Source organism: Phyllobates terribilis, unplaced genomic scaffold (assembly GCF_046119375.1).
Source record: "Phyllobates terribilis strain yellow unplaced genomic scaffold, ASM4611937v1 Scaffold_7__3_contigs__length_470593459, whole genome shotgun sequence".
NCBI lineage: Eukaryota > Metazoa > Chordata > Amphibia > Anura > Dendrobatidae > Phyllobates > Phyllobates terribilis.
Window position 1 is genome coordinate 141210715 of NW_027362767.1, and position 144179 is coordinate 141354893.

General features: G+C 47.1%; 2 protein-coding genes and 1 pseudogene across 7 annotated transcripts; 2 read left to right on the forward strand and 1 right to left on the reverse strand.

The window, feature by feature from the left end:
- Window positions 1-1263: 1263 nt before the first annotated feature.
- On the forward strand, window positions 1264-23188 carry LOC141155399 (low affinity immunoglobulin gamma Fc region receptor III-A-like; annotated as a pseudogene).
- A 289-nt stretch (window positions 23189-23477) lies between these two features.
- SLAMF8 (SLAM family member 8) lies at window positions 23478-38676 on the reverse strand. Of its 4 annotated transcripts, XR_012247376.1 has the most exons (6): window positions 37882-38281; window positions 35819-36145; window positions 35423-35716; window positions 34102-34245; window positions 26251-27409; window positions 23809-23940 (listed from the first exon to the last, which is right to left on the reverse strand). XR_012247376.1 is itself a non-coding variant. In XM_073639345.1 (5 exons), exons 2-5 carry the CDS (start codon window positions 36129-36131, stop codon window positions 23801-23803), a joined length of 891 nt encoding a protein of 296 aa, XP_073495446.1. In that variant the 5' UTR covers window positions 36132-36145; window positions 38493-38676; the 3' UTR covers window positions 23478-23800. The 4 variants fall into 4 exon arrangements, 3 of the variants coding, with proteins under 3 accessions (XP_073495446.1, XP_073495445.1, XP_073495444.1); XM_073639345.1 differs by lacking the exons at window positions 26251-27409; window positions 37882-38281 and adding an exon at window positions 38493-38676 and having other exon boundaries at window positions 23478-23940; XM_073639344.1 differs by lacking the exon at window positions 26251-27409 and having other exon boundaries at window positions 23478-23940; window positions 34102-34227.
- A 59-nt stretch (window positions 38677-38735) lies between these two features.
- Window positions 38736-113566, forward strand: LOC141153988 (NACHT, LRR and PYD domains-containing protein 3-like). 3 transcript variants are annotated; one of them, XM_073639337.1, is made up of 10 exons: window positions 38736-38877; window positions 76854-76930; window positions 78508-78668; window positions 80334-80511; window positions 80764-80826; window positions 82802-84488; window positions 84619-84705; window positions 85526-85696; window positions 111995-112159; window positions 113025-113566. In XM_073639337.1, exons 1-10 carry the CDS (start codon window positions 38795-38797, stop codon window positions 113110-113112), a joined length of 2760 nt encoding a protein of 919 aa, XP_073495438.1. In that variant the 5' UTR covers window positions 38736-38794; the 3' UTR covers window positions 113113-113566. The 3 variants fall into 3 exon arrangements, with proteins under 3 accessions (XP_073495438.1, XP_073495440.1, XP_073495439.1); XM_073639339.1 differs by having other exon boundaries at window positions 38752-38934; XM_073639338.1 differs by lacking the exon at window positions 38736-38877 and adding an exon at window positions 43282-43381.
- The last annotated feature ends 30613 nt before the right edge of the window (window positions 113567-144179 follow it).

Consider the following 144179-nt stretch of genomic DNA (forward strand, 5'->3'; position numbering starts at 1 on the left):
AAACTGGTAGTCACTGGCTGGCTTACCTGCAGGTACCAATATTTCGGTCAAGGCAGCCTTCCCTAATAAGTGGAAAATTGAAAATATTAAGGCAAAAAAGCAAAGCAAAATTACATCCTTTTCCTCCCGAGCTAGGAGAGCACCACATCTATCTAACCATGTATATATCAGTCTAGTTGTTCCTGGCATTGCAGCTTAGATCCACAAAAGTGAATGGCATGGAGCTGTAATACCAGCCACAACCTGTGGACAGATGTGGCGCTGTTTCTTGAAGTTTAGCATTCTTAATTCTAATTGCAGAGGAAAGCTGCACTTACACAGTGCCATGATGAGGACCAGGCTGCACACGTAGCTCGCCATCGATAAAGACAACGTCCTGTCTGACATAAGCTCCGATCGGGCGCTCACTTCTTCTTTCCTGACTTCATTTATGGTAAGCGATGGATTTTGCATGCTCAACGTTTTCAAACCAAAGAGGAAGCAGCAGATATTTGTACACGGAGACAGAGTTTATTTCTGCTTGTCATCACCAGGGGGCAGACTGACAACCTCTTTTCACAATAATGATCACATTAAGTCTTGTCAAAATCATGATTCTTAAAGGGAATCTGTCAGCAGGATTTCTTCCCCCAAACTATTTATATGCGCATGTAGCTCTTTCAAAGACAAATCCAGCAATACCTTTACTTGGCCGGACCGTTCCACCGCTACTGAGAAATCAGCGTTTTAATTGATATGCAAATGAGGCTGAAGAGCTATGGTAGATCTGAAGCCTCTGTCACTCCAGCTCTATTCCTCCTGCTGACTAACAGCTCCTTTGCCTGTAGTGACAAGGTATTGAGGCTGTCAGCCATCAGGAGGAGGCGACACTGAGCAAGGAGTAAAGCCAGGGTGACTGAGGCTTCAGATCTACCATAGCTCTTCAGTCTCATTTGCATATAAATTAAAACTCTGTTTTATTAGTAATGGAGGAATGGATCGGCCATGTAATGGTATCATATGATTTGTCTTTGAAAGAGCAACAAGCGCATAGAAATAGATTTGGGGGAAGAAAAGTGACAGATTCCCCTTGAGACTTACTCACCTCTAAAATAAAAAAACACCAGAAATTGCTATTAATTGATTTATTAATTTGTTATTTTATCCTGCTAGGTGGATTCCAGCATGGCGGCCGGTGCAGCCTCCATTGGGGTTGTCACCTCGGTTTGCAGTGATGGTGGGGGATGTCTGTGGTTTCTTATTTGGGGGGAGCGTAGACAAACCATGAAGGATCTCAGTGACTGACCCTGGATCTGTTCTGTGATGATCCATCCTCATATACGCTGACACATTCATCAGACGCCACCACACAGGAAGCCAGCATCCGCCTCATCGCCGAAAGTGAGATGACTTATTGTGCTCGTGTGGACGGGCCGGGTGCATCATGAGAGCTCAGGTCATCATCCTCATCATCCGTGAGTAGTCATCATTGTCTGAGCCTTCTGTGCCGGAGGTGGTCAGTCCAGATCTACTGACTATGGCATCTATACACATGGATGATAGATAGATAGATAAATAGATAGATAGATAGATAGATAGATAGATAGATAGATAGATGATAGATAGATAATAGATAGATAGATAATAGATAATAGATAGATGATAAATGATAGATAATAGATAGATGATAGATAGATAGATAATAGATAGATAGATAATAGATAGATGTACAGATAGATAGATAGATAATAGATAATAGATAGATATATAGATAATAGATAGATAAATAATAGATTTTCGATAGATAATAGATAGATAAATAGATAATAGATAGATAATAGATAATAGATAGATGATAGATAATAGATAGATAATAGATAGATGGATAGATAATCGATAGATAATAAATAGATGATAGATAGATAATAGATAGATGATAGATAGATAATAGAGAATAGATAGATGATAGATAGATAATAGATAGATAATAGATAGATGATAGATAGATAATAGATAGATAAATAGATGGATAATAGATAGATAGATATATAGATAATAGATAGATAATAGATAATAGATAGCTAATAAATAGATAATAGATAGATGATAGATAATAGATAATAGATAGATAATAAATAGATAATAGATAGATATTAGATAGATAATAGATAGATAATAGATAGATGATAGATAATAGATAGATAAATAGATAATAGATCGATAATAGATAATAGATAGATAAATAGATAGATAATAGATGGATAGATAATTGATAGATAATAGATAGATAAATAGATAGATAATAGATGGATAGATTATTGATAGATAATAGATAGATAATAGATAACAGATAGATAATAGATAGATGATAGATAGATAATAGATAATAGATAGATGATAGATAGATAATAGATAGATAATAGATTGATAAATAGATAATAGATAGATAATAGATAGATAGATAATAGATGGATAGATAATCGATAGATAATAGATAGATAATAGATAATAAATAGATGATAGATAATAGATAGATAATAGATAGATAATAGATAGATGATAGATAATAGATAGATAATAGATAGATGATAGATAGATAATAGATAGATAAATAGATGGATAATAGATAGATAGATAGATAATAGATAGATAATAGATAGATAGATAGATAATAGATAGATAATAGATAGATAATAGATAATAAATAGATGATAGATAGATAATAGATAGATAATAGATAGATAGATAATAGATAGATAATAGATAGATAATAGATAGATAATAGATAATAAATAGATAATAAATAGATAATAGATAGATAATAGATAGATAATAGATATATGATAGATAATAGATAGATAATAGATAGATGATAGATAGATAGATAATAGATAGATAAATAGATGGATAATAGATAGATAATAGATAGATGATAGATAGATAATAGATAATAGATAGATGATAGATAATAGATAGATAATAGATAGATGATAGATAGATAATAGATAGATAAATAGATGGATAATAGATAGATAATAGATATATAGATAATAGATAATATATAGATAACAGATATATAGATAATAGATAGATAATAGATATATAGATAATAGATAGATAAATAGATAGATAATAGATGGATAGATAATAGATATATAATAGATAGATAGATAATAGATAGATAATAGATAGATAATAGATAATAAATAGATGATAGATAGATAATAGATAGATAATAGATAGATAATAGATAATAGATAATAGATAATAGATAGATGATAGATAATAGATAGATAATAGATAGATGATAGATAGATAATAGATAGATAAATAGATGGATAATAGATAGATAATAGATATATAGATAATAGATAGATAATAGATATATAGATAATAGATAGATAAATAGATAGATAATAGATGGATAGATAATTGATAGATAATAGATAGATAATAGATAATAGATAGATAATAGATAGATAATAGATGGATAGATTATTGATAGATAACAGATAGATAATAGATAATAGATAGATAATAGATAGATGATAGATAGATAATAGATAGATAATAGATGGATAGATTATTGATAGATAACAGATAGATAATAGATAATAGATAGATAATAGATAGATGATAAATAGATGATAGATATACAGATGGATAGATAATAGATGGATAAATAGACATTAGATATGAGATAGAGAAATAGACACAGTAATTACCCTTCCATGAGCTACGAGTCTTTTTCTGTTATTCTGTACATTTGACTTGCAAGAACAGCAGTTTGTGCTTCAGAGCAGTTCTTCATTTAAGGAGCAGACATTTTGGATTCTCGGTCCCCAACTCTCAATGACGACCCCTTATTTTTTTTATCTTTTACAGCTGCTGCAATAAAACTTTGTGGTGAGTAATAAAACAATAATCCTGTTAAATGTCAATAAACCGGTGATTTCATCAGTCTGGAAATATTCCATGTGATGTCATCAGTCTGAAAAATTCTATGTGATGTCATCAGTCTGGAAATATTCCATGTGATGTCATCAGTCTGAAAAATTCTATGTGATGTCATCAGTCTGGAAATATTCCATGTGATGTCATCAGACTGAAAAATTCTATGTGATATCATCAGTCTAGCAGTACTCTATGTGATGTCATCAGTCATGTGATTTTCTGAATTATTTAGAAAATTAAGGACTCCGTGGTTGCTAATAGAGGACAAGCAAGACTTGGGTGTCCCCTTCTAGTATTCTTTTTAGACCCCAAAATGACATTTTTTAATATTTATCAATATTAGAGAGCTGACATTTTTAAGCAGCCTCTAGATTTACAATGTGTGAGATGCCTTCAGATGCTGATCACGCACCTGCAGAGTGTTGCTTGCAGATTTTTTGAGAACTGGCAAAGCTTTTCAGCTTATTTGCATCTTAATGAAACTTCTGCAATGAAACGGAGCAAAGCTGTACTAGTCACAGGTCGTCACGACCTGCTGCACATGAGACTAACCTTCCTACACATGCTGTATATCTATATATTCACACGTGAGAATATCCTTAGGCAGTCAACCATCACTCAAGGGCGGACGAAGGATGTTTATGAACAAACAATTTTTTTTTTCTTATTTTTTTAAACAATTCTAATTTAGAAAAACATTTTTTTTAAACAGCTGCAAATGTTATAAAGTAAAAAAGTAGATTACTTAAAAAATATTTACTTCTTCCCTCCGGTGATCCAGCACTGACTCCCTGGTAGACCTCCCGGTCTTTTTTTTTTTTACATGTAGTTGACATGTGACCACTTTGCACAATGAGTGTTTGCAATAATCAAGTGTCATACTATTGACATTATGGTGATGGGAGCCATGATGGCAAGAGTACGGCATGCCACCACGGTCTGAAGACCAGGAGGACATCCAGGAAGTCAACACGAAAGGTGTATTTTTTTGTTATTTTATACTTTGTGAAGCTGTCTTTAAAAGTTTTTGAAAAGTTGGGTAACCTCTTCAATAAAGGATTCATAGACTTCTTTTTCTTTAAAAAAATCAGAATTTTTAACAACGTAAGACTATCAGATTCTATAAAGAAGAACCTGCTGGTTAAAGGCAAAAACAAAAAGTTCAGCAGTTCAGGAATACTTCCATATTGTGCTTATGTCATCTGCTTATACTACTTTTCGTTGTTGTTTTTTCTTAGAAGCTGAAGTCAAACCAGTGGTGACCTTCACGCCCAACTGGAGAATAATACTTCTGTATGAATCAGTGACCCTATCCTGTAACTTGGGCTCTAAGGCTCAGGAGAACCCAAGATACTACTGGTCCAAAGATAGGAAACTATTATCCTACTATCAACAGACCATCCTGATAGAATCATCATCAGAAGAGGATACAGGAACTTACCAGTGTTGGACAAACAGGGGCTTCAAAAGTGATCCGGTCAGACTAGATGTGGTTAACAGTACGTTCATCTGTAATCTTTCAACCTCATGTAGATTTCACGTGAATAACTCTTTCCCAAGTCCTGAGCTCCTTGTGTCTTCTTATTTTTCATTTCCTTCTTATTTCAGCCCATCTCATCTTGCAGATTCCACCGGTCATCTATATCGGAGAACCCCTGACTATGAGGTGTCACACTTTCTCAACCTACCAAAAAACCAACACAACCTTCTTCAAGAACAAAACCGCCATTCACTTCTTAGTCAAAGACAACGAGTTACGATTTACAAGTGTTGACTTGAATGTGGCCGGGATCTACCACTGTTCCCAACAAATATTCATCCATGAGAAGTATAAGATGTTCACCGCTACCATGATTGTGTCAGTCCAAGGTAACGCACCTGAAATGTTACAATTCTGAAGAATGTTTTTGATTTTTTTCTGTTTCGGCGAGTTAAGATGTGATAAAAACTCTTCACATACTGTATCTCCAGTACTGAGAACCTCACGGAACCAATATATACAGTTTACCTCCTTGTGGACTTGGCCAAAAGTCAACATGAATAATAGAAATATCTATGTGGTATACGTTCACTTTTTACAGAAAAGCCCCAGCATCAGTTGAGAGATATTCAGGATGGGGCTGGGTGATCATTAGGTCTCCATAAATATTATAGACCGGTTCCTTAAAGGGGATGTCCAGTTTGAAAAAAATACTTCAAAGTAAGAGGTTCCAATGATCAGCCTCCGTTCTGGTTTTGGCAACTCAACTTTCAGACCTGTACGTGACACAGGAGATAATTTACTGTGTGTGAAGGGGGCTGGCTGATCGCTCATTTCAGTAACTAAGTGATGCTTTACCTTAGACACAGTAGGGGGGCTGGCTTATTTATTGAAATGAGCAGTCAGCCAGCCCACTTCACATGAATAACTGGTGATGTGCCGACACCGGATATGTCAAGCACATGACTGGAAATTGCCTCAATTAGGACCAAGATGATAAAATGAAGATTGAGGCACCTTTAAAATAAAACTATAATAGCAAGTTCTTTAGAATATCATTAGAAATACATAATTAGTGATTTTCTATACTTATTCCAAAATTAATTTTTGGGGAGTAGACAATGCCTGAAAACCTGACTATTTTCCTTGCAGATAAACCTCACACATCCCTCGATGGAAACACATCAATATCTCCTTGGGTTCTGGTGGTCGCCCTCCTTCTCCTGCTCTCTGCTGCTCTCCTGATCTTCATGTGCATATACAAGCTTCATTTTACAAGATGTCGCCAGTTGAATACCGTCACAGGTAGGTTTATATCAATCTTTTAAGAATGATCGAAGTGAATTCCTCCTTTTACCTGTTTTCTGAAAATGAATTCATTATTTTTGAATTTTCTCTCCTTGAAGTCCTTTGTTGACGGGTCTAGAGTGGTGTCTTCCTGTTTATAACACTGCAGCCAATCACTGACCTTAATGGTCTTTGCTGTCTACATCAGTATGACGAGTGATTGGCTGCAGCAGTCATGTGTTGTAAATAGGAAGTCACCCCTGTACAACTCCAGGAAGCAATGGAGAGGTGGCTCTCGATTGGCAGGAGCTTCAATGGATAGGTGATTCTTATTTGATATTTTTTTTGAGCCTCGCCTACTCATTTTTTTAATGAATGACCCCTTTAATGAGACCACCAAATTTTTAATTTTATTAAACAATCCAACATGTTGTGAGATATTATTCCAGGCACTGTCCTCAGCTTCTCATGAAACAATATTCTCCTGTGTACACAACGTATTTGCATACATAGGAATAATGCGCATTGTACGGTTATGAAATCCTGGAATATTTATTTTCTTCGTAAAGTTCAGTTCCTCTTTAGTTCCTCTCTGTAGATAGACGACAGAAAATATTGTATGTGTATATCATGGTGTTCATTGTGCATATCTTATCTGCTTATCTGAAAGGGAATCTGTCAGCACAGAATGACTGTTCAAACCAAGCACATGCGCTCAGTGCACCTCTCCTGGGGCTGAACAGTTCTGTGCAATTTTTCACCTACTTGTTTTATATATATTTCCCTCTGTAGAGTCAGAGCTATAAATCAAGAAAGAGGATGGTAGAGATAAATTCAAAACAAGTAAGAGGGGAAGCACATCTACAAAAATGTTTTGATCAAACCAAGCACACGCGCTCAGTGCACCCACAACAAGGGTACACTGAGCGCCTGAGCTTTGTTTGATCAGTCAGTTTGTGCTAAAGCTTTCGGAAGATACTGATTTTCTTTTTTAAGAGATCCGACTACTTAAGGAGCCTTTAAAGTAATGCTCCCTGGTAAAAGTATGTAAAATAGCTGTATTCCAGTAGTGGAGTGCCACCTATAGGTAGATATCCTGTAAGTCAATGTCTGACCCTTCATAAAGCTTTAAAACTTGACTCGGGTTATCAGCCACACCTCAGAGAGATGAGAATTATTAGGGATATACTAATGAGAAGAATCAACTCCAAGACTGTGCTCTCTACAAATGGATGTGTTTGTCTGACAACCCTAATCTCGTTTCAAAGCTCTATGACGAGTCAGACATTGGATAGACCTATGGTTGCAACTACAGAGAAAGTTTCATCCTCTAAATACAGAAAAGCCATTCTTATGATGTATGATCCCCAACCGTTTCCACCATTTGTTGGACTATCTTCTTTGTCTTAGACTTCAATGAAGTGGCAGAGCACATGAATGCCCTGCCATCACCTCCTGGCTGTGGTCTTGCAGCCAAAGGAGAACCAGGGGAAATAGGGGAAACATTGGGATCCACACCAATCTAACAGTTCTCTCCTATCTAGTGGATATCTGAAAATGTATTAATATGGGAATATCTCTTCAATGGCAATGGAATAATGGCAATTTTACCACCTCAATTTCCCTATATTAGAGCAGAATATCCATAATCACTCTAATTATTCTTCTCTGATTTTCAGAACATGAGAGAAGACGCTGCTCGGAAGAAGATGTGTGTTACTCATACATAGATATGAACCATATCCCGGGAGGTTGGTCACATTCTTATATTATGATCTCTTATCTTGGCTTTGGCTCCACCACTAGTTGTAAAATTGCATCGTGACTACAAGTTGTGCACAACGTCAGAGATTCCCGATAAAGGAAATTTCAACATGGTCCTGACTCTTTCCTTCTTCGGGAATCATTGGAACCTGTAAGTTTATTGTGACCAGTGGGGAACAAACATCCACATGGATGTATCCGAATCTATGGTCTACCATGTTTACTTCCTGAGCCCTGGTAAAGATGTATGTAGTGCCCCGAGGGTTCGGTCGCTACAGAGGTATTGCACCTCAACCAGAGGTGTGATATCCCACTCCCAGGTAAGGATGGTGTGTGGACCGGGACTCAGTTAGCTGCATGCATCACATACATCCCATTTCCGGGGGACAGCTCAATGGTGCTCCCATTAGTACAGTAATGCAGGCACGACAGAACATGTCCCTGGCTGGAGTGGGGAGGGGGGAGGAAAACCCAGTGATGTAGGAGCAGGAGGGGACGGTTTCTGGGCATAGGTAGGAGCCCATTGGTTGCAAGTCACCTGGGCTCATACACAGAGAGGGAGGTATATAAGGTGGGCACCATCTTAGATCAGTGTTCAGTCTGAGAGAGGAAGTGACAGAGCAGGGCCTCTGTGGAGCTCTGCTCCGGAGGCGGGCCTAGCCTGTGAGGCCCAGCCAGCACTGAAAGAGAAGAAGTCAGTGCAGAGAGTTGGAGGAGAGAAGGAGTTCAGCCAGAGAGGGCTGACAGGGAGCTGTGGCTCAGTCTGGGCCCAGCTCCACGAGGCAGGCCTGGAGTGGAGGCCAGAGCCAGAGGAGAGGAACGGAAACAGAAAGGAGCAGAAAGGAAAGTAAGAAGGAACAGAACACCAAGAGAGGCCCAGAGACACGAGGGCAGAAGGAACCCTAAGGACCCAGGAGACTACGGGTTACGGGTTGGCAGAACAGGGTACCAGATCCCAAGTTGGTGGAGGCGACTAATCCTCAGCCAAGGACCGGCGGTCGTGACCATTTACTGGTGAGACCCCTCACTACACCTACTAGGAAGGCACACCACATAGGGTCAGGGAAGTGGACACCCAGCCTCCCAAGAGAAGACCCGAGGCAGCTGGACAGAAGTAGTGTCACTGGTGGGGCACGGCTGACGAAAGGATAGAAGGGAGTCCTGTGCCACACTCCGGAATTACCTGGGGGTTGATCGAGCCCCCTGCCTGGTGGACGCAGCACGGCTCGGGCGGTTCTATCTGTGCACAAGTGACCTGGATGAGAACTGTGAGTAAAGAACCTGAACTGCAACACCTTGTCTCTGTGCTTTCTCACCGCATACAACACTACTAGTGCTGGGACGCCCGCACCATCACCCCCACCATCTACTACACTGCCCTGGGGCTGCACTCTTTCCGTGGGGAGTCACACTACCTCAGCTGCATACACCATCAGCCCCAGCAGCCGGCCTTGCAGCGGCGGTCCGCACTGACCGCAATCCACGGGTGGCGCAGTCGGACATAAAACCATAAAAACCCCTATAGAGACTGCCACTGGTTTGACCGCCCTGGGCCACGGGACCGGGTCGCTGCCGCAGTGACTGCGACCCCCAGCGTCCCACGAGAGGCCCGGTTCCGGGTTCCCCACGCGGCCCAGGGGGCGCGTCATGTACATCTAATGATGACATGATATGTGGAATCTACGTACACATTTTTTCTTATTTTTAGTTTTGTAATTGGGGGGGGGGGGGGTGAATAAAGCCGTAAAGCAGATTTTTAACTCCATTTTCTTTTTCTATCCAGGTTTTCCTGCTCGAGGATCAGAACATGTAAGTATGAGAATTTGTTTTAATTTATATTGATATTAAAAGAAATCATCAAATCGAATAAAATTCCCAATTTTTTTTTTGCAATTTATTTTTGTTGAAGTAGCAAAATGTCAGCCAGGTGCAGGAAGGGCCAAGAACAAGTGTGAGAGGAGCTGGCTACTTTCTAAAGACAATCAGACTTTTTCCAGCACGGAGCATCGGTGCCATCAATCTTATTGTTGTGTTTTATTAGTGATTTGTTGCACATCAGTTCAGCCTCAGGAATCAATGCTTCCATTCAGTGACCATATCTCAGGGGCCTTAGGCCCTTGTTCTCTCGGCCGCTTGGCCCATTGTGTGGATGGGGAGAGTGGACCCAGCTGAGCCGTCACCACAGGGAGTCTCACATACAGACCCAGGTAATGGGTTCTACCTGAGAAAAATTCCTTCACTAATGCACACTTAGCTTTGGGGGGTGAGGGTGAGAGCAGTTCTACCCACTCCGGGGGCTGATCCCAGTAAAGGAGAAAAGAAGCTGCATTTCTAGTCTCAACAGAGCTGGAGTGAGATTCACACGCTGCGGTCATGATATCCGTCATCTGGAGGAACATAGGCTGTGACTGACGATATACTGGAGGGAGATACCAAAAGCTGTGGGCCAACTAAAAGTTGGGAGACAGTGGATATCACCTGGTACAGGGGCAATGGAACTACTGATCCCGGGTTGGAAACTTGAAGACTGAGAGAATTACATTTTGGCTATTTCCTCGGAATTGCTGTATTACCGTGGATGGAAGGAATAAAACTAATTGCATCGTTAACCTGCCTAGGTGATTATTTCAATCCACAACGTGTTTAAAGGTTTTTTTAAGCCCTTTCTGGCAAATTCAACTTGCATTAAATTTATTTAATGAGAATTGAATTTCCCCTTGAATTCCCGCCATATCCCCTAATTGACGATATTTGCCCAAATTGAATTTCAGTATATTTACTCAACGCTAAAATGTTTTCCTACTGGCCATTTGTTCTGAAGTGTCTCACCAATAACATCTATGCTCTCAGACCTTCATGATGAGTTTGAGACAATTAAAAAAATAAAAAGTAAAAGGAAAGAAGGAGTCAAAATATATTTTAAAACATTTTAGAAAATCTCTATATAATACTGAGTGCCTTGGGTTGCTGGAAGCTTGGTAGAATCTCTTGTAGTTCAAGTATAAGGCCTGCTCATTGCTCACCTGTCAGCAGAAGAGGACAATTTAACAGATGACTGTCAGTAGAAATTTCTTTAGGGGAAGAGAACTGTTAGAAGAGGAGTAAACTTGCACAAAGAATTTCATGTCAGAAAGAGGTCTAAGGGGTAACATTTCTCCTTATGGAGAGTGACACACCAGCTCTGGCACGTCAAGGTAAGGAGGCTTATTCGCCATGCAATGCTACTCTGGGAAATTTAATATGCAAATTGACCCTTTAGAGAAAAAGAGGACTTGTAATTTATAGCGCCACCTATTGGAAGCAGCAATCCTACAAGTCACAATCAACCCTTTAACGAGTCTTGCAATATGACTTAGGATAAAAGCCAAATCAGAATCTCAATTTGCAGACACGGTGTTTCGGGCCGTTGGCCCTCGTCAGTGCAAAGTATGAGAACTGATTTGGCTAGGTGAGAGGCTCTGGACTGAGGTCTAAGGGGTAACGTTTCTCCTTATGGAGAGTGACACACCAGCTCTGGTGGTAAAGAGTCTTTACTTCTTTAGCAGTCTCCTCTTCTTCTGAAAGGTCTTTTCTTCTTTGGGTGTCCCCTCTTCTTCTGAATAGTCTTTACTAAAGCCCGAGAAAAAAAATTAGACTCCTTTAAAAGACAAACCATTAAAGACGAAAGGGAGCTTTCTTTAACAGAAAAATACTTAATCAGAAGAGATCTGCTGAAGGAAAAGTCTTCCTTGAAGAGATTTGACAGAAGTAGAGTCTTTAGTAGAATAAGAGGCTGTTCAGGAGGGGTTACTTGCACAAAAGAAATCTGTCTGAAGAAGAAGAGAATCCCTAAGAAGTAAAGACCTTTCAAAAGTAGAGGCTACTTCCTAAAAAAAAGTAAACTTTATTAGAAGAAGAAACCTGTTAAGAGACTGTCTCAGAAGAAGCCACCTATCTGAAGAAGAGGGAACTTCCTTCGATTCTCAGAGACCTGTCAGCAGAAAAAGACAGGACTATGGACATATGGACTTAGATGGTTTCTACATGAACTGCAGTAGAGGAGACGTCCTACAACAAGAATATTTTATCAGAAGAAGTGTAACGGGTCTGGGAGGCGGAACCTCTGGGCTACAATACAAGGGGGCGGTCCTTGTAAGGGAGTGGGTGGCGACCAGGCAGGCAGTCACAGGAGGTGACCTGGACAGTCTCTGAGTGAACGGGACAGTCTCTGAGTGAACGGGACAGTCTCTGAGTGAACGGGCTGGAGGTCACGGCAAGTGACCGGGGCAGTCTCTAGGTATAGGGTTGGTACGACCTGTGGCGGCTGAAGATAGACGAGAGCTCCCAGGTGAGCAGGCGAGAGTCTCTGGATGAACGGGTGGTCACAGCATGTGACGGCGGAGCCTCCAGGAAGACCAGCGGACAGGCGACAGATGAGCGCTCCCAGGTGAGCGGGCAGAAGTCTCTGGACAGGCGGGTGGTCACAGCACGTGACGGCAGAGCCTCCGGGTAGGCAAACAGACAGGTAGCAGATGAGCGCTCCCAGGTGAGCGGGCAGGAGTCACTGGACAGGCAGGTGGTCACAGCACGTGACGGCGGAGCCTCCAGGTAGGCTAGCAGGCAGATAGCAGATGTGCGCTCCCAGGTGAGCGGGCAAGCTGGTCCATAGACAGACTGACAGGAGTTGGTAGGCAGACCGTCGGACCTCAGGCAGGCAGGCAGGTAGCTGATGTGCGCTCCCAGGTGAGCGGGCAAGAGTCTCTGGAATAGCTGGTGGTCACAGCACGTGACAGCGAAGCCTCCGGGCAGGCAAGCAGGCAGGTAGCGGAGAAGCGCTCCCAGGTGAGCGGGCAGGCTGGTCCTTAGACAGACTGACAGGAGTAGTAAGGCAGACCGTCGGACCTCAGACTAGCAGACAGGTAGCAAGTAATCAGGCAGGAATCTGACAGGTAACTGGCAGGTAACTGGCAACGGGACCTGAGGGCTGAAGCACAGGTGAGACACAGGTGCAAACAACATTGCTCGGGCACCTCCATTTTGGAGGAGGTGCCTTATATATGATGAAGTCCTCCGGCCATTGGCCGGGGACTCCTTAGGACGACGCGCGCGGCCCCTTTAAGAGGAGGGGAGCGCGCGCGCCCTAAGCACAGGGGCCGGGAAGGAGCGCGCGCTGAGAGCAGAGCGGGAGGAGGACGCCGGGAAGGAGCGCGCGCTGACAGCAGAGCGGGAGAGGGACGCCGGGCACGGGGCAGAGCGGTGAGGGGAGCAGTGTCCCTGCCTAGCAGAGGGCAGGGACGCCGGCACTACAGTACCCCCCCCTTTAGGCCCCCCCTTTTTTAGGCCAGACAGAAATTTAGCTAGGATGAGAGGGGCATGGATGTTCTCCCGGGGCTCCCACGTTCTCTCCTCAGGACCAAACCCCTTCCAATCTACCAGAAAAAAGGTCTTTCCTCTTACCCTTTTGGTGGCAAGAATGTTCTCTACCTCAAACTCGTCCTCAGCGGAAACCGGAGCAGGAGGCATACCTGTAGACTTGGAAAAAGAGTTAAGTACCACAGGTTTGAGGAGAGATACATGGAAGGAGTTAGGGATCCGTAAGTTGGCCGGGAGTTTCAATTTATAGGCCACCGGGTTGATCTGACTGGTGACCTCCAGAGGTCCGATGAACCGAGGCCCTAACTTGTAAGAAGGTATCTTGAGTCGAACATATTTAGATGAGAGCCAGACCTTATCTCCTGGACGAAATTGAGGAGGATCCAGGCGTTTTTTGTCAGCGTGTCTTTTCATCCGTTCGGACGACTGAAGGAGTGCGGATCGGGTACTCTCCCAAATGGAGGAAAATTTGCTAACGAGAGATTCCGCAGCCGGGTTGTCCACCGAGGTGGAGACAGGAAAAGGAATCCGAGGATGCTGACCAAAGACTACAAAAAACGGGGATTTGGAGGAGGATTCGCTCTCGTGATTATTGTAAGAGAACTTGGCCCATGGTAGGAGATCCACCCAGTCAGAATGGTGGGCATTAACGAAGTGCCGGAGGTAACTGGTCAGGTTCTGATTGATCCGCTCCACTTGACCATTGGACTGTGGGTGGTAAGCGGAAGAGAAGTCCAGGGTGACGTCTAGTAGTTTACAAGTGGCTCTCCAGAAGCGTGAGGTGAACTGTACCCCACGATCCGACACGATGTGGAGGGGCAGGCCATGAAGACGGAAGATGTGACGAATAAAGTCTCTAGCTAGCTCGGGTGCAGACGGGAGGCCTGGTAGGGGAACGAAATGAGCCATCTTGGAGAAGCGGTCAGCGACCACCCAAATGACCGTACAACCGGCAGAGAGTGGGAGGTCAGTTATGAAGTCCATTGCAATATGCTGCCAGGGGGCAGCAGGTACTGGGAGCGGAAGGAGGCGACCGGCTGGCAGATGTCTCGGAACCTTGTTGCGGGCGCAGGACACACAGGCAGAAACAAAGTCTATTACATCCTTGTGCAGGGTAGGCCACCAGTAGTGACGGGAAATAAGCTGGAGGGTCTTCTTCTGACCAGCGTGGCCAGCCAGTTTAGACGAGTGACCCCAGTGAAGGATCTTCTCCCGATCAGGTACTGATACGAACATCTTTCCGGGAGGGAGACGATTTAGACTCACGGGAGCCACCTGCATTACTCTGGCAGGATCAATGATGTGTTTCGGATCTTCCTCGAGATCAGATACCAGAAAGGATCGAGACAAGGCGTCCGCCTTGACGTTTTTGTCAGCCGGGCGAAAATGAAGGACAAAATCAAAACGAGCAAAAAACAAGGACCACCGGGCTTGGCGCGGGTTAAGTCTCTGGGCATGCTGGAGGTAAGCCAAGTTCTTGTGGTCAGTGTAAATTATTACCGGGTGAAGAGCCCCCTCAAGCAGGTAACGCCACTCCTCCAATGCCAGTTTGATGGCCAATAACTCTCGATCTCCTATGGAATAATTGCACTCTGAGGAGGAGAAGAGTTTAGAGAAGAAGCCGCAAGTTACCATCCTCCCGGAAGAAGATTTTTGAGTAAGTACCGCTCCAGCTCCAGAGGAGGAGGCGTCCACTTCCAGGAAGAACTGCTTGTTGCCGTCCGGGCGATGCAGCACCGGGGCGGAAGAGAAGGCCTGTTTTAAGGAAAGAAAGGCTTCTTCTGCTTCGGGCGGCCACTGTTTGGGATTAGTACCCTTACGGGTGAGCGCGGAAATTGGGGCAGTCCGGGAAGAGAAGTGTGGTATGAAGAGGCGGTAGTAGTTGGCGAAGCCCAGGAACCGCTGAATGGCTTTCAACCCCTCCGGTCGGGGCCATTTCTCGATGGCAGACAGTTTCTCTGGATCCATTCGTAGGCCGGTCTGAGAAATAATGTAGCCCAAAAACGGAAGCGAGGTCTGCTCAAAGAGGCACTTCTCGTATTTAGCGAAGAGGTGATTCTGCCTGAGCCTGAGCAGGACCTGACGAACGTCCCTCCGGTGAGTCTGGAGATCCGGAGAGAAGACCAAGATGTCGTCCAGGTACACCACTACGCAGGAGTAGAGAAGGTCCCGGAAGATGTCATTGACCAACTCTTGAAAGACGGCAGGAGCGTTACAGAGACCAAAGGGCATTACCAGGTATTCATAGTGGCCGTCCTGGGTGTTGAATGCCGTCTTCCATTCATCCCCCTGACGGATACGAACCAGGTTGTACGCCCCACGGAGGTCTAGTTTGGTGAAGATTCTAGCCCCCCTCAGACGATCAAATAATTCTGGAATGAGCGGAAGGGGGTACTTATTCTTCACCGTGATCTGGTTTAGGCCTCTATAGTCTATACAGGGACGGAGAGAGCCGTCCTTCTTTTTGACGAAAAAGAAGCCTGCTCCCGCCGGGGAGGTAGATTTCCGGATGAATCCCCTGGCCAGATTCTCCTCAATATATTCGGACATCGACCGGGTCTCAGCAGCGGATAAAGGATAAATACGCCCACAGGGAGGAGTAGTACCGGGTAACAGGTCGATGGGACAGTCGTATGGTCTATGAGGGGGTAATGTCTCTGCCTCCTTTTTATTAAAGACATCAGCATAAGACCAATAAGGAATCGGAAGTCCAGGTAGATTAGCTGGGGTAGGAGAGGGACGGACGGGATGGACGGGAACCAGGCAGGTCTTATGACAGTCTTGTTCCCAGCGAAGGACTTCTCCGGTTCGCCAGTCAAGCACGGGTGCATGTTTCTGGAGCCAAGGCAGACCTAGCAAGAGGGCGTGAGAGAGTCCAGGCAGAACATGAAAGGAGATACTTTCAGAATGCAGCATTCCCACCTGCAGAGTAATGGATTCGGTGATGAGTTGGATGGGGCGTGGTAAGAGCCCCCCATCCACGGCAGCCACAGACAAGGGTACAGCCAGAGGTTTGGTGGGGATGCGGTATTTCTCTACCAGGGACTGTGAAATAAGATTCCCGGCTGCTCCAGAGTCCAGTTGGGCTAGTTCGAAATAACGGTTCTCCCCGTAGACGATTGAAACTGACAACAGCAGGGATGGAGAGGATTTATTCTTGTCTAGGTGGACCTCTCTGAGCGAACCTAGACACAGGCGTTTCCCGACCTCTCCGGGCAGGCACGGATCCGGTGCTCCTTACTGCCACAGTAGAAGCAGGTCCCCTCGACACGGCGTAAGTCCTGACGGGTCTTGACCATCTTGGTCTGGTCGACCTGCATAGGCTCAGGAGGGTGTACCTGGTTAGAGACAGAAGGAGTGACGGGTTTCTGAAAAGTAGGAGCTAGACGTAGTAACCTCCTCTCACGGGTGACCTCTCTGGCACGCTCCTGGAACCGTAGGTCAATCCGGGTGGCAAGAGTTATTAAGTCATCGAGAGTGGTAGGAATGTCCCGACCGGCAAGTTCATCTTTAATACGGCCGGACAGGCCCTCCCAGAAGACGGAAACCAGAGCGTCGTTATCCCAGGCCAGCTCCGAGGCAAGGGTACGGAACCGTATGGCATATTGGCCCACGGTGAGGCTTTCCTGACGGAGGCGTAGCAATGATGATGCGGATGAGGTCTTCCGTCCGGGTTCGTCGAAGACTTTCCGGAAAGCCGTGAGAAAAGCAGGCAAGTTGGACACCAGGGGGTCTCCTCTCTCCCATAGAGGATTTAGCCAGGCCAGAGCCTCCCCGGTGAGATGGGACATGATGAATGCAATTTTGGCTCGGTCGGAGTTAAACTGGTGGGACAATAGTTCAAAGTGCAGGGTGCACTGATTTATGAAGCCCCGAGCCTGGACGGAGTCGCCTCCGAAGCGAGGAGGTGCAGAAAGCCGGGGTCCGGGGTAGGATACCATGGTATTAGTGGGCAGCGGAGCTGCCGGATTGCGAGACATGGCACTGGCGGAGGTTGTCGGTGGAGCAGTCAGAGTGTCCAGGCGAGTATTGACATTCCGCAGGTGACCCAGGATGGACTCCTGTTGGGACCTTTGACGGGACAGTTCATGACACAGGTCCGAGAGCGAGGGAGCTTGGGTGCCACCGGGTTCCATGGCCCGAGCAAACTGTAACGGGTCTGGGAGGCGGAACCTCTGGGCTACAATACAAGGGGGCGGTCCTTGTAAGGGAGCAGGTGGCGACCAGGCAGGCAGTCACAGGAGGTGACCTGGACAGTCTCTGAGTGAACGGGACAGTCTCTGAGTGAACGGGACAGTCTCTGAGTGAACGGGCTGGAGGTCACGGCAAGTGACCGGGGCAGTCTCTAGGTATAGGGTTGGTACGACCTGTGGCGGCTGAAGATAGACGAGAGCTCCCAGGTGAGCAGGCGAGAGTCTCTGGATGAACGGGTGGTCACAGCATGTGACGGCGGAGCCTCCAGGAAGACCAGCGGACAGGCGACAGATGAGCGCTCCCAGGTGAGCGGGCAGAAGTCTCTGGACAGGCGGGTGGTCACAGCACGTGACGGCAGAGCCTCCGGGTAGGCAAACAGACAGGTAGCAGATGAGCGCTCCCAGGTGAGCGGGCAGGAGTCACTGGACAGGCAGGTGGTCACAGCACGTGACGGCGGAGCCTCCAGGTAGGCTAGCAGGCAGATAGCAGATGTGCGCTCCCAGGTGAGCGGGCAAGCTGGTCCATAGACAGACTGACAGGAGTTGGTAGGCAGACCGTCGGACCTCAGGCAGGCAGGCAGGTAGCTGATGTGCACTCCCAGGTGAGCGGGCAAGAGTCTCTGGAATAGCTGGTGGTCACAGCACGTGACAGCGAAGCCTCCGGGCAGGCAAGCAGGCAGGTAGCGGAGAAGCGCTCCCAGGTGAGCGGGCAGGCTGGTCCTTAGACAGACTGACAGGAGTAGTAAGGCAGACCGTCGGACCTCAGACTAGCAGACAGGTAGCAAGTAATCAGGCAGGAATCTGACAGGTAACTGGCAGGTAACTGGCAACGGGACCTGAGGGCTGAAGCACAGGTGAGACACAGGTGCAAACAACATTGCTCGGGCACCTCCATTTTGGAGGAGGTGCCTTATATATGATGAAGTCCTCCGGCCATTGGCCGGGGACTCCTTAGGACGACGCGCGCGGCCCCTTTAAGAGGAGGGGAGCGCGCGCGCGCCCTAAGCACAGGGGCCGGGAAGGAGCGCGCGCTGAGAGCAGAGCGGGAGGAGGACGCCGGGAAGGAGCGCGCGCTGACAGCAGAGCGGGAGAGGGACGCCGGGCACGGGGCAGAGCGGTGAGGGGAGCAGCGTCCCTGCCTAGCAGAGGGCAGGGACGCCGGCACTACAAGAAGATACTGGTTAAAAGATGAGAGTTTCTAAACAAAAAAAATCAACCTAACAATCGAAGAGACTTCCTCAGAAGAAAATACCGAATCTTAAAATAGGGGACTTCTGCAGAAGAAGACACCGGTCAGCAGAAAAAGACAGTACTATGAACTTGTAAGTCTTTTTCATAAAATTGCAGAACTTTACAATTTATCACGATTAAGAAGGCAGAATTTATTGGAGAAGGATCTTTATATACCCAGTCATATTATTGTCTCAGCTAAACTATTTACACCTTGGGTAAATTCCGGCAAATCTCAGATTTAAAGATTACGTTTGTTATGTAGGTATGACCCCAACAGTGTGTGGTTAATTTATGTATTTTCTTTTTTTTCTGATTTTCAGCTTGATTGTTCCACTGTATATTCCCTGATAACAGAAGCCCGTCAGCTGTAGGCACTGTGGTAGGAACAGACAGCGTAATGACCCCTCAGTAGAGATAATCTTTACCTGATGTATGTGGATGATCACTTGGCACCAAAGTCGAACAGGACACCTAAAAAAGCTGCATTAAATTGCCCTTAAAACTGCCGCCATCCATATATGGACTCTGTGTTAAATCTGATATGTTGTTCTTGTATCTTATATGTTAAGGAAAAGATCCTAGAGCAAAAATCAAAATGTTGTTCCCTTCTGGTGGTAGTAGAGTTGTCCACCCTTGAAAATGTTTTTTTTCCGACTTAGTGTATTTGGCTAAAAAATTGTTTTTGTAATTGGGAATCATTACAAATTTTGCATTGTTTGCTGTTTGGCACCTGTCTCAAATCCATACTTTACTTCCCTTACCCCAGTCCGCTAGACTCTGTTGTGCTCTACATCAGGCTTTGCAGATATCCCAGCGTGATCCCATGTGAGCATCTGTCCAGGCCGATATAAGGTTCACAAAGACACATACCTGTGTCTTGGTATTAAGACATTAATGCTTCTAAGACTTTCCAGTATCCCAGCTGCCTGTCTGCAGTCTCCTGGACATCTCCTGCCGGCCTGTAGTTTCCAGTATCCCAGGTGCCTGTCTGCAGTCTCCTGGATATCTCATGTCGGCCTGTAGTTTCCAGTATCTCAGCTGCCTGTCTGCAGTCTCCTGGACATATCCTGCCGGCCTGTAGTTTCCATTATCCCAGCTGCCTGTCTGCAGTCTCCTGGATATGTCCTGCCTGCCTGTAGTTTCCAGCATCTCAGCTGCCTGTCTGCAGTCTCCTGGATATCTCATGCCTGCCTGTAGTTTCCAGTATCCCAGCTGCCTGTCTGCAGTCTCCTGAACATCTCCTGTCGGCCTGTAGTTTCCAGTATCCCAGCTGCCTGTCTGCAGTCTGCTGGATATCTCCTGCCGGCCTGTAGTTTCCAGTATCTCAGCTGCCTGTCTGCAGTCTCCTGGACATCTCCTGTCGGCCTGTAGTTTCCAGCATCTCAGCTGCCTGTGTGCAGTCTCCTGGACATCTCCTGCCGGCCTGTAGTTTCCAGTATCCCAGCTGCCTGTCTGCAGTCTCCTGGATATCTCCTGCCTGCCTGTAGTTTCCAGCATCTCAGCTGCCTGTCTGCAGTCTCCTGGACATCTCCTGCCGGCCTGTAGTTTCCAGCATTCCAGCTGCCTGTCTGCAGTCTCCTGGATAGCTCCTGCCTGCCTGTAGTTTCCAGTATCTCAGCTGCCTGTCTGCAGACTCCTGGACATCTCCTGCCGGTCTGTAGTTTTTAGCATCCCAGCTGCCTGTCTGCAGTCTCCTGGATAGCTCCTGCCTGCCTGTAGTTTCCATTATCCCAGCTGCCTGTCTGCAGACTCCTGGACATTTCCTGCCAGTCGGTAGTTTCCATTATCCCAGCTGCCTGTCTGCAGTCTCCTGGACATCTCCTGCCTGCCTGTAGTTTTCAGCATCTCAGCTGCCTGTCTGCAGTCTCCTGCCAGCCTGTAGTTTCCAGCATCCCAGCTGCCTGTCTGCAGTCTCCTGGACATCTCCTGCCGGCCTGTAGTTTCCAGTATCCCAGCTGCCTGTCTGCAGTCTCCTGGACATCTCCTGCCTGCCTGTAGTTTCCAGTATTCCAGCTGCCTGTCTGAAGTTTCTTGTCTGCCTGTAGCCTCAAGTAACTTTCTACCTGCCTGCGGTGTCCAGGACGTCTTTTGTCCGTCTGTGGCTTCCAATAACTCTGCTACCTGTATGCGGTACCCCAGACATCTCCGGTCCACCTGTGGCTTCAGGTAACTCGGCTACCTGTTTCCCGCGTACAACTGTGGCGCCCCTGAGGGTTCGACCACCACAGGGATGCTGCACCTCTTCAATGGGGTGTGGGATCCCTCCTTCGAGGTAAGATCGGTGCATTGGTCAGGACCCCACCTCTACATCCAACACCACATTTCTCCCACCATAAGGGGGGGGCTAATAGGCACCAGTGTGCTGCCCTTCCCGGGATAATGGGAGACTGGGGAACCAAAAGATAGGGGGAACCATGTAGAGGGTGAGGGTGAAGGACGCACATTTAGGTTGCACTTAATAATTCATATTTAATAAACAGCCATCTTGGGCTCAAGGTTCTTTGGTTGTGATCTTCATCACTGAACGTGGCTTTCTGTGTGAACCTGCAGATGATGGAGACACGGTCCTCGTACTCTGGCCTTGAGTCGAGGAGCGGGTTTGAGTTAACGGCTGTCTCATTCCGGTCAAGGTCCCTTCCCAAGAAGGCCTGGAGCTTAGGAGTGTAGCTCCATCGCAAAAGGATCCCAGGGGGATGCAGACGGAGCGGTATACGCCACCTGTCCTCGCTATTCTGGCCTTGTCAGAGGGATTCCGGCTGCAAGAGAGGTACCGGCCCCCGAAACCTGACTTTGCTACTCTACGTCCTAGTCAGGGAAGCCCGGCAGGCACAGAGGATCCCACCAGGTAACGGAAGGAGCGGAGTCGCCACCCGTACCCTTTTTCTGAGCGTAGTCCAGAGGGAGACCCGGCCTATCTACACGCGCAGACAGGAGAGGATTCAGTCTGAAGTCTAGGAACACTCTGGTGCGGGGTCCTGATTAAGCACTTGAATTACTTGGAGGTTGTCGGACCCCCATTTCTGGTGACCGCAGAACTCCGTGAGGAGCAGGGAGAAGCCTTGCAGCTGCACGCTCTACCATGAGTAAAAATTTCTGGAAGTCAACCCCTATGGCCTCTGGACTCTTTATTTCTGCACCGCACCGCACAGCACCAGACCCCCTTTACTACGACTCCCTCCATCCTCGTCTCTGCCCTGAGGCCCTGCTCTGTCTGTGGGGAGTAGTATCAACGTTGGCTGCCACATAATCCCACCTCAGAGGACTGCAGCAGCGCTGGTGGCCTTCACCAGGTACCACAGGTGGCGTAGTCGATGAGAACCACTCAACCCTGTAAGCCCATTACTTTTATGTGACGGCCCTGGGCACGGAACGGGTCCAGGCCACAACTGCTCCCCCCAACATCTGACCCGGCTCCGAGTACCCCCCATCTCCCAGGGAGGGCTGTGAGCGTCACACAACACTCACCTGCTGAACAGATACCCACGTGCCCACCCAGACCTCTGTTCACTCTGATGGTCCAATGTGAGAGTTTGTAACTCTGAGCTGATTTATGACCACAGACCACATCAAAGTTGAACGTGCAGCCAAACAAAGTCTGGAAAATACAAACTATGCAAAATGTTTAATAAAAAATATTTTTAGTGCCAAATGCATGTGTTTAAGTTAAGAAAAATTGTACCCAAAAGTGGACAGCCCCTCACCATGGGAAGGTCAAGCTCTTCTAAGGCTCGATTTACATTCTTCAAATAATCAGATATCTGTATGAACCCTCAGCTGGTTTCCAACCCATCTTTGGTGATGCTGTAGTGCCCATCAATAGAAGGAAACACCAGTGAGGTGGCCTCATAGACTCTTAGATGTTCTACTCCAAGCCAAAAGTCTTCTACATTATTCTGAAAAACATTTATCTGGATCTAAACCTCATGCTTCTTTTTATGATGTTATTTACCTCCCTAAATTGTTCTTTTTCTCAAATTATTAATTGTGGTTTCCTAGTCTTTCCTACAAAAAACCCTCAATAAATGAAAATTTTTGAAAAATTGCTTTCAAAATATCATCTTTTTCCACTAGAGGGCAGCGTGTCAGAAGCTGGTGTAGTTTATCTATTGTAGTTTCCTCCCTCAAATTCCCCTTGCTGACAGCACCATGAAGACAGTAACCATTTCTCCATTTATCATCCGGATATTTCTGCTCTTTAGATTTAGGACAAATAATAAAGAAAATAAACATATAAATAGAAAAATATAGTTATATTTTAATATAAAACAACCTCCAATACAACAGTACCGTCGTTAGAAAAGTCCAAAAATTATTACTAAAACTATTTAAAGGGTGGAATGTACAGTAGTGCTGTGTGGTTCTCTGAGACAGTATCACATTTAATAGGCTTGGATACACTGGCTCTGGAGTAAGTATCACACTAGCAAGCTCAGATACACTGGTTTCGCTGTGAATATCACATGATATAATGTAGCACTCTGCCATTAATCCTGGGTCACATCATGGAGCAGGCGATTATCAGCAGATCTGTCTCTCTTTGTCCTAGACCTCCTTTATCCTACACTGATGTCTCTCTTTCTAGAAATATCTCATCACAATTCTGTAGTCTTGTATTTTCTTGTCCTCCCGTCTCTTCATTGTGCTGTGACAGTGTTTCTTCATCAACTTTTACTTCTATATTTTTGATGTTATTTTTACCTGTGAGCAGAAAGAACAAGACTTTGTCTTTACATGTCAGACAATGTGAACTGAGGTCTAAGATGGCAGACATACAAGAAACAGAGGCATGTTCACACTAGCAAAAAAGAAGCAAGACAAAAATATATCTCATACCCTACCATAATTATATATAAATGTAAAGCAAAATTGCATAATAAATATAGGGTACTTATATGGGCAGTAATTATAGTAGTTATATTCTTGTACATAGGGGGCAGTATTATAGTAGTTATATTCTTGTACATAGGAGCAGTATTATAGTAGTTATATTCTTGTACATAGGGTGCAGTATTATGGTAGTTATATTCTTGTACATAGGAGCAGTATTATAGTAGTTATATTCTTGTACATAGGGGGCAGTATTATAGCAGTTATATTCTTAAACATAGGAGCAGTATTATAGTAGTTATATTCTTGTGCATGGGGGCAGTATTATAGTAGTTATATTCTAGTATATAGGGGCAGTATTATAGTAGTTATATTCTTGTATAAAGGGGCAGTATTATAGTAGTTATATTCTTGTACATAGGGGCAGTATTATAGTAGTTATATTCTTGTACATAGGGGCAGTATTATAGTAGTTATATTCTTGTACATAGGAGCAGTATTATAGTAGTTATATTCTTGTACATAGGGGGCAGTATTATAGTAGTTATATTCTTGTACATAGGAGCAGTATTATAGTAGTTATATACTTGTACATAGGGAGCAGTATTATAGTAGTTATATTCTTGTACATAGGAGCAGTATTATAGTAGTTATATTCTTGTACATAGGAGACAGTGTTATAGTAGTTATATTCTTGTACATAGGGGCAGTGTTATAGTAGTTATATTCTTGTACATACGGGACAGTATTATAGTAGTTATATTCTTGTATATAGGGGCAGTATTATAGTACTTATATTCTTGTACATAGGATCAGTATTATAGTAGTTATATTCTTGTATATAGGGGGCATTATTATAGTACTTATATTCTTGTATATAGGGGCAGTATTGTAGTAGTTATATTCTTGTATATAGGGGCAGTATTGTAGTAGTTGTATTCTTGTACATAGGAGCAGTATTATAGTAGTTATATTCTTGTACATAGGGGCAGTATTATAGTAGTTATATTCTTGTACATAGGGGACAGTATTATAGTAGTTATATTCTTGTACATAGGGGCAGTATTATAGTAGTTATATTCTTGTATATAGAGGCAGTATTATAGTAGTTATATTCTTGTACATAGGGGGCAGTATTATAGTACTTATATTCTTGTATATAGGGGCAGTATTGTAGTAGTTATATTCTTGTATATAGGGGCAGTATTGTAGTAGTTGTATTCTTGTACATAGGAGCAGTATTATAGTAGTTATATTCTTGTATATAGAGGCAGTATTATAGTAGTTATATTCTTGTATATAGAGGCAGTATTATAGTAGTTATATTCTTGTATATAGGGGGCATTATTATAGTACTTATATTCTTGTATATAGGGGCAGTATTGTAGTAGTTATATTCTTGTATATAGGGGCAGTATTGTAGTAGTTGTATTCTTGTACATAGGAGCAGTATTATAGTAGTTATATTCTTGTATATAGAGGCAGTATTATAGTAGTTATATTCTTGTACATAGGGGGCAGTATTATAGTAGTTATATTCTTGTACATAGGGGCAGTATTATAGTAGTTATATTCTTGTATATAGAGGCAGTATTATAGTAGTTATATTCTTGTACATAGGGGGCAGTATTATAGTAGTTATATTCTTGTACATAGGAGCAGTATTATAGTAGTTATATTCTTGTATATAGGAGCAGTATTATAGTAGTTATATTCTTGTATATAGGGGGCAGTATTATAGTAGTTATATTCTTGTACATAAAGTGCAGTATTATAGTAGTTATATTCTTGTACATAGGGAGCAGTATTATAGTAGTTATATTCTTGTACATAGGAGACAGTGTTATAGTAGTTATATTCTTGTACATAGGGTTTTTGTCTTTACATGTGTAGTGAGCTGGCCGGCTCTGGCTGTTCTGTGATTATTGAAATAGAGTCTGTTACAGAAATGATTACGCAGGATGGTGCTGCCACCTTGTGGCCAGAGGTTGCACCTGCGCAGGGTGTGATGACAGAGAAAAAGACTGAGCCTCCTGTGTCCCGCCCTAGAGAGTCACGTGACCAAAGTGGGAAGCAGAAAAAAGCGCGCGAAGAGTCTGCTGTGGGCTGTGAAAAGAGCCAGGACGGTGTGCAGGCCCTCGTGTGTGGTGCAGGAGAGACTCTCAACGTGATTTCTTTTACCTGACACCATATCCTCGGGGCCTTCCCCAGCTTCTTCACTGCTGAGGGATACAGCTATTACACTCCCTGCTACTGGAGTGTGGACTACATAAGGGATCCACCAAAGCTGCTATCCGGATCAGAGAGACTGTAAGCGGGTCCTCTGGCGAGAGGCCGAAGTATTCCCTCCTTTCAGCGAAATTTGTTGTTCCTGTTTTATTTTTCTCCGGCTGGGACGCCCTCCTGCAAAGACAGACAGGCCTGCGACGGGGGACACATCCTTCTGGAGTAAAGGACTGGTAACGTGTGAGTAGGGACAGTGAGGGTCAGCTTATCAGTACACGTTATTACTGTGCATATTTACAGTTGTCATTTATTGTTTTTTTGCTGTGTTAAAAATGTATACGAGTAAAGATACGGTTATCAAGATGGAGTCTGTGTGTGGGGATCTTGCTGGGCCAGATCATAGATACCAATGCGCGGCCTTGCCCGCGGTGTCACTTCATCTGGCGTAGTCGGCAGGATCTGTGACCAACAAGATTCCCACCCAGGCCATGTGTACAGTCAGAAACCCCCGCCGGTGTCTATTGTGAATCAGGTCAGGAAATTTGGCGGACGAAACTACCCTGTACCAGAGTGGGCGGAACAAGTCCGGATACTGGGGGAAATGTATAATATTGACCCTAAGACCTTGGCAGAAATGGCGGTACTGACGCTAGAGGGGGAGGCATGGACGACAGTCAGACTGGAGACGGTCAGGGGCCAGCGTACAGTAGATGATTTGGTGCGGGTGCTGGAGAACACCTATGGGCCGACCACATACCAGGGAACACTGCGACACATGTTCTTTAGACGAACGCAGCTTGAATGGGAGGATATTCCCCAATATGCGAACGCACTTCAGGTACTCCTTGAACAAACCTGTGGAAAAGGGGAGCAACTAGCTGGTATGGCTCCTCGTGACCTGGTACTGAGAGACCAATTTGTAATAGGACTGAGAGACCAGTATCTTAACCGCACGTTACAGGACTTGATCCGGATGATGCCGGCTCTTACTTTTGCTGAAGTCAAACAGGAAGCCATAGAACGCTCAAGGGGACCCGTCATGGATGTGGGGATTCAAGGTGCTGCGTGCAGATCCATATCTGACATTAAAAATCCAAACAGTGACACGGAAGACCTGAAACAGATGGTAGCAGACTTACAGAGACAGATATTACAGTTAACATTAGACCGACAGGGAGACCAGCGAAGACAGCCTAGTCGCCCCGTGGGACAGTGTTGGTCATGCGGTGATCCTCGCCATAGGGCAAATCGTTGTCCTCAACACTTCCCTCCGCAACAACCTCCGTCGCACCAACGGACAAACCCTCAGTCACCCCAGCGAAGGGAATTTCGATCAGACCAGCGAATGGAACCCCAGCCATATCCACAAGCGGAGCTACCATGCCGGGCCTCACCACAATGGCCGCCGTTAAACTAGACACCCCTGCAGCTGAGGCTCGTGCAGCAGGGGAGGCCAAGGAGAGGGGTGTGGAAAAACAGAGCCGATGCCGGAGTGCTCTTGCCTCGAATAGCCCGACACTTGAAGTTGTCCTGGAAGGAATTGCCGTACAGGGACTGATGGACACCGGGTCACAAGTGACCACGATCTCTGAACAGTTTTACGAAAATTACCTCAAACCAAGAACTGCTCGTGACCCAGACACCGCCATTAAGATTATTGCGACTAATAATCTACCCATTCCAGTGACCGGAGTTGCTTGGATGGACACAAAGGCCTGCGGACAGGACTTAGGGAAACGAGGGATCGTCATTGTCAAGGAAGGTTTCGGCTCTGAGACCCCAGTGATAGTTGGAATGAATATCTTGAAAGACCTGGATCTTATGCTGTTGACAAGAAAAGGACCCAAATACTGGCAGAAAGTCACCAAACATAAGCCGACTCGTCTGGCGTTCCAGCGCGTAATCCGGACCGTTGGACTTCAACAGATGGCAGAGGAACAACTACCCCTAGCCGCCATTACGGTGCCACGCCGTACTCGGATTACTTTGCCGCTGAAAAAGAGACAGTCATTTCCTTACCCCTTAACACCCACCGACAACTTGAGGGGGTTGAAGTGTTGATCGAGCCGAGGACCCCAAGTGGGGGTAAGCTAAACCCACTAGTTGCTCGCACTCTAGCCGTCGTGAGGAACGGGAGAGTCCCTGTCAGGTTAAACAACACCGCAGACGTAGGCCTAGCCCTTGAAGCCGGCACTCAACTTGCCCGGGTATATGCTCTACCCATGGAAGTGAATCCCATTGGACCCCTAGAATTCACCCCGTCTACAGAAGGCGACTGGACGGTAACCGTCTCAGCTATAAACGCTCAAGTAGACGATGAAGACATTGGGCGAAAACTACGGGAAAAAGTGCAGCTAGACACGTCTCAGTACACCAAACAAGAAGTGTCTCAAGTGGAGGAACTCCTGCGGGAACACCAAGACTCCTTTGCGAAGCATGACACAGACTTTGGGTGTACCACCAGTATCCAGCACGAGATACCCACGGGCGATACCCCCCCTATCCGCGAGAGGTACCGCCAGATACCACCTCAGCAATACCAGGAGGTGAAAAGCCTGTTAGAATCTATGCTACACGCCGGAGTGGTACGTGAAAGCCAGAGCCCGTGGGCTGCACCCGTGGTGATAGTCAAAAAGAAAGATGGTTCCCTAAGGTTTTGTGTGGACTACCGTAGGCTGAACGCTTGCACTATCCGGGACTCATATCCACTTCCCCGGATCGAAGAGTCACTGACCGCCCTGAAGAAGGCCAAATATTTTTCGTCCCTAGACCTGGCCAGTGGATATTGGCAGGTTCCAATGAGTGAGAAGGACAGGGAAAAGACCGCCTTCATCCTTCCCATGGGCCTGTATGAGTTCGACCGGATGCCGTTCGGCTTGAATAACGCACCGGGGACCTTTCAGAGACTGATGGAACGCTGTCTGGGAGACTTTAACTTTGAGTTTACGCTGATATACCTTGACGACATCGTGGTATACTCCGCCACCTTCGAGGATCATCTTCACAAGCTTGGCCAAGTGTTCCAGCGCTTGAGGGGACACGGCTTGAAGTTGAAACCCAGCAAGTGCCGTCTGTTCCAGCAGGAAATCGACTACTTGGGTCACCGGATCTCGGCCGAAGGTGTCCAGCCCTCTCCGGAGAAGATAGCAGCCGTTCAAGAGTGGCCGCAGCCAACTACCGTCAAAGAAGTCCGGGCTTTTCTGGGGCTGGCAGGCTACTACCGTCGGTTTGTCAAGGACTTTGCTCGGCTTGCTGAACCACTGCATGAGGTTCTCCGAGGGACCGCGAACAGTCCCAGAGGACGACGCATCAGTTGGGGGCCTGACCGAGAAAAATCCTTTCAGGCACTTAAGGCTGCTCTAACATCACCCCCTGTTCTGGCATATGCAAATTACACATTACCATTTCAGTTGCACACCGACGCCAGCCTCCAAGGCCTAGGGGCGGTCCTCTCTCAAGTTCAAGATAATAAAGAACGCGTGATAGCCTATGCCAGTAGGTCTCTCCGTGACACCGAAAAGAATCCCGTCAACTACAGCTCCTTCCGCTTGGAACTCTTGGCTCTGACTTGGGCTATGACGGAGAAATTTGCCGGCTATCTGACAGGAGCGGAGGTGCTGGTCATGACGGACAACAATCCTCTTGCCCACCTAGAGAATGCCAAACTAGGGGCAATGGAACAGCGCTGGATGGCCAGGCTCTCTAGATTCCAGTACAAAATTAAATACAGAGCGGGGAACGAGAATCAGAATGCTGACAGCCTGTCTAGAGTGACATCATCCCCGCCAGTGGGGGAACGGGATGAAGAGTTGGAGGAAGATGAGATGCCTGACTTTGCCCGGCTCGCAAAGCAAATAGAAGATAGCCGCCAGTATGCTGTAGGAGGGATTGAAGCCGTAGTGGGATCTCCCCTGTCCCAGCAAGAATGGGCGAAGCTTCAAGATCGAGATCCCGAGCACGTCTTACTGAAACAGTATGTAAATAAACAAGAGAAACCGCCCTCCGAAGTGAGAGCCCGACTATCGACCGGAGCCTTGGCTCTGCTTGCCCAGTGGGATCGGCTGATCGTGAAAGATGGAGTCCTGTGTCGCAGGGCCCTTTTATCCCATATGCTGGAGGAGTGTTTGCAGATTGTCGTCCCGGTGCAGTTGGCCCATGAGATGGTGGGCGAAGCTCACAGGAAGAACGGCCACTTCGGCATAGACAAAACCCTCCGGTGGACCCAGCAGTTCATTTTTTGTCCGGGGCTCCGTAAGTTGGTTGAAAACGTCTGTCAAGCATGCCGTACCTGTGAATTCCACAAGTCCGCGGAGCAGCGTGCCCCCGTCCAGACTATTAAGACGTCGAGGCCCCTCGAGCTGTTGATGGTGGACTATCTGTTGATCGTAATGGCGAATAGTGGCTACCAGTACTGTCTGGTGATGGTGGACCACTTCACGAAATTCGCTGTCGCTGTTGCTACCAAGGATCAGACTGCTGAATCAGCTGCACAGGCCATCTGTCAGCAATTCGTTCGGGTCTACGGGTGTCCGGAGCGGCTACACTCTGATCAGGGGGCTTGTTTCGAAGGGCGAGTCATTGAAGAACTCCAACGGATGTATGGAATCAAGAAGTCCAGGACCACCCCTTACCATCCACAAGGGAATGGCGCATGTGAACGCTTTAACCGGACCCTCTTACAACTGATCCGGACTTTGGCTGAAGACAAAAAGCCCGACTGGCCTCGATTCCTCCCGGAACTGCTGTGGGCCTATAATAATCAGGTCCATTCCGTCACCGGATATACCCCATACACCCTTCTCTTTGGCCGTCTAGGCAAAGACATCCATGAGTTGCAACTGTCTAGCTCCGAAGAAGATACCTGTGGTACCTATCCTTCCTGGCTACAAACACACCGCCAGAGAATGGAAACTGTCTACCGGCTAGTAGGCCGACAAATTCAGGATCAAGTGCACGCTGACCCACTTCCGGTACAAGAGGACCCACTGAATGTAGGTCAACTGGTCCTAGTCCGTATAAAGAAACCGCAAGGGAAACTCCGGCCCAAGTGGGAGACCGAAGTCTATCGAGTAATTGGACAGCCGTACCCCGGTGGCCCCGTCTATCGAGTGCAGGGCGAAGACAGCGGCAGCATCCGAACTTTGCACCGTAATATGTTGCGCCCCTGCCGTTCCCAGCCTGACTCCCCTACTGTGATACCTAGAGAGATGGATATCACTAATACTGGCGGAGACACTGACCCCGGGGATGTAGAGACTGAATGCATGCCTACCCCTGTCCGTCCGACTGACGCACTTGAACCGATTACCTCCTCTACTGACATGTCGACTGGGAAAGAGAGTGGGGTGACTGATAGGAGAGAGGGGATCCAACCCGTTAGGCGGACAACGAGGACCACTGCAGGGGTACCTCCAGGACAGTCCTACAGAGACCAATATGTGTGGCCCTCTTCCCAGCCACCCCCTGTCACATCCACAGCCATCGCCGCCCTGGAGCCGGTCGTTGGCAGGGACTGCCAACCTTTGAGTGGGGGGGCGTGTAGTGAGCTGGCCGGCTCTTGCTGTTCTGTGATTATTGAAATAGAGTCTGTTACAGAAATGATTACGCAGGATGGTGCTGCCACCTTGTGGCCAGAGGTTGCACCTGCGCAGGGTGTGATGACAGAGAAAAAGACTGAGCCTCCTGTGTCCCGCCCTAGAGAGTCACGTGACCAAAGTGGGAAGCAGGAAAAAGCGCGCGAAGAGTCTGCTGTGGGCTGTGAAAAGAGCCAGGACGGTGTGCAGGCCCTCGTGTGTGACGCAGAGGAGGCTCTCAACGTGATTTCTTTTACCTGACACTATATCCTCGGAGCCTTCCCCAGCTTCTTCACTGCTGAGGGATACAGCTATTACACTCCCTGCTACTGGAGTGTGGACTACATAAGGGATCCACAAAAGCTGCTATCCGGATCAGAGAGACTGTAAGCGGGTCCTCTGGCGAGAGGCCGAAGTATTCCCTCCTTTCAGCGAAATTTGTTGTTCCTGTTTTATTTTTCTCCGGCTGGGACGCCCTCCTGCAAAGACAGACAGGCCTGCGACGGGGGACACATCCTTCTGGAGTAAAGGACTGGTAACGTGTGAGTAGGGACAGTGAGGGTCAGCTTATCAGTACACGTTATTACTGTGCATATTTACGGTTGTCATTTATTGTTTTTTTGCTGTGTTAAAAATGTATACGAGTAAAGATACGGTTATCAAGATAGAGTCTGTGTGTGGGGATCTTGCTGGGCCAGATCATAGATACCAACGCGCGGCCTTGCCCGCGGTCACTTCACATGTATCAGATGAAACGAACCTGCCTTCATAGTCCTGCTAATATTTCAGCTTCTGCAGGAGATGAGCTTTCCCGGGAAGAGACCTGCCAGCAGAAGAGGAGCCTTCAATGGAAGAGACCTCTCAGCAGAAGAGGAGCCTTCCCCAGAAGAGACCTGTCAGCCAAAGAGCAACCTTCCCAGAAGAGACCTGTCAGCAAAAGAGGAGCCTACCCCGGGAAGAGACCTCTCAGCAGAAGAGGCACCTTCAATGGAAAAGACTTGTCAGCAGAAGAGGAGCCTTCCCCAGAAGAGACTTGTCAGCAGAAGAAAAGCCTTCCCCGGTGGAGACCTGTCAATAGAACAGGAGTCTTCCCCAGAAGAGACCTGTCAGCAAAAAAGAAGTTTTACTGTCAGTGGAAGAACCTTACCCAGAAAAGAACTGTCAGCAGAAGAGCCTTACCCAGAAGAGAACTGTCAGCAGAAGAGACTTCCCCAGAAGAGAACTGTCAGCAGAAGAGCCTTCCTCAGAAGAGAACTGACTGCAGAAGAGCCTTCCCCAGAAGAGAACTGTCAGCAGAAGAGCCTTCCTCAGAAGAGAACTGGCTGCAGAAGAGCCTTCCCCAGAAGAGAACTGTCAGCAGAAGAGACTTCCCCAGAAGAGAACTGTCAGCAGAAGAGCCTTCCTCAGAAGAGAACTGACTGCAGAAGAGCCTTCCCCAGAAGAGAACTGTCAGCAGAAGAGCCTTCCTCAGAAGAGAACTGGCTGCAGAAGAGCCTTCCCCAGAAGAGAACTGTCAGCAGAAGAGCCTTCCCCAGAAGAGAACTGTCAGCAGAAGAGCCTTCCCCAGAAGAGAACTGTCAGCAGAAGAGCCTTCCCCAGAAGAGAACTGTCAGCAGAAGAGCCTTCCCCAGAAGAGAACTGTCAGCAGAAGAGCCTTCCCCAGAAGAGAACTGACTGCAGAAGAGCATTCACTAGAAGAGTAGTCTTCTCAACAAGACCTAGCAGCGGAAAAAGAGCCTTCCTCAGAAGAGAACTGTCAGTAGAAGAGGAGTGTTCCCAACAAGAGACCTATCAGGGAAAAATGAGCCATCCCCAGAATAGACCTGTCAGCAGAAAAAGATCCTTCCCCTGAATAGAACTGGCAGCAAAAGAGGAGCTTTCCCCAAAATAGACCTGCCAGCAGAAGAGAAGACCTTGGTTAGGATATGGCTCTGACTTCTTTAGAAATTATTGAGCACAATGGCACTAAAAGTCTAAACTGTTCAATGTATATCCTTGAACTATTTATTCGTGCAATCATATCTTAGCCCTTCACATATGAGAGACCCATACAATGCATAACACAATGGTTAGGCCCACTGCTCATATTCCAAAGGCAGAGAAGTGATGGCAGGTCCTGATTGACATCTGCAAGAAACGTGTGCATCCAATAAGGTCATCCCATTTAGGAGATTTATGGCATACTGATGGGAACACACTAGTTATATAGTTACAGAAGTTTAGAGTTACCTACCTGGGATTCTCCTATTCGAGACTCTAGTCAATATGAAGACTGAGAACATCATGAAAGCAAAGGAGACCAGAAGAAAGATCCCAATAATCAAGAAGACTTTACCACTGGAGGAAGGAGCTTCTGGTTCTATATGGATAAAATGGTCTAAATGAGGTATAGGGAAAAAAAAATATCCTCTAAGAGAGTTCTCCAAAAACTTCATATGGAAGAAGGTTTATGGAAGATGTCAAGGTTCGATTGTATGCTCCAGAAAGATAAGTCCACACTGATAAGTCTGCAGTCACTCTGTGTGACTGCAGACTTATGAATCCCCCCCCCCCCAGCGCACACACTGTGCGCTGCGGAGATTCGCCAGTTTCAGACCCGGGACTAGAGGGTTTGTATGAGTTATACATACTTCCGGCCAGTGGGTGCGGCCTCACTCTCCATACACTTGTTTGGAGCGAAGCAGCACTCTATAGTTGGCCATGCCCACTGGTCAGTCGGGTCACTAGACAGGGCGCGGCCTTGCTCTATACAAGTATATGGAGCGAGGCTACGCCCATTGGCCGGGATTATGTATAACTCATACATACCGACTCAGAAACCAGCGAATCCTCGCAGAGCACAGTGTCTGCACTAGGGTGATTCATAAGTCTACAGTCACACAGAGTGTGAGACTTCCAATCTCTCCAAACCCAAATTCGCTACAATATTGCAATATGCTAGTAAAACCCTTGACAGTAATTCACATCACAACAACATACAGCATAAACATCTCCCAGCAGAGTATCAAGATACCCTGTTTTTAGTTAAAGATGGTCATCTCACTTCATTGACATCTCAGGATATGTTGAGATATGTTTGGTTTTATAGAAACCAAAATGTCTTGGAATATTCCCTCTCATGCCCCTCTGTAAGTCAGAAACATATAACAAAATGGATTTCTCCACATAAAAAATTAAAATCAGTTCCTTTTACCCTAATGTTGGCACTATCATAATTTCTACGCCAATCCCCAATACCCACCAGCGCCATGTGGGCTATCAGTGTAAAAGATACACATTGCCCTTAGGACTGTAGAGCTATGGACACAGCAAATGAAGGACAGGCAATGACAAGAGCAATGCCTGCTAGGAAGTGAGGGAAATTACGTTCTAGCACCTATAGTGCTGGCAGAATGCAGATAAAGAGGGATTGCCAACTCAAGAAGAATGGATGGCGAGTTACCCAACATGAGAATCGGAACAGTCTCTGTATGCTAAATATTAGTATCTGCACCAAAAGAAGGATTTTCCAACTTATTGGGGAGGATGAGGGCAACAAAACTTGCTCACTTTACCTTGTATTATGAAGCAATAAGTCCATGGTGCTATGTTTGTTTCCTCTTGGCTGACAAAGTTCGTTACTATACATGTGAAGGAAACCTCTTGGTCTCTGGAAGTAAGGAGAACATTAAGTAGGCGACTATCGTCGTGTAACGAATAGGTTCTGTTGAGAGGTTGGCCTTGTCCAGTGTCAGTCATCCAGCTGTATGTCACATTGCTTCCCATGGAGGTATTACAGGCCAGAAACACAGAACAACCCATGGTTCCTCTGGAAGTGTACACCTGGATCTCTGGCTTCACCACCACTTCTAGAAGTAAGGACATGGATTTTTAAGCTTGGGATTACATAGATATCAATGTCATTCCAATATACAAAATTTATGATCAGAATTTTCATCTTAACCACTCACCATAGACTGTAAGGTGGAACTGATGAAGTCTCATGCGTCCATTGGTGTCCACCATTTGGCTGGTGAATAGCCCAGTATCCTTTAGCTCTAGATTTAGTATAACCAAAGTAAAGTTGTGAAGAAGCTGAACTCTCCCGTAAAAACAAGACTGATATGTTGTATCAAGAGATCCTCTGGAAACAGAAGCCACCAAGTGGTCTGTTGGGGACAAGTGTCTCCAGAAGACGTCTCTGATATTGAATTCAGGTGGTACAATGACTGGCAGATGTATGGCTCCTCCTCTCTGTCCTATTATCTGAGTAACTGTTTCCATTCTACAAAGGGTGCCTGTATAAAAGAACAAAGATATAAATACATTTGTTGGAGAAGCTCTAACTCCAAAAAAAATTCTGAGATTCAGTTTACGGCTGGTGAAAACAAAAGGCTTGTGATTTCCAAAACTCTCCAAAGAAATCTGGAGTGTCCATTTATTTATAGCCTTCAGGAATATAGGTGTACTATGCATAAAATTAGCAACAAGCAGAAGGCATACCTTTGTAATAAGTAGAGATACTCCCTTTATCAACCAAGCTTAATCAAACCCCTCAGCAAGTATTTGTTTTAGGTCATGGCCCCACTATCAGTATTTGGTCAGTATTTGGTCAGTATTGGAGCCAAAACCAGGAGTGGGTGATAAATACAGAATTGGTGACTTGTTTCTATTATACCTTTTCTCTGATTGATCCTCACCTGGATCTGGTTCCCATTCCTGAAAAAAATATTGTCCGAATACTGACCAAATACTGATAGTGGGGACATATTCCAAGTATGTTTTTGTGAGCCTTACCTATTACTTATGAGACTTGGCAGGCCTGAAAATATTAACCCCATCCTAATTCTAACACACAAAACTCAATGAACATTTACTGCTATGGTTGCTCCTCAATTTTGGTGTATGACCTAGAAGAGGGCACAGCTCCATAATAATGGGTATGACTTAGCTAACCAAGAGTTGGTTTGTAAAGGTGCGTTAAATGGATCATTGAGCATTTAAAACTATTTATTCTAAGTTTACTCTGGCAAAAAATACACAGGATTAGTAAATCTGCACGAAATCAGGGTGCTGGGGGCGCTGTTGCATCGATGTCTATGGCATTTATCTACATTATGTAGTGGAGAACCGTGGTATTGCAAGTCTTAATTAAGTCATAATGTGGGCATTGGGAGCCGCAATAATATATTCAGAATTAGCAACAACAATTATTTCCCCTCTCTAATGGGGTTTGCACTACTTTTTAAGGACGTTCCCTCCTCACAGAATAGAAGTTGTAGATCCTCTACATAGAAAACAGAACCAAGAAGACCAGCTCAAACTTAGGTTCATGTCATACTCCACAAATAATGATGACTTGATGTATTTCATAACTTCTCAAACTATCCTTGCAATGGGCAGCATGGTGGCTCAGTGGTTAGCACTGCAGCCTTGCAGCGTTGGGGTCCTGGGTTCAAATCCCACCAAGGACAACATCTGCAAGGAGTCTGTATGTTCTCCCAGTGTTTGCATGGGTTCCTTCCCACACTCCAAAGCCATACTGATAGGGAATTTAGATTGTGAGCCCTGATGGGGACAGGGCCCATAATGTCTGTAAAGTGCTGTGGAATTAATGGTGCTATATAAGTGACTAATATAAATAAATAATAGAGGAGTCCTGTGCACCACTCTGTTGTTCATGCAGACTTGGTGCAACTCTCCACAAAGTTGTAGCAGTGCAAAGAAATCCAGGAACCAGATGTCCTCACTTTGGTAATTTTCTTAGTGCAAAAAAATCACAATGTTTCGGCCATGTAGGGCCTTTATCAAGCCATAAATAAAGATAAAGGCTTGATAAAGGCCCTGCGCGGCCAAAATGTTGTGATTTTTCTGTACTAATAAAGTTACCAAAAAGGAGAATGTCTGGTGTCCTGGTTCCTGAATTTCTTAGAGTTGCTAACTACATCTGTTCTCTGCTTTCCGTTTACTTAGCTTATGTGTAATATGACTCCTAATTTCCCTAAACGAGCTTGTAACACCGCGTCTCACTTACCGGCTTGCAAAATCAAAATCAGTGGCAGCAGCAGCAAGCGGTCCATCCTCGTGGTCATAGATGTCCTGAGTGTGACCAGATCTGGGGCTTCATGGCTACTGACTCTACCTCTCGATCGTCCCATACTTTCAATATCCTCACAAAAATCCCCTATGATTACAGGAGACGCATGCAGAAGGAGATTCCCAGCTTCCCCCAGCTTTTCCCCTAACTCATGACCGGCAGATGGGTCAGAGACGAATAGGGGAACTCCACTCGTGGTTATTGACACAGGCCCAAAAATGCACAAAAAAACAAACGTATGTTACTTAAAGAGGACCTGTCATATATAAGATTTTTACTGACTGATGTATTTTTCTATTCCGTCCCTGGTGCTAAAGGTCCTCCCCATGAAATGAACAAAGGTAAAGGTTATCGAGCGCCTTTCACTTTTGCATTCTTTGCACACGTCCTGTTTTAATAGTGCATGTGAAAAAATATCGAGCTTTGGTTGAGCTGCAGTACCAGATACAGCCACGGAGACAAGAGGGGCGCTATATCCAGCACTGCAGTAAAAGTACAATTGCTCCTTCTGTCCGATAACTATGAGTGCCAGGGCTTCAGAGCCTTACCTTGGTGACAGGTCTTAAATCTGGGCTATCAGTCACATTTCCCTTGATGTGCGTGCAATTGGGTTCTAATGATCTCTGTTTTCAGCCATTTCAGGTTGGCAAGATTAAGTCATACATGTAGATTGATGTGAGTGTCCCTTTAAACAGGTCGGAGTTAGTCAGGGGGTTGTTGCGCCCATATAACTCGGGGCGGGGCGTGAGGAATTGTGCAGATTGTTGTACCAGATGTGAAATCTGAGCCGAGGACCAGAAATGATTAACCCACAGATAGATAGGAGAAGGGAACGTCACCTGGTATCTACATGCAGAGGTGGATACAGCCACCAAGGAGCATGGCGAAAACGAGAAAGGTTCAAGACGGCCATGGGAAAAGTCTGCATAAAAGGTGTACTGTATGTTCCTAAAAAGGGTCTGCTCGCATGCTGTAAAAGACAATCTATAGGTAAAGTGAGGAAGTGTTTGTGTGTATGTATCTATATAAATATACAGTATATATATATAAATATATGTGTTTGGTATAGGTATGTGTCTGTGGTATGTGTCTATATACTGTACATATACTGTACATGTATATATGTATATACGTGTTATACTGGTACTACAAAGGCTCTGGGAAAACGCAATGGCTACTCACCCCCCAAAAGAAATCCAATGAATTCTGCGTTCCCAAGTCCACATGCCCCCTCCCTTCTGTGTATCAGGTTTGACAGACAGTCATTCTGGATCAAGGCTGTAGAAGGTCGCTGTGCTTGACTTTGCAGACACCTTCTTGATCCTTTCATCATCCCTCCCTCTCTAGGACTCAGCGGTGATCTCCACCTTCTGCTGCTAATTAACACACTCTTGCTGAATCTTTAAATACCCTCAGTTACTCCAGAGAATCGCTGGTGATAGGGTAAATTCCTATGTTCAGGTCTGGAGTTCTGGCAGTTGGCTAGATTCTTCTTGGAGTTCCTTTGTGGATTGTAGTCGTGATCTCTCTGGTGTCTTCTCAAAGCTAAGTGTATCCCCTTGTCTGTTTCCCTTGTTTGTCTTTAGTTGCAGAGGGGCTGACTAGTGCTCCTCCCTCCCCCCCATCCTTCCTAGGGCCTAGCTCAAGGGACAGCCAGGGCTAATGTGACGCCTCAAAGCCTCCTGTAAGCCCCTTTTTACCCTGAGAGATGGGGACTCGGAGTCGGGTCCTAAGTTGGAGAGGTGGGATGCAGCCGTGGCCCGGACCCGCTCCGTGCCCAGGGCCATCACAATTTAAAAAGGATGGTACGGCTTATCCGGGTTGAGTGGCTGATTATGACTACGCCACCTGTGGCACCTGGTGAAGGCCACCAGCGCCGCTGCAGTCCGCTGAGGCATGGTGGTATAGCAGCCAACGTTGTTACTACTCCCAACAGGCGGAGCAGGGCCTCAGGGCAGAGAGACATAATGACGGGGGTAGTAGTCTAGAAAGTTTGTGTCGCGCAGTGTAGCACAGAATAAAGAGTCCGGAGGCCATAGGGGTGAACTTCCAAGGCTTTACTCACATCAGAGATGGCAGAAGGAAGGCGACTCCCTGCTCCTCGCGGAGTTCTGCGGCCACCAGAGACGAGGGTCCGACAACCTCCGAGTAAGTCCAGCGTTAAATCAGGACCCTGCACCAGAGTGTTCCTAAACTGCAGACCGAGTCCTTTCCTGTCTGTGTGTGTAGATAGGCCGGGTCTCCTTCTGAACTCCTCTCAGAAAAAGGGCACGGGTGGCAGCTCTGCTCTTTCCGTTACCCGGTGGGATCCTCAGGGCCTACCGGGCTTTCCCGACCAGGACGTGGAGTAGCAAGGTCGGGTATCGGGGGCCGGTACCCCTCTTGCAGCCGGGCTCCCTCTGAATACATCAGGTGGGCGAGGACAGGTGGTGTACACCGCTCCGTCTGCATCCTCCCTGGGACCCATTTGCGGTGGAGCTACACTCTTAAGCTCCAGGCCTTCTTGGTCGTGGTCCTTGACCGGGTTGAGACCTTCCTTGTCTAAAACCTGCCCCCCGTCCCATGGCCGGGGTACGAGGGCTGTGCCTCCATCCCTTGCAGGTCCACACAGGATCCACTTTCAGGGTAGGACATCACAGTACATGACAGCCAGTAAATTTGACTAACAAGGACAGACCAAGAACCAAAATGGCTTTTTATTAAATATGAATTTTACAGTGTCACTAAAATGTGAGTCCTCCACCCTCACCCACTAAATGGTTCCCCTAACTCTTGGTTCCCCAGTCTCCCTGTAACCAGGAGGGCAGCACCTAGTGCATTCTAGCCCCCTCTGGTGGAGAAGTGTGGTGTTGGATGTAAAGGAAGGGTCCTGACCATCGCACTGTTCTTACCTCAGAGGAGGAACACTACACTCCATTAAAGAAGTGCAGCATCCCTGTGGCGGTCGAACCCCCAGGGGCGCCACACTAAAGTATCCTGCTCGGTGATAGGTGCGGAACCTATTTAGGGGACGATAGGGGAGTCAGGGTGTTGTTAGATCTGCCTAGGGGTCTCCACTTTCCCTTTTCCAAGTTGTTGGCCTTCCCCCCTTTTCCCGTCATCATACGCTGGGTCCTTCCCATAACTAGCATGACAACAGTGTGCATAAACCTCATTTAGCATCCACATGTTTGGCATTTCTGTAGCGACATCTCAGCAACATCCAGTACTGCTTTTTTTCTGAAAAACACCCATGGAGTCAAAATTGTCACTACACTTGTAGATAAAATTCCCAAAGGGATATAATTTCCAAAATGGGGTCACTTGAGGGGGGGATCTGCCCCTCTTGCACTTAAGGGCTCTGTATATTGAGTCCGCAAACTATTCTTGGAAAATCTGCGCTCCAGGAGGTAAATAGCGCTCCGTTCGTTCCGAGTCTCGCCGTGCAGCTAAGCAGTACTGTACAGCCATATATGAGGTACTTCTACATTCAGAAGAAATTGTATGACACATTTTGGCACCAATTTTTCCCATTGCGCTGTGTGAAAATGTAAAATCTGGCGCTAAAATTTTTTATTTGTGGTAAAAATGTAATTATTTTTTCTTCACCGCCCAACACAATACATTTCTGTGAGTCATGTGTGGTGTCAATATGATCACTGCACCCCTAGATGAATTACAAACTATTGATATAGTTTGTAAAATGGGGTCACTTACGGGGAGTTTCTGCTGTTCTGGGACCTCAGGGGCTCTGCCAATATGACATGGCACCCTCAAACCATTTCAGCACAATCTGATTTCCAATATGGCGCTCCTTTGCTTCTGAGCTTTGCACTATGCCTCAAACATAGTTTTCGACCACTTTTGGGGTATTGATGTACTCAGGAGAAATTGTGCTGTTCGTTTTCTCCTATTACCCCTTTTGAAAATTGCAAACTTGGGGTCAAAGCAACATTTTAGTGGAAAAAATAGAAATATTTAATTTACTCAAATGTTAAACAAGTTTGTGAATCGCCTGAGGGTTAAAAATACTCACTAATACCCTAGATACATTTCTTGAGAGGTGTAGTTTACAAAATGGGGACACTTGTGGGGGGTTTCTGCTGTTTTGGCATGTCAGGGGCTCTTCAAATATAACATGGTGTCCGCCACCTATTCCAGCCAAAATAGCTCTCCTTCCCTTCTTAGCCCTGCCGTGTGCCCAAGCAGTAGTTTTCCACCACACATGGGGTATCAGGAGAGATTGCACAACAAATTGTAATTTCCATTTTCTCCTATTACCCTTGTGAAAAAAAAATTAAGGCTGAAACATTTTTATCCAAAAAAAGTAATTTTTTATTTTCATGGCTCAACACTATACAATTTTGTGAAGCCCCTGTGGGTTCAAGATGCACACCATACATCTAGATAAATTCTTTGAGGGGTCTAGTTTCTAAAATGGGGTCACTGTTGGGGGTTTCCATTGTTTAGGCACCTCAGGAGCTCTCCAAACGTGACATGGCATCTGCTATCGATTCCAACCAATTTCGCATTCCAAACTCAAACAGTGCTCCTTCCCTTCTGAGCCCTGCTGTGCTCTCAAGCAGTATTTTTCCACCACATATGGGGTATCAGTGTACTCAGGAGAAATAGCCCAACAAATTTTATGGTGCATTTTCTCCTGTTACTCTTGTGAAAATAAAAAAATTGGGGTTAAAGTAACATTTGTGTGGATAAAGGTAAATCTTTCATTTTTCCTTCCACATTCCATTAATTCCTGTGAAGCACCTGAAAGGGTAATACACTTCTTAAGAGTGGTTTTCAGCAGCTTGAGGGGTGCAATTTTTAGAATGGTGTCACTTTTGGGTATTTTCTGTCATATAGACCCCTCAAAGTCACTTCAAATGTCATGTGGTCCCTAAAAAAAAATGGTTTTGTAAATTTTGTTGGAAAAATTAGAAATCTCTGATCAACTTTTAACCCTTATAACTTCCTAACAAAAAAAAAAAAATGATGTTTCAAAAGTTGTGCTGATGTAAAATAAACATGTGGGAAATGTTATTTATTAATTATTTTGTGTGACATATCTCTTTGGTTTAAGGGCATAAAAATTCGAATTATGAAAATTGCAAAATTTTCACAATTTTCGACAAATTTCCGATATTTTCAGAAATAAATGCAAGTCAGATCGAAGAAATTTTACCACAATCGTGAAATACAATATGTCACAAAATAACAGTCTCAGAATCAGTGGGATCCATTGAAGCGTTCCAGAGTTATTACCTCATAAAGTGACAGTGGTCAGAATTTAAAAAATTGGCCCGGTCACGACGGCGAAAACAGGCTCTGGTGCCAAAGGGTTAAGGACGTAAACACTTTCTTTAAGACGGCTGTGAATAGTTAACCAGAAATCACGCTGTTCCTGGGAGTGTCAGCCTCTGTACTTTCACTTTCAGATATTTCAGGAAGAGACGACAAGGTAAACTGTTATTCTGTCGGCAAAATGCTCTAATTCTTTCAATTTATTTAAAATAAGTTTGTCCTAAAACAGCTAAAATATCACCCGACATTTGCCATATAACACAGCCCCATGCCTGTCCTCCTGTGGGGGGAGCAGCAATCCGACATTACAGCTGCTTCCTCTATGTGATGAGGAAAGGCTTGCTGCGAAAAACAAAGATCATGGCTAAAAAGAAATGGAGAAACTCAGGTCCTGATGGGGACATTCCTGGGAGGATTGAAGACATTATAGGGACATTCTTAGGGAAATTTGGGTTCTTATAGGGACATTGATGGAAGGATTGGTGTCCTGACTGGGAGGGTTTGGGTCCTGAGATGGATATTCTTGGCATTGGGACATTTCTGGGTGGACTGAAGTCAAAGTCCTCTTTTGGGACATACCTTCAAGAATTGGGATCCTAACTGAAACACACCTGGGTAGATTGAGGTCAGATTCAGGACATTCCTGAGGTCTTGATTGGGACATTCTTGGGAAGATTGGGACATTCATGGTAGTATTGGAGTCTGAATTGGTACATCTATGGGAGGATTGGGGTCTTGATTGGGACATTCTTGGGAGGATTGGCATTCTGATTTGGACAGATAGCTACATAAACATAGGCCTATTTCTGGAGCTATGTGACGTCACCACATTTTTTACCACCAGCAACAAGAATTCAGGGTGTAGACATTATATTAGAGTTCACAGAATAATGTACCTTAAACATAAATTTTATTAGAAGTGCATGAAAATCCTCATATGAGGGAAAAGACATAAAAAAATGTTTAAAAATAACCGGCAACTATACCCTGTCGAGTACCTAAGGTCTGTCCCTATTGGTATCCCTATGAAGCCCTACATAGCCGCGGAGTTTGGCACCCTGATGGAACTCAAATAGTGCCAACGCTCAACAAGGACTGGCCCTAGGGTCCCTGCCAGGCCCTGTGGTCTATATAAGACCCTGTTCAGATCCTAATTATAAAGTACAATAAATAGAGCAAAAAGGTTAATGTGAAATGATAAGGGACAGACCAAGACCCCTGACAATTTAGATTATATAGTCCGTAGTCTGGTCATAATAATAGTGGTCAGAGTCATAACCAACACGTGCAGTCCAGGTATCTCAGACATAAGTAATAATGATAATAATATGTCTAAAGGGCAGAGAAACAAAAATAAACCTTAGTGGTATAGCAATAATCATGTGTCAAAATCTGTTATTACCCCCATATCTCAACAGTTATAGCAGGGGTCTTATTAGATAGATCCCATATGAAAATAAGATGCAAATAATTTTTATATCTTAAAGAGGTATATATAAAGGTACATCCCTATTGGTTCACCCAAATGCATTTCCACCAATATGTACATTATATCAATACTCGTGACAAGGAAATAAAAAGTATATCATATGCAAATCAGATATAGACAGAATAGATAGATATGCCCTTAGTAGTTTGCGTATGGTGCATCCCACATATGATTTATTGCAAATAATGCATTTTATAATAGATACCACATGATCACTGTTGCAATTAATATAGGAATTAATATGATATGATTGTGTTTTGTCAGAAGTATTACAATTTTTTGTAATTAAAACAAACTGCAACTTATGTCAGTTTGTTTTAATAACAAAAAATTGTAATAATTCTGACAAAACACAATCATATCATATTAATTCCTATATTAATCTCTCCGTGCACTGCGCTGCAGGTTTCTACTGCGCAGGCGCCGGGGAGTCACTGTCACTTCCCGGCGCCTGCGCAATAGATTCCTGTGACGCAGTGCACAGGTAGACGGGGCCTGTAGGGAGCAGAGTGCGCTCTATGTGAGCTCTGTGTGAGCGGCTCTTTGCGCATGCTCGGGAAGTCAGGGAGCACAGTGCACGTCCCTGTGACATGCAGAGGGAGGGGATATGGTAATTATTCACATAGGCGGGAATTTCGGGGATTAATAAACAGTTAGACGGGGATTTCTTGGGTTCCCCCGTATGCCAAGTCTGTACAAAACAGAGTGGATAAAAACACTTTTCTCTGCAATCAAACCTCTACTATGGGCCATACAGGTAAGTATAGAGTTACTTTTCTATCACCTGTATAGCCATAGTACGGGTCTGATATCTCCCAGGGGGTGACAGATTCCCTTTAACTGTAGCCCACAATGTTATGTGTATCGAGGAAATCCTCCAGTCCTTGTATAAAGCTGTTATAGTGTCGGCCATCACTACCTCTTGTGGTCGGCATTCCACAGTCTGACTGCTCTGACTGTAAAGAACTAGTGTTGAGCGAGCATGCTCGACACTGCTCGTTACTTGCCCGAGCATCACGCTACTCGGGATGTTCGGCGAGCACCGAGCATTTCCGGGTTACTCGGGCGGGAGCTCGGGTCTCCGCCCTGCATGTTTGGCACTCTTTACAGAGCCAATGAACATGCAGGGATTGCCAGCCAGTCACTGTAATGCCGCAGCCATGTTGTTTGTTGGCATTACAGTGATTGGCTGGCCACACAGCGTCACCTCGAGTATTTAAAACCGCGCACCGCCATCTTGGACACAGTCGCTCCGGATCAGCCAGTGTAGGGTCAGTGCTGCTGAGTTAGGGAGAGATATATAGTGCGAAATAGGTAGTGTAGGGTCTCTAAAGGCTGCCAAATCAAACAAACAGTCCTTCTCAGGACTAATATCCATCCCAGATATCAGGCAGGCAGGCAGGCTGTATAGGAGACGCAGTGGTTATACCAGTTTTCCTCAGTCAGACTGTCCAAATACATGTCTTATTAAGCTTTTGGTATCCCCCCCCCCCCCTAAGAAAAAAATGAATGTGTCTGTGACTGTTCAGACACCAATATATCTGTTTAAAAGAGTCTGGTGTAGGCCAGAGAAATAGAACTGTGGTTTTGCAGTTCCACGGGTCAAATCTCTGTATTATCCTGCTTTTGGCATTTTTTGCCGAAAAAAAAAACTGTAATAGTGTCTCCCTGACTGGGTCAGACACCAATATATCTGTTTAAAAGAGTCTGGTGTACGCCACATAACTATAACTGTGGTTTTACAGTTCCGCGGGTCAAATCTCTGTATTATCCTGTTTTTGGCATTTTGTGCCGTAAAAAAAAACTGTAATAGTGTCTCCCTGACTGGTCAGAAACAAATATATCTGTTTAAAAGAGTCTGGTGTACGCCACATAACTATAACTGTGGTTTTGCAGTTCCACGGGTCAAATCTCTGTATTATCCTGTTTTTGCCATTTTTTGCCGTAAAAAAAACAATAATAGTGTCTCCCTGACTGGTCAGACACCAATATATCTGTTTAAAAGAGTCTGATGTACGCCACATAACTATAACTATGGTTTTGCAGTTCCACGGGTCAAATCTCTGTATTATCCACTTTTGGGTCTTTTTTACATAAAAAAAACAATTTGAGTGTGTCGCTGACTGTTCAGCCCCAAATATATCTATTTAAAAAAGTCTGATATACGCCAGTAAATTAGAACTGTGGTTTTGCAGTTCCACGGGTCAAATCTCTGCATTATCCAGCTTTTGGCCTGTTTTACGTAAAAAAAAACAGTAATTGTCAGGCAAAATGTATTTTTGTCCTAGTTTTAAAAATGAGAGATGTCTTAAATCTCCACCCCCTGTCCATTTGTAAGAGTTCTACATAGAACTCACTCTTACCTCCCCCTAACAAGGAATTTTTATTACCGCCATAAAGCCTCAGCTAAAGAACAAGCATTCAGGTATAAACTGGAACTCCCTCCAAAATCCTATTGTCTAACTGTACAAACTTTTAATGTTGAGTTTAATAGTGCACATGACTGTCACAAACACAGGGACCACATTTTTGGGATGTTCACCTTTTTCCAATTGCGAGGGTATATCTTACATAACTGGGAGACCACCGGAAGCCCGGGAAATGGATTCTGAGCTTCTGAACGTCATAGAAATATCATATTTGATATCCATCTTCATGAATATTGGTGACGGCAAACATGATGTCTCCATCTTGGATGTGGGACCCCCCCATACCAAGATATGGAATATGAAGGTTTTTATGTCTTGTGCAGCTGGGTGGGTTCACAAAACCGAGCCCCCGTGTGAGGTAAACAACATGGGTGTCTCCTAGGGTTTTGGCCCCTTACTAAAAACCAGAACGGACATTTTACTTCATTCTTACCCCGGGACGTCAGACGCATGCACTCCTCGCTGCGTGGAGGAATCACACCTAATTTCCCGGGAGCCGTTCCCCCACAGAATCTGAGACCATCACCTCTTGGCGCAGGTTTTGCTATTATTTACCCCTTTTATTTTAATAACTGTTTTATGCATATATGTAAATTGTCTCTTTTATAATATCTTGTACAGTACAGACCAAAAGTTTGGACACACCTTCTCATTTGAAGAAATTTCTGTATTTTCATGACTATGAAAATTGTACATTCACACTGAAGGCATCAAAACTATGAATTAACACATGTGGAATTATATACTTAACAAAAAAGTGTGAAACAATTGTAAATATGTCCTATATTCTAGGTTCTTCAAAGTAGCCACCTTTTGCTTTGATGACTGTTTTGCACACTCTTGGCATTCTCTTGATGAGCTTCAAGAGGTAGTCACCGGAAATGGTTTTCACTTCACAGGTGTGCTCTGTCAGGTTTAATATGTTGGATTTCTTGCCTTATAAATGGGGTTTGGACCATCAGTTGTGTTGTGCAGAAGTCTGGTGGATACACAGCTGATAGTCCTACTAAATAGACTGTTAGAATTTGTATTATGGCAAGAAAAAAGCAGCTAAGTAAAGAAAAACGAGTGGTCATCATTACTTGAAGAAATGAAGGTCAGTCAGTCCGAAAAATTGGGCAAACTTTGAAAGTGTCCCCAAGTGCAGTTGCAAAAACCATCAAGCGCTACAAAGAAACTGGCTCACATGAGGACCGCCCCAGGAAAGGAAGACCAAGAGTCACCTCTGCTTGTGAGGATAAGTTTATCCGAGTCTCCAGCCTCAGAAATCGCAGGTCAACAGCAGCTCAGATTAGAGACCAGGTCAATACCACACAGAGTTCTAGCAGCAGACACATCTCTTCAACAACTGTTAAGAGGAGACTTTGTGCAGCGAGCCTTCATGGTAAAATAGCTGCTAGGAAACCACTGCTAAGGACAGGCAACAAGCAGAAGAGACTTGTTTGGGCTAAAGAACACAAGGAATGGACTTTAGACCAGTGGAAATCTGTGCTTTGGTCTGATGAGTCCAAATTTGAGATCTTTGGTTCCAACCACCGTGTTTTTGTGCGACGCAGAAAAGTTGAACGAATGGACTCTACATGCCTGGTTCCCACCGTGAAGCATGGAGGAGGAGGTGTGATGGTGTGGGGGTGCTTTGCTGTTGACACTGTTGGGGATTTATTCAAAATTGAAGGCATACTGAGCCAGCATGGCTACCACAGCATCTTGCAGAGGCATGCTATTCCATCTAGTTTGTGTTTAGTTGGACCATCATTTATTTTTCAACAGGACAATGACCCCAAACACACCTCCAGGCTGTGTAAGGGCTATCTGACCAAGAAGGAGAGTGATGGGGTGCTACGCCAGATGACCTGGCCTCCACAATCACCAGACCTGAACCCAATCGAGATGGTTTGGGGTGAGCTGGACCGCAGAGTGAAGGCAAAAGGGCCAACAAGTGCTAAGTATCTCTGGGAACTCCTTCAAGATTGTTGGAAGACCATTTCCGGTGACTACCTCTTGAAGCTCATCAAGAGAATGCCAAGAGTGTGCAAAGCAGTTATCAAAGCAAAAGGTGGCTACTTTGAAGAACCTAGAATATAAGACATATTTTCAGTTGTTTCACACTTTTTTGTTAAGTATATAATTCCACATGTGTTAATTCATAGTTTTGATGACTTCAGTGTGAATGTACAATTTTCATAGTCATGAAAATACAGAAAAACCTTTAAATGAGAAGGTGTGTCCAAACTTTTGGTCTGTACTGTATATCTTTTGTAAACACTGCCAACTTTCGGGAGTAAATTATTATTATTTACTAGCTTCGTTCTTCTTGTCCTATGTCGAGCAAACACGTTCCTCACCTGCTAATTCACGTTACCTAACGGGTACCCGATCCACCTGTTAAGCGATCGGTGGTGGCAGTATACCAGTATTTATGTGATATTGTGGTTTGAGGGTGGCTGGACGGAGGCATATATACGTTCCTGGAAGGAACTGGTGATATATATACATCCTGTCACATCACTGCCATAATAGTCGACATAAATTAGAGCAGCTGCACCCGTGCTTATCCTCGGTCAATACCGTGTTTGACCAGCAGGATAAGGGGGCGCCAGAGGGCTGCAAGGTCTGACCAAGTGTTTTTTGTGACAATTGGTGGCAAGTGGTGAGATCATAGGACATTAGTGATCTGGTTTGAGCAATCATTCCTCTCACTAAAAACTTGCACGGTTCTTACCTGGACCCTGCACAAAAGTTTTGAAGATCGAACTCAGTGTTTATTAGATCTGAGACAATACTGTATGTGTAGCAGTTACCCCTAACCTTCTTCATTTTTTCTTTTCTATCTGTATTTTGGTGATCATGGTCATCGTTGGGGAGCTCTGGTACAGCCAGCAGAAAAAGGACACTCTTATTGGAATATGTATAACCAGAGGCATTGACCCCCTCGGCAAAAACAAAGAACAAATGGTTGCTGCACTGGCGCAACTGGAGGCAGAGCAAGCCCTTCTCCAGACCTCAGCAGGGCCCGGGGTCAGCCGAGATATGGACAGTACTACTGCAGGGGTCACACCTGTTGACGCACGCCGCGTCAGCGACCAGGGCAGCGTGGACCCCTATCTGCAGATGGCTCTACAGCAACTTCCTGCAGAGGATCATGAAGGACGGCTGAAAGTAATTCAGCAGCACCAGGAGGCCGAGAGGGCCGAGAGAGCTGAGAGAGCCGAGCGAGAGGCCGAGCGAGAGGCCCAAGCCCAGAGGGCCCATGAACTGCAGATGGCCCAACTCGGGATCCCAGCATCCACCTCACGGAACGGTGAGACCAACAATGCGACCCTGTTTAAGCCCTGTCCAGAGCATTTTCCTGTGATGGAAAAGGACGGCGACCTCGACACCTTTCTGAGGGGTTTTGAAAAGACTTGCAGACAATACAGGCTGCCGGAGGGCCAGTGGGCCCGATACTTAACTGCAGGGCTGCGAGGCAAAGCTCTGGATGTGTTTGTGGCTCTTCCTCCGAGCCTCGATGGGAACTATGATACCATTAAGCAGGCCCTAAACCAGAGGTTCCAACTGACTCCTGAGGTGTACCGTAAAAAGTTCCGGAACCTCCAACGTGGACCGCATGACAGTTACAGCGATGTGGTGCATGGGCTCTGAACCAACTTTGAGCAGTGGATCCAAGGACTGTCAGTGACCACCTTCGAGCAGCTAAAGGATCTGATGGTGAAAGACCAGTTCCTGCATCTGTGTCCGACTGAGATACGGCAGTTCGTGATGGATCGGGAGCCACCAGATGCCAATAAAGCAGCGCAGATCGCAGACACCTACGAGGCCAACTGGAGACCGGAGGTGCGGAAGTCGGTCGTCGCCAGCTGCAGAGGGGGTAAGCCATCAACCACCATCCCTGCCCCTGCCAGCCGACCTTCCGGAGGCCTTTTCCCCGTTATCAAGGCCCGGCCTGCATCTGATGCCCGCAGGTGTTATTTCTGCAACTAGACTGGTCATCTCAGCGCCACTTGCCCAGAGAAGCAGAGGAAGAACCCCCCATCCAAGGCCCCAGGGCCTAATGCATCAGTTCTTTTGGTGGGTGGGCCGGTTGGGAGGGCCTGTGAAAACTTGCAGTCTGTCATGGTGGGGGACACTGTCACTGTAGACCTCAAGGACACTGGGGCCGAACGAACCCGCATCCGACCCGAACTGGTGTCCGCTGAAGAGCTTATGCCGGGAAAGACCCTGACAGTCACCGGGATTGGGGGCGTCCGATGCCCCTTGCCCATGGCCCAGGTTTTTATTGATTGGGGTGCGGAGAGTGGGGTGAAGGAAGTGGGAGTATCTGAAAATCTACCTGCAAATGTTTTGTTGGGAACTGATTTGGGGAGGATGTTTGCTTATTATGTCCCTGACACCCCTCCCCGATCTGATACGGTTGGTAAGATTAATGCTGATAATGTGAATGTCAATGCTTTACTGCTGCTTTACTTTCAATGCTGATAATGATGATGATGATGATAATGATGATGATGATGTATTGGAAGGTGCAGGAGAACTCAGCCATGTCACGCTGCGGGGTGATATTGCTGAGGATCCCCTAGCAGGAGCATGTGTCAGTGCTAAGGGTAATGGGGAGAGGCACGGGGACCATGAAGCAGGTGGTTCTGTGCCAGTGACCAGTGTCACAACAGATGGTGACCTGGCTGATGCTAGCTGCCCCATACGTAGCACTGTGCCTGAGGTAATGGGGGAGGATGGAGAAGTAGTACTCATAGCCGCGCAGGCTGATGGGACGGTGTTATTCCCCGGGGAGACGGCCTATATAGCCACTGTTACCCGCAGTCAGAGTGCCCAGAACGCAAGTAACGCCCTGCCTTCTGGACCCTCCTCGGACAGAGGAATAACAGAATCAGGTATGGACCCAGACATGGTCCCAGGGGGTCCCAGTGAGGACGTGGCCTTAACCTCACTTCTGGCTTCCTCCAGCCAGGAGTTTCAGGCAGCTCTGCACTCAGATGCTAGCCTAGAGACGTTAAGAAGCCTCGCTGAGAAACCCACCTCCGAGTCGGATAAGGAGAGGGTATTCTGGGACCAAGGGAGGTTGTACCGGGAGACAGTTCCCTGTACACCCCAACAGGAGTGGCTGAGGGAAAGACAGCTGGTCGTCCCCTACCAATTCAGGGATCAGTTGTTGCGGATCGCCCATGAGATTCCACTCGCTGGACACTTGGGGGTCAGCAAAACCAAGGCCCGGCTGTCTCACCACTTTTATTGGCCCAAAATGGGGACGGATGTGGTGAACTACTGTCACTCCTGTACCACATGTCAAAGAGTGGGAAAGTCAGGGCCAGCTCCAGAAGCCCCCCTGATCTCTTTGCCAGTGATAGAGGAGCCTTTCCAGAGGATTGCTGTGGACATTGTGGGACCACTGGCCATACCCAGCAGCTCTGGAAAACGTTTCATCCTTACCATGGTAGACTATGCTACCCGGTATCCGGAGGCAGTAGCCCTGTCCTCAATTAGGGCGGATAAGGTGGCGGACGCCCTCTTGGCCATCTTTTCACGAGTAGGCTTCCCCAGGGAGATGCTTACCGACCAGGGGACCCAGTTCATGTCACGCTTAATGGAGGCCCTATGTAAGAAAATGCAGGTGCAGCATCTGGTATCGAGTGCGTATCATCCCCAAACCAATGGTTTGTGTGAGCGATTCAACGGTACCCTCAAACAGATGTTAAAAATGCTGGTTGAGACCCAGTGACATGACTGGGAGCGTTACCTCCCACACCTGCTATTTGCTTACAGAGAGGTTCCACAGGCCTCGACGCAGTTCTCCCCCTTTGAGCTCATGTATGGCAGGCGTGTCCGAGGACCCCTTGGGTTGATAAGGGAATTCTGGGAGGAAGAACTGAGCTCCCCAGGAGTGTCCATCGCGGAGTATGTCATGCACTTCCGTGACAAGATGCAGACTTTGACAGTTGGTGCATGACAACATGGCGCAAGCCCAGGCTGACCAGAAGCATTGGTATGACCAGAACGCCCGAGAGCAGACCTACCAGGTGGGTCAGAAGGTGTGGGTGCTGGTCCCCGTACCAAAGGACAAGCTTCAGGCGGCCTGGGAAGGCCCGTACGTCATTCACCAACAGCTCAACCCAGTCACCTATGTGATCACTCTTGACCACGCGCGGGGTAGGCGGAAGGCTTTTCACGTTAATATGATGAAGGCTCATCAAGAACATGGAGCCTGCGTCCTACCGGTCTGCAGTCTGCCCGAGAATGGGGAGGACGACCCCCTCTTGGACATGCTGGCCCAAGTGAAGGCCAGCGGGTCCCTAGAGGATGTAGAGATAAGCGCCTTGCTATTCGCAGACCAGAGGTCTCAGATGCGAGCAGTGCTGAAATCCTTCCAAGCAGTGTTCACCAACCTGCCTGGCAGCACTGAAGCGGCGGTCCATGAAGTGGACACCAGGAATCATGCCCCACTCCGGCGGACAGCCTATTGAATCTCTGACGAGGTGCAGCATGTCATGCGCCAGGAGTTTGAGGAGATGCTGAAGTTGGGGGTGATTAAGCGGTCCAAGAGCGCATGGACCTCACCTGTAGTCCTGGTGTCAAAGAAGGACCGGACCACCCGGTTCTGTGTGGACTACAGGGGGCTCAACGCTATCACAGCCTCTGACGCACAACCAATGCCACGCATTGAGGAGCTGCTGGAGCGGTTAGCCAGCGCGAGCTATCTCTCCATTATGGATCTGAGTCAGGGATATTGGCAGATTCCCTTGAGCCCCGGGGCCCAGTCGAAGTCCGCCTTTATCACCCCCTTCGGATTGTATAAATCCACGGTCATGCCTTTTGGCATGAAAATGCCCCTGCCACTTTCCAGCGAATGGTCAACCACCTGCTCCAGGGACTGGAGAGGTGCGCAGTGGCGTACCTGGATGACATTGCTGTCTTCAGTCCCACCTAGGAGGATCACCTCGAGCATCTGCAGCAGGTGCTCAGGAGCATTCACCAGGCGGGCTTGACCATCAAGCCAGGAAAATGCCAGATGGGCATGAACGAGGTCCACTACCTGGGACACCGGGTAGGTGTGGGTACTCTGAAGCCAGAGCCTGGAAGGTGGACACTATCGTGTCCTGGCCCACCCCAGGACCAAGAAGCAGATGCAGTCCTTCTTGGGCACCACAAGGTACTATAGACTCTTTGTACAAGACTATAGTAGCCTTGCGAAGCCCTTGACAGACCTCACTAGGAGGAGCCTACCCCATTCAGTCAAATGGACAGATGAATGCGAGGTGGCCTTTCGGGCTTTGAAGACTGCCCTGAGCAGCTCTCCTGTGCTAAAGGCGGTCGACGGCACATGGCCACTCTTCGTACAGACCGACGCCAGTGAGTTTGGCCTTGGTGCTGTACTCAGCCAGGTCGACTCGGGGAACCAAGAACACCCCGTGTTGTACCTAAGCCGGAAACTGCTGCCGAGGGAAGTGGCCTATTCCACCATAGAGAAGGAGTGCCTGGCCATTGTATGGGCCCTCAACCGTTTACAGCCTTACTTGTACGGTCACCCCTTCACTGTCGTGACTGGCCACAACCCCCTGAGTTAGCTGCACACCATGTCCGGTGCCAACGGAAGGTTGTTACGCTGGAGCCTCACCCTCCAGCAGTACGACTTTATCGTTCAACACCACAAAGGCAGCAAGCATGGCAATGCCAATGGGTTGTCCCGGCAAGGGGAGCCTCCAGAGATACGCCTGTCTAAAAAGGGGGAGGTGACAGGCAAAATGTATTTTTGTCCTAGTTTTAAAAATTAGAGACGTCTTAAATCTCCACCCCCTGTCCATCTGTAGGAGTTCTACATAGAACTCACTCTTACCTCCCCCTAACAAGGAATTTTTATTACCGCCATAAAACCTCAGCTAAATAACAAGCATTCAGGTATAAACTGGAACTCCCTCCAAAATCCTATTGTTTAACTGTACAAACTTTTAATGTCGAGTTTAATAGTACACATGACTGTCACAAACACAGGGACCACATTTTTGGGATGTTCACCTTTTTCCAATTGCGAGGGTATATCTTACATAACTGGGAGACCACCGGAAGCCCGGGAAATGGATTCTGAGCTTCTGAACGTCATAGAAATATCATATTTGATATCCATCTTCATGAATATTGGTGACGGCAAACATGATGTCTCCATCTTGGATGTGGGACCCCCCCCATACCAAGATATGGAATATGAAGGTTTTTTATGTCTTGTGCAGCTGGGTGGGTTCACAAAACCGAGCCCCCGTGTGAGGTAAACAACATGGGTGTCTCCTAGGGTTTTGGCCCCTTACTAAAAACCAGAACGGACATTTTACTTCATTCATACCCCGGGACGTCAGACGCATGCACTCCTCGCTGCGTGGAGGAATCACACCTAATTTCCGGGGAGCCGTCCCCCCACAGAATCTGAGACCATCACCTCGTGGTGTAGGTTTTGCTATTATTTACCCCTTTTATTTTAATAACTGTTTTTTCTATATATGTAAATTGTCTCTTTTATAATATCTTGTATATCTTTTGTAAACACTGCCAACTTTTGGGAGTAAATTCTTATTATTTACTAGTTTCGTTCTTCTTGTCCTATGTCGAGCAAACACGTTCCTCAAATGCTAATTCACGTTATCTAACGGGTACCCGATCCACCTGTTAAGCGATCGGTGGTGGCAGTATACCAGTATTTATGTGATATTGTGGTTTGAGGGTGGCTGGACAGAGATATATATACATTCCTGGAAGGAACTGGTGGTATATATATGTCCTGTCACATCACGTGCCACAATAGTCAACATAAATTAGAGCAGCAGCGCCCGTGCTTATCCTCGGTCAATACCGTGTTTGACCAGCAGGATAAGGGGGCGCCAGAGGGCTGCAAGGTCTGACCAAGTGTTTTTCGTGACAGTAATAGTGTCTCCCTGTCTGTTCAGTCACAAATATATCTGTTTAAAAGATTCTGATGTAGGCCAAACAAATAGAACTGTGGTTTTCCTCTTCCACGGTTCTAATCTCCTTTCTATTACCCTTTTTCCATTGATAGTGTGAGTGTAAGCTATTTTACTTCATTTACAATGGGCAAGGCGCGTGGCAAGGGACGTGGAACTGGACGTTCTGGTGATGGTGCGTGTAGAGGACGGGGCCGTGGCCAAGGTGAAAATGTGCCACAACCAACAGCCACATCTTCTCGCTCCCACTTCTTGACCGAATTACTAGGGAAGCACACTACAACACCAGTATTGCGAACTGATCAGTGTGAACAAGTTATTAATTGGATAGCAGATAATACTTCCAGTTACCTGGGCACCACCACCTCCGGTCTGTCTTCCACACGGTCAAGTTTTAGTAGCCGTGAGTCTCGACCGCATACTCCTCCTCACCCTGATGCTCCTTCCTCCCACCATGCCGAGTGTCGTCAGACAGCAACTGATCCCACACTTGGACACTCTGAAGAGCTGTTCACTGGTCCATTTCCATATTTGTGCCCCTCGCCTGCTCCGTTTGAAGTGGTGGAAGAGGAGATCCCATGTAGCGATGCCCAAATATTTGAACAGCCACGGCCACAGGAAGTCGACGCTGGCAATTTGTCACAAGAGGTGGACGATGACGAGACACAATTGCTACGAAGTGAGGAGGAGGATCATGGTGCGCAAGTGGAAGAGGAGGAGGTGGTGGATGATCTAGTAACTGACCCAACGTGGCAGGAGAACATGCAGAGTGAGGCCAGCAGCACACAGGGGGAGGGAGGCAGAGTACCCCAACAGGCAGGAAGAAGCAGTGTGGTGGCCAGGCAACAGTTCCCCATAACACCAACATGAGGGACGTTGCCAGTACAACCGGTAGGTCTTCCAGAGTCTGGAATTTTTTTAAAGACTCTGCTGATAACCCCAAAAAGGCCATTTGTACCACCTGCCATGCCAGTATCAGCAGGGGTGACAAAACTACCAGCCTGACCACCACCAGCATGATCAGGCACATGGCAGCAAAGCACCCGATTTTGTGGGGCGAACATCAGGGTCCACGACCAGTGTCAGCGGGTGTCACCACTGCTTCTTCCGCTGTTGTGCGTGTGATAGAACCCGCTTTTGTGCGTGCAAGGCAATCCCCTGTCCATACTGCATGCAAAGATGCCCCCTCCTCTCAATCTTCACTTGTTATGGCAGTTTCTCAAGAAACAGCATCCACGTCCACGTCCCACAGCAGCGTTCAATTGTCCATATCTCAGAGCTTTGAACGAAAGTGCAAATTCGCAGCCAATGCCCCACAGGCCACAGTCCTAAATTTGCACATTTCACGACTGCTTGCATGGAAATGCTGCCTTTTAGGCTGGTGGAGACGGAATCCTTCCGCAACCTTATGGCGGTGGCTGTCCCTCGGTACTCGGTCCCCAGCCGACACTATTTTGCCCGGTGTGCCATCCCCGCACTACACAAGCACGTGTCCCAAAACATCTGCCGTGCCCTCAACAACGCAGGTACTGGGAGAGTCTACCTGACAACGGACACGTGGACAAGTGCTTGTGGCCAGGGACGGTACATCTCCCTGACGGTACACTGGGTAAACATAGTGGAAGCCGTAACCCAGTCGGACCTTGAGACGGAACACATCCTCCCCACACCGAGGATTGCGGGCCCTATATCAGTATATCAGTCAGAGTTGCCCCCACAGTGTACAGCTCCTGCGCATCATCCTCCTACTCCTCCTCCTCATGTTCAGCCTCCATCTCAGATATCACCACATCAGTTACAAGCTGGAAGCACTGCAGTACTGCCTCAGCCAAGCGGCAACAGGCTGTGCTGAAACTCATAAGCTTAGGTGATAAACCTCACACTGCTTGTGAGTTGTGGACCGCTGTGAAAGAGCAGGCAGATCTGTGGCTGAGACCACTGAACCTACATCCAGGAATGGTCGTGTGTGACAATGGCCATAACCTGGTGGCGGCTCTGAGGCGAGACAAGATCACACACGTACCATGCCTGGCTCATGTGCTTAACCTCGTGGTTCAGCGGTTTCTTAAATCGTACCCCGAGTTGCCAGATCTGCTCATCAAAGTATGCCGCCTGTCAGCTCATTTTCAGAAGTCGGCTACAGCTTCCGCCGCCCTTGCTGTGTTGTAGCAGCGTTTGCAGCTTCCGGCACACCGCCTGGTGTGTGATGTCCCCACACATTGGAACTCTACCCTCCACATGTTGCAAAGGATTTGTGAGCAGAAGAGAGCAGTTGTGGAGTACCAGCTGCAACAAGCCGTCGATATTCAGGTCAGACTCCACACATAAGACCTCAGGAGTGGACCTGGATGTCTGACATATGTACCATCCTGACAAACTTTGAGGAGTTCACCAAGATGGTGAGTAGTGATGACGCCGTCATTAGCGTCAGCATCCCACTTGTCTGTCTTTTGCAACGCTCTCTGCAGAGAATTAAAGAGGAGGCATTGCAGCCAGAGTATGATGATATGGATCAAGAACCCGTAATGGGCGATTACACACAGCCCAGCCTCATCTCATCCCAACGTGCATTGGGGACAATGAGGGAGAGGAGGAGGAGGAGGAAGAACAGGAGCTGGTATCATGCGCTGTAGACGGTAGTACCTGTACAACTGTCATACAGTCGGTTCAGCGTGGGTGGCCTGAGGACAGGGGGGAGGAGGAGGAGGAGGAGTAGAGCATGGTCAGTCGTCATCTTGGTGAGGACACGGAAGTCTTGCCCGTTACCAGTCTGGCACGCATGGCTGACTTTATGTTACACTGCCTTAACCGTGACTCTCGCGTTGCCAAAATGTTGGGTGACAGTCATTACTGGTTGGTGACACTTTTAGACCCCCGCTACAAGGAGAACTTTCACTCTCTTATTCCTGAGGTGGAGAGGTCTACAAAAATGTGGCAGTACCAGAAGGCCCTTGCTGCAGAACTGTTAAAAAAATTCCCATCTGAACACGCTAGTGGCAGAGGTCACAGTTCGCTGACCAACCAAGACGTACAGGCGAGAGAGACGCAACTCCAATCCAGCAGAGGCAGGGGAACACTGTCAACATTCTGGGACAGTTTTCTGAGACCCACCCAGCTTACAGGCCCTGAGGCGGGGGGTACTCTCACAAGGAGTGGAAAGTTTCAAAAGATGGTGAGGGAGTACCTTGCCGACCGTACCAGCGCCCTCCGTGATTCCTCTGTGCCTTTTAATTATTGGGTATCCAAGCTGGACACTTGGAATGAACTCGCTCTGTACGCCTTGGAGGTCCTGGCCTGCCCTGCCGCTAGCGTGTTATCGGAGCGTGTTTTTAGTGCCGCTGGGGGAATTATAACTGATAAGCGCACTCGCCTGTCAACTGACAATGCTGACAAGCAGACCCTTATCAAAATGAACAAGGGCTGGATTGGGCCAGACTTCTCATCACCACCAAATGACAGCAGAGTAACATAAAGTCAAATACACTGTGTTATTTCAGGAGGTGTATTCCCATGCACCGATTCACACCCACACATGGGTATACGCTTCCTCATTTCGGCTTTTTTTTGCTCTTCTCCTTACCCTCAGCCTCCACCACCACTATACCACCAGGGTGACCTTGGTCCGTGTTGCCAGCATTGCAAGTTCCTCTGTCCTAATTTTTGGCAGCTTTTGCTTGGAAGGCATAGGCAAAGACTATGGGAGACCCACTCCCCAATAATGGGAATAATGTTTTTAATATGCTGTACTGCATGGCTCTTGTAAGGGGCATTAAAATTGTCTTGTTAAGCTACTATGACCTCCACGTCTCTTCCAAGGGGCATTAAAACCATCTTGTTAAGCTACTGTAACCTCCACCACTTTTCCAAGGGGCGTTAAAACCGTCTTGTTAAGCTACTGCGACCTCCACCACTTTTCCAAGGGGCATTAAAGCTGTCTTGTTAAGCTACTGTGACCTCCACTACTCTTCCAAGGGGCACTAAAACAGTCTTGTTAAGCTACTGTAACCTCCACCACTCTTCCATGGGGCATTAAAATCGTCTTGTTAAGCTACTGCGACCTCCACGTCTCTTCCAAGGGGCATTAAAACCGTCTTGTTAAGCTACTGCGACCTCCACCGCCCTTCCAAGGGGCATTAAAACCGTCTTGTTAAACCACTCTGACCTCCAGGTCTCTTCCAAGGAGCATTAAACCCGTCTTGTTAAGCTACTGCGACCTCCACCACTTCTCCAAGGGTCATTAAAACCGTCTTGTTAAGCTACTGCAACCTCCACCACTCTTCCAAGGGGCATTTAAACCGTCTTTTTAAGCTACTGCAACCTCCACGTCTCTTCCAAGGGGCATTCAAGCTGTCTTGTTAAGCTAATGCGACCTCCACCACTCTGCCCAGGGGCATTGATATTGTCTTTTTATTCCATTGCGACCTCCACGTCACTTCCAAGGAGCATTAAAACCGTCTTGTTAAGCTACTGCGACCTCCACTACTTCTCCAAGGGGCATTAAAAGCGTCTTGGTAAGCTACTGTAACCTCCACCACTCTTCCAAGGGGCATTAAAACCGTCTTGTTAAGCTACTGCGACCTCCACCTCTCTTCCAAGGGGCATTTAAACCATCTTGTTAAGCTACTGCAACCTCCACGTCTCTTCCAAGGGGCATTAAAATCGTCTTGTTAAGCTACTGCGACCTCCACCACTTCTCCAAGGGGCATTAATACCATCTTGTTAAGCTACTGTAACCTCCACCACGCTTCCAAGGGGCATTTAAACCATCTTGTTAAGCTACTGCAACCTCCACCACTTCTCCAAGGGGCATTAAAACCATCTTGTTAAGCTACTGTGACCTCCACCACTCTTTCAAGGGGCATTAAAACCGTCTTGTTAAGCTACTGCGACCTCCACCACTTTTCCCAGGGACATTGATATTGTCTTTTTATTCCACTTGGACCTCCACGTCTCTTCCAAGGGGCATTAAAACCATCTTGTTAAGCTACTGCGACCTCCACCACTTTTCCCAGGGGCATAAAAACCGTCTTGTTAAGCTACTGTAACCTCCACCACTCATCCAAGGGGCATTTAAACCGTCTTGTTAAGCTACTGCAACCTCCATGTCTCTTCCAAGGGGCATTAAAACCGTCTTGTTAAGCTACTGCATCCTCCACCACTTCTCCAAGGGGCATTAAAACCGTCTTGTTAAGCTACTGCGACCTCCACCACTTCTCCAAGGGGCATTAAAACCGTCTTGTTAAGCTACTGTAACCTCCACCACTCTTCCAAGGGGCATTTAAACCGTCTTGCTTAGCTACTGCAACCTCCACGTCTCTTCCAAGTGGCATTAAAACCGTCTTGTTAAGCTAATGCGAACTCCACCACTTTTCCCAGGGGCATTGATATTGTCTTTTTATTCCACTGCGACCTCCACGTCTCGTCCAAGGGGCATTAAAACCATCTTGTTAAGCTACTGCGACCTCCACCACTTCTCCAAGGTGCATTAAAACCGTCTTGTTAAGTTACTGTAACCTCCACCACTCTTCCAAGGGGCATTTAAACCATCTTGTTAAGCTACTGCAATCTCCACGTCTCTTCCAAGGGGCATTAAAACCATCTTGCTAAGCTACTGCGACCTCCACCGCTCTTCCAAGGGGCATTTAAACCATCTTGTTAAGCTACTGCAACCTCCACATCTCTTCCAAGGGGCATTAAAACCATCTTGTTAAGCTAATGTCACCTCGACCACTTTTCCCTGGGGCATTGATATTGTGTTTTTATTCCACTGCGACCTCCACGTCTCTTCCAAGGGGCATTAAAACCGTCTTGTTAAGCTACTGTAACCTCCACCACTCTTCCAAGGGGCATTTAAACCGTCTTGTTAAGCTACTGCAACCTCCACGTCTCTTCAAAGGGGCATTAAAACCGTCTTGTTAAGCTACTGTGACCTCCACCTCTCTTCCAAGGGGCATTAAAACCGTCTTGTTAAGCTAATGCGACCTCCCCACTTTTCCCAGGGGCATTGATATTGTGTTTTTATTCCACTGCGACCTCCACGTCTCTTCCAAGGGGCATTAAAACTGTCTTGTTAAGCTACTGTAACCTCCACCACTCTTCCAAGGGGCATTTAAACCGTCTTGTTAAGCTACTGCAACCTCCACGTCTCTTCCAAGGGGCATTAAAACCGTCTTGTTAAGCTAATGCGACCTCCACCACTTTTCCCAGGGGCATTAATATTGTCTTTTTATTCCACTGCGACCTCCACGTCTCTTCCAAGGGCATTAAAACTGTCTTGTTAAGCTACTGCGACCTCCAACACTTCTCCAATGGGCATTAAAACCGTCTTGTTAAGCTACTGTAACCTCCACCACTCTTCCAAGGGGCATTTAAACTGTCTTGTTAAGCTACTGCAACCTCCACGTCCCTTCCAAGGGGCATTAAAACTGTCTTGTTAAGCTACTGTGACCTCCACCACTCTTCCAAGGGGCATTAAAACCGTCTTGTTAAGCTACTGCGACCTCCTCCACTTTTCCCAAGGGCATTGATATTGTCTTTTTATTCCACTGTGACCTCCACGTCTCTTCCAAGGGGCATTAAAACCGTCTTATTAAGCTACTGCGACCTCCACCACTTTTTCAAGGGGCATTGATATTGTCTTTTTATTCCACTGCGAACTCCACCATTCTTCCAACGGGCATTGCATTTCCTCCTAATTTTAGTCAGCTTTTCCTTTTCAATGCATAGGCGAACACTTCTCCAATGGGCATTAAAACCGTCTTGTTAAGCTACTGTAACCTCCACCACTCTTCCAAGGGGCATTTAAACTGTCTTGTTAAGCTACTGCAACCTCCACGTCCCTTCCAAGGGGCATTAAAACTGTCTTGTTAAGCTACTGTGACCTCCACCACTCTTCCAAGGGGCATTAAAACCGTCTTGTTAAGCTACTGCGACCTCCTCCACTTTTCCCAAGGGCATTGATATTGTCTTTTTATTCCACTGCGACCTCCACGTCTCTTCCAAGGGGCATTAAAACTGTCTTGTTAAGCTACTGTAACCTCCACCACTCTTCCAAGGGGCATTTAAACCGTCTTGTTAAGCTACTGCAACCTCCACGTCTCTTCCAAGGGGCATTAAAACCGTCTTGTTAAGCTAATGCGACCTCTACCACTTTTCCCAGGGGCATTAATATTGTCTTTTTATTCCACTGCGACCTCCACGTCTCTTCCAAGGGCATTAAAACTGTCTTGTTAAGCTACTGCGACCTCCAACACTTCTCCAATGGGCATTAAAACCGTCTTGTTAAGCTACTGTAACCTCCACCACTCTTCCAAGGGGCATTTAAACTGTCTTGTTAAGCTACTGCAACCTCCACGTCCCTTCCAAGGGGCATTAAAACTGTCTTGTTAAGCTACTGTGACCTCCACCACTCTTCCAAGGGGCATTAAAACCGTCTTGTTAAGCTACTGCGACCTCCTCCACTTTTCCCAAGGGCATTGATATTGTCTTTTTATTCCACTGTGACCTCCACGTCTCTTCCAAGGGGCATTAAAACCGTCTTGTTAAGCTACTGCGACCTCCACCACTTTTTCAAGGGGCATTGATATTGTCTTTTTATTCCACTGCGAACTCCACCATTCTTCCAACGGGCATTGCATTTCCTCCTAATTTTAGTCAGCTTTTCCTTTTCAATGCATAGGCGAACACTAAGGGAGACCCACTCCCCAATAATGGGTAGAAGGTTTTTAGTATGCTGTAATCCACGTCTGTTTCAAGGGGCATTGCAGTTCCTCAATTTTTGGAAAGCCTTCCATTCACTGCTTAGGCCAGCAGTGCACAGGAGACCCAGTTGCTATAAATGGAAAAAACGGTTTAGTTAAGGTCCTCTGACCTCCATGTCACTTCCAAGGGGCATTGGAGTGCCTCGAAATTTTTAGTAGGCATTGCACTCACTGCATGCCCTATAACTGTGTAGCCGAACCTCTCCTTTTGGTACAGAAACATATCCTACTAGACATGTGTGGTTGACTGGCCTGACATTGATGTGAATGGTCCCTGTTCCTCCTGCTCTTTCTCCTTTGCCACCACCTCATCCATCATTCATCACCTGAAGCTTTGTTTTAACGGGAGTGATAGAACTGGGATAGTAGCAGGAAAACATCCAGCAATCCTCGGAGGAGGTAGGATATGCGCCAAAACACTGACCACCTCAGGTCTAGCCGCTACTACATACATGCGCTTGCATTCCAAGAAAACAAAGCCGATGCTAACTTCTATCATCATCATCAAGCTCCTCACCCTGTCACTCTCAACTCCCCTGATGGAGAAGCCAGGGCCCACCGGAGGAGTCTGGTTCTCTGGTGGGCTCGTCCAATGCTGCCCTAAAGCAGGCCGGGCTAAGAAAAGTGTGGGGGGGTGTTCCAAGTAGAAATAGGGGCGGCTGGGGACCGTTTATGAACACCCGGCCACCCCCACGCGGCTGGGGACCGTGTGTGGACACCCGTCCCCGGGGCAGCTGGGGACCGAGTATGGACACCCGGCCGCCCCCTGGCGGCTGGGGACCGAGCGTGGACACCCGACCGCCGGGCGGCTGGGGGCTGAGTATGGATACCTCGCTGCCGAAGCAGCCATGAGGTAGTGGCCAGCTTCGGCCTCTTCCAAACTAAAAGGCCCCATTTCAAGTGCAAGCAAGCTAGCAGTATGTATTGCAGCCTGGGGGTGGGTGGGTGGCAGGTTGCACACTTACGCTTGCATTCCAAGAAAACAAAGCAGATGCTAACTTCTATCATCATCATCATGCTCCTCACCTTGGCACTCTCAACTCCCCTGATGGCGAAGCCAGGGCTCATCGGAGGATTCTGGTTCTCTGGTGGGCTCGTCCAATGCTGCCCTAAAGCAGGCCAGGCTAAGAAAAGTGTGGAGGAAGTTCAGCGGAGAAATAGGGGCGGCTGGGGACCGTTTATGGACACCCGGGCGCCCCCAGGCGGCTGGGGACCATGTGTGGACACCCGGCTGCCGGGTGGCTGGGGACTGAGTATGGATACCAGGCCGCCGACTCAGCCATGACATGGTGGCCGGCGCCTGCCTCCACATGCCTAAAAGGCCCAATTTCAAGTGTAAGCAAGCTAGCAGTATGGCATTGCAGCCTGGGGGTGGGTGGGTGGCAGACTGCATACTTGCGCTTGCATTGCAAGGAATGGGGGAGGTACAATTGAACACTGCTCTGAGAGAAGGACTTGCACGGGGATAGTTGCAAGTCTGCATCTTCTGATGCGGCAAGGATCACTTCTGATGAGCACACTTTTAGGCAGTGACCTGGGTGTCAGAGATGCTTCCAGGGGTCTTCCCCATGCTGTTCCCATGTGTTTTCAGCACTGTATGCATGTGTCACACAGCACAAGGCCAGATAAGGTTGTAAAATATCAAAATGACATTTCCCGGTGAATGCATTTGTCACGGTTGAAAGCAATACAAAAGTGCAAAAACGCATAAAAAATGCTACTTGTGAACATAGCCCAAGGTGTGGAGGAGTATTTTTGTTTTTGGTTATTTATTTTACCTTATACACAAGTCTTTACCCTGGAAAGGAAGTTCCTTAACATATTTCACAGGAAAGCAGTTTCAGTTTCGTTTTTGAACGTTTTATTGTGAGCCTGTAAAAGTGGCTTAATACTTCTGACCACGTTTTTGACAGCAGTGACCTGGGGGTCAGAAATGCTTCCTGGGGCGATGCCCATGCTGTCCCCATGTCTTCTGAGCTCTGTCATTATCGTTTTGGTCACTTTTTAGGCTTTCTACAGACTGCCGGGAGTGCCACCGCAAAAATGCTCGGGTCTCCCATAGACTAACATTGGGATCGTTGCTCGGGTCGAGCACCCGAGTTTCACGGTGAGCTCGGCCCGAGCTTCGAGCACCCGAGCATTTTAGTGCTCACTCAGCACTATAAAGAACCCTTTCCTGTTTAGGTGCCGGAATCGCCTTTCTTCTACCCTTAATGAGCCCCCTGGTTCTTAGTATGGTCTTTGGAAGGAATAAGTCATGTGCTGTCCTTTATACTGGCCACACATATATTTATATCCCTTGTAATATATGAGAGGCCTCCATCCCTTGTAATATATGAGAGGCCTCCATCCCTTGTAATATAGGAGCGGCCTCCATCCCTTGTAATGTATGAGCAGCCTCCATCCCTTGTAATATATGAGCGGCCTCCATCCCTTGTAATATATGAGAGGCCTCCATCCCTTGTAATATAGGAGCGGCCTCCATCCCTTGTAATATATGAGCGGCCTCCATCCCTTGTAATATATGAGCGGCCTCCATCCCTTGTAATATAGGAGCGGTCTCCATCCCTTGTAATATATGAGCAGCCTCCATCCCTTGTAATATATGAGAGGCCTCCATCTCTTGTAATATAGGAGAGGCCTAAATCCCTTGTAATATAGGAGCGGCCTCCATCCCTTGTAATATAGGAGCGGCCTCCATCCCTTGTAATATATGAGAGGCCTCCATCCCTTGTAATATATGAGAGGCCTCCATCCCTTGTAATATATGAGAGGCCTCCATCCCTTGTAATATATGAGAGGCCTCCATCCCTTGTAATATAGGAGAGGCCTCCATCCCTTGTAATATATGAGAGGCCTCCATCCCTTGTAATATAGGAGCGGCCTCCATCCCTTGTAATATATGAGAGGCCTCCATCCCTTGTAATATAGGAGCGGCCTCCATCCCTTGTAATATAAGAGCGGCCTCCATCCCTTGTAATATAGGAGCGGCCTCCATCCCTTGTAATATAAGAGCGGCCTCCATCCCTTGTAATATAGGAGAGGCCTCCATCCCTTGTAATATATGAGAGGCCTCCATCCCTTGTAATATAGGAGCGGCCTCCATCCCTTGTAATATATGAGAGGCCTCCATCCCTTGTAATATAGGAGCGGCCTCCATCCCTTGTAATATAGGAGCGGCCTCCATCCCTTGTAATATAGGAGAGGCCTCCATCCCTTGTAATATAGGAGAGGCCTCCATCCCTTGTAATATAGGAGCGGCCTCCATCCCTTGTAATCATCTAGTTGCCGCCTTTGAACTGACTCTAACTTCTGAATATCCTTTGTAAAATGTGGAGCCCAAAACTGGATCCCATATTCCAGATGTGGCCTCACCAGTGATTTATAAAGGGATCACAGGACATTGGGATCGCAGGATTATATTTCTGTTTTTATACATCCTAAAATCTTGTTTGCTTTTGCAGCTGCTGTTTGACATTGAGTACTGCTGCTCAGCTTACTTGTAACCAGAATCCCCCATCCTTCTCCTGTTCTGTAGTCCCGAGTATACTCCCATTTAATGTATATGCAGCAATAGGATTACTCCGTCCTAGGTGCATTACTCTACATTTATCTACATTAAACCTCATCTGCCAAGTGTTTGCCATTCAGTCTCTTATCCAGTCTCTTATCCACAAGGTCATTAATAAAGAGATTAAAAAGAATCGGTCCTAGCACAGATCCCCGCGGCACTTAATGTGTATTGGTGGACTCTGTGTATATAAGCAATTGAATTCACATTGTACATAGCGCAGATAAAGAACGCAGGACTGTGTTTGAAACACGTTGCTGTACCCCTTATCCCCATGGAAATCCTTTTTATCCAATAAAGTATTTTTTTGTAATTTAAGTAGCTGGAACAATTTTTGCTTTTTCCATTGTTGCATGTGGTCCACTGGGTTCCGTGCTTAGGACGCCAAAGAGTGTGGGTGAGCGGGTTTCTTTTTATATATGAAATAAATGTGACCTTATTGGTACGGCACCATAATTGTCCTGCATGTATATATCTGCACCTATGCATATCAACAATCATCAACACTCAATGTGTTTCGCCTCCAGCGTCAGAGCTTCTTCAGGAGTTTATACAATTACTGGTTATATTATTTATTGCAAATCAAACAAAGTACTTCGCTTTCCATATAAGTCCGGATGACACGAATTTCAGAAGAGAAAAGTTCTATCATGAATTAAGTAGCAAGGTAACCCCATGAGTATCATGTGCTCTGACTGTGAGATATCACCATATGCCCAGACCCCGATTTAACCCCCCATATACAGTATGTAGAGAACTCCACCCCTAGTGTATCACCCATACCTCTAGATTGGCTGACTGCAACATTGGAAAATCGCATGGCCGGAAGTGATGTAAACAAAATGATCGTGCGTTCCAACCTGGAGCACAACAGCAGGCAATATAGTCTCTGCTGCTGGAATCTCATGCGGCACAGAAGTGACGTCACTAAGTTTGCCGTGCGTTTCACTCTGGGACGCAGAAGTAGTACATTAAATATGGATGTGTGTTAAATTGTGGGACGCATAGAGGACAGCACTGTAATAATGCTTATCTTCAGTGTCAAGCTATAGGAGTTGTGTTAATATTCTATACAAGTATCTATGGGTCATAATTGTAAGATGAAATTGAAGTTAATAATTATAGAAGTTTCCTTATTTGATTTTACAGTGATGGATACTATATCTCCAATTAGGACATATAGACCACCTATGATGAAAATTACTCATATGGTTTGGACATATAAAAAAGTGTAAATATACCAAAGGACCATCGAATACAATAAAAAATATAAAAAAGTACTTCACACAGAATCACTATTTTGATAGATTAGATAAATTCTACCCAATCAGGTTATCAGGGGTGTTTTTTTATTTACCAAATACCCATTTGGGTCAGTGGGTGATGGCAGGTTTAAAGAGTCCTAATCCTCAATCGAGTGTCTGGGGTACAGATACAAAAGATAAGTAATATTCAAATAAATGAAGAACGACACTATAAGAAGTAGCCAAAGTGGATCTGCTCATTGAGGCCCAAAGGGGTGGTGGTCCCCAGCCGGTACGTCCTCCTTGTCTCCTTCTGGAGAATCTTTTTGTGCCAATCTCCTCCTCTCGGAGATGGCGCTATGACCTCTATCACACTAAATTGAAATGACTCCCCCATGTACCTCCCTGACGTATCTTGATATCGTGGTATCTCATGCGCCTCAAATAGCCCCTATCTGGTTACAGATTCTTCTCTTAAAATCTCTTTTGGTATTCCCAATATATTCAGGTGGGCAAGTGCCTATAAATAGATAAATTACACCCATGGTGTCACAATTGGCGTAGTGTAGATATTTGTAGATCCTGCCAGTTACCTCACTACAAATTGTTGGCAACTTTGATGTATCAGCAGAATCTACATTTGCCACATTTAAAGGTTCCCAGGCTTCTATTTGTAACCATATTTTGGCAGCAGAGACTATATTGCCTGCTGTTGTGCTCCAGGTTGGAACGCACGGCCATTTTGTTTACATCACTTCCGGCCATGCGATTTTCCAATGTTGCAGCCAGCCAATCTAGAGGTATGGGTGATACACTAGGGGTGGCGTTCTCTACATATGTGGGGGTTATATCGGGGTCTGGGCATATGGTGATATCTTACAGTCATAGGACGTGATACTCATGGGGTTACCTTGCTACTTAATTCATGATAGAACTTTTCTCTTCTGAAATAGGCGTCATCCGGACCTATATAAAAAGCGAAGTACTTTGCTTGATTTGCAATAAATAATATAACCAGTCATAAAATAAACTCCTGAAGAACCTCTAATGCTGGAGGCGAAACACGTTGAGTGTTGATGATTGTTTATATGCATAGGTGCAGATATATACATGCAGGACAATTATGGTGCCGTACCTATAAGGTCACATTTATTTCATACACCACGAGTGTTGATACGCATTGGTGCTAACTATATTTAGGCACAACTATGGCGCTGTGCCAGTAAGGGCATATCTACAGTTATATGAAAAAGTTTGGGCACCCCTATTAATCTTAAGCTTAATGTTTTATAAAAATTGGTGTTTTTGCAACAGCTATTTCAGTTTGATATATGTAATAACTGTTGGACACAGTAATGTTTCTGCCTTGAAATGAGGTTTATTGTACTAACAGAAAATGTGCAATCTGCATTCAAACAAAATTTGACAGGTGCATAAGTATGGGCACCCTTATCATTTTCTTGGTTTAAATACTCCTACCTACTTTTTACTGACTTACTAAAGCACTCTTTTTGGTTTTGTAACCTCATTGAGCTTTGAACTTCATAGCCAGGTGTATGCAATCATGAGAAAAGCTACTTAAAGTGGCCACTTGCAAGTTGTTCTCCTGTTTGAATCTCCTCTGAAGAGTGGCATCATGGACTTCTCAAAACAACTGTCAAATGATCTGAAAACAAAGATTATTCAACATAGTTGTTCAGGGGAAGGATACAAAAAGCTGTCTCAGAGATTTAACCTGTCAGTTTCCACTGTGAGGAACATTGTAAGGAAATGGAAGAACACAGGGACAGTTCTTGTTAAGGCCAGAAGTGGCAGGCCAAGAAAAACATCAGAAAGGCAGAGAAGAAGAATGGTGAGATCAGTCAAGGACAATCCTCAGACCACCTCCAGAGAGCTGCAGCATCAACTTGCTGCAGATGGTGTCACTGTGCATCGGTCAACTATACAACGCACTTTGCACAAGGAGAAGCTGTATGGGAGAGTGATGCGAAAGAAGCCGTTTCTGCAAGCACGCCACAAACAGAGTCGGCTGAGGTATGCAAAAGCACATTTGGAGAAGCCAATTTCTTTTTGGAAGAAGGTCCTGTGGACTGATGAAACCAAGATTGAGTTGTTTGGTCATACAAAAAGGCGTTATGCATGGCGGCAAAAAAACACAGCATTCCAAGAAAAACACTTGCTACTCACAGTAAAATTTGGTGGAGGTTCCATCATGCTTTGGGGCTGTGTGGCCAATGCCGGCACTGGGAATCTTGTTAAAGTTGAGGGACACATGGATTCCACTCAGTATCAGCAGATTCTTGACAATAATGTTCAAGAATCAGTGATAAAGCTGAAGTTACACAGGGGATGGATCTTTCAGCAAGACAATGATCCAAAACACCGCTCCAAATCTACTCAGGCATTCATGCAGAGGAACAATTACAATGTTCTGGAATGGCCATCCCAGTCCCCATACCTGAATATCATTGAACATCTGTGGAATCATTTGAAGAAGGCTGTCCATGCTCGGCGACCATCAACCTTAACTGAACTGGAATTGTTTTGTAAAGAGGAATGGTCAAAAATACCTTCATCCAGGATCCAGGAACTCATTAAAAGCTACAGGAAGCGACTAGAGGCCGTTATTTTTGCAAAACGAGGATCTACTAAATATTAATGTCACTTTTCTGGTGAGGTGCCCATACTTATGCACCTGTCAAATTTTGTTTGAATGCAGATTGCACATTTTCTGTTAGTACAATAAACCTCATTTCAAGGCAGAAACATTACTGTGTCCAACAGTTATTACATATATCAAACTGAAATAGCTGTTGCAAAAACACCAATTTTTATAAAACAATAAGCTTAAGATTAATAGGGGTGCCCAAACTTTTTCATATAACTGTATCTAGTCTGTCTATATCTGATTTGCATATGATATACTTGTCATTTCCTTGTCCTGAGTATTGATATAATGTACATATTGGTGGAAATACATTTGGTTGAACCAATAGGGATGTGCCTTTATATACATATATCTTAAAGACATAAAATGATCTCATTTTCACATGAGATATCTATAATATACTTACCTTGTAATGTCTTCACATCCTGTCCCGTCCAGATGTGTCCGGATCCCAGAATTCTAAGCGGCGGAAGTTCCTCGACCACCATATTGGGACACCCAAGTGATAGGTGTCTCAATATGGACACTGCTGGTGGTACCAGCCTCTTACACGGTACCACCGGCGGAACACCGTCGAGAACACGCTGTACATGCCACACACACACAAACACACACTGTATACGCCGTATGTACCACACACACACACACACACTGTACATGTCGTACGCACCATGCACACTGTATACACCATACGCACCACACACACACACACACACACTGTATACACCATACGCACCACACACACACACACACGCACTGTATACACCATACGCACCACACACACACACACACACTGTATACGCCATACGCACCACACACACACACACACTGTATACGCCATGCGCACCACACACACACACACACTGTATACACCATACGCACCACACACACACACACACGCACTGTATACCCCATACGCACCACACACACACACACACACACACTGTATACGCCATACGCACCACACACACACACACACACACACACACACACACACTGTACATGTCGTACGCACCACACACACTGTATACACCATACGCACCACACACACACACACACGCACTGTATACACCATACGCACCACACACACACACACACTGTATACGCCGTATGTACCACACACACACACACTGTATACGCCATACGCACCACACACACACACACACACTGTACATGTCGTACGCACCACACACACTGTATACACCATACGCACCACACACACACGCACTGTATACACCATACGCACCACACACACACACACTGTATACGCCGTATGTACCACACACACACACACACACTGTACATGTCGTACGCACCACACACACTGTATACACCATACGCACCACACACACACACACCCACACCCACACACACACACACACACACTGTATACACCATACGCACCACACACACACACACGCACTGTATACACCATACGCACCACACACACACACACACACACACTGTATACGCCATACGCACCACACACACACACTGTATACACCATACGCACCACACACACACGCACTGTATACGCCATACGTACCACACACACTGTAGATGCCACACACACACACTGTATACGCCATACGCACCACACACACACTGTATACGCCATACGCACCACACACACACACACACACAATGTATACGCCATACGCACCACACACACACACACTGTATACGCCGTACGTACCACACACACACTGTAGATGCCACACACACACACACTGTATACGCCGTACGCACCACACACACACACACTGTATACGCCGTATGTACCACACACACACACACTGTACATGTCGTACGCACCACACACACTGTATACACCATACGCACCACACACACACACACACACACAGACACCCACACACACACACACACACACTGTATACACCATACGCACCACACACACACACACACGCACTGTATACACCATACGCACCACACACACACACACACACACTGTATACGCCATACGCACCACACACACACACTGTATACACCATACGCACCACACACACACACACACGCACTGTATACGCCATACGTACCACACACACTGTAGATGCCACACACACACACTGTATACGCCATACGCACCACACACACACACACACACACACACACTGTATACGCCATACGCACCACACACACACACACACACACAATGTATACGCCATACGCACCACACACACACACACTGTATACGCCGTACGTACCACACACACACACTGTATACGCCGTACGCACCACACACTCTGTATACGCCGCACGCACCACACACACACTGTATACACCATACGCACCACACACACACACTGTATACGCTGTACGCACCACACACACACTGTATACGCCATATGCACCACACACACACACACACTGTATGCGCCGTACGTACCACACACACACTGTAGATGCCACACACACACACTGTATACGCCGTACGCATCACACACCACACACACACTGTATACACCAAACGCACCACACACACACACTGTATACGCCGTACGCATCACACACCACACACACACTGTATACACCAAACGCACCACACACATACACTGTATACGCCGTAGGTACCAAACACACACTGTATACACCGTACGCACCACCACACACACACTGTATATGCCGTATGCACCACACACACACACACTGTATACGCCGTACGCACCACACACACATACACACACGCTTTATACGCCGTACGCACCACACACACACACTGTATACGCCGTACGCACCACACACACACTGTATACGCCGTATGCACCACACACACACACTGTATACGCCGTATGCACCACACACACACACTGTATACGCCTTACGTACCACACACACACACTGTTAGGAGGGCAGTTGCAGACAACTTTATTATAATGGAACGCAACCGACCCCGGGGTCCGCGATGCAGCCTGGTGGACTGCTGCCGAACACTTTCCGGGTGAAAAGGAAAGCAACCAACTTAAATGATAAACCCTTCCGTGTTACTGCACACAGGAACCGGTATAATGGTTCGCTCAATCTCCGTTAACTGCACGGGAGATGCATGACCGGGAAAGTAGCTGTAGCCCTGTTAACTACACAGGGACTACACTGGCGGCGCTAGGATGCGTGTGTGACTACGCCAACGGGTACACGTACCTCCAGCCGGCGTGCTACCGGACTGAAAGGTACTACTCCACATGGCTGACAGGCACTAGCCATGGATAGGACGTCTGCAGGCTTCTCGGGGTGTTAGGCGACCCCTTTGGCAGAGCCAGACTGCTAGACGAAACTACCTGCCTCTATGGAACTAGCCTGCCTGACAGAAACTACTCGTGGAACACAGTCGTCCACACAATCGCATCACTGCTCAATGATCAGATTGGCCGCCATGTTTGTGGGCGGGCCTTTTAAAGACTAAGCCCTGCCCATCGACGCGCCATTGGTGACGCCACCCGTGGACCAATGGACCAATCAGGCGGTGCCAGGTCACCGAGTCAGGTGGGAGCCAAACCACCAATCACAATCCGCCAGGTTACGGACATGCTCAGTGCGGCGAATCCTGGACTTAGACTCCAAACGCCCTGTCTCCCTCTGCAACCCATGCTTAACATTGCTAGGTACCAATACACGGGAGACAATCTGTACATCTCGTGGACCAGCTAGGTGTTGGGGCAGATGACGATGCTGAGCAGCATCAGCCCTGGCTGGACCAAAGTGGGAGACCACAGAAGGTCCTGGACCCATTTCGAATCCAGCCATAGACTGACGCTTAACACACACACTGTATACGGCGTACGCAACACACACGCACACACACGCACGCACACGCACCACACACACACACACATACACGCACCACACACACACTGTATATGCCCTATGCAGCCTCTTGTTCTGTACCACCAGCAGAACACCGTTGCAAACATGCTGTACACGCCGCTGCCTGGATCAGCTGAATGTTTCACTGACCTCTGCCATCTTTGTACAGGAGGAGCACATGCGCAGTTTTAATGTGAATGCCGCTATCTGCCTGCACAAAGATGGCGGTGGTCTGATTTACCGCATGGGGAGACAGCTCAAGCACATGAGGGAAGAAGACAGCATGGGGTGGAGAGAGCAGACAAGGGGAGAGCACATGGGGTACACAGGTCAAAGAAGAGATCACATGAGAGGAGAAGACAGCAGATGGGGGAGAGAGACAGACCACAGGGGGGAGACAGCACATGAAGGGAGAACACAGCACGGAAGGAGAGAGACAGCAGACAAGGGGGATAGCACATGGGGTAGACAGGTCAAAGAAGAGAGCACAGACGGGAGAAGTCAGCACATGGGGGAAAGAGAGAGTGGATAGGTGGGTGAGCACATGGGGGGGAGAGATTCTCAACGCTGCAAAGTCTGCCCCCCTCGTGACATTACTGCCCTCCCGATGCAATAGCATCGGGCCTCCATCTAGTATCTAGACCCCTGCTATAACTGTTGACATACGGAGGTAATAACAGATTTTAGCACATGATTATTGCTATACCACTAAGGTTTATTTTTGTTTCTTTGCCCTTTATACATATTATTATCATTATTAACTATGTCTGAGATACTGCACTTGTTGGTTATGTGACCAGATTACGGACTATATGACCTAAACTGTCAGGGGTCTTTATCTGTCCCTTATCGTTTCACATTAACCTTTTTGCACTTCTTATTGTACTTTATAATTAGGATGTGAACAGGGTCTTATATAGACCACAGGGCCTGGCAGAGACCCTAGGGCCAGTTGTCATTGAGCAGGGGAACCATTTGCATTCCATCAGAGTACCAACCTCCGTGGCTAGGTAGGGATTGGTAGGGATACCAATAGGGACAGACTTTAGCTACTCGTCAGGATATAGTTGTCCATTTTTTTTTTTTTTTTTTTTTTGGTGTCTTTTCCCTCATAACAGTATTTGAATGCACATCTAATACAATTAAATGTTATGGTAATTTTTTTCTAAGAAACACTTATATTTCATAATCTGTGAGTTTGTCTACATTATAGTGTTGAAACTTGTTTTGTGTATAAACATATTCCTAGGTGATTGAGATCTTGAATGTGACAATTCGGGGTGGATTGTGGTCCTAATTAAGGCCTTTTTTTTAAATAACCAAGTTGGCCAAGACTGGTAGGGCATAAATACATTTAATAATTCAATAAAAGGTAACCAGCATACTGTCGTAAATTGTCCCTAAACCCTATAAACTCTTAACTGAGCCAAGAGTTCATGTGTGTGGGGAGGATTCAAAAGATGACGTTCCACAAAACAAGTGTTCAACCAACAAGGGCACCTTTATTGACCAATATTGGTCTTGTTTGACTGCTGTTCATTGTATTGTGATCACTACACTAACATCTTAGTTTATAGTTTGAACTTGATGGCCTTATGTCTTTCTTTAACCTTAAAAACTATGAAACCATGTATTACTTTACGCGTTAACACCATTAAAATCTACTACTTTGTTTTGACATTTTAGATTGAAGTTTAAAGAAATCTTTAAACTGTGGAGAACAGAAGCCATGGAGCAAAGTTGTTTAAGAGTCATCAGCGATGGTCAGTAAGGTCACTTTGGTCGCCCCTGTAATAAAAGTTGAAGACAAATGGATATGTTCATCATGAGCATTCGAGAATTGCTGACATCTCCTTCATGACCACTACTAGAGAAATGGTTCAATTTCAGTTGTCTTCTAAACCATCCTCGCATTGGTGGTTATCTGCCTCATTAGATTGAGTGTCCAAGTTGAGGAAGATACAGTTGGTAGCCATCAGACACATGGTTTTGTGGGTAAAACTGATATACTACTGGCAGAATTGCTTAGTGGCCACTTGATGTGGCTGTATCATCGGTGGTAAGTGGCTGATGTATCATAGAGCCCCATCCTCGATGATTGCCCGAAATAATGTTCTCATGAACGTTCCTGCAGATGTTCTCATGAATAGTGTTTTCAGAGGATCAATCTCTGTACTTTCCAGCCATTCAACAGTGAATATATATTTATTCAGGAACAAAGATAACTCAGCTTACAACTGGTATTTCTTATAGCTTAGGATGTTAGCATCTTGTCTATCAGTTTGTAAAGTGAAAGTAAAACTGTGCTCAGCTATACAGTGAGTGGGAACTTCATGGTTCTTTTTTTAATAGTGTTTTACTGGCAACATAACACTATTGCTGCATATAGAAAACCATACACTGTGTGGTAGAGCGGCTTGCTCTGCTGTACACGGAGGTAGACACGGAACACAGCCGATTAGGCATAATGGCAAAACAAAATAAAAAGATACAGCACAGTCCGTATATCAGCCGTGGTGCGGCCACTCAGGGTTAACCACACACGGTTCAGATTTAGCACAACACATGCAAGCTCCTCTCTGGAGCAAGCTTCTCCAGATACTGAACAACTAATGCCTCAGCAGGCCACATATTTAAACCCCAGACCACACCCTGAGGTGGAGATATGGAGAACAACCTCCCGCCCGCTCTATGGTTGTTCTCAATAAAACAGCCTCAGTGAAACGTATCTCCCCTCCAGAATTCTGCCAGTGACTTTGTCACAACTGTTAAACAGTAGTAAATAATAGTTGTTGCAATATATACTATAATAAGCATTATTCCAACAAATAGTCATGCGAATATATTTGTTCTCCACCATTTGTCATTGATTGTATCTTTTACAGGAGCATAAGCACTTGTCCGACAACAAATTCTTAGAAGTTAATCTGAGACAATAATGTAAAGTGTATGACAGGAGGGGTAACAATTGATTCCATAAGTGGTCATTCATATGAACCCCCCAATGATCATGGGCACTTGTTTCCTAACATGCATGTGGCAATCTACTTGCTATTGGTGCTCTTTGCTATCAATCTAAGGGGTCATCCGAACTTAAGAAGACATGGTTGCTTGAGTCCTGACACAGTGCTCTATACCTGTCTATTGATTGTGTCTGTCACTGCAGCTTAGTTACATTGAAGTTAATTGTATGATTCGGAGCAGCTCCTTTCTCAATATTGATCTTGTCTCCTGATAATTTACCACCTTGGTTTCGAGCTGCAGGAGCTATGGTAGCCATAATTTGTGAGTATGGCAAAACTGAGATGAGTCATTGACAACATGTAATTTTCTTATCTAGATGACGTTGAGCAGTTTCGCCAGCGAGTGTTACAGTATGAAATGTCCACCCTGAGGATTCTGTATGAATACTTCTGGAATGACCTGACACACATAGTGGAGATTTTGGAAACTCGGGACTTACTGAGTGAGCTGAGGTCCAGAAATGTCCCCATAACGACGGTGAGAAGAAAGTCTTTCATATAAGTAAAATGAGTCTGTAATTTTTTCCAAAACTATTAAATGCACTAACATATAGATTAGGTAAATTGTCTGACCAATTCGTAATTGGTCTTAAGACCCTAAACCTAAATAAACCCTTTCTTTGACCTTCTAGTTAATAATGACTAATTAATAAAATGAAAGACCTGTGTGATAATAAGATGCCCCCCAGGATATTCTACTGGGGTAATTGTCTCCAAGAAGATGTTTGGTATATATGGGATATGATCGTGCCAAATATTAGTCTAGGTATAGGGAAGAATTCACTGAAAAAAGGACTAAAAATCAATTTAAAAAAAATCACTGAAAGAGAAAAAGCATCCATACTTACAATACCATGTCCAGACACAAATGCACAAACAGGATGCAGAAGGTCCGCCATAAAAAAGTGAGGGCAGCACAGGTGCAAAATACGGATAAAACAACCACTTCTCTCTTTCAATGATTTTTTTCCATTGATTTTTAGTCCCCTTTTCAGTGAAATGTTTTTGAATTTAGTGTAGGTACTCACAAAATAATGAGGACCCTTGACGTGGGTTGTGAGCTTGTGCATTGTGGCCAAAATATAATTCAATGGCTCAGTGGTTAGCACTGCAGCCTTGCAGCGCTGGGGTCCTGGGTTCAAATCCCACCAAGTACAACATCTGCAAGGAGTTTGTTTCCTCTGAGTTCTCTGGTTTCCTCCCACAATCCAAAGAATACTGATAGGTAATGTAGATTGTGAGCCCCAATGGGGACAGTGCCGATAATGTGTCTGAATTGTAAAGCTCTGCGGAATATATTGGTGCTATATAAATAAAAAGATTATTATTTATTATTATACAATACCTCATGTATTATATAGATCTTTTTTTTGCACTTTTTTTAATGCAGAGTGCAGGCCAGGTCCCTCCAGTGGTGGCTGGGTAATGTGGGGTGTCTGGTGTGCACGTATGGTATTAGCAGCCCATCAGATGTAATAGTAGCAGTGTTGGTAGTAGGCTGTTATACAGACAGAGGTGCATCTCACGTAATGGTGTGAATGACACCCTATGCAGACCTGTGTGCAATTAGAATACTAGGCAGCCACCCCATGGATGTTTGGTGGGTTAGTAGGTGGTTGTTTTATCAGTATTTTTCACCTGTGCTGCCCCCGCCTTTATTATGGCGGACCTGCTGCATCCTGTTAGTGCATTTGTGTCTGGACATGGTATTGCAAGTATGGCTGCTTTTTCACTCTTTCAGTGATTTTGTTTAGGTATAGAGGGAAGGTCTTCGCCAAGAAAAAAGTTTTCACTATTTACGTCTGATCAGAGCAATATGAGGTGAATGAGATAGAACTAGGTCCTATAGTATCGGTATAATCATGCACAGGTTATTCACCCAGAAGCCAATTGAGTGGTGTTTTTGGAAGTCTTGTCTTGAGTAAATTGGAAAAATCCAGTTTCCGTAGACAGTAGCTTGCATTTGAGATATGATCAAGGTTGAATCCAGGATGATGGAGAAAAAGCTTGGTGGGAAGTTATCTTCATAGTAACTGTGAGGTTGACGCATCGTAGGCCTTTGACACTTTTGCCCTCACTATAATCCCTGCCTCTGAGGAACTGTGAAAATATTAGAATAATTATAAATGTATTTCTTTTTCAGGATTACCTTTTAACGGAGAAAGCATTAGGATCCTCTGCATTTTCGGAACTTCTAATTAGAGATATTTTGGACATGGGGCGAGATGCTGTGTTAGCGTGGTGGGAAAGTCTTTTTGTCCTACAGAATAATTGCCAACATCCTAATCTGATTGGAGTAATGGCTGAATTTATTGAAAGAGGTAATGATGTTATATTTTAGATGCATATGAGCTATAAAAAAATTATTGCTCAGATAATACCCTTTAATTTTGGAACTATCTTAAAAAGATGCCCATATTGTCTGATCTTTCATTACTCATTATACAGATATTACTCCTGTGCCTTTATTTATGTATTTTTTTAACCCCAGTAACTCTGGATATTTATGGGCTGTGACGTTTGGCTGAAATGGTTTCAGATGACTGGTTACCTGCTTGTTTCTTTTATTGTAGGTGATACATTAGTGGCACAGATCAATCTGGATGAAGAGGGACACCAGTTATATCACCTAAGCGGTAAATGATACAAATATTAGAATAAGTACAGGCAATTGTTAAACTTTTTGTACTCATTTTAAGGGACTCTCCCACAATTTCCATGTTTCACCTATTTACAGTATAGGAAATAAATTTCTGGTTGATTGGGACCCAACCTTTAAAACCAAGTGTCCCAACTTGTTGAAACTTCAATATTTGTGGGGCTGACTAAAACAGTCGAGTGCCGAGACTTTGACCAACCAGGGGACCTCACTCCGTATAGATCATATGCCCTAATAGGAAATATAGATGAGACAACCCCTTTAAGTTGAATTCCAGTTGCTCCTTGAAAAAGGAACTAAACCTAATTATTCATTCTCACATTAATAGAAGTAAGCATATTTCGTAATGTTGATGTCACATTTTTCTACTTCACTCTATGTATATGGCAGTAAACTCCCGACTTTCACGCTAAACGTGTCCATAGGCTTCCATTGCCTGACAAAGCCCAAGAGTTTTCTTTTGGTTATTATACTGAGAAGAAAAGGTGAGAAATAGCGTAGAAGGCTAGCATCTAACAGAGGCCTGTGGAGAAATGTCAACCAATACTGAGCTTCTTTTCTCTTTGCAGAGAGAAGGGGAGAAAACAAAGCTGCACAAGGGTGCACTTTGGATCCCCAAATGTAGTTCTCCTTATAGAAATTCTCCAGCTGACCATCTGCCTCTCCTTCCTAGTAGGTTGCAGAGGTAACTTTCTTCCTTGTAGGCTGCAGAGGTATCTGTCTCTCCTACTTTGTAGGTTGCCCATGTATTTTTCTTCATTGTAGGTTGCCCAGGTAGTGTCTTCTCCTACATTGTAGGTTGCAGAGGTAAATTTATTCCTTGTATGTTGCAGAGGTATCTGCCTCTCCTACCTTGTAGGTTGCACATGTATTTTTCTTCATTGTAGGTTGCACAGGTAGCTGACTCTCCTACATTGTAGGTTGCAGAGGTAACTTTCTTCCTTGTATGTTGCAAAGGTGTCTGCATCTCCTACCTTGTAGGTTGCACATGTATTTTTCTTCCTTGTAGGTTGCATAGGTAGCTGCTTCTCCTACATTGTAGGTTGCAGAGGTAACTTTCTTCCTTGTAGGTTGCAGAGGTATCTTCCTTTCCTATTTTGTAAGTTACAGAGGTTAAGATATTTCTGCAGATTAAAGCATGTGGGTGAAGACTGTATCTATGATCCCTACTTTAAATTCATAGTCAGTTAAGACACTGAACTTTCCAGGGCAATGTCTGGACTGCCTCATGTCTTTATGGATAGAGAAGGGGAGAGAACGTAGCTGCACAGGGGTGCACTTTGCATCTCCAGCTCCAGGTCTTTGTCCATAAATTCTTCAGTGGGCTACCTGCCTCTCCTTCTTTGTAAGGAGCATAGGTAAAATATTGGTATTTTCTTCAGGATCAAGTATGTGGATTCATTCAAGAAAAGTTCCACACTCACCATTTCATAAAATCAGTCCTTTATTATGATACTCGGGACATGCAGGCGGCATGCAGAGGGTTTGGGGAAATCAATGGACAACGGCTGTTTCGCGTCTGGCACGATGCTTATACTGGTCCAGGTAGTACCATATGTGAAACGGCCATCGTCCATTGATTCATTGATTTCCCCGCACCCCCTGCACACAGCCTGCATGTCCCAAATATCATAATAAAGCACTGATTTTAGGAAATGGCGAGTGCTGCACTATTTTTTTGCTAAGCACCACCACATTCCTTATTTTATTACTGCATGGGTTCACAGAAGGGCAAATTTTTTATATGTAATGGTATGTTACCGAAGACCCACTTTTCTTGATAAAAGTATGTGCGTGCAGACGGTAGCTATGATCTGGGCTCCACATTTATATATGGATTAGTGCCTCGTGTGATCAGTAGTATTTGTGTCTGTTTATCTCAATTTATTTTAATTTGACAAAGTTTTGGCATTTTTTAGGTTGATTATATTCATTATTCTTTTTTTTTGCAGACACCCATGAAATTCATAAGAAACATCTTCTAGAAATGACTCAAAATTTAGATGAACACAGTGCACCGGGACTTGCACAACAGAGACGAAGCGGTAGTATTTCTACTTGCTACCTGGATCTAATTGTTGTCTCTACACAGCAGTTCAGGAATCGCACTAAACATGAGATAATAGACACTGGTGGAAGACATGAGCATTATTTGAGAAAAACACAAAGCACTTTGGAACGCATCTCACCCAATAGGATGTTCCGTTGGTGTCACCATTCTGGGTGTACACCACATGCAGTCATGGTGAGTGGCGTACCTGGAGTTGGAAAGACCACTCTAATGCAAAAGTTTGTCTATGACTGGGTGATGAAGAAACATTATCAGAGATTTTCATTTATTTTCTTCTTTAAATTCCGGGAACTAAACAAATATGATAGGATCAGTTTGGAAGACATGATCATTGACCAATATCCTCATCTACAGAGTCAACTTCAAAACATCTTAAAGCATCCAGGAAAACTGCTCTTCGTCTTTGATGGTCTAGATGAAAGTGTTCACGACATTGATTTTCGATCACAAAATGTATGCTCCAACACCAAACAGCAGGAGAGACTTGATGTCATTGTAGTTAGCTTGGTGAGACAAAGGCTTCTCAATGGGTCTTCAATACTGTTGACTAGTCGACCAACCAAACTGGCTTCTGTTGATGTTGGTGTTTTCCAAAGGGTTTCTGAAATCATGGGATTCTTCCCCAAGGAAAGGGAGGAATACTTTGAACATTTTTTTAATGACCAGGAATTATCCAGTATGGTTTTGCAATATGTGAGACAGAACGACACATTGTACACCTTCTGCTACATCCCATCATACTGCTGGATCATCTGTACAGTATTATCCATGTGGTTTACACAACAAATGAAGGATGGTCAACAAAATGAACTTCCACCAAAAACAGTGACGCAACTCTTTGTGTCTTATGTGGCCAATATTCTCGCTAATCACTCCCCAGATACTGAACGTTCCAAGGAGCTCATGATTTCCATTGGGAGGATGGCACAACATGGAGTCATGAATCACATTCTTTTTTTTGATACCAGGCATTTTGAAACATTTCAAGTTGACATTACATCTAAATTACTTTCCAGTTTTATAATAGAAAGTCATACGAGCACTTACTCATTCCTACATCTCACCATACAGGAGTTCTTCTCAGCTTTACTCTATTTCTTGAACTTTTCCGAGATAGACATGGAATTTACACTTGAGAGAATCAAATCATTTGAGGATGGTCGGGGTGAAATGTTCATCCGATTTCTCTGTGGCCTCTCTGATGGTACCACTAGATCTCTTCTAAAGTCCTACATAGGCAGTACAACTTCTACTTCTGAGCATGTCATTAGGTGGCTCAAGCAGGAAATGGAAACAAAATGGAAGCCGGAAACAGATCCTTCTGAGAAAATGAATCTACTGACTTATCTTTTTGAGTCCCGGAATAAACAGCTTGTTTGTAGCACGGTAGGATCTCATGGACAGCTGGACTTTTCGGAATTCCATCTTACACCTGTGGACTGCACCGTCTTGGCTTTTATCCTTGAGTCCTGCAAACAAACTGAACACCTTAATCTAGATAGATGCTTCATTCAAAATGAAGGCTTGGAGAGGCTTACAGGAATTCTGCACACGGTGCAAAAACTCAGGTAGGGAATAAAATTTATTTCTGAAGTTCACACACCAAAACATACCACATTTACATCCAAAAGCAAGTTGTACATCTTGTATACAGTTGTATTAACCAATCTTTGTTAATTTCTCATTTTGTTGGCTTAGGCTTTCGAACAATGACTTGAAAGATAGTGATGTGCAGTTATTTCACAGGATCCTAGCTGCAGGCGCCTGCAGAGTGCAAAAATTGAGGTAAGAACTAGCGATGGGCGAGCATTCTCGGCACTGCTCGATACTGGATTGAGCTTTTGGGTGCTCGATTGAGTACTGAGCAGTGCAGAGTATTACATAGTGGTTGAGTGGTCGGGGCCCTGTAATAAGCTATTTTGAATCTGAACAGCATGCCATACTGAAGCAGGGACACTGTGCGCAGGGACTCATCTGTCAACCGGACTCTTTATGAGTGCTCTCGCTCTCTCTGCTGCTGTGGCAAGGTTTTCTGACATCCTCTGTGCTGCTGCTGTTGCTGGCTCTCCTGACATCCTCTGTGCTGCTGTGGCAAGCTCTCCTGACATCTTCTGTGCAGCTGTGGCATAGGCGCTGGAAGGGGCTGTGTACGTATGAGTGGTTGATGATATAGAGAATGAGAGAGAGAGAGAAAGTTTACAAACAGTCTGGCTGACAGAGGAGTCCCTGCGCTCCCAGCAGGGAGTTCCCAGCTTTGGTGAAGCACATCTCAGATTCAAATAAGGTTATTACAGGGACCGGAGTATCTGTCTCTCTCCTACCCATCTGGCCGTCGAGTACAGGTCTCCTAGAAAAATGCTCGACTTCTTCATTGACTTAAATTATGCTTGGTACCTGAATCGAGCACCCGAGCTGTCCAACATGCTTGATTTGAGTACAGAACACCCAAGCAGTTTACTGCTCGATCATCACTAGTAAGAACCTAAATTCTCTAAAGTATTTGAAAATTATTCCAACAAGCTGGACAAAGAGGTCTTTGGAGAAGTCACAGATCGTAACATCTACAGATAATGTATAACATGCAATGTATTCATTCTTTTCACAGCTTGAGGAATAATTCCTTCACCTCAGAATCATGTTCTTCATTGGCATCTATATTACTCGAGAACCAGAGCGTGATAGACCTAGATCTGTCCAGGAACAATTTGTCCGGTCCATATTTCTCTGATTTGATTACTATTCTTTGTAAACCATCCTGCATTATATCAAATTTGTCGTGAGTAATCTTTTCAGTTTTTCATGTTCTGTCATGTTGATCTATTAAGATGTCTCTAAGGGGCTGTTCATCTAGGCATTGGCACTTTTGAAATCTACCAATCAGGCATTGAAAAGTACCCCATCAAGCATATCTCAGCTATGCTTTTGCTTGACCAACTTTACTATGGAAAAAATGTCAACGCAAAAAAAGAAGCTTACCAGGAATTTCTGTATTTTCCATAAAAATGGACTTCCGAAGTCAAGGTGGTCAAATGTAAGCATGGTTGAATGTATAGATAATTTCTGGGAAAAGGATACGTGGTATCAACCACTAAAATGGCATACATAATCACACATACTGACATACATAGCTTTGATAATCCTTGTGGTCTGCGATGGTGAGTGTAACATCTCACATAGTGTACAGCAGGTCTTGTCAAATTCTGAGACTTTTCTCATCAATATGGCACACCCTAGTTGTTGGTGAGGTGTAGCTAGGGAGGTACTTTTCCTATAAATGATCAGCTAGAAGATTTATTGATATAATTGAATTATTCTATCCTTTTTTATCTTAAACTGAGTTGAGGAGGCTAAAATAATTAAGAGACATATTGAATTTAGTATGAACTTCCACTACAAGGGGTGAAGCCTAGATATCATCTTGATCAGACTAGTGAGGTCAAGGATTTTTATTATTCAATGTGGTGAGGCTCCAAAACAAAATACAATTTTGAGAAAATCCAGCCAGAGCTGAATGAATGGTACCCCAAATCCTTGTTTAGAAATATAAGGTATAATTTATATACTGGTAGGGCTTTAATGACTTAGAGCAGTGGTCCCCAACCTTTCTGACCTTGAGAGCCACATTTAGCTTTGAGAGAGAGTCATGAGCCACATCCAGATACCGCCCTCACAGTAGTGGCAACCAAAGCCCCCATTATGGGTATAATGATGACCAAAGCTTTTCCACGGAAATCACCCCGAAGCAGTATACCAAGATCCAGGGATTCCCACAATACCCCCATTCAGCGTTCTCCCAACACAGTCGCATCCAGCTTCAAGCACCTCCTCTGACAAGTAGTTTCATCGGGTCTCCAGCTTACCATATTAAAATTATCTCTAAACCCTTAAGACCAGAATATGGGCATCCAGACCTGCTCTTCTGTACAGGGCTACTCAGAAAATTCACCATTTTGAGATGTGCTCTTCATATCTGTTTGCTTGACCTGGAGCCAATGCACCAATCTGTCAGACAGCTGCGAGCCACAATTCATGGGACCGCGAGCCACACGTGGCTCCCAAGCTGCAGGTTGGGGACCCCGTCCTTAGAGACACTAAGTGTTGTGACTTCTGTAGGCACTTAACAAATCAAGCAAAAAAGCTAAATCTTACTTACAATTAGGGGCTTAACGATCGAGGAGGGGGGCCCACCAACACCGGTGCCTATTTCAGCAGGATGTGTATCCAAGGATTCACGTTTAGGTGGAATGTATTGTGGTGCAGAGACCCACCAGCTCCTTGCACTGCAATACACACCGCCGGCCAATCAGAAGCCAGCACCTGACGTAGGTGTGTCCGTGACGTGTGGTGCACGGCAGTGTCGTAATGCGCTTCCCATGGCTGGCACGCCAAAATCAGCTGTCTGCTTCTGCACCGCCTATAGAAGAACTCACTGAAAGGGATACTAAAACATAACTTTTATTATATATACAGTGAAGGAAATAAGTATTTGATCCCTTGCTGTTTTTGTAAGTTTGCCCACTGATAAAGACATGAACAGTCTATAATTTTAAGGGTGGGTTAATTTCAACATTGAGAGATAGAATATCCAAAAAAAAAGCAAGAAAATCACATTGTATAAATTATATAAATTTATTTGCATTTTGCAGTGAGAAATAAGTATTTGATCCCTCTGGCAAACACTTAATACTTGGAGGCAAAACCCTTGTTGGCAAGCACAGCAGTCATACGTTTTTTGTAGTTGTTGATGAGGATTGCGCACATGTCAGGAGGAATTTTGGTCCACTCCTGTTTGCAAATCATCTCTGAATCATTAAGATTTTGAGGCTGTCGCTTGGCAACTCGGATCTTCATGTTACGGGTCCGGTTGGTGGAACCTCTGTGCAGGGATACGAGGAGGGACCCTGGCCACACGGCGGCTTAGTCGACTCCGTGAACCAAGGAGGGACCGGACAGAGGAGCCAGGTGCCACTCTGGGACCGACCTTGTGTGAGAGCAGGAGACTTCCACGGGTCAGATGGCTGAGGCTGACAGGTACAGCGGCAGGTAGCTTGACGGGGGATCCTGGTAGGCAAGCAAGCGGGTACGACTGGTAGCCAGACAGGTGATCTGGGTAGACAAGCAGACGGGCACGGCAGGTAGACAGGCTGGCGAGCACGGCTGATAGACAGGCTGGCGGGCACAGCTGATAGACAGTCTGGTGGGCACGGCTGACAGACAGACTGGCGGGCACTGGAACCTGAGGGCTGAGGAGAGTGTTAGCACACAAACAACAACCTTGCACAGGCACCTCCATTTTGGAGGAGGTGCTTAATATAGGAGTGGTCCTCCGGCCATTGGCTGGAGACTCTTTAGGACGGCGCGCGCGGCCCCTTTAAGAGGGAGGGAGCGCGCGCCCTAAGCACAGTGCCCGGGTGGCTGCGAGCGGTGCGCAACAGCAGCAGCAGGAGCAGGGGAGCTGGAGGACGCAGGACCGGGACCGCGGCGGTGAGGGGAAAGGTGTAACGGGGAACAGTGTAAGCCACTGGATTTATTTGGTTCAGAATCTCGAACGGATCGATGAACCACGGACCCAACTTATATGATGGTATCTTGAGATGGACATATTTGGAGGAGAGCCAGACTTTGTCTCCCGGGCAGAATTGAGGCGGATCCAGACTTCTCTTATCAGCATGCTTCTTCATCCGCTCGGAGGACTGAAGAAGCGCAGATCTAGTGTCCTCCCAAATCACGGAAAACTGAGAAAGGACTCCGCGGCAGGATTGTCCACTGAAGCGGAGACAGGAAACGGAATTCGGGGGTGTTGACCATAGACCACAAAAAACGGAGACTTAGCAGAGGACTCTCACATGGTTGTTATAGAAGAACTCGGCCCAGGGCAGGAGCTCCACCCAATCGCTATGGTGAGTGTTGACAAAGTGCCGAAGAAAGCTGGTAAGGATCTGATTGATACATTCCACTTGACCATTGGACTGAGGATGATAGGCAGAAGAGAAATCCAAAGAGACATCCAGCAGCTTGCATGTGAGAAGTGAACTGAACTCCTCGGTCCGAGACAATGTGGGGGGTAAGCCATGGAGATGGAAGATGTGACGGATAAAGTCCTTAGCCAGCACAGGTGCAGATGGAAGACCAGGCAGAGGAATGAAGTGAGCCATCTTGGAGAAGCGGTTGGCGACCACCCAAATGACAGTACAACTGGCCGATACCGGGAGGTCCGTGATAAAATCCATTGCAATATGTTGCCACGGAGCGGAACGCACGGGAAGAGGAAGGAGACGACCGGCTGGAAGGTGCCTAGGTATCTTGTTACGGGCACAAGAGGAACAAGCTGCGACAAAATCTGCAACATCCTTGTGCAGGGTGGGCCACCAATAGTGCCGGGCAATGAGAAGAAGTGTCTTCCTCTGGCCGGCATGGCCAGATAGTTTGGACGAATGGCCCCAGAGTAAGACCCTCTTCCAATCCTGAGCCGCTACAAAGGTCTTACCAGAAGGTAGATGAGACAGGTCAAACGGAGCAACAGTCATTATTCTGGAGGGGTCAATGATGTGAAGAGGCTCCTCTTCCAGGTCGGAAGACAGAAAAGAGCGGGATAGAGCGTTGGCCTTAATGTTCTTGTCTGCTGGGCGGTAATAGAGATTGAAGCAGAATCGAGCAAAAAACAAAAAACATCTGGCCTGACGCGGGTTTAGTCTCTGGGCAGTCTGCAAATATGCAAGGTTTTTATGGTCAGTGTAGACGACTACCAGGTGCAGAGATCCCTCAATCAAGTAGCGCAACTCCTCCAGCGCTAGTTTGATGGCCAGCAGTTCTCGATCTCCTGTGGAGTAATTACGCTCTGGTGGAGAGAAGAGTTTGGAGAAGAAGCCGCAGGTCACCATTCGCCCAGCTCCGGAGGAAGAGGCATCAACCTCCAGGAAGAACTGTTTATTGCCATCAGGACGGTGTAGCACTGGAGCGGAGGAGAAGGCTTGTTTAAGAGCGACAAAGGCATTCTCTGCCTCGGGAGACCACTCCCTGGGATTTGCTCCCTTATGGGTAAGAGCAGAGATGTGAGCTGTCCGGGAGGAGAAATGAGGAATGAAGAGGCGGTAATAGTTGCCGAATCCCAGAAACCGCTGAATAGCCTTCAATCCCTCAGGTCGGGGCCACTTTAAGACGGCAGACACCTTCTCGGTATCCATCCACAGTCCTGTCTCCGAGATGATATACCCCAGAAATGGCAGGGAGGTCTGTTCAAAGAGGCATTTCTCGTACTTGGCATACAGACGATTCTTCCGGAGCCTCAGTAGTACCTGACGAACATCCCTCCGGTGAGAGGGCAGATCAGGAGAGAACACCAAGATATCGTCCAGGTACACCACCACGAAGGAATACAGGAGATCTCGAAAGATACCATTTACCAACTCCTGGAAGATGCCTGGAGCATTACAGAGACCGAAGGGCATCACGCGATACTCGTAGTGACCATCCCGGGTGTTGAATGCCGTCTTCCACTTATATCCCTGGCCGATCCGGACCAGATTGTACGCCCCACGCAGGTTGAGCTTGGTGAAGATCTTTGCGCCCTTTTGGTGGTCAAACAGCTCCAAGATGAGAGGCAGGGGGTACTTGTTCTTGATGGTAATCTGGTTTAGGCCTCTATAGTCGATGCAAGGGCGGAGAGAGCCGTCCTTCTTCTTGACGAAGAAGAATCCTGCTCCAGCCGGAGAGGTGGATTTCTGGATAAATCCCCTAGCAAGATTTTCTTCAATATATTCAGACATGGCACGGGTCTCGGCCAGCGACAAGGGGTAGATTCGCCCGTGAGGAGGTGAAGCACCAGATATTAGGTCGATGGGGCAATCATACGGCCTATGAGGTGGTAGTGTCTCTGCCTCCTCTTTGTTACGCTCACACTCCGACTGACTGGCGTGAGCGTGGTTAGTGGTCCCACTGGGCCACAAACCGAGGAGTGCGTCTGAGGAGGGACGTGGGAGGTGGCCCAAGTGCTACTCCAGGTCAGACCCCAGTCACAGCTGTTGACCCACACCGGGGAATGCAGGAACGGGCAGGCACGGCTGGTATGCAGACAGGTGGGTACTGGCAGGCACGACTGGTATGCAGACAGGCGGGTACTGGCATGGACGGCTGGTATGCAGACAGGCGGGTACTGGCAGGCACGGCTGGTATGTCGACAGGCGGGTACTGCAAGGCACGGCTGGTATGCAGACAGGCGGGTACTGCCAGGCACGGCTGGTATGCAGACAGGCAGATACTGGCATGTAGGAACGCAGGCTGGATAGAGACCAGTACAGACTGGGATACAGGAACAGAGCCGCAGGTGCAGTGGACAAGCAGAGCAGAACCGCAGGCGCGGAGGACAAGCGGAGCAGAGTGAACTGCAGGTGCGGAGGACAAGCAGAGCAGAGCGAAACCGCAGGTGCGGAGGACAAGCAGAGCAGAGCAAAACCGCAGGGATTGTGGACAAGCAGATCAGAGCGAAACCGCAGGTGCGGTGGACAAGCAGGGCAGGGCGAAACTGCAGGTGCAGTGGACAAGCAGAAGAGAGTGAAACCGCCGGCGCGGAGGACAAGCGAGGCAGAACAGAGCAGGGCGAAACCGCAGGTGCGGTGGACAAGCAGAGCAGTGCGAAACCACAGGTGCGGTGGACAAGCAGAGCAGAGTGAAACCGCAGGTGCGGAGGACAAGCAGAGCAGAGCGAAACTGCAGGTGCGGTGGACAAGCAGAGCAGAGCGAAACCGCAGGTGCGGTGGACAAGCAGAGCAGAGCGAAACCGAAGGTGCGGTGGACAAGCAGAGCGAAACCGCAGGTGCGGTGGACAAGCAGAGCGAAACCGCAGGTGCGGTGGACAAGCAGAGCAGAGCGAAGCCGCAGGTGCGGTGGACAAGCAGAGCAGAGCGAAACCGCAGGTGCGGTGGACAAGCAGAGAAGAGCGAAACCGCAGGTGCGGTGGACAAGCAGAGCAGAGCGAAACCGCCGGTGCGGAAGACAAGCGAGGCAGAACAGAGCAGAGCGAAACCGCAGGTGTGGAGGAGCAAGCAGAGTAGAACAGAGCAGAGCGAAACCGCAGAGCAGAAGGTGCAGGCAGACAGGACAGGGCTCTGTTCACATGGAACAGACTGGGAAACACAGGAAGATAGTTAGAACACCGGAGGTAGATACGGAGGCAGGGAAACGGGGCAAGCAGAACCAGATACACACAAGGTACTTACAATGAAGTAGCGAGTGGATACAAAACTCACAAACAGAAGTACAGAGACGAGTTGGAGTTAGGTGCAGGTTCAGAGACTGCAGGAAAAGGGAAGGTACGGACATAGAGACAAACAGGTAATGGGCTACGACACAGTTCAGACAGGAACTGAACCCGGAACAAGATACAGGAACGAGCCTGGGAACTCAGCCCCCAGGGTGGCAGAAACAGGCTAGAAGTCACAGATACAGGTAACGGGCCTGGGTATACAGCCCCCAGGGTGGCGGAACAGACTAGAAGTCACAGATACAGGTAACGGGCCTGGGTATACAGCCCCCAGGGTGGCGGAACAGACTAGAAGTCACAGATACAGGTAACAGGTCTGGGTATACAGCCCCCAGGGTGGCGGAACAGACTAGAAGTCACAGATACAGGTAACAGGCCTGGGTATACAGCCCCCAGGGTGGCGGAACAGACTAGAAGTCACAGATACAGGTAACAAGCCTGGGTATACAGCCCCCAGGGTGGCGGAAACAGACAAGATACAGGACAGGACCTAGCAACTCAGTTGCACAGAACACACTGAAAGAAAGTGTTGCTCAGGCACCTCCTACAGGGTGGAGTGGGGGTTTAAGTATCCAGTGACTCACAGCAATAGGCTGCGGACGCATTAGGAGTGTGCACACTGTAACTTTAATAATCAGACAGTAACCGCGCCGCCGCCCTAAGCAATCAGACAAGAGACATGCACACAGCAAGTACTGGAGCAAAGTGTGCAGCCTGGACTGATAGGTAAGTTGGCGGTCTTGCATGGTGGGAGATGGTAAGCCATGCCAACACGCCGCCAGGGATGTTACACTCTTTATCAAAAACATCCGCATAGGACCAGTAAGGTGCTGGCAGGCCAGGTAGGTTAGCCAGAGTAGACGGGAGTCGAACAGGACAAACTCGAACCAGGCAGGTCTTATGGCATTCCTGACCCCAACAGAGCACCTCTCCCGAGCTCCAATTCAGGATGGGCTCATGTCTCTGTAACCAAGGCAGGCCAAGCAAGATGGGATGAGAGAAACCGGACAGTACGTAAAAGATCTTCTCCGAGTGCAGCATCCCCACCTGAGGAGTTACCGGCTCAGTGACCAACAAGATGGTTTCAGGGAGAAGCTTTCCATCCACAGAGGAAACTGATAAAAGATCCGCCAGAATTTGGTTTATTTCTGCCAGCATATGACATGCTGGCAGACTACATCGCCCTGCTGTGGATGGCGTCTGCCAGAAACTGTATCTGCTGTTGCGCCTCCTGCTGGTGCTGCTGTTGCGACTTTTGCTGCATCTGGATTTTCTGAAGCAACAGTTTGGTCGTCTCCTGGTGCTGCTGCTGCATGCTCTGCTAAGCCTGCTGCATGCTCTGCTGGGCTTGTTGCATACTCTGCTGGCTCTGCAGTTGTTGCTGCTGCATGCTGTTCTGGCTCTGGACCAGGTGCTTAATGAGCTTCTCTATGCTGCCGGACTTCTCTGGCTGGCTGCCGGCCTTCACCCAGGACATCCACCGGTCTTTGTGGCAGGTACACGTGTTCCTGGAATCCTGCCCGCATTCTCCACCAACTGTGGCAAGACGACTTTCTCGGCTCTCCCGGAGGCAGACTCAGGACACACGTTCTCAGGTTACCTTTCTGCTGGTTTATTATATGGCATAAACTCATGCAGAGTTCAACAGGAAAAATAAACAAGACCCCTCTGGATTAAATGGGAAAACAAAACAAAATATAACTCAGTCCATAGGTGAGCGGGTTCCGCTCTCGGTAGCACAACTGCACAAGGAAAGTCCTTGTAAAAAGCTCTGCAGTTTCCACAACACTGTCTGGAGACTTCACTCTCCTGTCCACACTCCAGAGAAAAAGAAAGGACTGAGCTTTTACACATTGCTCAGCCACACTCTGAGGGGAGGTAGGGGGAATGGCTCCACACACAGTATATACAGTATAGATAGAAAGCCCCTTTATATACACTTTCCGTGTTTCTATAACGGTACAGTTTGGGAAATGAGCTGTTAGGGTCACTACACTGCTGCTGAGCAGAGGCGCTGCCTAGCAACCAGCCTGTAATCTGGGGGATTGTCTCATTAGAACACAGCACGCTGAGCTGCCAATCCCAAGATGGTGGCTCCCATAAACTGATTTTCTCATAACATAATTCATGTAATGATAGTCATTATTCTTCCAAAAGTATTTCATTTATTTCTACAGTCGCCTTACTGTAATATACCATAGAATGTGTGAAGGCGATAGGTCCTCTTTAAAATATGCTGACTCTGTCTCGACACGTTGACGCTTTTCGGCACTCCGATTAGACCATACATGTCAAATTCTGGCCTGCAGGGTGGTTATATTTGGCTTACGACAACAGAACTGCCAACCCTATGTGGGGCCATTTTTCTGTACGGAGGACTATGTGGGGCCCATTATACTGTATGGAGGACTATGTGGGGACCATTATACTGTATGGAGCACTATGTGGGGCCATTATTCTGTATGGAGGACTAAGTGGGGCCCATTATACTGTATGGAGGACTATGTGGGGCTATTATTTTGTATGGAGGACTATGTGGGGCCCATTATTCTGTATAGAGGACTATGTGGAGCCATTATACTGTATGGAGGACTAAGTGGGGCTCATTATACTGTATAGAGGACTATGTGGGGCCATTATTCTGTATGGAGGACTAAGTGGGGCCCATTATACTGTATGGAGGACTATGTGGGGTTATTATACTGTATGGAGGACTATGTGGGGCCCATTATACTGTATGGAGAACTATGTGGGGCCATTATTCTGTATGAAGGACTATGCGGGGCCATTATTCTGTATGGAGGACTATGTGGGCCCATTATTCTGTATGGAGGACTATGTGGGGCTATTATTCTGTATGGAGGACTAAGTGGGGCCCATTATACTGTATGGAGGACTATGTGGGGCCATTATTTTGTATGGAGGACTATGTGGGGCCCATTATTCTGTATGGAGGACTATGTGGGGCCATTATTCTGTATGGAGGACTATGTGGGCCCATTATTCTGTATGGAGGACTATGTGGGGCTATTATTCTGTATGGAGGACTAAGTGGGGCCCATTATACTGTATGGAGGACTATGTGGGGCCATTATTCTGTATGGAGGACTATGTGGGGCCATTATTCTGTATGGAGGACTATGTGGGGCCATTATTCTGTATGTAGGACTATGTGGGGCCATTATACTGTATGGAGGACTATGTGGGGCCATTATTCTGTATGGAGGACTATGTGAGCCCATTATTCTGTATGGAGGACTATGTGGGCCCATTATTCTGTATGGAGGACTATGTGGGCCCATTATTCTGTATGGAGGACTATGTAGGGCCATTATACTGTATGGAGGACTATGTGGAGCCATTATACTGTATGGACGACTAAGTGGGGCCCATTATACTGTATAGAGGACTATGTGGGGCCATTATTCTGTATGGAGGACTAAGTGGGGCCCATTATACTGTATGGAGGACTAAGTGGGGCCCATTATACTGTATGGAGGACTATGTAGGGTCATTATTCTGTATAGAGGACTATATGGAGCCATTATACTGTATGGAGGACTAAGTGGGGCCCATTATACTGTATAGAGGACTATGTGGGGCCATTATTCTGTATGGAGGACTAAGTGGGGCCCATTATACTGTATGGAGGACTAAGTGGGGCCCATTATACTGTATGGAGGACTATGTAGGGCCATTATTCTGTATGGAGGACTATGTGGAGCCATTATACTGTATGGGGGACTAAGTGGGGCCCATTATACTGTATAGAGGACTATGTGGGGCCATTATTCTGTATGGAGGACTAAGTGGGGCCCATTATACTGTATGGAGGACTAAGTGGGGCCCATTATACTGTATGGAGGACTATGTGGGGTTATTATACTGTATGGAGGACTAAGTGGGACCCATTATACTGTATGGAGGACTGTGTAGGGCCATTATACTGTATGGAGCACTATGTGGGGGCCATTATTCTGTATGGGGGACTATGTGGGGCCCATCATACTGTATGGACGACTATGTGCGGCCCATTATACTATATACTGGTTAGCTTGCGACTTTGTCAAAGTTTTTGAGTTGGTTTGAGTTTGACATCCTTGGACTAGAGCAACTCATCAGCAGACATACACTATTAAAAATGGAGACACCCTGGCTCTAAAAACAGTTTATAGTGGATTCCAATCTTCTCATGTGCTTATTTCTTACATGTAGCAGACACAGGATATCCACTCCAGAATGGGGAGTGGAGTACAATCATCACTTTGCTTTTTATTGACTATATTGTATGTGAAGATCTGAGGTTGTAGGTTGTAAGTAATCACCTAGGCTAGTTAGCGATGCAACAATATTTTATTAATCACCTCCATGGTAATACAGCAATTTCAGGTAAATGGCCAAAATACAGTTTTCTCAGTCTTTAAGTTCCCAACCTGGGATCTGTAGTTCTGCTGACTTTGTATCAGGCCATATTCACTGTCTCCCAACTTTTGGTTGGCCCACAGATTTCGTATCTCCTGCCAGTATAGTCTGCAGCCAGAGTTCACGGTCCTCCAGATGACAGATAGAATGATGAACGCATAGGTATCCAGTAGCAACAGTCCTTCAAGAAATTTTATATCCAAACAACATATCCACACTGTAGCATGCTTATCCAGCCCAGTCTGTACTGATCTCCATATCCCATCGATCCATTCATGGTCCAGAACCACAGTATCTCTCCTATTCCTTCAATCTCCTTCCACCCAACTGCTCACTAAAACTTGTCCTTTTTCCTCCCGGGGGTCAGCCCCCTCAAAAGATCAGAAGTGATGACACCCTCCCCCTTAAGCATTTACTTTAGCTGAAACAATGAAAAATATTCCAAGAGCCTTCACCTGAGACTGCATGTAAGACCTCCTGTGGTGATGGCTACACTGTGTCCACAATCAACACTCACACAATGGGCTTATTCGCTTTTGGAACAATGGTTAGAAGCTCCTGAGATACTGATGAGATTAGTGGAATGTTGGACACTTTACTAGTAAAACTAGCACATACACTGACGAGCAAGCAGAGCATCAATAAAACACAGCCAGCAAATCTCTAATAAAACTTAATAAAAATATTGATGAAAATGGTGCTTCGTCATGGAAAAGTATCATAGTCTTTACTAAGTGGGCAGCTCCTCAAATTGTGCCTAAGTGGTGTCGTTAAGTTTCATTCAGAGGGAAAGCAGCATTTTATATACAGTAGCAGCATATTATTAAGGTGCAAGAGTTAGAGCTAATCTCATCGACAATGTATGTCTGTGCTTATCACCAGAAAATTTCTGTATGACTCAATGAACCCACCAGGGGTCACTATAGTACTTAGTCTCCTCTTGGTGAGGTCAATATTAGTTATTGGACACTAGTCCATAGGTAGAAACTTCACCCTTGCTACCTACTACTCTTGGCCTCCTATTGCAGAGGTCACTAATGCTCTTTAAACATTACTCCAAATATTGCACCATTGCCCTTGCTGCCTAATGCTCTAATGCTGCCCCCTATGGCTTATACTCACCATTCCACCACCCCCTCAGTGATTCACTCTCCCTAGACAGGATGTTTCAAAAACTTATACACATTTCACATGTAAAGCGCCATGGAATTAATGGAGATATAATAGTAAATAGTGTTGAGCGAGCATGCTCGACCCTGCTCAGTACTCGCCCAAGCATCTCACTACTCGGGATGCTCGGCGAGCACCTATCATTTCCGGGTTACTCGGGCGGGAGTTCGGGTCTCCGCCCTGCATGTTTGGCGCTCTTTACAAAGCCAATGAACATGCAGGGATTGCCAGCCAGTCACTGGAATGCCGCAGTCATGTTGTTTGTGGGCATTACAGCGATTGGCTGGCCGCACAGGGTCACCTCGAGTATTTAAAACCGGGCGCCTCCATCTTGGACACAGTTGCTCCGGATCAGACAGTGTAGAGAGGGTGCTGCTGAGTTAGGGAGAGATATATAGTGCGAAATAGGTAGTGTAGGGTCTCTAAAGGCTGCCAAATCAAACAAACAGTCCTTCTCAGGACTAATATCCATCCCAGATATCAGGAAAGCAGGCAGGCTTTATAGGAGACGCAGTGGTTATACCAGCAAACGCTGCATTACAGTCCTGTGTGCTCCTGTTGGTCAAATTGCTAGATTTATCCCCCGGTCTCAGGGGCCAGGAAAAATCCTTTTTTTGTTCATCTAAATCCTGTATTTTTTTTTCCCCTCAGTCAGACTGTAAAAATACGCGTCTTATTAACCTTTTGGTATTTCCCCCACCAAAAAAAAAATTTAGTGCGTCTGTGACTGTTCAGGCACCAATATATCTGCTTAAAAGAGTCTGGTGTAGGCCAGAGAAATAGAACTGTGGTTTTGCAGTTCCACGGGTCAAATCTCTGTATTATCCTGCTTTTGGCATTTTTTCCGTAAGAAAAAACTGTAATAGTGTCTCCCTGACTGTTCAGACACAAATATATCTGTTTAAGAGAGTCTGGTGTAGGCCAGAGAAATAGAACTGTGGTTTTGCAGTTCCACGGGTCAAATCTCTGTATTATCCTGCTTTTGGCACTTTTTCCATAAAAAAAAACTGTAATAGTGTCTCCCTGACTGTTCAGACCCCAATATATCTGTTTAAAAGAGTCTGGTGTAGGCCAGAGAAATAGAACTGTGGTTTTCCTCTTCCACGGTTCTAATCTCCTTTTTATTACCCTTTTTCCATTGATAGTGCGAGTGTAAGCTATTTTACTTCATTTACAATGGGCAAGGCGCATGGCAAGGGACGTGGAACTGGACGTTCTGGTGATGGTGCGTGTAAAGGACGGGGCCGTGGCCAAGGTGAAAATGTGCCACAACCAACAGCGATATCTTCTCGCTCCCACTTCTTGACCGAATTACTAGGGAAGCACACAACAACACCAGTATTGCGAACTGATCAGTGTGAGCAGGTTATTAATTGGATAGCAGATAATACTTCCAGTTACCTGGGCACCACCACCTCAGGTCTGTCTTCCACACGGTCAAGTTTTAGTAGCCGTGAGTCTCAACGGCATACTCCTCCTCACCCTGATGCTCCTTCCTCCCACCATGCCGAGTGTAGTCAGACAGCAACTGATCCCACACTTGGACACTCTGAAGAGCTGTTCACTGGTCCATTTCCATATTTGTGCCCCTCGCCTGCTCCACTTGAAGAGGTGGAAGAGGAGATCCCATGTAGCGATGCCCAAATATTTGAACAGCCACGGCCACAGGAAGTCGACGCTGGCAATTTGTCACAAGAGGTGGACGATGACGAGACACAATTGCCACGAAGTGAGGAGGAGGATCGTGGTGCGCAAGTGGAAGAGGAGGAGGTGATGGATGATCTAGTAACTGACCCGATGTGGCAGGAGGACACACAGAGCAAGGCCAGCAGCACACAGGGGGATGGAGGCAGAGTACCCCAACAGGCAGGAAGAAGCAGTGTGGTGGCCGCACACAGAAGGCGGGCAACAGTTCCCCGTAACACCAACACGAGAGACGTTGCCAGTACAAGCGGTAGGTCTTCCAGAGTCTGGAATTTTTTTAAAGACTCTGCTGATAACCCCAAAAAGGCAATTTGTACCACCTGCCATGCCAGCATCAGCTGGGGTGACAAAACTACTAGCCTGACCACCACCAGCATGATCAGGCACATGTCAGCAAAGCACCCGACTTTGTAGGGCAAACCCCAGGGTCCACGACGAGTGTCAGCGGTTGTCACCACTGCTTCTTCCGCTGTTGTGCATGTAAGAGAACCCCCTCTTGTGCGTTCAAGGCAATCCCCTGTCCATGCTGCATGCAAAGATGCTCCCTCCTCTCAGTCTTCACTTGTTATGGCAGTTTCTCAAGAAACAGCATCAACGTCCACGTCCCACGAAAGCGCAAATTCGCAGCCAACGCCCCACAGGCCACAGTCCTAAATTCGCACATTTCACAACTGCTTGCGTTGGAAATGCTGCCTTTTAGGCTGGTGGAGACGGAATCCTTCCTTATGGCGGTGGCTGTCCGTCAGTACTCGGTCCCCAGCCGACACTATTTTGCCCGGTGTGTCATCCCCGCACTACACAAGCACGTGTCCCAAAACACCTGCCATGCCCTCAACAACGCAGTTACTGGGAGAGTCCACCTGACAACGGACACGTGGACAAGTGCTTGTGGCCAGGGACGGTACATCTCCCTGACTGCACACTGGGTAAACATAGTTGAAGCCGGGACCCAGTCGGACCTTGGGACGGAACACATCCTCCCCACACCGAGGATTGCGGGCCCTATGTCAGTCAGAGTTCTCCCCACAGTGTACAGCTCCTGCACATCATCCTCCTCCTCATGTTCAGTCACCATCTCAGATATCACCACATCAGTTACAAGCTGGAAGCACTGCAGTACTGCCTCAGCCAAGTGGCAACAGGCTGTGCTGAAACTCATAAGCTTAGGTGATAAACCTCACACTGCTTGTGAGTTGTGGACAGCTGTGAAAGAGCAGGCAGATCTGTGGCTGAGACCGCTGAACCTACATCCAGGCATGGTCGTGTGAGACAATGGCCATAACCTGGTGGCGGCTCTGAGGCGAGGCGAGGCGAGATCACATACGTACCATGCCTGGCTCATGTGCTTAACCTTGTGGTTCAGCGGTTTCTTAAATCGTACCCCGAGTTGCCAGATCTGCTCGTCAAAGTACGCCGCCTGTCAGCTCATTTTCGGAAATCGGCTACAGCTTCCACCGCCCTTGCTGTGTTGCAGCAGCGTTTGCAGCTTCCGGCACACCGACTGGTGTGTGATGTCCCCACACGTTGGAACTCTACCCTCCACATGTTGCAAAGGATTTGTGAGCAGAAGAGAGCAGTTTGGGAGTACCAGCTGCAACAAGGCCGTAGATATTCAGGTCAGACTCCACACATAAGACCTCAGGAGTGGACCTGGATGTCTGACATATGTACCATCCTGACAAACTTTGAGGAGTCCACAAAGATGGTGAGTGGCGATGACGCCATCATTAGCGTCAGCATCCCACTTGTCTGTCTTTTGCAACGCTCTCTGCAGAGAATTAAAGAGGACGCATTGCAGCCAGAGTGTGATGAGATGGATCAAGAAGCCGTAATGGGAGATTACACACAGCCCAGCCTCATCTCATCCCAATTTGCATTGTCGAACAATGAGGGAGAGGAGGAGGAGGAGGAGGAAGAACAGGAGCTGGTATCATGCGCTGTAGACGGTAGTACCTGTACAACTGTCATACAGTCCGTTCAGCGTGGGTGACCTGAGGACAGGGGGGAGGAGAAGGAGAGCATGGTCAGTCGTCATCTTGGTGAGGACACGGAAGTCTTGCCCGTTACCAGTCTGGCACACATGGCTGACTTTATGTTACGCTGCCTTAACCGTGACCCTCGCGTTGTCAAAATGTTGGGTGACAGTCATTACTGGTTGGTGACACTTTTAGACCCCCGCTACAAGGAGAACTTTCACTCTCTTATTCCTGAGGTTGAGAGGTCTACAAAAATGTGGCTGTACCAGAAGGCCCTTGCTGCAGAACTGTTAAAAAAAATTCCCATCTGAACACGCTAGCGTCAGAGGTCACAGTTCGCTGACCAACCAAGGCGTACAGGCGAGAGAGACGCAACTCCATTCCAGCAGAGGCAGGGGTACACTGTCAACATTCTGGGATAGTTTTCTGAGACCCCCCCAGCTTACAGGCCCTGAGGCGCAGGGTACTCTCACAAGGAGTGGAAAGTTTCAAAATATGGTGAGGGAGTACCTTGCCGACCGTACCAGCGTCCTCTGTGATTCCTCTGTGCCTTTTAATTATTGAGTGTCCAAGATGGACACTTGGAATGAACTCGCTCTGTACGCCTTAAAGGTCCTGGCCTGCCCTGCCGCTAGCTTGTTATCGGAGCGTGTTTTTAGTGCCGCTGGGGGAATTATAACTGATAAGCGCACTCGCCTGTCAACTAACAATGCTGACAAGCTGACCCTTATCAAAATGAACAAGGGCTGGATTGGGCCAGACTTCTCATCACCACCAAATGACAGCAGAGTAACATAAAGTCAAATCCACTGTGTTATTTCGGGAGGTGTATTCCCATGCACCGATTCACACCCACACATGGGTATACTCTTCCTCATTTTGGCTGTATTTTGCTCTTCTCCTTATCCTCAGCCTCCACCACTATACCACCAGGGTGAACGTGGTCCGTGTTGCCAGCATTGCAAGTTCCTCCGTCCTAATTTTTGGCAGCTTTTGCTTGGAAGGCATAGGCAAAGACTATGGGAGACCCACTCCCCAATAACGGGAATAATGTTTTTAATATGCTGTACTGCATGGCTCTTGTTAGCATTGCATTGCATTTTCCTCCGTCCTAATTTTTGGCAGCTTTTGCTTGGAAGGCATAGGCAAAGACTATGGGAAACCCACTCCCCAATAATGGGAATAATGTTTTTAATATGCTGTACTGCATGGCTCTTGTAAGGGGCATGAAAACCATCTTGTTAAGCTACTCTGAACTCCACGTCTCTTAAAAAGTGGCATTAAAACCGTCTTGTTAAGCTACTGTGACCTCCACCTCTTTTCCAAGGGTCATTGACGTTGTCTTTTTATTCCACTGCGACCTCCACCATTCTTCCAAGGGGCATTAAAACCATCTCGTTAAGCTACTGCTACCTCCACCACTTTTCCAAGGGGCATTAAAACTGTCTTGTTAAGCTACTGCGACCTCCACTACTTTTCCAAGGGGCATTAAAACCATCTTGTTAAGCTACTGCGACCTCCATGTCTCTTCCAAGGGGCATTAAAACTGTCTTGTTAAGCTACTGCGACCTCCAGGTCTCTTCCAAGGGGCATTAAAACCGTCTTGTTAAGCTACTGCGACCTCCACGTCTCTTCCAATGGGCATTAAAACCGTCTTGTTAAGCTACTGCAACCTCCACGTCTCTTCCAAGGGGCATTAAATCTGTCTTGTGCTACGGCGACCTCCACGTCTCTTCCAAGGGGTGTTAAAAGCGTCTTGTTAAGCTACTGCGACCTCCACGTCTCTTCCAAGGGGCATTAAAACCGTCTTGTTAAGCTGCTGCGTCCTCCACGTCTCTTCCAAGGGGCATTAAAACCGTCTTGTTAAGCTACTGCGACCTCCACCATTCTTCCAAGGCGCATTAAAACCGTCTTGTTAAGCTACTGCGACCTCCACGTCTCTTCCAAGGGGCATTAAAAATGCCTTGTTAAGCTATTGCGACCTCCACATCTCTTCCAAGGGGCATTAAAACCGTCTTGTTAAGCTACTGCGACCTCCACCACTTTTCCAAGGTGCATTAAAACCATCTTGTTAAGCTACTGCGACCTCCACGTCTCTTCCAAGGGGCATTAAAACCGTCTTGTTAAGCTACTGCGACCTCCACGTCTCTTCCAAGGGGCATTAAAACCGTCTTGTTAAGCTACTGCAACCTCCACGTCTGTTCCAAAGGTCACTAAAACCATCTTGTTAAGCTACTGCAACCTCCACGTCTCTTCCAAGGGGCATTAAAACCGTCTTGTTAAGCTAGTGCGACCTCCACGTCTCTTCCAAGAGACATTAAAACCGTCTTGTTAAGCTACTGCGACCTCCACCATTCTTCCAAGGGGCATTAAAACCGTCTTGTTAAGCTACTGCGAACTCCACGTCTCTTCCAAGTGGCATTAAAACCGTCTTTGTAAGCTACTGCGACCTCCACCATTCTTCCAAGGGGTATTAAAACCGTTTTGTTAAGCTACTGCGACCTCCACGTCTCTTCCAAGGGGCATTAAAACAGTTTTGTTAAGCTACTGCAACCTCCACATCTCTTCCAAGGGGCATTAAAACTTTCTTGTTAAGCTACTGCGAACTCCATGTCTCTTCCAAGGGGCATTAAAACCGTCTTGTTAAGCTGCTGCGTCCTCCACGTCTCTTCCAAGGGGCATTAAAACCGTCTTGTTAAGCTACTGCGACCTCCACCATTCTTCCAAGGCGCATTAAAACCGTCTTGTTAAGCTACTGCGACCTCCACGTCTCTTCCAAGGGGCATTAAAAATGTCTTGTTAAGCTATTGCGACCTCCACATCTCTTCCAAGGGGCATTAAAACCGTCTTGTTAAGCTACTGCGACCTCCACCACTTTTCCAAGGTGCATTAAAACCATCTTGTTAAGCTACTGCGACCTCCACGTCTCTTCCAAGGGGCATTAAAACCGTCTTGTTAAGCTACTGCGACCTCCACGTCTCTTCCAAGGGGCATTAAAACCGTCTTGTTAAGCTACTGCAACCTCCACGTCTGTTCCAAAGGTCACTAAAACCATCTTGTTAAGCTACTGCAACCTCCACGTCTCTTCCAAGGGGCATTAAAACCATCTTGTTAAGCTAGTGCGACCTCCACGTCTCTTCCAAGAGACATTAAAACCGTCTTGTTAAGCTACTGCGACCTCCACCATTCTTCCAAGGGGCATTAAAACCGTCTTGTTAAGCTACTGCGAACTCCACGTCTCTTCCAAGTGGCATTAAAACCGTCTTTGTAAGCTACTGCGACCTCCACCATTCTTCCAAGGGGTATTAAAACCGTTTTGTTAAGCTACTGCGACCTCCACGTCTCTTCCAAGGGGCATTAAAACAGTTTTGTTAAGCTACTGCAACCTCCACATCTCTTCCAAGGGGCATTAAAACTTTCTTGTTAAGCTACTGCGAACTCCATGTCTCTTCCAAGGGGCATTAAAACCATCTTGTTAAGCTACTGCGACCTCCACGTCTCTTCCAAGGGGCATTAAAACCGTCTTGTTAAGCTAATGCGACCTGCACGTCTCTTCCAAGGGGCATTAAAACCATCTTCTTAAGCTACTGCGACCTCCACGTCTCTTCCAAGGGGCATTAAAACCGTCTTGTTAAGCTATTGCGACCTCCACATCTCTTCCAAGGGGCTTTAAAACCGTCTTGTTAAGCTACTGCGACCTCCACCACTTTTCCAAGGTGCATTAAAACCATCTTGTTAAGCTACTGCGACCTCCACGTCTCTTCCAAGGGGCATTAAAACCGTCTTGTTAAGCTACTGCGACCTCCACGTCTCTTCCAAGGGGCATTAAAACCGTCTTGTTAAGCTACTGCGAACTCCACGTCTCTTCCAAGTGGCATTAAAACCGTCTTTGTAAGCTACTGCGACCTCCACCATTCTTCCAAGGGGTATTAAAACCGTTTTGTTAAGCTACTGCGACCTCCACGTCTCTTCCAAGGGGCATTAAAACAGTTTTGTTAAGCTACTGCAACCTCCACATCTCTTCCAAGGGGCATTAAAACTTTCTTGTTAAGCTACTGCGAACTCCATGTCTCTTCCAAGGGGCATTAAAACCATCTTGTTAAGCTACTGCGACCTCCACGTCTCTTCCAAGGGGCATTAAAACCGTTTTGTTAAGCTAATGCGACCTGCACGTCTCTTCCAAGGGGCATTAAAACCATCTTCTTAAGCTACTGCGACCTCCACGTCTCTTCCAAGGGGCATTAAAACCGTCTTGTTAAGCTATTGCGACCTCCACATCTCTTCCAAGGGGCTTTAAAACCGTCTTGTTAAGCTACTGCGACCTCCACCACTTTTCCAAGGTGCATTAAAACCATCTTGTTAAGCTACTGCGACCTCCACGTCTCTTCCAAGGGGCATTAAAACCGTCTTGTTAAGCTACTGCGACCTCCACGTCTCTTCCAAGGGGCATTAAAACCGTCTTGTTAAGCTACTGCAACCTCCACGTCTGTTCCAAAGGGAACTAAAACCATCTTGTTAAGCTACTGCAACCTCCATTTCTCTTCCAAGGGGCATTAAAACCGTCTTGTTAAGCTACTGCGACCTCCACGTCTCTTCAAAGGGACATTAAAACAGTTTTGTTAAGCTACTGCGACTTCCACCATTCTTCCAAGGGGCATTAAAACCGTCTTGTTAAGCTACTGCGACCTCCACGTCTCTTCCAAGGGGCATTAAAACCGTCTTGTTAAGCTAATGCGACCTCCACCACTTTTCCAAGGGGCATTAAAACCGTCTTGTTAAGCTAGTGTGACCTCCACGTCTCTTCCAAGGGGCATTAAAACCGTATTGTTAAGCTACTGCGACCTCCACGTCTCTTCCAAGGGGCATTAAAACCATCTTGTTAAGCTACTGCGACCTCCACGTCTCTTCCAAGGGGCATTAAAACTGTCTTGTTAAGCTACTGCGACCTCCACCACTTTTCTAAGGGGCATTAAAACCGTCTTGTTAAGCTACTGTGACCTCCACGTCTCTTCCAAGGGGCATTAAAACCGTCTTGTTAAACCACTCTGAACTCCACAGCTCTTCAAGGGGCATTGAAATGTTGTTTTTAATTAACTCTAACCTCCACGACTCTTCCAGCAGGCATTGCATTTCCTCCTTATTTTAGTCAGCTTTTGCTTTTCAATGCATAGGCGAACACTAAGGGAGACCCACTCCCCAATAATGGGTAGTAGGTTTTTAGTATGCTGTAATCCACGTCTGTTTCAAGGGCTCATTGCAGTTCCTCATAATTTTTGGAAAGCCTTCCATTCACTGCTTAGGCCAACAGTGCACAGGAGACGCAGTTGCTATAAATGGAAAAAACGGTTTAGTTAAGGCCCTCTGACCTCCATGTCACTTCCAAGGGGCATTGGAGTGCCTCGAAATTTTTGGTAGGCATTGCACTCACTGTATTCCCTATAACTGTGTAGCCGAACCACTCCATTTGGTACAGAAACATATCCTACATGACATGTGTGGTTGACTGGCCTGATATTGCAGCAGATGCTAACTTCTATCATCATCATCATGCTCCTCACCTTGGCACTCTCAACTCCCTGATGAAGAAGCCAGAGCCCACCGGAGGAGTCTGGTTCTTGTGGGCTCGTCCAATGCTGCCCTAAAGCAGGCCAGGCTAAGAAAAGTGTGGGGGCAGTTGACAGGAGAAATAGGGGTGGCTGGGGACCGTTTATGGACACCCGGCCGCCCCCAGGCGGCTGGGGACCGAGTATGGACACCCGGCCGTCGGGCGGCTGGGGACTGAGTATGGATACCTCGCTGCCGAAGCAGCCATGAGGTAGTAGCCAGCTTCGGCCTCCTCCAAACTAAAAGGCCCAATTTCAAGTGCAAGCTAGCAGTATGGTATTGCAGCCTGGGGGTGGGTGGGTGGCAGGTTGCACACTTACGCTTGCATTCCAAGAAATGAATGCAGATGCTAACTTCTATCATCATCATCATGCTCCTCACCTTGGCACTCTCAACTCCCCTGATGGAGAAGCCAGGGCCCACCGGAAGAGTCTGGTTCTCTGGTGGGCTCATCCAATGCTGCCCTAAAGCAGGCCTGGCTAAGAAAAGTGTGGGGGAAGTTGACAGGAGAAATAGGGGTGGCTGGGGACAGAGTATGTACAATTGAACACTGCCCTGGGACAAGGACTTGCACGGGGATAGTTGAAAGTCTGAATCTTCTGATGTGGAAAGGATCACTTCTGATGGGCACTCTTTTAGGCAGTGACCTGGGTGTCAGAGATGCTTCCAGGGGTCTTCCCCATGCTGTTCCCATGTCTTTTCAGCACTGTATGCATGTGTCACACAGCACATGGCCAGATAAGATTGTAAAATGTTAAAATGACATTTCCCAGTGAATGCATTTGTCACGGTTGAAAGCAATACAAAAGTGCAAAAACGCATAAAAAATGCTACTTGTGAACATAGCCCAAGGTGTGGAGGAGTATTTTTGTTTTTGGTTATTTATTTTACCTTATACACAAGTCTTTACCCTGGAAAGGAAGTACCTTAACATATTTCACAGGAAAACCGTTTCAGTTTTGTTTTTGAGTGTTTTATTGTGAGCCCGTAAAAGTGGCTTAATACCTCTGATCACGTTGTTGACAGCAGTGACCTGGGGGTCAGAAATGCTTCCTGGGGCGATGCCCATGCTGTCCCCATGTCTTGAGCACTGTCACTATCGTTTTGGGCACTTTTTAGGCTTTCTACAGACTGCCGGGGGTGCTGCCGCAAAAATGCTCGGGTCTCCCATAGACTAACATTGGGCTCGTTGCTCGGGTCAAGCACCCGAGTATCACGGTGAGCTCGGCCCGAGCTTCGAGCACCCGAGCATTTTAGTGCTCGCTCAACACTAATAGTAAACAGTATAATAATACATTTCCAATCTCTCCCCTATTACACAAAACAGCAGGACACTCTGTCTGCATCCTGCTCGTGCATATAAGCAGATGGCGGCACAAAGATGCCGGTTATTTAAAGACTCAGCCACACCTGCATTCCACTTGGTCCACTAGTGACCTGTAGAATCATTGCAGGCAGGATTCTCCAATGACGCGTCCATGGGGGCTTGGCTCGCACAGCCAATCACAAAGCCGGAGAGGCGATACACAGGTCCGGAACAAACAACTGCAGATTGAAGGTGCTCATCACTATACTGTATCATTTTAACAGATTGTATATTGGGAGGTGCATGCTATTATCTGCATTAGCTTTTATATATCTATACATACACAGGTCATCCCATCCTCATACTGTAATAGAATGTCATGCAAGGTGAAAGAAAGACTAAGTGCACAACAACGAGAAGAGGGGGAGGAAGCCCAAACACTAGGGAAAGGGGGAGTGGAGACCCCTAGGCAGCTCTGACAGCACCCTGTCTCCCCTAACGTCCCTAAATAGATTCCGCACCTATCGCCGAGCAGGAAACCTAATCCTTGACTGCCCCTAGCGATAGGCCATAGATAGGGAGGGGACAGGGTGAGCACTAGTCAGCCCCCACTGCAACTAAAGACAAACAGGTAAACAGACAAGGGAAACACTTAGCTTGAGAAGACACCAGAGAGATAACGCCAACTATCCTCCAAGGGAACTCCAAGAAGACACTAGCCGACTACTAGTACTTCAAGCCTGGACTGAGGAAAATAGAGCTATCACTGGCGACTCTCTGGAGAGACTGAAGGTATTTAAACATCCAGCAAGGGTGTGTCAATTAGTAGCAAAAGGTAGAGGTCACTGCTCGGTCCTAGAGGGAGAAGGATATCACTACACTACAGAGATGAAAAGATCAAGAAGGTGCTTGCAGAGCCAAGCGCAGTGACCTTCTACAGCCAGACCCAGAACTACTGTCTGTCACACTTGACACACCTGTGACATAGGGATAGGCTTTGTATATTGATGGATTACTAGCAATCTACTCTAGGCCAGCATATGCCAATGCTGTACCACAAATGTTTAGCATATAGATAGATATTTATATACTTTAGGCCAGCATGTACCAATGCTATACCCTAGAAGCCTGACACATCCATGCCATTTTTATCCCTAAGATGCAATCTCCTATCTCATCATCCAGTACCTCATATTTGCATATAACTATATATACTACATCATATGATGTGTTATTAACACTTCCCATGCTGAGGCTCACATCACCATGAGATTTACAACCCCTATGTAGTACGGGCCACAGATAGTCGTGTCCAGGTATGGGGAGAGGAGTCATATCTCACTGGTCAACAGAACTCAATTAGAAGAAGAATATGACGGAAGAGAAAAAGGGACAAAGATAGTTATTCATCAACAATGCAATATCCTACTGTATCAGATTATCTTATCCTTTTGTGTCTATGTGCTCATCCCCACACAGACACAACAGTCAACAAATGAATATTCCTAAGCGTAAAAAGCAGTATCCACATTCATACCCCCCTGTTCTTAACACCACTATAACGAGGGAGGCGAGTTGAGAAGAAAGTTATATAAAAGGTACAAATGATATGGTGTCATTGAGACCCGAAGGTTTAACACTGTTCATGCAAAATATCCATCGGGTCTCTTTTCTTAGCACCCTATTATTAAAATGACCCTTTTTTGCAGATGGTCTAATAATCTCAATGCCTTGAAACGGGAGACATCTAGCATCACCTCCATGATGTGACCATACATGCTTAGCAACAGGTTTATCCTCCCTCCTATTCACATTGCCTACATGTTCAAGAATGCGTCTACAGAACTGCCGTATTGTCTTGCCTACATATTTGGCAGGATAAGGACGGGTAATCAAATACACAAGGCCTTGAGATTAGAGATGAGTGAACCTCGGTTTGGTTCCGATCGACAAATTTTCCAATGTTCGCCGAACAATTAGAGATGAGCGAACATTTCAGTGTTCAGTTCAATTTACGATCGTTGAATTTGCAATATTCGCCGATTTATTCGTCGAACATTCACCAAACATATCCGAACCCCAATTCAATGGCAGGAAAAAGCAAACGCATAGACAACGTCTTCAAAGGGGTCCAAAAGCTGCCAAAACAGCTCAAATTAGGGGCAGACAGGTGGTCTCAACTGACCCACAGTCGAAATTTTATAATGGCACAGCAGCAGTCAGCCATGGGCCATGCATGAGGTATCAGGGTCTGGGCCAGCATTTGCAGCTTTGAATTTTACTTTAACTTAAAACCAGATGGGTGAGGAATCGGTGTAGGCCTGCTGTGCTGGGAGCCCTGATACCACATGCAACAACTCAACCTGCTTGTCTGATCAGCCACACTCCGGTGGCACAAATATCAGATTTGTAGACTACTATTGCTAGAAAAATGTAAGGATAGTAGTAACACAGGTAGGTTACTGAAAGTAAGTGGAGGCCTGCCGGTCTGGGAGCCCTACTGCTACAGGCAACACACATGAAGGAGACCCAACGTGGAGTCTCCATATTTCAAAATTTTTTTGCCATATACCTCTAAAGTAGCATCAATTTGAAATAGTGTAATGGGGCATGAACACCCCTTCCACTACAGGCAACCCACCAGATGCAGACCCAACTAGGAGTCTCCACATTTCATGAAACATAGCCATAATAAGATCAAATCAGTCCATCTTCTACAGCCATCTGCGAAGACGATTCTTTCATCCCACCAGCCCATGAATAAATTTGCATATGTGGTAGCACATGGGTTCCCCATTGCAGTACCCCTGAGCTGGTGGAAGACGCGCCCATAGAATAGAAAAAGAATTACGCCTCAGCACAAAATTGAGCAGCTCCATTATGAACACATTATGAGGCCGTAGATGCACCGCTCTTGTTCTCAAAAAATGTTCGACAGCCAAACACCCCTTGTCATGGGGTATTGAACTGTATAACGCCTCGACGTCTAAACTTGCTAAAAGCATATTATCTGGGACCATCACATTACTCTGCAGTGATATCCGCCTATAGAAGAGGATGCCGCTCATCTTGGGAGAGGAGGAAGTTAAAAATAATAATTTTTTTTAAATGTGTTGGAGAAGAGCAACAGAATGAAGGAGATTATCTCAGGAAGGGGACCAGGATGGGGGAAATTATACCAGGAATTGGCCCAGGATGGGGTTCATTATAGTGGGGGGACATTATTACTGGAAGGATCCCAGGAAGGGGGACATTATACCAGAAAGGGGCCAAGGATGGGGGAGATTATTCTTGAAAGAAGTCAGGATGGGGGACATTTGTAACTAGAAGGCACCCAGGATGATTGACATTATACCAGGAAGGGGCCAGGATGGAGGACATTACTACATGGTGGGTTGTATGTCTTTATAGTATCTAGAACGCTACAAGGGCCCTTACATCTGACCAACATGCAGCTGGGGGTCCAGGTCCAAATTTTGCACCAGGGCCATTTGGACTCTAGTTATACCACTGCTTACAAGTCTCCAGATCCTCTTTAATAACAACTTTCCTGATGTTCAGGGGTTGGTGAAGGGAGTTAATACTTCATGAGCGCTATATTTGACCATACTGAGACATTATATTTCTCCGCAGGCTCCAGCAGATAAAGCTGACGGATGAATATGCTCCACTTCTGACCTCACTAGGCCAAAATCCCAACCTCACACATCTAGATCTGAGCCATAATTACCTTACTGATATCAGCGCTGAAATTATCCAAGAACTTATACTAAATTCAGAAAACCTGAAGGAGATTAGGTAAGTCCAATCCAGGGGACCTGCATGAAGCATCTCTCCTCAGCCCTGACTCTTAGGGGTATGTGCACATGATATCTTTTATACGTCAGCATACTTGCCGAGTTTTACAAGCCGAAGACTCTACAGGTAAAAACTCCAGAGGAGTTCCTAAAGCATCTTTTTTAGTGACTATGCATTCGCTTTTGTCAGAGGCTTTACCTCCATCTTTTTTAAGACGCCACCGGAGGAGTCTGTCAGTGGCTGTCTCAAAGGACACAGGAGAGCTGGGAAGAGTGAGAGCTCCTGTGTATGGAGGAATTAGGAGGGATACCCATCAGCCGACCCATTACTTGACAGACAGCTGTATACTGGTAGCTTTTTATTGTGTATGAGAGGCTTCACTCTAAGGGCATCCTTTTCCGATATCCGACCTTTAAGCTCTCTCGACTTGCACTTTTGAGTAAATACTTGTTGAATCTTATTTCCTGGTGCCCCCGTGAATAGTTATGATAATTAATGGGGTTGTCTGGGACTTTTACATTGATTGACTATCCTTACGATAAGTCATCAATATCTGATCGCTGGGGTCTGACACCAGTCCCCTTCCTTCCCGCCGCTGATCAGCTGTTTCTGGTACCGGCGGAGCTGCACAGCTTTATCAACTGTATAGTGGCCGCAGTCATGTACTGCACATCCACCCCCTCTTAGAATCAATAAGGGCTGGTACAGTACCCAGTCACTGTCACTAAACAATTGATGGAGCTGAACGGTGAAGCTCCACAGCTGAGCACTTTCGGGCCCCAGAAGTGATCGACAGGGGTGCTGGGTTTTAGTTTTGCCTTGAATCTATTTTATTTTAATAATTAATTTCCTTTGGTTATTTCAGGATTGGTGTAAATGAATTATCCAAGGAAAGAGAAGAATTTTTAAAACAACTGGAAGCACTTAAGCCTGGTTTACATATCTGTGTATAAAATATAACAAGAAGATGATGGCGTCCGATAATGTGAATGCTGGTATTAAAGAACATTCTATAAGGAGTTGTCCAAGACTGAAGGGGTTTTCCACTACATAGATCATCAATATCAGACCCCCACCGATCTGATACTGATGGCCAAGCCAAACAAAAGGTGCTCAATATCCTAGTAGAGTCAGAGCTTTGGGTCATCTGGATGCTGCTGTGTTCATTTGCACATTTAGGCTAAGGGCACACAGAGTTTTTAGATCAGAAACTGAGCAGAAACTCTCCAGATCTCAAAACTCATCAAGACTTTGAGTGTCTACTCAGTTTCTGCTCAGAAAACTCAACAAAAAGTTGCACATAGCCTTCAATTTTATTTTTTTTGTCAAAGTATATATTCATTTCAAGTTTTTCAGAATGTAAAAATAATCTATAAATAAACATAAAACTTTATCATTTAATACAAAGGTTGTCACTTGTCACCAATTATTTGGCCCTCAGACTGTGAACAGGTCACATGTGAGTCATATGAATAAAAATTGCTCTCAGTGGAAAAAACAAAACACCGTAATAATCTTGTAGTTATGATACATTTTATTTGCTAACAAAAATAAAATAAATGATGTTACAAAACAAGCTTTCAAGATTTCTTTGGTCTCTTCGTCAGGCATGGTATAACAAAGTTTCTGAAGAAACACAAATGTATACACATAAAGAGCAGATACAGGACATAATAAATGGACATTTAAATGTACTAGCAATCTGAGTTTAGAGACTGAACCCTTAATTGGATTAGATTAGTGGTGTAAAAGTTTTATAGTCCCAATATTCCTGGTGCCCTCACTGTCTCTGGAGCAGATTTCTGGTGCCTCACTGTCTCTGGAGCAGATTCCTGGTGCCCTCACTGTCTCAGGAGCAGATTCCTGGTGCCTCACTGTCTCTGAAGCAGATTCCTGGTGCCTCACTATCTCTGGAGCAGATTCCTGGTGCCCTCACTGTCTCTTTAGCAGTTTCCTGGCGCCATCACTGTCTCTGGAGCAGATTCCTAGTGCCTCACTATCTCTGGAGCAGATTCCTGGTGCCCTCACTGTCTCAGGAGCAGATTCCTGGTGCCTCACTATCTCTGGAGAAGATTCCTGGTTCCCTCACTGTCTCTGGAGCAGATTCCTTGTGCCCTCACTGTCTCAGGAGCAGATTCCTGGTGCCCTCACTGTCTCAGGAGCAGATTCCTGGTGCCCTCACTGTCTCAGGAGCAGATTCCTGGTGCCCTCACTGTCTCTGGAGCAGATTCCTGGTGCCTCACTATCTCTGGAGCAGATTCCTGGTGCCCTCACTGTCTCTGGAGCAGTTTCCTGATGCCATCACTGTCTCTGGAGCTAATTCCTGGTGCCCTTACTGTTTCTGGAGCAGAATCCTGGTGCCCTCATTGTCTCTGGAGCAGGTTCCAGGTGCCCTCACTGTTTCTGGAGCAGATTCCTGGTGCCCTCACTGTCCCGGGAGCAGATTCCTCAGATTTTGAAGTGAGACATAAATCCTCCTCACAGATTTAGTCCTGTGTGGAGGGAATCAAAGCCTCTAATAAGTTTGTATTCCCAAACCCTTTGATGTTTTTATGATTCGAATTTGCCTTTTAATATGACAATTTATGGACCACAGAAATGTTTGGCCACCGGTACATATTTTGTTTTTTTTTTGCCTGTAATCGTGTGGTCATGAGACCTCATCCTTGCTCTCAGTTTTTGTCCTCTTTCTCCAACATAGAGACCCCAATAGGACATACTGTATAGTGCACAAAATTAAGTATACCCCATTGGAAGAGGTGCATTCTAGGGCATTGAACTTCAGATCATGATGTTTTTTAAATTTGGATGTTGCCTATAACACAGCAAGGTAGGGTCTGTGAACATTGTTTTTGGCTGGTCATCCTTGTGTAGGATAGGGTGATTTTTTTAGCAGTTTTTCTCAGTACCTCAAGCTGAGGTACACGATTATTTTCCTCTTTTACTCTGTATTGAAGTACCGGTAATTGACTTATAGGGATATCCAAGAGTATCAACCTCAACATATCACTGTGCTGACTCTTGATACAGAACAATTTACATCATGGCTGTGACTCGCCCCCTGGGCCGTGGGGTACCCGGAACCGGGCTTCTGTAAGATGCTGGGGGTAGTAGTGGCAACCCGATCCCGTGGCTCAGGGTGGTCAGACCAAATTGTGGCAGTCTATTTATCAGTGTTTTGAATGTCCGACTACGCCACCCGTGGATTGCGGTCAGGGATAACCGCCGCTGCAAGGCAGACCGCTGAGGCTGGTGTTGGTGTGCAGCACAGGGGTAGGATAACTCCTCACGGGAAGAGTGTAGCCTCAGGGTAGTGTAGGTGGATGCTGGGGGTGATAGTGCAGGCCGCAACGGTAAGAGTTCAGAGTCCACTTCAAACAGTCCAGGGTCTTTATTGTAGGTATTATTAATGACCTAACAGCGGTACCGGTTAGGAATGGGCCTGGGTGTCTGAGAGCATTCGGGCGAGCCCCACTGGTCAGGGTGAGTGTGTAGGCCTACCGTTCTCTCTATGCTCTTTCTGACTATCCCCCTCTTCGTGGTGTAATAGCCCACGTCCCTGAGCTGGCCGTGTACTTCTCGCCCGTATGGCTTGCAACTTGGGTTCCTTTTACCTTTGGCCTCTCTTGGCCTTGCTGGTCCCTTCTGTTGTGGCGGAGCCTCCGGGCTTCTTAGGCCAAAGGATACAAAATCCCTCGCGGGTTGGTTCTCTGCTGTGGGACTTAGAGTCTTTACAGCCTTGGACCCTAATGTCCGGTTAGATTAATTTTTTTGCCAGGACCGGCTCTCGTCGCCTCTGTCCCTGGCCTGCAGTTTCTCCTCTGCTTCACGGACTCCTCAGCTACAGCTGAACTGTCCCTCCTTCTCTGGGACTAGTCTCAGTCCTGAGCTAGGTCGTCCAGTTCTCTCTAACCCTGCCCCCAGTTCCAGATTTTATAGGGGCAGCCAGCTCCCCCTACTGGCCTGGGACAGGAGGTGCTGTATGCTAATTGACCCTAACCAGGGAACCTCCCTCCTGCTCTCAGACACAGCCTTTAATATTTGTGGCATCCAGACCTGGGGTGACACATTCCCCCCTAGTAAAATTTAGTACTCCGGACTAAACAGGAAGCACAAATACAGGGTATAAATGATAACATAACATATTTACAAGCACATTTTGTCCTTAAGGTCACGGCGCTTCCGTGACCGGGTGTCCATATCACCCAACTAGGTGACGTTTTCCACAATGTGGGGACCTTTCCCTATAAACCCCAAGTTCCTGGCCTTGGGCGTGGTGGCAAGGTAAAAGCTAACTACTTTGGACCACAAGGAGGCCACGCCAGACAGGTTTTTCTTCTGTGGCCATCTTCGCAAGAGGGCACCAAGTGCAACTATCTACATGGTAGTTCCGGTTATTCACTGTCCATAACCTGTCAGTCCATTGTATCTAGGAAAACTGGGAAAACAGTATTAATAACCAGGTAACAAGTATAAAACATTGGCAATATACAGCATTTAGATCTTCCAGCGAGCTGGTATTTGACCCCTAGTGCTCCGGGTTGACCTGCGTAACTCACTGTCTGGTGGTGGTCTAACCTGGCTTTCCCCACTAGCATTTAGGGTACAGCTACTAGGAAGTGTAGGACGGGTACCACTATTGCTTCGTTTATCCGAGTCCAGGACCGGGGGAACTCCCCAAGAACTGGGCTGATCATTTCTTCCTTGTACTCTGCGGGTTCAAGGTCATCTTGATCTTCTCCTGCACTCTGTAGTTGCTCGGGGCACCGTTTTAGGTGGTCTCTGGAGACAGTGCTAGTGGTTTCTCCTCCATCCTTGGTAATTACACATACCTTCGGGTTGCTGTGGTCGGACTGCAGTACTGTGTACGGGTCTCTCTTCCACTGGTCATCTAGCTTGTGAAGCTTTCTCTTCCCCTTCAGGACCTGCTCACCAGGGTCCAGGGGACCAGCAGGGGCGTGTTGGTTGAAGAGCCTCTCTTGCTTTTCTCTTGCTTGAGCCAGGCTCCTCTCCATGCTCTCCTGTACCTTTTTGTACTGTAGCCGTCGTTCCGTATCCCAGTCCGAATCTGGGGAGGTGTCCTCGGGTGTCAGGACTCCCATCTCCAGGTCCATAGGCAGCTTACCTGGTCTTGCTCGCATCAGGTAAGCCGGGGTGCAGTTGGTAGCGTTCACCGGGATATGGTTGTATAAGTCTATCAGGTCTGGCAGCTTCTCCGGCCACAGGCTGCGTTCCTCCAGGGGCAATGTCTTGAAGAGATCAATGACGATATTATTCATTTTCTCACACAGCCCGTTGGTTTGCGGGTGGTAAGGCGTTGTCCGAATCTTCTTACAGCCGCAGAGGTTGCAGAACTCCTGGAAGATTTCCACCTTGAACGCTGGACCTTGATCTGTCAAGACCTGTTCCGGATACCCGTGTGGACGGTAGAAGTGTCGTTGGAAGGCTCTGGCCGCTGTTTGAGCTGTCAAGTCTTTAACGGGAACCACCACCAGGAACCGGGAATAGTGGTCCACTATTGTCAGGGCATAGACGTAGCCCGACCGGCTTGGAGCCAATTTTACATGGTCTAGAGCTACCAGCTCAAGAGGCTGCCTGGTGACGATGGGCCTCAAGGGTGTCTTCTGGCTGGTACCGTCCTTCCTTCTGAGGTTACATGGGCCGCAGTCCCTGCACCACTTCTCTATGGCCCCTCTCATACCGACCCAGTAGAACCGCTCTCTCAGTAGGAACTCCAGTTTCTTACACCCGAAGTGTCCCCCTCTGTCATGGTAGGCCTCCAGGACCATTGCTGCATCTCGTCTTGGGACCAGTACCTGCCAGGTCAGCTCGTGCATCCGGTGGTTGACAAGCCTTCTGCACAGCTTACCTTCGTAGAGGAATAGCCTGCTTTTCTCCTTCCATAACTGCTTGGCTTCCTCTGGAGCGTCCGGGCCAGGGCTAGCGTCTGCCTGGGTCAACAGGTCTTTCACCAGGCGAATTGCAGGGTCACTATCTTGCATTTCAGCCCAGCCGTGGTGGGGTAAGGGGTTGAACATGACGGTGGTTAGGTCTTTGTCTCTTACCCGGTGAGAATACTGAGTGGCCCCATACCGGTGGAACGCAGGTAGCTCTACTTCCTTCAGCTCTTCCGAGTCTTCATCTCTTTCGGGTAGGTGGGGCATTCTTGATAGGGCATCTGCACTGGCGTTGGTTCTGCCCGCCCGGTATTTGATTGTGAAGTCATAATTTGATAGCTGGGCCATCCACCGCTGTTCTAGGGCACCAAGTCTTGCATTGTCCAGGTGTGTCAACGGGTTGTTGTCCGTGTACACAGTGAACTTTGCGGAGGCCAGGTAATGTTTAAACCGTTCTGTGATGGCCCACACCACTGCCAAGAATTCTAGCTTGAAGGAGCTGTAATTCTCCGGGTTTCTCTAGGTGGGCCTCAGCTTCCGGCTGGCGTACGCGATCACCCTTTCTCTGCCCTGTTGGTTTTGTGACAGTACGGCTCCCAGTCCCACATTACTGGGGTCTGTGTGGAGGATAAAAGGCTGGTCATAATCGGGGTAGGCCAGGATCTCATCCCCCGTGAGGGCCATCTTCAGCTGGCGGAAGGACTCCTCTTCCCGCTTGTCCCACTTGAAGGGTGGCTTTTGGTTTCTGGTCTTAGATTGACCTATCAGGAGGTCCTGCATTGGAGCTGCCATCTTGGTGAACCCGGGGATGAACCTTCGGTAGTAGCCTACCAACCCGAGGAACTGCTTCACTTCCTTTATGTTAGAGGGGCTTGGCCCGTTCTTTATTGCCGTGATTTTGTCAGGGTCGGGGGCTACTCCTTCTGCACTCACCACGTGTCCTAGGTACTGTACCTTCAGTTTCAACAGGTGACACTTTGAGGGCTTCACCTTCAGGCCATAGCCTGCCAGGGCTTCGAACACCTCTGCCAGGTGTTTTAGATGGTCCTCGTAGGTCTTCGAATATACAATCATGTTGGCTAAGTAAAGTAGGACCGTCTCAAAGTTTTGGTGCCCTAGACAGCATTCCATCAGCCTCTGGAAGGTCCCGGGTGCGTTGCAGAGCCCGAAGGGCATACAGTTGAATTCACTTAATCCCATCGGGGTGGTGAAGGCAGTCTTCTCCTTGTCAGCCTCTGCCACAGGAACCTGCCAGTACCCGCTAGTAAGGTCCAAAGTAGAGAAGAAATTAGCTGATTTTAGTGCGGCCAAAGACTCCTCTATTCTAGGCAACGGGTATGCGTCTTTATGGGTGATACGATTGACTTGTCTATAGTCCACGCACATTCTCATAGTACCGTCTTTCTTTTTTACCAGAACCAAGGGGGCTGCCCAGGGGCTACAGCTGTCTCTAATGACCCCGGCTTCTTTCATTTCTCTCAGCATGCCCTTTGCGTTCTGATAGTGTGCGGGGGGTACAGGTCTATATCTCTCTTTTATTGGTGGGTGGCTCCCCGCGAGGATGTGGTGTTCTACCCCTTTCACTCTGCCGAAGTCTAGCGGGTGCTTACTAAAGATTCTCTCGTACTCCTGAACCACCCGGTAGAGTCAGCACCCACGTGGAGTTTCTGGCACCAGTCCTCCTTGGGTTTCTGGGAGCCATTACCCTCCGCCTGGGGAGATGGAGGCAAGGGTTCCACGGCCCTGACAGCATTGTGTTCAACAGTATACAATTTGGCTAGTGTAGCGTACCGGGGCAAGTGTACTTCCCTTTCCCCAATGTTTAAGATCCGGACGGGCACCCTTCCATGGCGGACATCAACCACCCCCCGGGCTGTCAAAATGGTGGGCCTGCTGTCCGAGTACACGGGTTCTACCATGGCTTGGTAGTCTCTCCCTCTTAACCCGATTGCAGTCCGACACCAGATCATCGTTTCACTTTTGGGAGGCATGGCAATGGGGAACGGGTCGCTCATCCTCACGCTACCGATCTCACCACCAGACAGTTCTACCTGTTGCCGTCTCATCAGAGCTCTTATCTCTTTCTGGAGGACTCTCTGTTGGCTGGAACTCGCATTCATCGCCACCTGCTGCAAAATTACAATTACTTCTGAAAGACAATTTTCAATCACATTAGTACCCGAGGTTATTTTAGGGTGACTTTCTCGACGGTCAATGTTCACAATGATCACTCCCTGTGCCGGCAGTTCAACTTTACCAATCTTAATGGTCATCTCTCTGAACCCCACCTGCGGCACGGGCTGGCTATTGCTGGCGATGATGCTCAAGTCATTGTCTGGATAGCGGGTTATGTCAGTGTCACTCCAGTACTGCTTGAACTACCATAGGGAATGGTAGTCACTTGGGACCCAGTGTCCAGCAGTGCACTCATGGGGATACCGTCCAGCACTACGGGTAAAACCAGGCATCCCCCTACGTACTTATCACGCCAATTAGATGGGCCTGGTGACCTTATGCTTGGGGGTTGGCCCTCTGCCCCAGGTCGGACCCGTTTAAAGTACAGTACCTGGCTACGTGTCCCGGCTGGCTGCAACGGCGGCAAATCGGCTGTCCATCCTCAGTGTAACGGTCGGTGGGCCTCCCTCTGAACGACGGGATCCTCCTCCGGACTGAAAGCCAGCTTGATTGGTCCTGACGGGTCCATCTGTAACGACTGTACGGTCCTGGTCAATGCAGCAACACTCTTTGTTAGTTCTTGGACCTGATGGTGCAGGTTTGCAGGTGGGGATGGGTTTAGGGCCTGCGCATCAGCCCCCACAAGGTCTGCAGGGTAGGACGCTGCCCCCTGGTGGTAAGTGATGGCAGGGCGCCGGGAAACTACAGCGCCACCTGGTGCGGGTTCTCGGAGCACCCGAATGGCCCTATCTTTGAACTGTGCAAAAGTCAAATCGGGGTTCTGTAGGGCCATGAGGCGCAGCTGGGTTCTGTGGGCGCTGGACAGCAGACCTTCTATGAACTGGTCAGTCAATAGTTTATCTGTATCCTGCACGCTGCCAGGGTCAGCTTGCTTGATTGCTCCCAAGGCTTCCTGTAAATTTAGGGCATAATCTCTGATGCTATCTTGAGTTCGCTGCTTACATCCATAGAACCGCATTTTGATTTCTGCGGAAGTACGGGTATCAAAGGTGTCCCGTAGACGGGTCAGAACCCCCCTTGCAGTCCTTTTCTCCTCAGCTGTCCAAGACTTTACCTCCCGCTGGGCTGCACCAATTAACTGCCCTATCAGTATGCTTACCTTCTGTTCTTCTGTCAGGGGATAAACTTTGAACAGGCTATACAGCCTTTCTTTAAAGTCGCCCAAGGTATGCGACTCGCCAGCATACTGTGGCAGCCAGGCCGCTCCGGGGATATAGGGCATGGAAAACGGCATCACAGCTGCAGCGGCTACGCTGGTGGTAGAGGGTCCTTCCGCGTCCGACATATTCCCCCCCCCTAGTTAACCGTGGCCTACCTTCCGGCAATCCTCTTCTGTAGGCCGCGGCTCCGCTCGCGATGCTCTGGGCGAGGACCTTGCGTCGCTCGGTGATCACATCGACGTTCGCTGGATCTCCTTCCAGGACCTTGCGCAGCGTCTCAGCGTAGGGCGGGGCTTCAGGTCTCGCGCGTTTTTGACGTCCACGCCCCTCTTCAGGGTGAGTGTGTAGGCCTACCGTTCTCTCTATGCTCTGACTATCCCCCTCTTCGTGGGGTAATAGCCCACATCCCTGAGCTGGCCGTGTTCTTCTCGCCCGTATGGCTTGCAACTTGGGTTCCTTTTACCTTTGGCCTCTCTTGGCCTTGCTGGTCCCTTCTGTTGTGGCGGAGCCTCCGGGTTTCTTAGGCCAAAGGATATGAAATCCCTCGCGGGTTGGTTCTCTGCTGTGGGACTTAGAGTCTTTACAGCCTCGGACCCCAATGTCCGGTTAGATTAATTCTTTGCCAGGACCGGCTCTAGTCGCCTCTGTCCCTGGCCTGCAGTTTCTCCTCTGCCTCACGGACTCCTCAGCTACAGCTGAACTGTCCCTCCTTCTCTGGGACTAGTCTCAGTCCTGAGCTAGGTCGTTCAGTTCTCTCTAACCCTGCCCCCAGTTCCAGCTTTTATAGGGGCAGCCAGCTCCCCCTACTGGCCTGGGACAGGAGGTGCTGTATGCTAATTGTCCCTTACCAGGGAACCTCCCTCCTGCTCTCAGACACAGCCTTTAATATTTGTGGCATCCAGACCTGGGGTGACACAGCTGCAGGTACTGATTATTAGTTTGTATTTAACTGCACTACTGGAACTTTCATTTTCTACCTGAATCCGCTTTGATTTTGCATAAGACTTGTAATTTCTGCAACATCTATCTTTGAATGTATACAATGAAATCTACAGGAAAACAAACTGATCTCCGAGAGCTAATCCTTAATTAGACTAGATTAGTGTTGTGAAAGTTTTATAGTTCCATTATCCATTTAAGATCAGAGTTCTGGTGCCCTCACTGTAGTATTAATGTGACCCTTCTGCTCATAATAAGACTAATAAGCTACCGATATCTTAGCGTATACTGTTTTCCTTTGGGTCAGTTTTTCACGAATAGTACTCGTACCTATGATAACAGATGCCAAGGTTTTTTTAATGGATTTAGGGTAATTTGCTGAATTAAAAAATCCCGTTACTTTTGCTGAATTGGTTCTAGTTTTTGAGATAATTCATCCATGAAAATAATGCATTCCCCCAATGCGACTTGTGTGTGATAATAGTGGCGTAATACCTCTGACAACATTGTTGACAGCAGTGACGTGGGAGTCAGAGATGCTTCCAGGGGTCTTCCCCATGCTGTTCCCATCGATTTGGGCAATTTTTAGGCCCTCTGCAGACCGCCGGGGGGGAGCCGCCGGAAAAATGCTCGACTTTCCCATAGACTTACATTGGGCTCGTTACTCGGACCGAGCACCCGAGTATTCCAATGTGCTCGACTCGAACAACGAGTACCCGAGCATTTTAGTGCTCGCTCATCACTAGCTGGCTGCATTACCTCATCAGAGGCTATAAAAGGACTGGCACTGCAATACTTGGCACCCTGACACCATTGCACAGCTCAGGGACAGTTCTTATTGGAGGGAGAGAGTAGTTGTCCAGGCATGTGTGTAGACAATTTCACAAATCAGAATCCTCTCGTGGTGATACTGATGCTGAACCATCATACTAAAAGTCCTTCTAAGGGCTAATCTTTTGCTTCCTTTTTCTATGGGATACATTCTGCATTCAGCCTCTATTCAGGGCTTAGGACTTTGCAGTCCGTTGCTAAATATATAACTGCTGCACGTGACCAAATATTTTTGTTTTTGGGGGGGGGGGGGGGGTGAAAAAATGTACTATATTGTCATCCATACAGTTTAACATGCTTTGTGTTAGATTACGGTGGTACATTAAACTACAAAAAAACTTACAAAAAATATTCTGGAATTAATTTGTCATCCATACAGTTTAACGTGCTTTGTGTTTAGGGATGAGCAAGCACCAAAATTCTCAGATGCTCGTTACTTGAACCAAGCAATTCCTAATGCTGGGATGCTCGATTTGAGTAACCAGTATAATGGGAGTCAATTGGAATACCGAGCATTTTTCCGACAGACCCTATAAGGTGGTCTGGGGGGAGTGAAAAATGTTCAAATGGATGGAAAAAGTGCTGAATGGAAGAAAAATATCATGAAGATCCCTGGAAGCATCTCTGACTCACAGATCATTGCTGGTGTCACAATTTTAGGCTATGTGCGCACAAAGCATTGTTTATGCATTTTTGCAGCGTTTTTTCCGCCACGGAAACGCTGCAAAAACGCTTGTTAATTGGTGTGCCAGTTATAGCAATGGTAATCCTGATGTGCTGTGCACATGATGCGGAAATTTCCGCTCAGGATTACCATTGTGGAAAAAACTGCAGCATGTCCATTGTTCAGGCATTTCTGCCGCAAATTCGCACCCATTGACTATAATTGAACCGCATCAAATCCACAGGTATAATATTTATACCTGCGGATTTGATGCGTTTCAATTAAAGCCAATAGGCACAAATTTGCAGCGGAAACACAGAGCGGGTGGTACCCGGGTCGGGAGAGGAGGACTACTACTTCTCTCATCCGACTGCTGCTCCCACTGATAAAAGCGAGTGCGGCATGGCTGGGGGGAGCAGTAGTCTCCTCAGCCAAGCAGGTTACCACGCAGTAAAAAAAAAAGTAAACCTTTATACTTACCTTCCCAGCGCCCCCCAGTGTCCTCCTGGTCCTCGGTCCCAGCGATGCTCTCCTCCCGGCGGCCAGCGGTACACTGCGGGGACTGTGCTTCCAGGACCTGCAGTCATATGAGCGATCAGCTGATCGCTGACGTGACCTCACCGTGGGAAAATTCTGAAGAACGTTGGTGAGAGCTCGCCGGGGCTGATCAGCTGATCTTCAGCTGATGAACCCCAGTGACCTCCTGCAGCATATATATTGATAGGAGTGATTTTACACCCCTGTCACTATATAGTGCTGTCTTCTACAACAGTGACTGTAACATACCTGGCGGCGTCCTTGCATAGTGGTCCATCTCCCACTGTGCAAGAGCGCGCACTTGATCTCCAGTCCAGAATGTCTCTCTGGCTTCCCTCCATGCTGTCTGTTTGTGTCTGTTTCTGCTGCTTAAGGGCGGCGCCCGATCACTTCCTGCTTTTTGTACCTGCTGTGGGTCACACCCCTTGTGCGTCCTCAGCCTATTGCTGTCTGTCACCTGGTATTTAACCCAGCTGCTCCAATCAATCCCTGCCTGAGCATCTTGCCCTGTCAGTTGGCTTTTGTCTCTGACATGCCAGGTCCTGTCTATGTTACCTGTCTTGCAGTATCTGTTCCCATGTCTGTACTGTGTCCTATCTGTGTATCCTAACCTGCAGTCTGTACTCGTTCCTTGCCTGTTCGTTCCGCCTTCCTGGAGGCTGTATTTCCAGGCCAGTCTGAACACGCTCCTTGCCTGTTCGTCCCGCCTCTCTGGGGGCCGTATTCCCAGACCCGCTCCTATATCCCGCTGCAGTGTCGGTCTCCTCCGTACACTCAGTTCCAGTCTGAACTCTCTCCTATCTTTTACCTGTTTTTTCACTATGTCCGCTCCTTTCCTTTTTCTGCAGAGTCTGAACTCGTACCTAACTCCTGCTTGTTGTCTCTGTACTCCCGTTTGTGAGTTTGTGGTCCACTCGCTACTTCACTGCAAGTACCCTGTGGGTATCTGGCTCTGCCTTTCCCTTCCTGTCTGTTCCGTGTGAACAGAGCCCTGTCCGTCCTGCTCTGACTCCTTGCTCACTGCTCCGGCAGCCTTGCTCCGCTCTGACCCTTTTGCTCACTGCTCCGGCAGCCTTGCTCCGCTCTGACCCTTTTGCTCACTGCTCCGGCAGTCTCGCTCCGCTCTTATCCTTTTGCTCACTGCTCCGGCAGTCTTGCTCTACTCTTGCTCACCGCACCAGGCGGCCTTGATCAGCTCTTCTCTTGCTCACCGCTCCAGGCGGTCTCGTCCTGCTCTGCTCTTGCTCACCGCTCCAGGCTGTCTCGTCCTGCTCTGCTCTTGCTCACCGCTCCAGGCGGTCTCGTCCTGCCCTGCTCTTGCTCACCGCTCCAGGCGGTCTCGTCCTGCCCTGCTCTCGCTCACCTCTCTGGGCGGCCTCACTCTGCTGTGTTTGTCCGCCACATCTGTGGTTCTGTTCCAGAGTCCCAGTGTATACTGGGTCCTATCCCGCCTGTGTTCCTACCTGCTAGTGCCTTCCTGTCTGCACTCTAGCCGTGCTTGCCTGTACCCCCCTGCCTGCATACCCGCCTGCCTGCATACCAGTCGTGCCTGCCTAGTCCCACCAGTCTGTGTGCCAGCCTAACCAGTCTGTTCCTGTATTCCCCTGTGTGGGTCAACAGCCGTGTCCGGGGTCTGTCCTGGAGTAGCACCTGGTCCCTCTGCTCGGTTCCTCCTTGGTGCACTGGCGTCGTATGCCGTCGTGCGACCCTGGTCGGATCGGGTGAATACCTAGTTACGCCCCTCCAGGCATTCACTCTCCGGCACGGTCTAGTGGAATCACACGCACACGCCGCTCAGCCCGGGCGTGTGCATTACAGCATGCTCAGGCCATGGTTCCCGTTGAGCCCCACGGCCTTCGCTCTCTGAGACGTTTTCCAGCAAATACGTGCATTAAAAATAAATAAACAAATTTTTTTTTTTCTTTAGCTGAGTTCCAGGCGAATTACACACCCGTCCAGATGGATCTTTCTGCACTCGTTCCTGCGGATCCGCCACGTTACTATGGGGATCCAAGACAGAGTCGTGCATTTGTGGAGCAATGCATGCTACACTTTAAGGCCTACCCTCTCTATTTTCCTTCCGATTGGGCTAAAGTGGCCTTTATGATTGACTACCTAGCGGGTGATGCCTTGAAATGGGTCACCCCCCTATGGGAAGCATGGGATCCTGTCGTCCTTGACCTGCAGGCCTTCCTGGTGGCCTTTCGTTTGGTCTTCGAGGGCCCTAACCCTGAAGCCCCTGCTGAAGCTTCACTTCCCAATATCCCGGAGCAGCCCCGACGGGTAATGTGTGTGGGTAGCGTACTAGTCCTCCTGCCCGAAGAAACTACTGCCCACCCAGAATCCACACAGGATGACTACGCTCTCCGGAATACTTCTCACAACCTCAAGAGGCAGTCCAGACGTGCTAGACGTAGAGACAAGCCGTTACGCCAGGGTCTGTCCTCCCTGTGGCCTCCTGACCCCAACCTTGAAGTCCCTACTGAAGCTTCATCTCCCTGTATCCCAGAGAAGCCCCAACGGGTAATGTGCGTGGGTAGTGCACCAGTTCTCCTGCCCGAAGAGACTACTGCCCATCCAGACACCACACAGGAGAACTTCCTGCACCCGGCATCAGATGCTTCACCCACTTTAACCAGTGTGCATGTCCAAGGATGCTCCGAAGCTGTGATTACCTCCGAGTCTGTGCACCTCTACTACTTGGCGGAGGACCCCCTGTTGCCTCCTGAATCCTCCGGGATACCACTCGATGACAAATGGAGAGAGACTTCTCTACACCCGGTACTCGATACTTTGTCCGCTCCGTCTTGTGAACCTGACAATGGGTACCCCAAAGTGGTAGTTACCCCCGAGTCTCTATACCCCTCCGACCAGGCGGAGGACCTCCAGTTGTCTCCAGAACCCTTCGGGGTGCTACCTGGTAGCGAAAGGACAGAGACTCTCCTATACTCTGTACCTGATACCTCGCTCGATTCGTCCAGTGAGTCCAACCTAGTTTACTCCGAAGCACAGGTTACTCCCGAGTCTCTACACCCCTCCGACCAGGCGGAGGACCTCCAGTTGTCTCCAGAACCCTTCGGGGTGCTACCTGGTAGCGAAAGGACAGAGACTCTCCTTTACTCTGTACCTGATACCTCGCTCGCTTCGTCCAGTGAGTCCAACCTAGTGTACTCCGAAGCAGAGGTTACTCCCGAGTCTCTACACCTCTCCGACCGGGCGGAGGACCTTCAGTTGTCTCCAGAACCCCTCGGGGTGCCACTTGGTGGTGAATGGACAGAGACTTTCCTATATCCTGGATCTGATACCTCGCTCGCTTCGTCCAGTGAGTCCGACTAAGTGTACTCTGAAGCAGAGGTTATCCATGAGTCTCTACACCCCTCTGACCAGGCGGAGGACCTCCAGTTGTCTCCAGAACCCTTCGGGGTGCCACCTGGTGGTGAATGGACAGAGACTTTCCAATACTCGGTACCCGATACCTCGCCTGCTTCGTCCAGTGAGTCCGACCTAGTGTACTCTGAAGCAGATGTTTTCTCCGAGCCTCTGCACTCTTCTGACCCGGCGGAGGACCTCCAGTTGTTTCCTGAATCCTCCGGGGTACCACCAGATAACAAAGAGACAGTGACTTTTCCTCATCCTGTACCTGATAACCCGTCTATTTCTTCCTGTGAGTTTGACAAGATGTACCTCGAAGCAGAGATTACCCCCAAGTCTCTGCTCCCCTCCAACCCGGTGTAGGACTTCCAGTTGTCTCCTGTACCCTCTGGGGTGCCACCTGAAAATATGTGGAGAGAGACTTCCTTGTGTGCTGTTCCTGATACTCCACCCGTTTCGTCTGTTGCTGAGGATGGCTGGATAGGAGGTAGCATCCTAGCTAACCAGATGAGACCAGTTTTTCCTGTGGACAGTGGAAGTGATCTCCTTGAAGTGAAGGATTGGCCCTCGAATTCCCTGCGGAAGATTCTGGCAGGCATGAAGAAGAGGGGGCGTAAGGGGGGGGGGGTACTGTAACATACCTGGCGGCGTCCTTGCATAGTGGTCCATCTCCCACTGTGCAAGAGCGCGCACTTGATCTCCAGTCCAGAATGTCTCTCTGGCTTCCCTCCATGCTGTCTGTTTGTGTCTGTTTCTGCTGCTTAAGGGCGGCGCCCGATCACTTCCTGCTTTTTGTACCTGCTGTGGGTCACACCCCTTGTGTGTCCTCAGCCTATTGCTGTCTGTCACCTGGTATTAAACCCAGCTGCTCCAATCAATCCCTGCCTGAGCATCTTGCCCTGTCAGTTGGCTTTTGTCTCTGACATGCCAGGTCCTGTCTATGTTACCTGTCTTGCAGTATCTGTTCCCATGTCTGTACTGTGTCCTATCTGTGTACCCTAACCTGCAGTCTGTACTCGTTCCTTGCCTGTTCGTTCCGCCTTCCTGGAGGCTGTATTTCCAGGCCAGTCTGAACACGCTCCTTGCCTGTTCGTCCCGCCTCTCTGGGGGCCGTATTCCCAGACCCGCTGCTGTATCCCGCTGCAGTGTCGGTCTCCTCCGTACACTCAGTTCCAGTCTGAACTCTCTCCTATCTTTTACCTGTTTTTTCTCTATGTCCGTTCCTTTCCTTTTTCTGCAGAGTCTGAACTTGTACCTAACTCCTGCTTGTTGTCTCTGTACTCCCGTTTGTGAGTTTGTGGTCCACTCGCTACTTCACTGCAAGTACCCTGTGGGTATCTGGCTCTGCCTTTCCCTTCCTGTCTGTTCCGTGTGAACAGAGCCCTGTCCGTCCTGCTCTGACTCCTTGCTCACTGCTCCGGCAGCCTTGCTCCGCTCTGACCCTTTTGCTCACTGCTCCGGCAGCCTTGCTCCGCTCTGACCCTTTTGCTTACTGCTCCGGCAGTTTCGCTCCGCTCTTATCCTTTTGCTCACTGCTCCGGCAGTCTTGCTCTACTCTTGCTCACCGCTCCAGGCGGCCTCGTCCTGCTCTGCTCTTGCTCACCGCTCCAGGCGGCCTTGTCCTGCTTTGCTCTTGCTCACCGCTCCAGGCGGTCTCGTCCTGCTCTGCTCTGCTCTTGCTCACCGCTCCAGGCGGTCTCGTCCTGCTCTGCTCTTGCTCACCGCTCCAGGCGGTCTCGTCCTGCTCTGCTCTTGCTCACCGCTCCAGGCGGTCTCGTCCTGCTCTGCTCTTGCTCACCGCTCCAGGCGGTCTCGTCCTGCCCTGCTCTTGCTCACCGCTCCAGGCGGTCTCGTCCTGCTCTGCTCTTTCTCACCGCTCCAGGCGGTCTCGTCCTGCCCTGCTCTTGCTCACCGCTCCAGGTGGTCTCGTCCTGCCCTGCTCTCGCTCACCTCTCTGGGCGGCCTCACTCTGTTGTGTTTGTCCGCCACATCTGTGGTTCTGTTCCAGAGTCCCAGTGTGTACTGGGTCCTATCCCGCCTGTGTTCCTACCTGCTAGTGCCTTCCTGTCTGCACTCTAGCCGTGCTTGCCTGTACCCCCCTGCCTGCATACCCACCTGCCTGCATACCAGTCGTGCCTGCCTATTCCCACCAGTCTGTGTGCCAGCCTAACCAGTCTGTTCCTGTATTCCCCTGTGTGGGTCAACAGCCATGTCCGGGGTCTGTCCTGGAGTAGCACCTGGTCCCTCTGCTCGGTTCCTCCTTGGTGCACTGGCGTCGTATGCCGTCGTGCGACCCTGGTCGGATCGGGTGAATACCTAGTTACGCCCCTCCAGGCATTCACTCTCCGGCACGGTCTAGTGGAATCACACGCACACGCCGCTCAGCCCGTGCGTGTGCATTACAGCATGCTCAGGCCATGGTTCCCGTTGAGCCCCACGGCCTTCGCTCTCTGAGACGTTTTCCAGTGAATACGTGCATTAAAAATAAATAAATAAAAAAAATTTTTTCTCTAGCTGAGTTCCAGGCGAATTACACACCCGTCCAGATGGATCTTTCTGCACTCGTTCCTGCGGATCCGCCACGTTACTATGGGGATCCAAGACAGAGTCGTGCATTTGTGGAGCAATGCATGCTACACTTTAAGGCCTACCCTCTCTATTTTCCTTCCGATTGGGCTAAAGTGGCCTTTATGATTGACTACCTAGCGGGTGATGCCTTGAAATGGGTCACCCCCCTATGGGAAGCATGGGATCCTGTCGTCCTTGACCTGCAGGCCTTCCTGGTGGCCTTTCGTTTGGTCTTCGAGGGCCCTAACCCTGAAGCCCCTGCTGAAGCTTCACTTCCCAATATCCCGGAGCAGCCCCGACGGGTAATGTGTGTGGGTAGCGCACTAGTCCTCCTGCCCGAAGAAACTACTGCCCACCCAGAATCCACACAGGATGACTACGCTCTCCCGAATACTTTTCACAACCTCAAGAGGCAGTCCAGACGTGCTAGACGTAGAGACAAGCCGTTACGCCAGGGTCTGTCCTCCCTGTGACCTCCTGACCCCAACCTTGAAGTCCCTACTGAAGCTTCATCTCCCTGTATCTCGGAGAAGCCCCAACGGGTAATGTGCGTGGGTAGTGCACCAGTTCTCCTGCCCGAAGAGACTACTGCCCATCCAGACACCACACAGGAGAACTTCCTGCACCCGGCATCAGATGCTTCACCCACTTTAACCAGTGTGCATGTCCAAGGATGCTCCGAAGCTGTGATTACCTCCGAGTCTGTGCACCTCTACTACTTGGCGGAGGACCCCCTGTTGCCTCCTGAATCCTCCGGGATACCACTCGATGACAAATGGAGAGAGACTTCTCTACACCCGGTACTCGATACTTTGTCCACTCTGTCTTGTGAACCTGACAATGGGTACCCCAAAGTGTAGTTACCCCCGAGTCTCTATACCCCTCCGACCAGGCGGAGGACCTCCAGTTGTCTCCAGAACCCTTCGGGGTGCTACCTGGTAGCGAAAGGACAGAGACTCTCCTATACTCTGTACCTGATACCTCACTCGCTTCGTCCAGTGAGTCCAACCTAGTTTACTCCGAAGCACAGGTTACTCCTGAGTCTCTACACCCCTCCGACCAGGCGGAGGACCTCCAGTTGTCTCCAGAAACCTTCGGGGTGCTACCTGGTAGCGAAAGGACAGAGACTCTCCTTTACTCTGTACCTGATACCTCGCTCGCTTCGTCCAGTGAGTCCAACCTAGTGTACTCCTAAGCAGAGGTTACTCCCGAGTCTCTACACCTCTCCGACTGGGCGGAGGACCTCCAGTTGTCTCCAGAACACTTCGGGGTGCTACCTGGTGGTGAATGGACAGAGACTTTCCTATATCCTGGATCTGATACCTCGCTCGCTTCGTCCAGTGAGTCCGACCTAGTGTACTCTGAAGCAGAGGTTACCCATGAGTCTCCACACCCCTCTGACCAGGCGGAGGACCTCCAGTTGTCTCCAGAACCCTTCGGGGTGCCACCTGGTGGTGAATGGACAGAGACTTTCCAATACCCGGTACCCGATACCTCGCCTGCTTCGTCCAGTGAGTCCGACCTAGTGTACTCTGAAGCAGATGTTTTCTCCGAGCCTCTGCACTCTTCTGACCCGGCGGAGGACCTCCAGTTGTTTCCTGAATCCTCCGGGGTACCACCAGATAACAAAGAGACAGTGACTTTTCCTCATCCTGTACCTGATAACCCGTCTATTTCTTCCTGTAAGTTTGACAAGATGTACCTCGAAGCAGAGATTACCCCCAAGTCTCTGCTCCCCTCCAACCCGGTGGAGGACTTCCACTTGTCTCCTGTACCCTCTGGGGTGCCATCTGAAAATATGTGGAGAGAGACTTCCTTGTGTGCTGTTCCTGGTACTCCACCCGTTTCGTCTGTTGCTGAGGATGGCTGGATAGGAGGTAGCATCCTAGCTAACCAGATGAGACCAGTTTTTCCTGTGGACAGTGGAAGTGATCTCCTTGAAGTGAAGGATTGGCCCTCGAATTCCCTGCGGAAGATTCTGGCAGGCATGAAGAAGAGGGGGCGTAAGGGGGGGGGTACTGTAACATACCTGGCGGCGTCCTTGCATAGTGGTCCATCTCCCACTGTGCAAGAGCGCGCACTTGATCTCCAGTCCAGAATGTCTCTCTGGCTTCCCTCCATGCTGTCTGTTTGTGTCTGTTTCTGCTGCTTAAGGGCGGCGCCCGATCACTTCCTGCTTTTTGTACCTGCTGTGGGTCACACCCCTTGTGCGTCCTCAGCCTATTGCTGTCTGTCACCTGGTATTTAACCCAGCTGCTCCAATCAATCCCTGCCTGAGCATCTTGCCCTGTCAGTTGGCTTTTGTCTCTGACATGCCAGGTCCTGTCTATGTTACCTGTCTTGCAGTATCTGTTCCCATGTCTGTACTGTGTCCTATCTGTGTACCCTAACCTGCAGTCTGTACTCGTTCCTTGCCTGTTCGTTCCGCCTTCCTGGAGGCTGTATTTCCAGGCCAGTCTGAACACGCTCCTTGCCTGTTCGTCCCGCCTCTCTGGGGGCCGTATTCCCAGACCCACTCCTGTATCCCGCTGCAGTGTCTGTCTCCTCCGTACACTCAGTTCCAGTCTGAACTCTCTCCTATCTTTTACCTGTTTTTTCTCTATGTCCGTTCCTTTCCTTTTTCTGCAGAGTCTGAACTCGTACCTAACTCCTGCTTGTTGTCTCTGTACTCCCGTTTGTGAGTTTGTGGTCCACTCGCTACTTCACTGCAAGTACCCTGTGGGTATCTGGCTCTGCCTTTCCCTTCCTGTCTGTTCCGTGTGAACAGAGCCCTGTCCGTCCTGCTCTGACTCCTTGCTCACTGCTCCGGCAGCCTTGCTCCGCTCTGACCCTTTTGCTCACTGCTCCGGCAGCCTTGCTCCGCTCTGACCCTTTTGCTCACTGCTCCGGCAGTCTCGCTCCGCTCTTATCCTTTTGCTCACTGCTCCGGCAGTCTTGCTCTACTCTTGCTCACCGCTCCAGGCGGCCTCGTCCTGCTCTGCTCTTGCTCACCGCTCCAGGCGGTCTCGTCCTGCTCTGCTCTTGCTCACCGCTCCAGGCGGTCTCGCCCTGCTCTGCTCTTGCTCACCGCTCCAGGCGGTCTCATCCTGCTCTGCTCTTGCTCACCGCTCCAGGCGGTCTCGTCCTGCTCTGCTCTTGCTCACCGCTCCAGGCGGTCTCGTCCTGCTCTGCTCTTGCTCACCGCTCCAGGTGGTCTCGTCCTGCCCTGCTCTTGCTCACCGCTCCAGGCGGTCTCGTCCTGCTCTGCTCTTGCTCACCGCTCCAGGCGGTCTCGTCCTACCCTGCTCTTGCTCACCGCTCCAGGCGGTCTCGTCCTGCCCTGCTCTCGCTCACCTCTCTGGGCGGCCTCACTCTGCTGTGTTTGTCCGCCACATCTGTGGTTCTGTTCCAGAGTCCCAGTGTGTACTGGGTCCTATCCCGCCTGTGTTCCTACCTGCTAGTGCCTTCCTGTCTGCACTCTAGCCGTGCTTGCCTGTACCCCCCTGCCTGCATACCCGCCTGCCTGCATACCAGTCGTGCCTGCCTATTCCCACCAGTCTGTGTGCCAACCTAACCAGTCTGTTCCTGTATTTTCCTGTGTGGGTCAACAGTCGTGTCCGGGGTCTGTCCTGGAGTAGCACCTGGTCCCTCTGCTCGGTTCCTCCTTGGTGCACTGGCGTCGTATGCCGTCGTGCGACCCTGGTCGGATCGGGTGAATACCTAGTTACGCCCCTCCAGGCATTCACTCTCCGGCACGGTCTAGTGGAATCACACGCACACGCCGCTCAGCCCGGGCGTGTGCATTACAGTGACATCAGTGATTGCTGATGTCACTGCTGTAGAAGTGACTCGGTTCACCGAAGGACAATCATTGGCGGTAATCGTGGACTGCATTGTGACGGCGGACAGGTGAGGGATATGGTTGTTTATTTTTTCACTTTTTTTTTTCAGAAGATCGATGGTTTTGCGAATAGAGTACAATAAAAAAAAATTAAAACCGCGTGTTTTTTATTTCACTAAAATACTTTATTCTGACCATGTATTTATTGAAAAGGCGGCGATCACTTTACTACGCAGTTAGTAATGGGGGTGTCTTATAGACGCCCTCCATTACTAACCTGGGCTTCATGTCCGTCGCCAATACAAGGCTGAACCCCAACCCCATTACCACACTCTCCACCGCTACAGCGCTACAGGGAAGAGCGGAGGCTAAGCGCCAGATTTGGCGCATCTTATGGATGCACCATTTCTTGGACTGCTGAGGGGTGATATTAATAGCCGCGGAGGGGGCTAAAATCCATGGTCCCTTCCCTGGCTATTAATATCAGCCCGCAGCTGTCTGTTTAGCCTTTTCTGGTTAGATTTTATAGAGGGACCCCACGTCACTTATTTCTGGGGTCCCCCTGTAATCTAGCCAGTAAAGGCTAAACAAACAGCTGTGGGTTCTGGGTTGATTTTAATAGCCAGGGAACATTGTTGGCTAATGGCCACTTCTACGGCTACTAATATCATCCCCCAGCGGTTGGCTTTCCCTCTGCTGGTTATAAAAATGACACGGGAGCCCACGCCATTTTTTTTTTTTAATTTTAGGCTCTGTGCCCACGATTCAGATGTAGCAACAACTGGACGCATGTTTTTTGCTGCGTCCAAAACGTTGCATTCTATTGAATGCAGGTAAATCCACATGTGTTCACTGAGCCATGTGTATTTACTGCAATCAAAATTTTGTAGTGGTCAAATTTCTGTTGTGGAGACTAGGGACTCCGCAAGAGAATTTGACATGCTGAAAGATGAGCCACGTCAGTTTCATTGGGTGATTAGCAGCCTCAGATGCATGCATAGTGGACATATGATTTCTAGACATCCCATCCACTCTACTGTAACATCTGGACAATGTGGGTTTGACGGTGTATAAACACGCAGCGTCAAACCTGCAGCGGCTCCTGGTCGTGGCCATGTACCCAAACTCACCCGCAGCATGTCAATTTCTGTAGCGGAGACGCTTGTCTCCACTGCAGATTTTGACCGATTGAAGTGTCATTATTTGGGGTGGATTCACATGTACTGACAACAAAAGTGCGGCATTAGAACATCGCGTTTTGGACGCAGCAAAAATACGCTGTGTCCAAAGTGCTGATGAGTGCTGATCGGGGGACGTAGCAGCTAACGAAACAGCTGTGAGCTGTTAATAATGGCCAGGGACCATGTTTGCCTAATGGGACCACCCCAGGCTAAAAATAGTAGTTCACAGCTGCCGCATAAATTACATGAATGGAAATGCTAATGAGATTGGGAGAATGGGATTAGCTGACATCTATCTCCTTTGTTTGGCGATGACAAGGTGTAATCAGACCCTTTCATCACCAAACCTAGTTAAAGTAAAGTAAAGAGTTAAATAAACACACAGACATAGAGCAAACACTTTGTTTGAAATACAACAAACACATTATTTAATAATTTAAATTAATCAATATACTCACCCCAGTTCTGACGATATTCCAAGGGTTTAAGCAATGTCCCACCAAATAACTTTATTTAGCTCCAAAAAGCATTCATTGATGTACTAAAACGCTTAAAAAACGCATCAAAAAACGCATCAAAAACGCGGCAAAACCGTGCACAATTTCCGCAGCGTTTTTCCTGCCAAGGAGATGCAGAAACACTCAGGAAAATTCTGCTTCAAATCCTGACCGTGCGCACAGAGCCTTACTCCACTTTAAGGACTAACAATACAACATTCAATATCAAAGAGAAATTGGAGTTTACAGGAAAAAAAATGCTAAGAAACATTCTTTCCTGTATAATGACTTGTATGTAAGGCAAAGTTTAAAAAGGATTTAAAAAATATAATAATTTAAGTAAACCAAAATTATATTTTTTATCAAACATTGGAAATTTCAGTGTAATTTATGAAGGAAGTAAAAACTGCCAAACATTTCATGGAAGAGGAATTCTGATACACCTTGTATTAGATGTAAAGGAGGGTCTCATACACATTCTGTTCAAATTATCATGTAGTGATACTCCTAGACTCATAAGACTATGCAATAAGTGCAAAGCCTGCCTGCCAAAAATTACTAGCAGGGTCATCCATACACCCATGAAGGCACCAACAGGAGTGACTCATTCAATTATTGTGAACAAAGTGTAGTTGTGGTACTTTTACACTCATAAAAGTGCTTGTGACCAGACGACAATGATGAGGGTTGTAGTCAGCACCCACATTGTACATTAGGTGGAAAATAAAGAGTTAAATAAAACTGCGTGTGCTCCTGCGTCATTTTCATAATCAAGGGAACGTCGACCACTGAGGGCTGATATTACTAGCCAGGGAAGGTAGCCATTAGTCCAAAATGTTTACTAGCTATTCATAACAGAAAAAATTTGACGAAGGGTCCCCCTATAAAATCTAACCAGCAAAGGCTAGGCAGACAGCTATGAGCTGATATTCATAGCCAGGGAAGGGGCCTTTGATGCTGCTCACTCCAAGGCTAAAAATATCAGCTCTCAGCTGCCCCAGAAATGGCAATAGATGGCAATAAGATACGCCAATTCTGGCACTTATCCTTGCTCTTCCCACTGCCCTGTGGCAGTTGCAAGTGGGGTAATATTTGTAGGGTTGATTTCACCTTTGTATAGTCCGGTGACATCAACGCCACGGGTTAGTAATGGAGAGGCATCTATAAGACACCTATTCATTACTAATCCTATAGTTATATTGCAAATAAAGACAAACACCCAGAATAAAGTCTTTTATTTGAAATAAAACACTCAGTTTTACTTTTTTATTGAAAAATAACAACCACAATTATACTTACCTAACGCCCATTCCACTGGAGCCAATGTCTCCTGTAAACAATAAAAATAACCATATCCCTCACCTGTCCGAAGTTCTGTCCCACACCGTAATCCACGTATGGGATAAATATTTTTCAGCCTGAATGGTGCCAAGATGAATACTCCCATCAGCTGCACCTACTCTCACTATTATCTGCGACAGCAAGCAAAGGCTGATGGGTGTAGTAGTCCCACCTGCTACCGCCTGTTACCGGACGTAAACATTTTATCTCCGGTCACAGCTGAAGGCTCACGCTGTCATCTAACAGTGTGGGAACCGGAGCGCTCTGACTGGTGGTATGAATCTTACCATCAATCAGAGCCGCTGGGGTTTCTCGCACTGTCATGCAGATGACAGCGTGAGGAACAACCTGTGTTCAGGGAACGGAACCCAAACAGTTACACGGACTTCCTTGGGAACCCACCTGGACCTTGAATTGGAGGATCCATCTCACTAGGTGAGCGTAACATAAGCCATGTGCACATACTCTTACTCTCACACCCATTCTCCAGGACAGGAAATCATTCACAGCACTCTCTGGACAACAATAGCAAAAAAAAGCTAAGGAATCTAACATAGAGCAGTAAGTAATATAACATCTAGAAGATATAAAGCCAGCACTCACCAGAGAGGTGCAAAAAGTGAGAAAAGCTTTATTTCTCCATTCATGAAAAAGACAGCAACATTTTGACCTTTATGGTCTATGTCAAGCTTACAGACTTCACCACGATCATACCCTCATATACTGTGCCTAGAAAAAGTATTCATACCCTGTGAACTTTTCCACAATTTTTCACGTTACTGCCACAAACTTAAATGTTTTTTATTTGGACTTTATGTGATATATCAGCACAAAGTAGCATGGTGGCTCGGTGGTGAGTACTGTTGCTTTGTAGCACTCCAAACACACACTGATCGGGAATTTAGATTGTGAGCTCCAATGAGGACAGGGATGATAATGTAAAGCGCTGTAGAATATGAGGGCAAAGCATAATAATAGTAGCAAGTGTTTGTGAAGTGTAAAAGAAATGATACATGGTTTTCTAAATATTGGAAAAATATCAATTTGAAAATTTTGATGTGTATTTATATTCAGTCCCCCTGAGTCAGTACTTTGTAGGACCACTTTTTGCTGTAATTACTGCTGCAGTCTTTTGGGGTCTGTCTCTACCAACTTTTTCCCATTCTTCTTTGCACGCTCTCTCTAGCTCAGTGAGATTGGATGGAGATGTGTGTGATCAGCAATTTTCAAGTTTTGCCACAGATTTTCTATGGGATTTTTGTCAAGACTGCTCCGCTCACAGACATGAATATGCTTTAATCTAAACCAGCCATTGTAGCACTGGCAGGATTTTTAGGGTCATTGTCCTGCTGGAAGGTGAACCTATGCATCTGTCTCAAATATTTTGCAGCCTCTATCATGTTTTCCTCCAGGATTGCCCTGTATTTAGTGCCATCCATCTTCCCATCAACTCTGACCAGCTTCCCTGCCTCTGCTGAAGAAAGGCCTCCCCACAGCATGATTGTGACTCCACCATGTTTAATGGTGCTGATGTTTTTTCAGGGTGATATGCATTGTTACTTTTCCGTCACACATAGCATTTTGCATTTGCAAAAAAAAAACTACTTTGGTCTCATCTGACCAGAGCACCGTCTTCCACATGCATGCTGTGTCCCATACATGGCTTTTTACAAACTGCAAATGGGACTTCTTGTGGCTTGATTTAAAAAATGACTTTCTTTTTGTTTGCCATTCTTCTATAAAGGTCCAGTTTCTGGAGTTTACAACTAACAGTTGTCTTGTGGACAGATTCTCCCACCTGAGCTGTGGATCTCTGCAGCTCCTTTAGAGTGACCATGGGCCTCTTGGCTGCTTCTCTAATTAGTGCTTTCCTTGCTTAGGATATCAGTTTAGGTGGACGTCCATGTCTTGGTAGGTTTGCTGTTGTTCCATAGTCTCACCATTTTTGGATGGTGGATTGAACAGTGCTTTGTGAGATGTTCAGAGCTTGGGCTCTTTTTTATAACCTAAGCCTGCTTTATCCTTCTTATTTAGCAAACTTTTGAAGCAGGACAAAACACGGGATGGATTGGAGGGGCATGGGACCTGATGTGGCGCCCCTGTGGGTTCAGTCGCCACAGAGGTACTGCATCTCACCCAGAGGTGTGGTATCCTTCTCTCAGGTAAGCATGGAGTACTGCCCGGGACCCAAACACTTGCATCCAACTACTCGAGACCAGCAGGAGGGGCAAGATGCACTGCTCCACTGCTGAGCCCTGTCCCTGGCTGGAGTGTGGGGAACCAAGAGAGGGGGAATCATGTAGTGGGTGTGGGTGGAGGAAGAAAATCAGGGGAGCACTTGAGAAGGAGGATATAAAAAGGGAAGCTATTGTCACGTCCCCGGGGGCCTTACTGTTTGGAGGACAGTATATTTATATCACGATGGCTGGCCCAGGGCGGACAGTGCACAAAAGAGGTAGCGATTACTAATAAAGTTCAGAGAAATTCATGACGCCACCTGTGGTGTCTGGTGAAGGTCACCAGCGCTGCAGCAGTCCTCTGAGGCAGGTGACAAGGCAGCTAAAGATGGTACAGCTCCCCACAGGTGGAGCGGGCCTCAGGGCAGTGTATATAGATAGATGGTGGGTGCACTGGGCGTTGTTGTGCAGGTAGAGAACGCAGCAGGAGTAACGGACAGAGACAGGGGGTTTTGCTTCATTACCTTTACTGGTACAGCTGGTAGATACGGTCCAGGGTACTCTAGGTGAAGGGCGCACTTTTGGACTTCTCCCCAGGGAGCGGGTATAAGGCCTCCTGATCCGTGTCTGCCTCTGTGTAAGCTCCTGACCTGCCTGGAGCTAGGCCTGGCTTCTATGCTAGATCTCTCCTTCACCTACTGACTTGGTAGTAGGACTTTCTTTTGGCAATCACTCTCCCTGGACGCTGGGGCCTTCGTGATTCCTAGTCCTGTATATGAGTTCAGCTTTGTGTTCCTGGGACCTGTAGTTCTCCAGGGGTTCTGGTTATCCCTAGTTGGTGTAAAGAGTCCCTGTAGGCTTGGACCCGGTGTCTGGTATGAATATCGGGGTGAACTTGTTATGCTCCTTTGCCCCCTTAATCACTTCTTCCTTCCTCTTGCCTTCGGCCATTCTGGGGGCCCTCACTAGGCTTCAGGGCTGCTGGAGGCATAGCTTGCCTCACACAGCAGCCTGCGTGCTGCTACATCCTGAGCACACTCTAAACTCTCTGTGGACTCACTGAGCTGCCTGGCTCCACCTTCCCTTTATATATCCCTAATGGGCTCCCTCTTCTGGTATGAGGTGGAAGGTGGAGGTGTTTGCATGTAGTGAGGGCCTCTTGTGGAGAAACCCATCCGTGCACCCTTCTGGGTTCTGTGGCACCATGCGAAGCAGGGGTGCCACACCATCTTGGGTGTGTAGTCAGTCAGTAGAGAACAGTCTGAGGGAACAGTGAGGAGAGAGTGTGTGGAGCAGGTGCTCTGCAGGAGCTCTGCTCAGGGAGGAGGGCCTAGTGAGAGAGGCCCAGGACAGACTGAAGAGAGGCAAGGAGCAGGAAGGAAGGCTCCAGAACAGAAAGGATCCCAGGGGCATGGGCAGTGCGGATGCCAGCTGTGCGCCCGAATCTACCAGGACATGGAGGGATCAGGCCACAGAGAGGGGACTGGCCCCTAAACTAGCAGAGTTCTTCAAGTCTCAACTTGATAACCGGGGGGTGCAGCATTTCAGGTACTGCAGCCAACAGCCCCATCTAATCGCTAAAAAGGTGACCATAGAGGACCCAGGGGACAGAGAAGACGTCGCCCGACAAGGTCCGAGGTCACTGGCTTGGGACACTGGGTGTGAGGCACAGGGCAGGAGGGCGAGAGCCAGCGCAGGAAGATGACCAGAAAAGTCACAAAGAACGGGGTCCTGTTACGTACTCTGGAGGTACCTGGGAGTTTGCTGAACCCCTCCCAGGGTAAACACAGGACGGCGTGGGGAGTTACCCTGGCCCTGGTAACTTGGAGTCTAAAAATCGTGAGTAAAACCCTGAAGACTGCACCCCAGTGTCTCTGCGAATTATTACTGCGCCATCATCCCCTGCACCACCCTGCACAACAGCAACATCTATTACATCCCCGCTACTCTGCCCTAGAGCTAAGCTCTACCTGTGGAGAGCTGAACCAACTCTGCTGCATTAACAGCAGCTCCAGAGGACCTGCTCCGCAGCGGCGGCTCCCTTTTGCCGCATACCACAGGTGGCATCACCAACATTTCATAAAAACTATAATCCTTTTCTCTATAATCCCCTTTTATTGACCACCTTGGGTCACGGACCGGGTCACCGCCACTGTGACATCTCCCCTAGCAAGGACCGGCCCGGCTACCGAGTACCCCACGGCCCAGGGGGCGCGTCACTAACCTTCCATAGATGACCTAGGCGAGTATGACTGCTACATTAGTTATTATTACATGCACTTTATAACTATTGCTAGTCTTTATACTTTATGCACTATTGCTAACTATTATGTGTGTAGTGCTGAAGTATTTATCAATGATATGGTATTAATATGCTTGAATTACTAATGCTTATTCTATAGCACCATACACTTCGCCTTTGGTCCGGTCCATTGTATGTGTTCCTCAGCTATGTTTTTAATACTTTTTTGTATATTATGTTACAAATAAAATTTATGGTAAGGATTGTGAGATCACTTTGTTTGTCCTTAGATGTATATTTCATACACATACAGTGGTGGCCAAAAGTATTGGCACCCCTGCAATTCTGTCAGATAATACTCAGTTTCTTCCTGAAAATGATTGCAATCACAAATTCTTTGGTATTATTATCTTCATTTAATTTGCTTGCAAGGAAAAACACAAAAGAGAATGAAGCAAAAATCAAATCATTGATCATTTCACACAAAACTCCAAAAATGGGCCAGACAAAAGTATTGGCACCCTCAGCCTAATACTTGGTTGCACAACCATTAGCCAAAATAACTGCAAACAACCGCTTCCGGTAACCATCAATGAGTTTCTTACAATGCTCTGCTGGAATTGTAGACCATTCTTCTTTGGCAAACTGCTCCAGGTCCCTGATATTTGAAGGGTGCCTTCTCCAAACTGCCATTTTGAGATCTCTCCACAGGTGTTCTATGGGATTCAGGTCTGGACTCATTGCTGGCCACCTTAGAAGTCTCCAGTGCTTACTCTCAAACCATTTTATAGTGCTTTTGGAAGTGTATTTTGGGTCATTGTCCTGCTGGAAGACTCATGACCTCTGAGGGAGACCCAGCTTTCTCACACTGGGCCATACATTATGCTGCAAAATTTGTTGGTAGTCTTCAGACTTCATAATGCCATGCACACGGTCAAGCAGTCCAGTGCCCGAGGCAGCAAAGCAACCCCAAAACATCAGGGAACCTCCGCCATGTTTGACTGTAGGGACCGTGTTCTTTTCTTTGAATGCCTCTTTTATTTTCCTGTACACTCTATGTTGATGCTTTTTGCCAAAAAGCTCTACTTTTGTCTCATCTGACCAGAGAACATTCTTCCAAAACATTTTAGGCTTTCTCAGGTAAGTTTTGGCAAACTCCAGCCTGGCTTTTTTATGTCTTGGGGTAAGAAGTGGGGTCTTCCTGGGTATCCTACCATACAGTCCCTTTTCATTCAGACGCCGATGGATAGTACAGGTTGACACTGTTGTACCCTCGGACTGCAGGGCAGCTTGAACTTGTTTGGATGTTAGTCGAGGTTCTTTATCCACCAGCTGCACAATCTTGCGTTGAAATCTCTCGTCAATTTTTCTTTTCCGTCCACATCTAGGGAGGTTAGCCACAGTGCCATGGGCTTTAAACTTCTTGATGACACTGCGCACGGAAGACACAGGAACATTCAGGTCTTTAGAGATGGACTTGTAGCCTTGAGATTGCTCATGCTTCCTCACAATTTGGTTTCTAGAGTCCTCAGACAGTTCTTTGGTCTTCTTTCTTTTCTCCATGCTCAATGTGGTACACACAAGGACACAGGACAGAGGTTGAGTCAACTTTAATCCATGTTAACTGGCTGCAAGTGTGATTTAGTTATTGCCAACACCTGTTAGGTGCCACAGGTAAGTTACAGGTGCTGATAATTACACGAATTAGAGAAGCATCACATGATTTTTCAAACAGTGCCAATACTTTTGTCCACCCCCTTTTTTAGGTTTGGTGTGGAATTATATCCAAATTGGCTTTAGGGCAATTCTTTTTGTGTTTTTTCATTGAAGACAAATTAAATGAAGATAATAAGACCAAAGAATTTGTGATTGCAATCATTTTCAGGAAGAAACTGAGTATTATCTGACAAAATTGCAGGGGTGCCAATACTTTTGGCCACCACTGTACACCACTGTATGTCAGGGCCTTGATGTATAGTATAACACAAAATCTGAAGTGCCACATATTTATACACAACAGGACACAGGAATAATGCAGTAGATGAGACAAGTGACGTGAAGTAGAAGTATCAATGTGGGAAGGGGAGAGACAGTCATGGCAGTAAATATTGGAGCAGTTCATAGATAAGGAGTGTGAACGTTTAATTGTCCTCTGATTTAGGTCTGGTCCAGGGTTGTGATGCCTCCACAGGTCTGAGGAGCACATTCCTTAATTGATGTAAAAATATATCAATCCATACAAAACATTCATTTCTGCTCTGAATGTGTCAAAGGACATTGCACTTTTTTGGTTATTTTGCCACATTTGAAATTATTTTCCTGTTTTCCAGTACATCACATGATAAAATGGATGGTGTCATTAAAAACTACAACTCGTCCCACAAAAAAACAAGCCCTCATACGTCAATGTTGATGGAAAAATAGAAAAGCTATGGCTTTTGGAATAAGGGTAGGAAAAATGAAAGTGAAAAAAATGAAAAATTGCCCAGTTGGGAAGGGGTTAACCCTTTTCTGGCCCCAGGCCATCACCCTCGGCTCAGTGAGGGCTCCGGCGGTGAGCCCGCACTGATCCGGGCACATGTTAAATGCAGCTGTCAA

Excerpts from the sequence above, each read along its gene's own strand:
- SLAMF8 (XM_073639343.1), bottom strand. The coding sequence starts at position 38,005 with ATGGGACGATCGAGAGGTAGAGTCAGTAGCCATGAAGCCCCAGATCTG. Across the intron at positions 35,717-35,818 it reads GTTCCACCTTACAGTCTATG|AAGTGGTGGTGAAGCCAGAG; the intron begins GTGAGTGGTTAA and ends CCTTACTTCTAG. Across the intron at positions 34,246-35,422 it reads TTATTGCTTCATAATACAAG|ACCATTTTATCCATATAGAA; the intron begins GTAAAGTGAGCA and ends TACCTCATTTAG.
- LOC141153988 (XM_073639337.1), top strand. The coding sequence starts at position 38,795 with ATGCAGAGGTGGATACAGCCACCAAGGAGCATGGCGAAAACGAGAAAG. Across the intron at positions 78,669-80,333 it reads GAAATGTCCCCATAACGACG|GATTACCTTTTAACGGAGAA; the intron begins GTGAGAAGAAAG and ends TTTCTTTTTCAG. Across the intron at positions 112,160-113,024 it reads GAAAACCTGAAGGAGATTAG|GATTGGTGTAAATGAATTAT; the intron begins GTAAGTCCAATC and ends TGGTTATTTCAG.